Genomic DNA, 144,179 nt, shown 5'->3' with positions numbered 1-144,179 from the left:
TCAGAGCTAGAGAGAGGGGGAGAGAGAGAGAGGTTGTTCTATTGAGTAAGAAGTGTGAACAAAAGAGAGCGAGAGATAATTGTATCAGGATGGGCCCTGGAAAGTTGGGCCTTGGTAATTGTTCACCTTGCCCATTCTTTAAAATGTCTCTGGCTGTTTTGCTGATCTGACAGACTGCAGTGAGAGGAAGGTGGCCCAGCCTGAAGGAGGTGAGGCGGGAAGATTGAATGTCCCTTACTGCTGGGGATGGAATGAGAACCACAAATATCACTCAGCATTATTGAACATTATTAGAAATTCAGGTATCAACTCATTAAAGTCTTAATAATGTGTTTAGAAGTGCCATTGATATCCTGTTATCAGCTCCTTTAAAGTGGCACCTGCTTAGAAGTGACAAAACTCATTGTACATAGGCAATGTATTATATGCTCCAATGTGTTCCAAAAGCTGTGGAAGGAGCATGCTTATCTTGGTTCACTGTTGAGCTATAGGACATAAGCTGCGAGTGTAGAGGCTTTGTAAATAGCTTCAATAAGACTCTGGGGTACGTTGGCTGTCTTACTAGTAACGGTCTCCAGCAAGAGGACTCAATCAGTTGTGACTCCTGCAGACATTAGCCGTGATCGGTAAGCCAAGTTTTCTGATACCGGCAAAACTGAATCATCCTTGAGATAGAAATATTGACTACTTTTAAATTGGGTAAAAGTGGCATTTGTATAGACAGTGCTTAGAAAAATGAAAGTGAAGCACTATATGAATGCATTCGGCCAGCCTCTACAAATACACACTACAGATACACAGTATGCATATCATGTCTAGACTCAGATGCAGCGCTTCCATCACAGAAAGTTAATGCACACCACTTACATACCTACTGGAAGCACAGCCAGTGAGGCACCTCGCCCCTCTCCTCGTTTTCTTATCGCTCATTCTGCTTCTTTCACTCATGTGCACACACATAATTCTCTACTTCTTACAACACCTGTAACTCTCAATTCTGTAGTAGGGGATCTCTGTGTATAGTCATAATCTAGTGAATAGTCCCGCTCATGTGCGGGGACCCCGGAGCAATCAAAAATAATCTCTTTAGCTGTCTTTATGTGCAGTCCTGCATAGACACTTAAGAGAAAATTTAAAGACAAATAATGCAGCCTATACCTATCAGGCTACACTGTCCAGTACTTCAACTAGATATTCCACCAAAATTGAATTCAGCACAGCCTGCCAAGTTTCTCTCATAGAAAAACTTCCCCTTTTACCAAGAAAGCCTCTGGAAGATAGAGAGGAAGGGGTGGACAGACAAGCCCCATAGGCTGTCATTATGTGGCTCAAAAAGGCATACTGTGCCTTTAAGGAAACTTTCTAGAACTCTCAGTATCCCAGAATGCACAGCAGGTCCCCTCCACTTTCAGTTCTTTTTTCCGGCTCCTGCTAGCAGGACCCTGGGGCATTGAGCTCTCCCTTTTTAGGGTTTATTTCAATTTATTTGCACTTTTAAAGTGTTAGAGTGTGTTCACTCGACGTGTTTTTGAGCCTTCTTTAATTACTGGCGTTTTTCTGGTAATTCTGAGCCCTCATTTATCAACTATGCCTGCCTTATTTGATAAATGCCCTGAGTGCTCCAGGAAGAAGGCCAAGTCTGATCCACACGAGGTGTGTATCCTGTGTCTCCCTTCTACACATCTTCCTGAGGAGTGTGAGATCTGCCAGACTTTCATCTCCAGGACCCTGAAGGACAGACAGAAGATCAGGCTCCAAGGACTGGAGCAAAGAAAACAAGGTGGGTCTGGGCATGCTGGAACTGCTTTATCTGCCCGTGCTGAGGCCTCTTTGGGGCTCCCCAGTGAGAAGAAGGCCCGAAAACACCACCGGTCTCCGTCGATAGCCTTGACGTCGGCGCCGAGATGAATGACCCCGTCTCCCCAGGGCTCTGGGCCGAAGCGGCGTCAACGTTCGACGTCGAGAGGACTGACGTCGAGACCTCCGTCGAGGTCGACGTCGGGTACAGATTCATTGTCGTCGTCGAGTCATCGATGTCAAGAGAAGTCACGACGGTGCCGGCGCTCGCCGGCGAGGCGACACCGCCGTTCGCCGTCGACGTCGACTCCGCGTTCGACGTCGAATAGGAGATCGTCGAGGTCGAGAAGATCATCGATGTCGAGAGAAAGAGCGTCGACGCCACGGCAATCTTCGACGTCGAGAAGGAGAAGTACGACGTCGAGACATAGATCATCGTCGACTGCGAAGAGGCGAAAGGCGCCTAAGAGGAAGGCTTTGTCCTCCAGGAGACGTTCTGACGCCAGAAGCTCCTCCAGATCTTCGGGGGCACGGCGGCAATGTCGTTCACCGAAAGGGGCCACGGCCTCTCGGTCTCCCCAGTCGGGTCAGGCTAGGAAGAAGAGGAGAGAGAAGTCTCCGGGCTCTGTGTACTCTGTGGTATACTCGCCCCCTAAACCGAGGTCGCCTTCACCACCGCCTCCGTTGCCGCGGATTCCGACGCCACCTCTGCCGCCACCTCCTCCTCATCATCCTCCTTCTCCACCGCCTCGTGGGCTGCCACCGAATCCACCACCGCCACCTAAGGGGCGGCCGCCTGCTCCACCGAGGTCGACCTCGTTGCCACACTTTCCGACTCCGCCTGCAGGGCCTCTTCTTCCGAGGCTTCCGGTCAGGCCGCCACTACTTCCGCCGCTGAGACCTGCGGAACGACCAAGGCCAAGGAGGTCTAGATCCCGCTCCGGACAGAGAGGGAGATCCAGGAGTCGCCGTCGTTCATCTACTAGATCTAGGCGGCACCACAGGAGGTGCAGGTCTAGATCTCGTACGGATTCGTCCAGCGCCAGGGGCTACTCTCCTACCCTGTCGGAATCCCCTCGGATGAGGGTGTCACCTGTGGACGACATTGTATCCTTCCAGGATGTACTGCTGAGAGGGGCGAGCAAGCTGGGCATCACGCTTACGGTGCCCACGCCGATGACCTCAGTCATTTTTGAGACCCTTCACAAGAAGCAATTGTCTCGACCTCTGTTGCCGTTAGTCCCGGGATTGGAGGAGCCCGCCATGGAGTTGTTCCTTACTCCTGCGACTACGAAATCAGCCCCCTCCAGGTTCCAAAAGAAGTACAGGGCTCCTGACACGGACCCAGCATTTATCAGGGTGGATCCAGCACCGGATTCTGTGATAGTGACAGCGGCGCGGAAACAGCATGCGACCACCCCGTCATCTACAGTGCCTCCAGACAAGGAGAGCTGCTGGATGGATTCGGCAGGCAGGAAGATCTGCAGGACGTCTGCCACCTCCATGATGGCCGCGAGTGCTTCGGCGTTGTTGGGAAGGTACGATCGGGCTCTGTGGGAGTCCCTCCAACAGTTCGCTGACCTCCTTCCCAAGGAGAAGGAGGATTTCATGGAGATCCTGAACGAGGGGCTGCTATTCTCTAATCAACTGATCAGCGCAGCTGCGGATTCATCACTCCTGGCAGTCCACGGGTACTGCCATGGAGTCAACCAGAGACGTCATGCCTGGTTGCGGCTTACGTCCTTGAAACCTGAGGCCCAACAGAGGGTGGCCAACTTATCATTTTCGGGCGAGACCCTCTTTGGAAAGCACGCTGACGATGAAATGGCCCGGATGAAGGCAGAGGCTGAAACCCTGACGGCTGTCGGGTTGGAGAAGCCCAAGGAACAAAAGAAGACCTACCGCCCGTTCCAGACACGGTACGGGGCGCAGGGCAGGGGGCGCGGTCAGCAAACTGGACAGCAACAACAACAGCAGTTCCAGAGGAGGCCCTTCCAGAAACGTCAGAAGGGCCGGGTTGGACAGCAATCTGCCACCGCGACCAAAGGCCCGACCGGGTCTAGGCCCTGAGCTGTCACTTCCCCGTCCTCCGTTACCCACTCCGGTGGGGGGAAGTGTCCAATACTACCTGGCAGAGTGGAGAAAAATTACTCTGGACAAGTGGGTGCTTTATATTGTTTGCAATGGATACAGTCTTCGGTTCATCAGCCTGCCTCCAGCAATTTCACCGGTTTGCTCGCGGTTTCAGCTGCGCGAGCTCCAGGCGGAGGCCAATACCCTGTTAAGAAAAAGGGCGATAGAAGACGTCCCTCTGTCTCAAAGGGGAAGAGGTCTTTACTCACGGTTCTTTCTGGTACGCAAGAAAGACAAGAACGAGTTCAGGACCATTCTGGATTTGCGGCAAGCAAACAAATTGATTCGCAGGGAAAAGGTTTGCATGCTGTCTTTGCACCAGATTTACCCTCAACTGCAAAAGGGAGACTGGCTGTGCGCGATAGACCTACAGGATGCATACTTCCATGTGCCCATTGCACAGAAACACCGTAAGTTCCTGCGATTCCAAGTCAGTGCCAATCATTATCAATACACAGTACTACCGTTCGGGTTGAAGTCTGCGCCCAGGACCTTTTCAAAATGCATGGCAGTGGTAGCGGCACACCTGAGAAAGAACAAGGTGTTTTTCTACCCGTACCTGGACGATTGGTTGATCAAGGCATCCACCTTCGTGGAAGCTCAATCGCACTTCCAGAAGACGTCCGTTCTTTTGAACAAACTGGGGTTGCACATCACCATGTCCAAGTCTGTCCCGACGCCGGTCCAGTGCCTCCAGTACTTGGGAGCCTCCATCAATACGCTGTCAGCAAGCGTGTCTCCTTTGGAGGAGAGACGTTTATCACTCCTTTGGAAGGCTCAGGCTCTTATGACTGTTCTATCTACAACAGTGAGGACGGTGTCTTCTCTACCGGGGTCGATGGCCTCCTGTATCTTCCTCACGCCACATGCACGGCTGCACATGAGACCGCTGCAGGAGTGTCTGGAGGATCAGTGGGACCAGAGGCGAGGGAACTGGGACGACAAGATATGACTGTCTCTGCATGCTCTACAGTCTCTGAAATGGTGGTGTTCAGCGGAGAACCTCCTCAAAGGGGTTCCCTTCCACAAGGACATTCCCACTCAGACCATCGTGACGGATGCTTCTCTCCACGGCTGGGGAGTGCATTCCAGAGAGTTATAGATACAAGGAACGTGGTCCTCGACGGAGTCCACGTATCATATCAATTTCCTGGAACTCAGAGCGGTTCACTTGGCACTGAAGGCTTTTCATTCGTCCTTTCAGACCAACTCTCTGCTTGTACAGACGGACAGTACGACCACAATGTATTACCTCAACAAGCAGGGGAGTTCGAGATCGCGCACCCTGTCGCAGGAGGCGCAGGCGATCTGGCACTGGCTGCTGGCTAGAGGACTGACGATAACAGCTACCCATCTGCCAGGTGTGCATGAATGGGTCATAAACGACGAGGTACTCAGAGACGTCTTCGCCAGGTGGGGAACTCCAGACGTGGATCTGTTCGCCACCGCCGAAAACAGCAAATGCCGAGACTTCGCGTCCAGGCATTACCAGCAGGGGACGCTGGGGAATGTGCTATGGATCAACTGGTCGAACAGCTTTCTGTACGCTTTTCCACCCATTCCCCTGATTCCGGCGGTGCTCATCAAACTGTCCCAGTCTCCAGGGCGTGGATGATCCTAATTGCCCCGGAATGGCCCAGACAGTGGTGGTTCACGGACCTGCTTCACCGGTCTCTCCTGCCTCACATACGGCTGCCGTGCCGGCCGGACCTTCTCACGAAGTTCGGGGGACAGATGGTACACCCCAACCTCTCGTCTTTGAGTTTGGCGGCATGGCTCCTGAGACAGTGCATTATGGCCATTTGAATCTCCCTGCGGATTGTATGGACATACTGAAGGAGGCTAAGAGACCTTCCACTAGGACTTCTTATGCTTACAAGTGGAAGAGATTCTGCATCTGGTGCAAGTCCGAGAACTATGATCCGACGACATGTAAGGAAGATGTCATCCTTCCATACCTTTTGCATTTGGCACAGTCTGGCCTTAACTTCCATTCCATTAAGGTCCATCCAGCTGCGCTGACTGCCTACAGGAAATGCCCTTCACAGACTTCCTTTTTCCAAATCCCTGTGATAAAGGATTTTTTGGAAGGCTTGAAGAAAGTGTTTCCTCCTGTTCGTCTTCCTTCGCCTTCATGGGAATTGAATGTGGTGCTGTCCAGATTGATGAAGGAACCTTTTGAACCTATTCATAAGGCTTCGCTACAGCACCTGTCCTGGAAGGCGGTGTTCCTCGTGGCCATTACATCAGCCCGCAGGGTGAGTGAGATTCAGGCGTTGTGTTGCCAAGAACCTTATACTGTATTTCATGTTAACCAGACTATAACGTTACCTACATTTTTTCAGAATCCTTCCACTCCAGCGGAAAGATCTCTTCATTCCCTGGATGTAAGAAGGGTGTTGAAATGTTATCTGGATAAAACCAAGGATATTCGTAGGTCAGACCAATTCTTTATCAACTATGTGTCAGTCAGGACTGGTCTTGCTACTTCTAAACAGTCCATCTCGAGGTGGATTGTGTCCTGTATACAATTATGTTATCAAAAGGCTAATAAGATCTTAGGGGGTAAGCCTAAGGCTCATTCCACCAGGGGCAAAGCGGCCACGACAGCTTTGCTCCGTAATGTTCCCATGGAAGAGATCTGCAGGGCTGCCACTTGGAAGTCGGTCCATACCTTTGCTAAGCATTACTGTCTGGACTCTGATGCCAAGGCAGATGCTCAGGTTGGGCAGGCTTCGCTGCGAAATCTGTTCGCACAGTAGTGGGGTTGTATTTCTTCTTCTCCACTGCCGCTTTGGTGTTGGGGATGGGCTTGCCATTCTATTCACTAGATTATGACTATACACAGAGATCCCCTACTACAGAAGGAGTAGTTTCTTACCTGTAACTCCAGTTCTGTAGTAGGGGTATCTCTGTTATAGTCGTAAGCGCCGGCCCTCCTCCCCGGTGGGGAAAGATGTTCATGTACTGAATGCTACAGGTCTAGATTTATACGCCTCCAAAAATAACTGAAAGTGGAGGGGACCTGCTGTGCATTCTGGAAAACTGAGAGTTCTAGAAAGTTTCCTTAAAGGCACAGTATCCCTTTTTGAGCCACATAATGGCAGCCTATGGAGCTTGTCTGTCCAAACTGCAATCAACTTTGTGTCAAACCTATAGTACGAATAAAAACAAAATAAGCATTTGTGTCACTACATGGACATTAATCAGCTTTTTAGGTATACAACAATTTTAAACCAACAAGATCAATACTATTCCTTTAAAAATACGATCTCATTTCATTTAATCCAAATTGCTTCAACCTATACCTCTTGGTTTATAAGTGCGTCAACCATCCACGCAGAATAAATCAATTATAAGACCCGATTACACCAAGATAAGCACACACTCATTACGAACCACACTGATTGTGATTTTTATTTAATAAGAGGAGAAAAAAGTAAATGTCCTGAAGAAGGTGGTCCTATTGCGAAGGTGCCACCAAAACGTGTCGACGCCCACAATAGAAGTTATGCTAAATTTGGCAAGAGTCAGGATCAAGCCACAGACAGGGAACTTAGGGGCATATTATCAAGGGGGTTTACCTCCGCTTTTTTGGCTTTAAAAGCCAAGAAAGCGGAGATAAAATTATCTCCCTATTACCTAGTTGTCGCTAACACCAGTTAGCGACAGCTAGTAGGAGATAGCGACCATCTTGGGCCCCGCTTTGCATGTCAGTGAAATTTATCACTAATGACATGCAAAGTGGGCGTGCCAAGATGTTAGCGACTGGAAACAGTCGCTAACATTGCTATCTCCTATTACCAACTTTTGGAGATATTCGCGCTAAGCGCGAATGTCTCCAAAAGCTAACACCTGCCCCTGAGCAGTTCTTAGCCATGTTATCCAATGGTAGGTGGATAACATGGCTAAGAGCATTAGCTCGGTAATGCATGAATATCGCGGACTTTTCAGCGATATTCATGCATTTCGGCCGATTTTCATCGCTTAGGAGATAAACCTTGATAATAGCAAGGTTCCTAAGCGATAAAAATCGCCGCAGCTTGGCGATAAAAATGTTGCCGCTAAGCCAACATAGCGATAATTATCGCTAGTTGTTGGTAATATGCCCCTTAGATCCATGCTCTATGCTGTCTCTGAGTATAGCCCAATTAACATGCAAAAGACATAGTGTATTGTCTCTGTATATTCTCCTTTTTAGTTGTACTTTTAGATTATTGGGTTTTTAATATATAGGAATTTCTGTGTTTTCTGAATCTTTTGTGTCATATGAATCTGTACAGAAAATCTTTTTTCATTGAATAAAATATATTAATAATTTGACTAAATAAGCTGTCGACTTATAAGTGCCTTAATCATTGATCAATGTAATATGTGTGGAATATAAGTTTGATTGGAGGGTGACTTCTTGGATTCAGATCCCATCCAAAGGGAACATTTCTTTCAACTTGTTAGTTACTGGGTGCTCTATCCCTTTGGACTAAAGAGCCACCTCTCCCTGATTTCAAGATCTCAAGAGGCTCCAGACATTCCACACAACACCGAGTGTTATGTGAGGGGGACTTCCTTCTCCTCCCTCCGCCTCCATGTGACGCCCATCAACCACTCAGGCTCACACCATGCACCAAATAAAAATAAATACAAAAATTGTCTTTCCTCATTCTTGTCAGCCCCGGGAAGGAGCTGCAACGATACATGACTGAAATAACATTTCAGTCTACCCACCTGGTTTTGCCATAGGGAGCCAGACACTTTCTTGAACTTCACCTTGTGAAGACTTAAGACATTTTTCAAATAAATACTTATACTGTGTCAAAATGACTGGAATAATGAATGTGGTGGCAATGCCCAGCAGTTACCTAGATGTCCCTGGACCACCTGCGAAAAATTGGACACAGTGGGTAAAATGTTTTGAGAAACATTTGGAGGCAATTGATGGAACTGAATACAATCCTACTAGAAAGCAAGCAATGATTTACAATTGTTTGGGGGTGGAATTGAAAAGGCGGAAGGGGATGAAGAATGGGATGTGTTTAAGGTAGCCAAATTGAGAATGAAATACTATTTTGATACCACTAGTAGTGTGATAATGGAGAGATACAACTTTTACTACAGGTACCAAGCACTAGGTTTGGCTACAACATGTGCATTCAAAGATGCAGATGAGATGATACAGGATCAGGTGGTGATGCGTACCACGTTCGTGAAGGAGCAAGAGAAGTTATTATGCCACAAGAATCCAAACCTCGAAAAAGTGGTTTCTACCATCAAAAGCATGGAAAGATCAGCCAAAGGTGTTAAATTGCTGCGCAAACCAAACAATCAACAAGTGAGTGTTAAGCTTGTGCGGAAGGAGGAGGAGTCCGCGTCCAGCAGACCACGCAAGAATTTCACACAATCTAAAAGGCCCAGTACTTATGTTGAAAAGCCAAATTATTAGGGTTGTGGATCCAAGGCGCATGTGGCAACTAGTAAAGAGTGCCATGCATGGGGAAGGATCTGTCAAGGATGCAGAAAAATGGGACTTATCCTTAAGGTTTGCAGAACTTAGCATTCAAGGAAGATTTACATGGTAAATGAGTCAAAGTTTGAAGTAGACTCAGATGAAAGTGAACTACTAGAGAACTTGGTGCTGCTGGTCGCCTTTATCAATGGTGAGGATGCACAAAACCAACCCAGGTGTGATGTTGGTGTGAATGGTGAAGACGTCGAGATGTTGGTGGATACTGGGTCAAGAATTGCAATTCTGTCTAAGGACACTTACCGCGGTCTCAAGTGCAAGACACCTCTGGGATCCAGCAGAATTGTTCCAGGTGCATATGGCGGGTACAAGATAAAATTGGAAGGGGTCTTCAAGGCGGATTTGTCGTTTAAGGGAAATAACACCTCCACAAGGTTCTTTGTAGTGGATTACAATGTGAACATTCTGGGTTGGCTGGAACAACAAAAACTTAAGATGATGATTAACCCTTGTCAACCACCGTATATATTCAGCATTCAAGAGGATGGCTTGGAGACCATTCTAAAGGAATTTGGGGGGGTGTTCAATGAGCGATTGGGATGCCTTAAGAACTTTGAACATCAGATTATCCTGAAGAGTAAAGCATACCCAGTGAATCGGAAGGTCAGAAATATACCCTTATCTGCCAGCGCTGAAGTTTAGACAATCCTGGGGAATTGCTGCAAGGATGGTATTATTGAGCCAATCAATGAATCTGAGTGGTTTTCATCCATGGTTATCGCAGGGAAAAGGAACGGAAAGATCTGTTTGTGCATTGACCTTCGCGATAGGTAGCTGATTGCCAACCCCTGCCTTTTAGGTCAAGCGAAGTTATTCACACACTAGACTTCAGCACCGCCTTCCATCAAATACAGTCCCAAGATGAATTCGCGTCTGGTGGCTGAGCCGGATCTGGTAGCTCAGTGGACTATTGCATCCACTGCAGGGGCCTGTGTTGGACCTCATGGTCACAGGTTCAAATCCCGGCGGGTCCTCTCAGCCTTTCATCCATTTGAGGTAAAATGAGTACGATTGAGTTGGGTAACAGCATACATCTGTTATTTCAGCGCCAAGATGCCCCGTTGCTGGGGTGAACGTGCGCTTTACAAATACACATAATATTTTAAAGTACAAGGGAAACCCAAAGGAGCAATAGGTGAGGGACCTTGGCTGCATATATTGTTTCAAGGAACAGTGGTCCCTAACAAGTGAATAATGATTTTGAATAAATATAGATTCGAAATCAAAGTCTATATAAACTGTCCAGCCGGACAGGGTTTAATAACACAATTATTGAATTTGTAAGTCAATTAAATACAATATCAAAAGTGGGACACAGCCTGTGCCCTACTACTGTATTACAGACAATTGTGACACGTATAGACATGAATGAGGCAAGAACAGGCAGTCCGCTTGTATTCCAACTCTTTGCAGACAAATATTTGCACAAAATACACTGTTGTGATTTAACTAGTAATCAAATCAAATCATCCAGTGTGAGGTGTCGACGGCGTTTCGATCCCCATAGGGTATAGCGGGATCATCATCAGGACATTCAAATTACATGCCTATTTATACTTAAAACCATAATCAAGCCCAAACATTAAAGTGAGACATATATACAATAATTTACACAAAATAGGAACGATCAACATGGGAGAAAAGCGGGGAGGGTGGGAGGAAAAATTAAAAGGATTAAGTAAACGGTCATAAATTAGGCAAGATAACATCACGGTTATGTCTGCTGAGTACATCCCATTTAGAAAGTACGAGTTCCCATTCACGAAGTACATGCAATTTGGTACAGCCGGGTCCCATTCACGAAGTACATGCAAGGTGGTACAGCCGGGTCTACCTATATTGGGCAGGTGAGCAATATACTGCAATATACTGCAACTACTTGAGATCTGTCTCACCAAGAATTTTTTTCTGTTTAATGACCAGTATTACGGCCAGGTGAGGGGGACCTCTATGGGAGCTATTTTCGCCCCTAACCTGGCCATTCTTTATATGGACCACCTCGAGTGCCACCGCATCCTGTCCTCTATGAATCCCTTCAACAGTGGCATCGCCCTGTGGAAGCGATATATAGACGACATCTTTCTTATCTGGCGTGACTCCCATGATCTCCTTTTACAATTTCAACATTGGTTGAACAATAACTGCAATGGTCTTCAGTTCACCCTATCCACCAATCAACAGCAAATCCCCTTCCTTGACCTAAACATCTTCAATGACGACGGTAAAGTGGTCACCAGCCTCTACCGCAAACCAACTGAGCGTAACACCCTGCTCAGCTACCAAAGCCACCACCCGCGGGCTTTAAGGGACTCCCTGCCCTATTCACAATTTCTACGCATCAGAAGAAATTGTTTTCACAAAAAAGACTATTTTAGGGAAGCCGAGACCTTGAGTAACAAACTGCTTGTCCGAGGGTACCCTAGGAAACTTATCCGCAGATCGATGAAACGTGCTTGGTATTGCCCCAGAGAGACCCTACTAGAACCGAAGGAGAAAAAACCACAGAACCGACTAGTTTGTGTCACTACTTTCACACCGGTGTCAAATGCTATCAAAAAAAGCATCATAAATCACTGGCCAACACTTAATGTGGGTCCTTTGAACCTTGAACGCCCACTTTTTGCTTTAAAAAAATCCAAAAATATAAAAGAACATTTAGTCAGAGCTGCCTTTCCTTCAGAGAACAAAAAGGGTACAATTGACGAAGTGTGGGGGTTCCCTAGGCTCACTGGGCATGTAAAATGTGGGTCTTGCATTGTGTGTGATTGTACGATTGAGGGAAAGGACTTCACTTTTGGCTCGATTACTTTCCAAAGGCAACATTTCACCAACTGTAATAGTGCCAATATAATTTATGCAATCTTCTGTCCTTGCGAATTGATTTATATAGGACAGACTACTCAAAAGGCACGCCTGCGGATTGGTCAACATAAAAGCAGAATTCGGTGCAAGACACCCAATGCACCTCTAGTGGAACATTTTGTGGAGAAGGATCATAGTGAAAAGGACCTGAAATGGACAATCATTGACGTAGTAAAAAGCCCACCAAGAGGAGGAGATCTGAATGTACTTCTGAACAAGGAGGAGTTAAAATGGATACTTCGGACCAAAAGTATCCACTCTGGCCTTAATCGCCTGGAGGACTGGACTTCTTTACTATAATTCCTGACTTTGATCTAACTCCTCTGATCGTAATATGTACAATAGTTCCCTGTCCTGGCACCTTGAACTTAGTGCTGTGTTAATGTACCTGAGTCATAATGCAGCTACCTGTATAGTTGTAATACATGCATGGTTCAGTATCTGGGCACTTATAATCCATTTCTTGTTGCACTTTAATGCATGTCTTAAGATGGCCGCCGTGGTTTCCAACTTAATGCTCCCATTAGAACCTTATGCCACACGTGACGCTGATCACATGATCACTCGGTGTCCTATTGAAGACTCTACTGAGCCTTCCATTTCACACGAGCATCGACTCTGGCACTCGGAACCCCATTGTGGATCTCCACCGGCGATATCCTTCGGTAAGCACAGCCCCTCACGTCGTCCCTTGCAAACTAGTCGTGTACTCCTTGGCCTGCTCCTTACCGACCCACATTATGATTTTTCTCCCGTAGGGACCAATCGTTCCCCGCCCCCAGCAGACTTGTATTTGCGGTAAGCATTTGCAATTGCTCCCGTACCTTCTTACTAATGTATGAACATTCCTTATGCTATAAATTTCGTTACAGGTTCTGCTCACACTAAATCCAAACGGTATCTAGGCTCCCTCTGATACCATTACGGTAAGCCGAGCTCCCGCCCTTTTACTACACGTCCCGGTTACCATCACTTCGGGAGGACCCTTCTCTCACTTTAAACGCACGGGTCTCTCCTTATCGTCACAGATTGTGCCCCAAGCCGCGTCACAATCATCCGGTTAATCTTATGAACTGCTGGATGCTTGCCCGCTCCACATAGTTAGACCTTGTTTTTATTTCCGCAGGTTGTGTTACACGCCGCGCCACTCTTGTTCATCCGGTAGAATTCACTACAACCTTCACTATTACTTTCCGTATTAGTTCCGCATTAGTGAATGCTCACCTGCCCAATATAGGTAGACCCGGCTGTACCACCTTGCATGTACTTCGTGAATGGGACCCGGCTGTACCAAATTGCATGTACTTCGTGAATGGGAACTCGTACTTTCTAAATGGGATGTACTCAGCAGACATAACCGTGTATGTTCTCTTGCCTAATTTATGACCGTTTACTTAATCCTTTTAATTTTTCCTCCCACCCTCCCCGCTTTTCTCCCATGTTGATCGTTCCTATTGTGTGTAAATTATTGTATATATGTCTCACTTTAATGTTTGGGCTTGATTATGGTTTTAAGTATAAAAAGGCATGTAATTTGAATGTCCTGATGATGATCCCTCTATACCCTATGGGGATCGAAACGCCGTCGACACCTCACACTGGATGATTTGATTTGATTACTAGTTAAATCACAACAGTGTATTTTGTGCAAATATTTGTCTGCAAAGAGTTGGAATACAAGCAGACTGCCTGTTCTTGCCTCATTCATGTCTATACGTGTTACAATTGTCTGTAATACAGTAGTAGGGCACAGGCTGTGTCCCACTTTTGATATTGTATTTAATTGACTTACAAATTCAATAATTGTGTTATTAAACCCTGTCCCGCTGGACAGTTTATATAGACTTTGATTTCGAATCTATATTTATTCAAAATCAATATTCACTTGTTAGGGACTACTGTTCCTTGAAACAATTACAAATACACATGTTATGTTATGCTATGTTATCACAGAAATACACAGCGTTCATCACACCGGAAGGAGCGTATCAATTCTGCAGGTTACCCTTCGGGTTGTGTTCCGCGTCAGCTGTATTTCAACGCACAATGAACCAGTTGTTCAATGGCATGGAAGGAGTCAGATCATTCCAGGACAATGTTCGTATTTACAGCAAGACAGAAGAGGAACACCTGATCATCCTGAGGAAAGTTCTTCAGAGGATTCAGGACAGTGGTCTTACATTGCAAAAAGACAAGTGCAAATTCCTAAAAGGAACTGTTGAGCACTTGGGAAATCTCATCGATGGAAATGGTGTATGACCCAAACCATCCTTGATTTCTGCAATTTCCTGTTCACCTAATCCAAAAAATAAGGAAGAACTTGCATGTTTCTTGGGTATGTGTGAATTCCATTCCAAATTCATACAACATTATGCAGCCAAGGTTGAACCGCTGTGGAAAAAGATGAAGAAGGATGCGGAATTTATTTGGGATGAAGAATGTGAAAAAAGCATGAAGACCATTAAGAAGGAACTTGAGCAAGCACCGTCTCTCCAGTAATTCGAAGAGAAGTTGCAAAGCACTGTAACAACAGACACCAGCCATATCGAGTTGGGGGCTGTGCTCAGCAAAATGACTGAGGATTGGGAGAAAATCATCGCATTCGCATCCAGGAAGTTAAGGGGCCCAGATACAAAGTACTCAGTAATTGAACGTGAATTGTTGGCTTGTGTTTGGGCTGTCACAAAGTTTAAAAGTTTCCTGTGGGGCAAGGAATTCACCATCTGTACTGACCACAAACTGTTGGTCAGTATACTTGAGGGTAAGGGTTCCAGCCAGCCTTCGCCAAGAATTGCGAAGTTGGCATGCAAATTGCAGCGGTATCAAGTTAGGATGTAATACATTCCAGGCCAAGTGAATGTATCGGCAGATTATTTGTCACGTGCCCCATGTGAGGATGATTCTGAATGCGAAATGGATGAAGAAGATGTTATATTATTATTATTATTATTATTATTATTAAATGAAACTTGTAAAGCGCGCTGACACCATGGGTTTCCTGGCGCTGTAGAGCAGAGGTGAGACACAGACTGGGGGGTTAGCAAGGTGGGGGAAAAAGGAAGGTTTTGAGCTGCTTCCTGAAATGGAGGAGGGAGCTGCTTGATTTGATGATCAGGGGAAGGGAATTCCAAAACTTCGGGGCCAGAAGGGCAAACCTTCGCCCACCGAATTTAATAGTTCTGGTTTTGGGTACGACAAGCGAATGAAGATAGGCAAAGCGTAAGTTGCGATTTGGACGGTAGAGATTAATGAGTGAGGTCAGGAAGGCGGGGCTGGGGCAATGGAGAGCCTTGAACGTGAGGCAGCCCAGGTTGAAGGCCACTCTCTGCTCTATAGGCAGCCAGTGCAGTTTGTACAGCAGGGGTTTGGCAGATTGCCATTTGGGAGATTTGAAAATGAGGCGAGCTGCCTGGTTCTGGACTACCTGAAGGCGGTGGAGAAGTGATTTAGGAAGTCCGTGATAGAGAGAGTTGGAAAAGTCCAAGCGAGAGAGCACAAGAGAAATGATTACTTGGATCAGAGCAGTTGGGGGAAGTAGGTGGCTGACTTTCCGAATCTTCCGGAGTTGGAAGGAGCAGGATGATATTACAGAGCTGACTTGGGATCAAAGGGAAAGTTCGGCGTCGATGGTCACGCCGAGGCTCTTTACAGAATTCGCGGGGGTCGGTGGAAGGCCCAGTTCAGTGGGCCAGAACTGGGTTCCCCAAAAAGAGGGGCTAGAACCCGAGAGAAGGAGCTCGGTTTTCCCAGGGTTCAATTTCAGCTGATTAGAGTTCATCAGTCCTGGATATGGAGCATAGGCGAGTGAAAATTTTCTACCACGTTCGGGGAGTTGAGTGGAAAGATGATCTGCAGATCATCAGCATAGTTATAGACTGTGATGTCCCAGTTACGGAGTGAGTGAAGCAGGGGGCGGAGGTAAAGGTTGAACAGTAGAGGTGACAGGGAGGAGCCCTGGGGGACTCCACATGTCGTGGGGGTTTTGGGTGCTGTATAAGGGCCCAGCCGGACAGCTTGAGTTCTGCCAGACAAGAAAGACTGAATCCAGCTGAGGGCGGAGCCCTGGATACCAGCCTGTTCGACACGGTGAAGTAAGATGTTGTGGTCCACCGTTTCGAACGCGGCTGATAAATCCAGGAGTACGAGGGCCTGAGGGGTCCCCGAGTCGGCGTTCCTCCTCAACGTGTCAAGAACAGCTAGGATGACAGCCTCGGTGGAGAAGGAAGGCCTAAAGCCAGCCTGATTGGGCTCCAGGTAACATGAAGTCTCGATAAAGTTGGAGAGGCATCGAGTGGCATGTGCTTCGAGTAATTTGGAGAGGTAGGGCAGAAGCGATATAGGGCGGTAGTTGGACAGTTTGGCTGGGTCCGCGCCAGGTTTCTTCAATAGCGGGACTAAGATGGCCTGTTTAAAAGAGCTGGGGACGGTGCCTGAGTTGAGCGAGCCGTTCAGAAGGGGTAAGATGCATTCGGGTAGAGAGTGACAAACGCTCCGTAGAACCGGGGGAGGGCAGCCATCATTCGGGGAGCCCGATTTTATCCGGGACGCGAGCTGTGCCAAGGAGGCAGGGTTGAGGGAGGGGAAATCGGTGAAGATGGATGAGTTATTGAGGGGGGTATCGGGGTGGTGGTCTGAGGGGAGGTGGGGATCGAGGCTTTGATTTTATTAATTTTTTCAATGAAGAAAAGGTTGAGAGCATCACAGGTTTCTTGGGTGGGAGTTTGACCTGGAAGAGTTCTGTCATCGGAGGTAAGTTCGTTCATAATTTTAAAAACTTCTTTAGATTTGTTGTCCGAAAATGAGATTCGGTTAGAGAAGTGGGCTGATTTAGCTGAGGCGATTGCGATTTTGTAGTCTCTGCGGGCTGAGATGTATTGCAATCTATCTGATTCAGAGTAGTTGCGTCTCCATGTCCTTTCCAGCTGGCGTACCTTTAGTTTAAATTTTTTGAGGTCGTCCGTAAACCATCTGTGGGAGTTGTGGTGTCTGGTCGGGGGGAATTTGATTAAGGGGGCAAATTGGTCACTGGCTGACTTCAGCCAGGTGTCTATGTCACTTTCAAGCTTGTCAATGTTGGTGCACAGATTGAGGGCAGGCCGTGAGTCGGAAAGAGTCGTAAGAAATCCTTGGGAGTCATAAGAACTCCATTTGCGAGAAAAGCCGCCAGCCATCAATAGGGCGGAAATTCTGCCACTGATCGTAAGGGTAGTGTCAATTAAATTATACTTGTTGCATGCTTATTTGAAGGTCATGAATCCAATGGTACAATTACTAAATCTGAATGGTTAGAAGCTATAAAAGATGACACAGTGTTGGAAGGAATTAAAAAAAATATGTGACCAAAGGTTGGCCATGTGAAAGGGCACTTGATGAAGCACTCAGACCCTATTGGAAAATTAAGGATGATAATGGTGTTGTCGAAGATGCCTTTTTTCAGGGTGGAACTTTAATAGCACCAATGTCCATGAGAAGCAGGTTGGTGGCTTTAGCCCACGAAGGGCATGTAGGAACGACAGGCACCTAACAGAGGTTGAGGGAAAGGTACTGGTGGCCCTCCATGGATCTTGACGTTGATGTGTTTGTTACTCACTGCTCAGTTTGCAATGAAGCTGACAAAACTTTGACGACACACCATTGCCCCATGACCTCCGTTGAACTACCAGAAGTCCATGGATGAAAGTTGGCATCAACTTCATAGGTCCCATGAATGCTTTGAGTCTAGAATTAAGCTAGGCCATAGTGTTGATTGATTATTTCAACAAGTGGGTGGAAGTCAAATTTGTGTCTCAACCCACTACATGTGACGTAATTGCCTTCTTAAAGGAGTTGTTTTGCAGGGAAGGTTTTCCCCATCAGCTTGTCTCCGACAAAGGAGTGCAGTTTGTGTCCTCTGAGCTAGTCACATTCTTTAAAAAAAATGGTATAGAGCATGTGAAATCCTCTTTATATTACCCACAAGGCAATAGCCAAGTGGAACGGGCCAATCGCCTGATTAAAGAAACCATCCAAATGGCCTTGAAGTCACATATTCCTGTTGAGGCAGCACTCCGCACTAGGTTGTGGTCGTACCGTACCACCCCCCACAGAACCACTAGTGGAACCCCATTTAAACTCATCAGGGGTAGGACAGCGATCACACATTTGTAACCACATTGGTCATTGGCTTGGAAAAAATGGGAAAATGAGAACCACAAAGAGAGTGAGAGCAAGATGAGAAGTCTGGTGGATGAGCACCAGAAGCGCATGCGCACAAATTACGACACTAGGAATGCTGTACAAAGGATGTCTGTGAAGGAGGCTGATGTGGTTTGAGTGAAGTATCCCAGGAAGGGTGCCAACATGAGCAAGTACAGTGAACCTAGGCGTGTGGTCAGAACAAAGGGTACTGCCCTTCTCCTTGACAATGGTCAATGGTGGAATGGTTCGAAAGTTGCCAGAAGCAGGATCTCTGAGCCTGTGAGCAGGTTTAGTGGATTGCAGAACGATGGTGTAGTGGCCTCTGCTGAGTCACGCATGGGTGGAGCATGTGGGAATAACACAAATCCTGTGTCTATTGATGATATTCCCAGAGTATCTCTTCCAGGTGTGGCTACTGGTCCTGTTGATACCATTCGGAATAGAAGAACAATTGTCCCGCCCATAAGATTTAAGGATTATGCAATGTAATAGCTTATCTTAGGGAAAGCAAACATTTTTTTCCTTTGCTTATTTGAAAACTATGTGTTCTATAGTTGTTTTTAAAAAACGGGAGAAGATGTAAAATCACCTCTCATCCTGTCTTGTCCCTTCCCCGTTCCCGTCCTACCAGCTGTGTCTGTGTGCGTGACTCCCGGCGCGCGTTTAGAGTGTTTAGATTGTGCTAGTGGAAGCCGTTACTCTAACAGCATTCCATGTCATGCCATCAATAAAACTGGTTGCTTCCTTCACCTCCGCCTGACGCCTCGTCATTACACTTGGCATGAGGAAGAGGCAAGAGTGTGTCTGCCTCCTCTGTGGGCTTTCAGAGAGGGTGTTTTGGCCCTACAAAGTCAGTGGCTATGCCGTACAACAAAGTTCACCCTGAAACCACAAAAAATTAGCCCACTGCTGGACAACAGGCACTGGCCCACTGCCTGAATGCCTGGCTTACCAATCCCACACTGCCTGCACCCTCATAGAGTGCCAACGACTCTAGACCCTGCAGAATGGTGTGCATGAGGGCCTTGCGGACTTTTCAGGAGCAGAATAAATCCTAAAAACCAAAGCTGTTTTACCTGTGTTAAATGTTGTGAGAACGCTAGGGACATAAGAATGACTTCTTACCTGCATATCCCTAGCTTCATTGCAGATACCAATAACATGTAAATATGTGTTTTTTTGTAAATTTCTCATTTATACCTGCATGTTTCCATAAGACCTTTAAACATTTAAGCACAGGTGACTTCAGTGGTTCACCTTGACAAGGATTGTGATTATTATATGAAGTGGGTTCTCACCTACTTCAGCTAATAATACAATTACTTACAATAGGCTGCTACATAATAAGTGAACTACAACACAAACATGTTTATCCTCCTTATCTTCCAACCAGAAGCCTTAGGTTTTCCAAAATATAGGTCTTGGTTACTCAGCTGGCTAGATATAAGAGTTTTGTTGGTCCTACTCTTCTTATCCTCGGATCATCATGGTTGAACTCTACCACTACATCTAAGACTTAAGGGCAACATTGTGAAGTTCAGAAAATTCTTATGGAGTCATCTATTCTCCTTGGTACTTTTTTCATCCAATCCTTTTTAAAGTCAATCCTCCACACTTGATACTTTGCAGTCTGGCTGGTCAGAAGCTTAAAGATATCATGTTTTTTCAGAGCTGACTTTCCGGACTCTTTGTGCTTAAGGCTTTATTTTCTTTTGGGCTGTAAATAGTGGTGGTCATGCCAGTGCACCTTATCATTAGTGAAGAAACTATCTAGTGTTCTGTAGCTCCTTTTATAACTATCCACATTTCTTTCTATGTACCCATAACCAGTGAACTCTGATGCAAATGGCGGATGGTCTGTAGCAATTTACAACCTTCCGAATAAATAAATAAAAAAATAAATAAATATGAACTGGAGCTTCTTTTAAGCTTATCGAACACCTTTTGGACCTGAACTGCACCTCGTGTTGCAGTTGATGCTTCCAGAACATGAAGATCAGTGCTAACCATTTGCTTCTGGCCAGGAAAATCCCTGAAACCCCTTTCTGAAACTTCACGGGTCTGCTGTGCTGCTCATTCTGCTGCCTTTACTGCATGGATGCCCCCAGCCAGCTCAAAGTGTCAAATTAATGACACCTCAGAGGAGCAGGTCTTCCCACAAAAACTACTGGTACAAATTCTAGATTTGGGAAGTAGTGACTGTGACTGATAGTGGAAGGAATCATCTTTTGTAATTTTTGTTTTTTCATTTACCCTGCTGTTGTTATGATGGGGCCTGCTTTAATTAGCTTGAAATTTAACAGGGATCAAGAGAATGGCATAAAATCTAAGTCAAGCTTTTTGTGTCTTTGGGCTTTTAACATTTCTGTGGGTAAGATTGGGATCTGACCCCCTTGTCATGGATATTGGTGTCACCGGGCTGTGGACCCCTCAGTAGGATCATCAAGGTCCTTCAGGGATAAAAAATATCCTCATTTTAGGTGAATAAAATGACCAGCACTTCACAAAGGCCTACCCCCACGGACCCAGTAAATGCACTTACAAAACAGACACTGTGGGCCCGATTCACAGAACTAACTTAAGACAAAATCCTAAACTTACTACCATTTACGTATTCACAGAAGGCACTTACTCATTTTGGCATTCACAGAAGACACTTACTCATTTCAGTATTCACAGAAGTTAGGACTCCTAACTTTAGGACTCCTAAATGCATTCTGTGAATACCGTAAGTCTTAAAATTAGGATTTTTCTCAATTTAATAGTAGTAAAGTTAGGACTCCTAACTTTAGGACTCCTAAATGCCTTCTGTGAATACCGAAAGTCTTAAAATTAGGATTATTCTCAATTTAGTAGTAGTAAAGTTAGGACTCCTAACTTTAGGACTCCTAAATGCCTTCTGTGAATACCGAAAGTCTTAAAATTAGGATTTTTCTCAATTTAGTAGTATAAAAGTTAGGACTCCTAACTTTAGGACTCCTAAATGCCTTCTGTGAATACCGAAAGTCTTAAAATTAGGATTTTTCTCAGTTTAGTAGTAGTAAAGATAGGACTCCTAACTTTAGGACTCCTAAATGCCTTCTGTGAATACCGAAATTTCTAAAATTAGGATTTTTCTCAACTTTACTACTACTAAATTGAGAAAGATCCTAATTTTAAGACTTTCGGTATTCACAGAAGGTATTTAGGAGTCCTAAAGTTAGGAGTCCTAACTTTACTACTACTAAACTGAGAAAAATCCTAACTTTAAGACTTTCGGTATTCACAGAGGGCATTTAGGAGTCCTAAAGTTAGGAGTCCTAACTTTACTACTACTAAACTGAGAAAAATCCTAACTTTAAGACTTTCGGTATTCACAGAAGGCATTTAGGAGTCCTAAAGTTAGGACTCCTAACTTCTGTGAATACCGAAATGAGTAAGTGTCTTCTGTGAATACCAAAATGAGTAAGTGTCTTCTGTGAATACCAAAATGGTAGTAAGTTTAGGATTTTGTCTTAAGTTAGTTCTGTGAATCGGGCCCTGTGTCCTTACTATGCAGGTTACAGAAGACACTGGGGGCCTGATTACGAGTCTGGCGGTACGTGGACCACCAGACTCACGGGGGTTTGGCAATGGCGGTCTTCCAACTGCCCTATTACAACTAGGGCAGTCGGACCACCATTGCAGAACCCTGGTGGCGGTGTGGTGGTCTTGAGGCCAAAATATGCTTGGCACGACTGCTGAGGTCCCGCCAAGCATATTATGAGATTCCTCTCCACCACTCCACCTCTCCACCACGGTTTTCATGGCGGTTCCTCCTCCATGAAAACCGTGGCAGAGAGGAAACAAAGAAGGCCCTACAGGGCCCCTGTTGCCTCTTGGCCAACGGGTACATGCATGGAGGCACATGTTCTGCTCCCCTATGTGCATGTACCCCAGTCCTTGCACGGCATGGACTGTACCAGTCCATGCTGTGTGAACACTGCCTTTGATGTTCCCATTTTGGTGCCCTTATTCATAGGCACCGCCATGGGAACGCCAAAGAACCAACGGCCCGTGACTGAAAAAGTCATAATCTGGGAGGCTGTGCGCAAACAGGTTTGTAGTGAGGTGGCGAGGCGGTCCCGCTCCAGCACCAACAAACTTGCATTCAGCCCTATGTATCTATAGCCATTTATTTCACTATGTGTTAACTGTCTTAGGTGTTTGCAAACAGTTGTAAATGGAATATATTAGGCAGAATAGCTTTGGCGGAATGAGTGCAATCATACATTTTGTATATGCTGTTTATGCTTATTTAATGAACACTATAATTTTCTACCTGTAAATATTTGAGAATTGGTCAAATCAAGTGTAATGTGGCTTGTTGCAGCAAAGACATTAGCCAAGTCAATTTCGACAGACAGGCATACCAGCCGTTTTGATATATATGTAATATATAATTTTATTTTTTTTACCCAAAAATACTAAACTTATTGCCATGAATCCAAATAGAGGAGTTAGGCATGTCCAAGCACTAGCTGCATGACATGTTTAGTGTAAATCTGTAATTAATGATATATTTGTGAAACTTTAGGAGAATGTATTTTACATATCTACTAATGTTATATGCCTAAAACAAGTTTTTGATATTTTGATTCAAAATATTTTTACATGCTAGTACTGTCAATGTAGTAATACATCATACTGATATTATTTGTAACTACACCAAATAATTTCAAAAAAGCATCAGAATTATACTGGAATCATGACATCTTTATATTTCCTATCAATGTATGCTTAATAATTATATACATTTTACGTTAAATTAGCTTTATTTAATATGGACCTGACTGAAATTGTGAAGTCCCTTGATTTGGTGAATCTACTGCTTGTGAGAGAATTCCTCGATATAACAAATACTGTGAAACTTGTTTTCTTTCCTGAGTTCTTATGTACTGTACAAGACACTTTGGTAAATATTCTTGTTACTGTCTAAACAGCTGCATGGGAAACTGGCCTCTTGAACTTGCTCATGTGCTTTTGCTAAAGAAGCATTGTTTCAAGGTTTCACTGATTGAACACGTAATTGAACCACATATTTCTCTACATTTTGTGTCTTCTTTATGTCTCCTGACATTCATACTATATGAATTGATCATTAAACTTAGTAGTCTGACCAGATGAGGAGACTCTTGGTGGTGTCACCCCCGAAACTTTAAGAATATAAAATTGCCTGATTGAAATGCTTTGGTGTGCTGGCTGGTGATAGATGGGTTGCTGATTGTCCATTACAGGGATTTACGGAACTTCCTTTGCATCCTTGACTTGCCTGACGCAGACTCACCTGGCTTCCCTTTCAAACTGAGGCATATGCCATATGCGCAAAGTGGTCTCTTCCTTTCTGGGTGCAAGCTTGAACTGGCATATTTCATGTCCCTTCCTGAACTCTTGAGCTTTGGTATATCAACTAAGCATTTACCTGAATTCCCTTATGAATAATCATGGGCAAGGAACTCTGCTCCTCTAGCGAAGATTGAGGAGATTTGGTAACTACGCATTTCATTGAAAAGACGGAATTCCTGCAATAATTCTGATTCAGCTACTGAATCCACAACCCTTTTATAAAATAACTTTACCGTTACATGCTAAAAAAGCATATAACCTATTCACAAAACTGAACCTTGAAAATATAAGGCAATGAGAGAGGTGATGATTTTGGGGTCACCCCTAACTAGTGGGAGGGCAGGCAGATGCCTTGAACACAAAGAGCATATCATGCTGAACAATTCGGTGGTGGTCCACTCCTCCTAGGACCACTCCAATGTAAGTTATGGGCAAAAATACAATACCAACCAAAGGCCCAGCAAAGCATTATGGGGCGAGGTTCTATAGTTTAGTGAATATTATAGTATTAGCTCTCAGCTTAGCCCCAGGGCATGCCCCTTGAAGAATGTTTTGATATTGGATACTATAATATTCACGGCACTGTAGAATATCATCCCATAATGCTTTGCAGGGCCTTTGGGTGGGATTGTATTTTTGCCCATCACTGTGCTTGGAGTGGTCCTAGGAGTATGGGACCCTCACTGAATCATTTCAGCATGATGTGATCTTTGTGTTCAAGGCATCTGCTTGGTTCTCTCCCTAGGTTAGTGAGGACACCAAAATCATCACCTCTCTCACTGCTTGCTATTTTTTCATTTTCACTTTTGTGATATGACAGTATGTATTTTAGCATGTAAAGATATATTTATTTATTGTTTATCTAAAGGCACTGTTTGATATATTTTCATTTTCGTCAGATGACTGTATATTTTAGCATGTAAAGATAGTTATTGGTTGGTTTACTAAAAGTATGTGAGCTTTCTGTTTTATTGTTACGCGCACACGGAGTTAATGTACAACCTTTGGAACAAGCTACTGCACCCACAATCCTTTGATAAAACAACTTTACCTTTACATGTTAAAAAGCTTTTAACAAATTCCCAAATGTGAGCTTTGAAAAATATCAGGCAATGAGAGAGGTGATGATTTTGGGGTCCCCCTAACCTAGGGTGAAGACCAAGCAGGTGCCTTGAACACAAAGAGCACATGACCACCCCAAGCAAAGTTATGGGCAAAAATACAATGCCAACCAAAGGCCCAGCAAAGCATTATGGGGCGAGATTCTCGAGTTCAGTGAATATTATAGTATTAGCTCTCAGCTGAGCCTGGAGAGCCTGCCCCTTGAGGAATGTTTTGATACTGGATACTATAATATTCACTGCACTCTAGAATATCGTCCAATAATGCTTTGCAGGGTCTTTGTTTGGGGTTGTATTTTTGCCCATAACTGTGCTTGGGGTGGTCCTAGGAGGATGGGACCACCGCCAATCGTTCAGCACGATGTGCTCTTTGTGTTCAATGGACTTCATGTGCGAACATTACCATATGAACGCATCCCTATTTTCGGGCACTCTCTTTGGGTTCGTCAGAACAGACAGACTCCTCTTTGTGTTGTCATTAGTTTCTTGATATTTTTTTAATGTTAGTTTCAATCTTGACTTTACATATCCAAATCGAATTATCACATCACATTCAATTGTATGAGTCAACCGCTCCGATGCATTTTGGGCAGGAGTGCCCTTTTTCAAGGAGCTCTGAAATGAATAAACATAAACACAAATTCGCAAACATAGCCCATCTTGATAAATTACAAATGAACAACAGTATAAACGTTATGCTCTTCAAGTCATCACAACATGCATGACCCGGTGTGTGAAACCTTTTAAAGAAACCCAGTTTGTGGTAAAGGTGTTTTAGTGAATGGAAAACCCGTAATTGCAAAAGGAGTAAAAAGAGTAAAAAAACGGGTGAAAAAATGCTTACGTGTCCGGTCCGGACATTAGTTGAATTCAATCTAGGGGCAAAGACGTACACATCGTTAGATCCCTCAGTGCACCGGGCTAAGAAAGCTCAGTGCTGGGGACACAGCGAGATGACTCTCGACTTACTTGAATTTATCTGACCAATACTGATTCCATGGAACCGGTTGTTCAGCGACTCGCGTTGCTCGGTCGGTGACAGGCTTTGGACGCCGTGTAAACAATATGGGGGGAAACGGAATTGACGCGATCGTCACAAAAATGAACGACGGACTCATAGGGTGTGATGGAGTGCTATGTCGGCCATGTTGGGTGTAACTTAATATTAAAACATTGTGAAGAGCATACTTCATTGTTTTCAAAAACAAAAAACACAAACTAGTGGTACAATAGGTTCATAGTGTCAAAGAAGCCACGAATTTTAGTCATAAGAAACAACTTAGTTCAATACGGTCATTAAGACCAAATGGTTTCTGTGACTGCATGCGATAGATCCATGCCGTTTCACGCTGTAGGAGGGTTCTGTTATTGTCCCTGCCCTCCTTCTATTCAATAATTTCCAGGATCATGAATTTGAGTTGCGCCACATTATGTTTCAGTTCTGCGAAATGTGTCGCTATACTGGATTTCACGTTTTTAGTCCGTATGTTTGATTTATGTTCATCAAGACGAACTTTCATTTTCCTTTCTGTCTTTCCAATATAGATCTTCCCGCAAGGACATTTTAGAAGGTAGATCAAATTGCTGGAATCACAGGTAGCGTTGACGTTCACTCTGATATTGTTGCCCTTCATTGGATGACTTATTACATTGCCTTTGATTATGTTATTGCAACTGTTGCAATTCAGGCAAGCTTGTATGCCTTTGTATGTAATTTGTTGTGTTGGCTCCTTAGATAAAATTTCTCTGAGGTTGTCTGCTCGTGTGTAGGCGAATATGGGAGGGTGTTTGAATAGATCTTTGAAATCAGGTTCTGATGACAAGATTCGCCAATGATTCAAGATTATTTTCTTATACCTTCCGCTGAGTGTTGAATACTTAAAGACTAACACCATACGTGTGTCTTCTGTTTTTTCTACTCGACTGAGTGCTTTTTCCCTTATGATGCTTGACGCTCTATTGGCTGCTTCCACAACTATGCTTTGTGGGTATCCTCTTTCCAGGAACCTTGTACTCATTTCTTCCATGCGTTTCGTGCATGTCTCTGGATTTGAGGTGATGCGCCTGACTCGTAACATCTGGCTGTAAGGCAAATGACGTTTCAAGGAGTCTTGATGAAAACTTGAGTGATGAAGGGTGTTATTGCGGTCCGTCTCTTTCCTGAATAAATTGGTCTCTAATCCTGTGTTTGTGCGTTTAATGGAAACATCCAAAAAAGTTATCATGTCTTCACTGAATTGCCATGTAAGTTGTATTCTGTTGTCTTTTTTGTTTAGTTCATTTAGAGCCACAAATAGGCTTTCTTTCGTGTCCTTCCAGATAAAAAATAAGTCATCGATGTATCTCACATACATCCTTAGGTTGTTCATCCAGTTGGGATCACCATAAATGTTTGCGGACTCAAATTCTGCCCATGTACATATTTGCATACGTCGGTGCGGCGCAGTTGCCCATGGACATGCCGGACAGTTGTTGATACCATTGGTTGTCATGCACAAAGTAACTATGATATAATGTAAATATCATCAATTCCATGAGGAATACTTGCATTGGTTCAGAAATATCGATGTTTAAAATTGCCTTCTCAATGGCATCAATACCTCCACCATGTGGGATTGATGTATATAAACTCTTGACATCAGCGGTGCATAGAATTAAACTTTCATCTTCTTTGACAGTCACATCTGATAGTTTTATCAAAAATTCCGTGGTGTCTTTAACATAGCTCTTGAGGTTCTTAACAAGTGGTTGAAGATATCGGTCCAAACATTTTCCCACTGGCTCATGGAGAGAGCCCCTGGTTGAAACTATTGGTCGAAATGGGGGGTCCATTAGGTTCTTATGGATCTTGGGTAACATTGTTATTGTTGGGCTTTTGGGATATTCCACTATTAGGTATTTCCTCGTTCAGTCATCAATTGTCTCCCGTTCAAAGGCTTTTGAAATAATGTCCATTAAAACAGTTTTGTATTCATTTGTGGGGTTTATTTCACGTACCTTGTAGGTGTTTGGATCTGAAATGTGTTCCATTATTTTCATTTGGTACATACTGGTGTTGACAATCACCAGTGCACCACCTTTGTCCGCTTTAATGCATTTTATTTCTTGGTTAGCTGCTATTTTCTTCAAGGTGTCCTTATCCTTTTGAGTGATGTTATTAAATTTCTTTTTCCGATAATTGATTTTATCAAGATCTTGTTTGACTAAACTCTCAAAGGTATCAATGCTTTTGTGGCTGCTTGGTGGCATGTAAGAACTGAAAGGGCGAAGCCCACGTAGTAGATCCGTTTTTTTCTCCGTTGCAGGTGGAAGTACATTTTCAAAAAAATTTCGTAGCCGAAGTTTTCGTGTGAGTTTGAATGTGCTAGTTTCTAATTCCAAAAGGTTTGTTGAGGTTGTTGGAATAAAAGACGTGCCTTTTTGTAGAAGTTTAATTTCATGTGGGGATAACCGTGTATCCGATATGTTTAAAACTAATGATTCCCTTTCTTTTTGTTGTCCTTCTTCGTGCTTCTCGTCGATGGAGCTTCTTTTCCCTTTTCCTTTTCCCCTCCTGGGTCTTCTGTTGTGCTTGGGCCTTCCTCTAAAAAAGGCTCCGATGTAGATGGACTATCTTCAATTGGTGGATTGAATCTTTCTTTATTTCTGTCGTTTCCCCTTGTGTTCAGGTCAAACGTGGTTTTTCTTGGTGGGCGGTTGGAAGACTCACTGCCTGAAGAGGAGGTGTCAGTCTGTTGGCTATATGGTTAATGCGACGACGTTGGGCGTAGACTTCCGCCCAAGTATAACCCTCATCAAGCTTATAATCAAGCGTATCGTGCTTGAACTTTCGTATTTTTCTCTCGTTAACTTCTTTAGTATGCCTATCCAATTGAGTATTGGTATCTTCTAGAATTTTCTTTAATTCCTCAGGAGTGATGAATTCTTTTAGTTCTTTCTCTATGTCATCAATTTCCTTAGTTAGATCGTTTAAAATATTTGATAATTCCTCCACTATCAGCAAGATTAGGTCAAGGCTACATTTGTTTAGGATTGCGTTCCACTTATCTTGAAATTCTTTTGACTTTTTGCATAGGGAGGGTTTGAGTGCAATCCTGAGTCCACGTGGTATGCGCATTGCTTTATGATATTTTATTACGGTGTTAGCGTGAAGTTTCTGGTATAAAATAACTTTACCTTTACATGCTAAAAAAGCATATAACCTATTCACAAAACTGAACCTTGAAAATATAAGGCAATGAGAGAGGTGATGATTTTGGGGTCACCCCTAACTAGTGGGAGCGCAGGCAGATGCCTTGAACACAAAGAGCATATCATGCTGAACAATTCGGTGGTGGTCCACTCCTCCTAGGACCACTCCAATGTAAGTTATGGGCAAAAATACAATACCAACCAAAGGCCCAGCAAAGCATTATTGGGCGAGGTTCTATAGTTTAGTGAATATTATAGTATTAGCTCTCAGCTTAGCCCCAGGGCATGCCCCTTGAAGAATGTTTTGATATTGGATACTATAATATTCACGGCACTGTAGAATATCGTCCCATAATGCTTTGCAGGGCCTTTGAGTGGGATTGTATTTTTGCCCATCACTGTGCTTGGAGTGGTCCTAGGAGTATGGGACCCTCACTGAATCATTTCAGCATGATGTGATCTTTGTGTTCAAGGCATCTGCTTGGTTCTCTCCCTGGGTTAGTGAGGACACCAAAATCATCACCTCTCTCACTGCTTGCTATTTTTTCATTTTCACTTTTGTGATATGACAATATGTATTTTAGCATGTAAAGATATATTTATTTATTGTTTATCTAAAGGCACTGTTTGATATATTTTCATTTTCGTCAGATGACTATATTTTAGCATGTAAAGATAGTTATTGGTTGGTTTACTAAAAGTATGTGAGCTTTCTGTTTTATTGTTACGCGCACACGGAGTTAATGTACAACCTTTGGAACAAGCTACTGCACCCACAATCCTTTGATAAAACAACTTTACCTTTACATGTTAAAAAGCTTTTAACAAATTCCCAAATGTGAGCTTTGAAAAATATCAGGCAATGAGAGAGGTGATGATTTTGGGGTCCCCCTAACCTAGGGTGAAGACCAAGCAGGTGCCTTGAACACAAAGAGCACAGGACCACCCCAAGCAAAGTTATGGGCAAAAATACAATGCCAACCAAAGGCCCAGCAAAGCATTATGGGGCGAGATTCTCGAGTTCAGTGAATATTATAGTATTAGCTCTCAGCTGAGCCTGGAGAGCCTGCCCCTTGAGGAATGTTTTGATACTGGATACTATAATATTCACTGCACTCTAGAATATCGTCCAATAATGCTTTGCAGGGTCTTTGTTTGGGGTTGTATTTTTGCCCATAACTGTGCTTGGGGTGGTCCTAGGAGGATGGGACCACCGCCAATCGTTCAGCACGATGTGCTCTTTGTGTTCAATGGACTTCATGTGCGAACATTACCATATGAACGCATCCCTATTTTCGGGCACTCTCTTTGGGTTCGTCAGAACAGACAGACTCCTCTTTGTGTTGTCATTAGTTTCTTGATATTTTTTTAATGTTAGTTTCAATCTTGACTTTACATATCCAAATCGAATTATCACATCACATTCAATTGTATGAGTCAACCGCTCCGATGCATTTTGGGCAGGAGTGCCCTTTTTCAAGGAGCTCTGAAATGAATAAACATAAACACAAATTCGCAAACATAGCCCATCTTGATAAATTACAAATGAACAACAGTATAAACGTTATGCTCTTCAAGTCATCACGACATGCATGACCCGGTGTGTGAAACCTTTTAAAGAAACCCAGTTTGTGGTAAAGGTGTTTTAGTGAACGGAAAACCCGTAATTGCAAAAGGAGTAAAAAGAGTAAAAAAACGGGTGAAAAAATGCTTACGTGTCCGGTCCGGACATTAGTTGAATTCAATCTAGGGGCAAAGACGTACACATCGTTAGATCCCTCAGTGCACCGGGCTAAGAAAGCTCAGTGCTGGGGACACAGCGAGATGACTCTCGACTTACTTGAATTTATCTGACCAATACTGATTCCATGGAACCGGTTGTTCAGCGACTCGCGTTGCTCGGTCGGTGACAGGCTTTGGACGCCGTGTAAACAATGTGGGGGGAAACGGAAGTGACGCGATCGTCACAAAAATGAACGACGGACTCATAGGGTGTGATGGAGTGCTATGTCGGCCATGTTGGGTGTAACTTGATATTAAAACATTGTGAAGAGCATACTTCATTGTTTTCAAAAACAAAAAACACAAACTAGCGGTACAATAGGTTCATAGTGTCAAATAATGCCCCTTGAAGAATGTTTTGATATTGGATACTATAATATTCACGGCACCGTAGAATATCGTCCCATAATGCTTTGCAGGGCCTTTGGGTGGGATTGTATTTTTGCCCATCACTGTGCTTGGAGTGGTCCCAGGAGTATGGGACCCTCACTGAATCATTTCAGCATGATGTGATCGTTGTGTTCAAGGCATCTGCTTGGTTCTCTCCCTAGGTTAGTAAGGACACCAAAATCATCACCTCTTTCACTGCTTGCTGAATTTTCATTTTCACTTTTGCGAGATGACTACATGCGTTTTTGCATGTAATGATAGAGTTACTTGTTGCATTATCAAGGGTATGTGAGGTTTTGTTTTATTAATTGGGGTGAGATGGAATGGATTTGCGGAGCGGTGTTCACAGAGTTTTTTATCAATTCTGCAGAATTCCACGTGGTGGTACTACGCCCACCCTTACTTTTGAACTGGTGTAATTTATTGATGCATTTATTTTCTAAACTATATTAAATATTTCTATATCATCTCAGCTATCATGATTATTTCTATTCATATCAATGTGCATTCTTAATCCTGGTTTATCAATGATCATATTACAGAGATCACTGAGCATCAAATACTAATGTTATTATTCCGTATTGCTTTAACTGAGCTTTTAGTGTGTATGATTTTGGCTTGCGTTTCTTCAGAGATCTCAGCTTGCCGTGGTAATTCTTTACCTTTCTAGCATTGTACTGAGAGTAAGTTAAATGAGCTTAATTTCTAGTTTGTAGTTCAGTTATCCGATTCCTGGTCCTCATTGGATGACTGCTGGATCCCTTATCTCCAACCCCTCTGGGCACAAAACAAGGTCCATCGGAGGACCAAGCGAGTGGTATAATAATTTGACAACAGGAAAACCATAGTTGTTACGTTGGCCCAGTAAATGCTACAACAAAGAATAATCAACTGAGATAATAAATATAATAATAAATCCAGTAGATGTGGTTTGTTAGTAAACCTACCTGGTAATTGATGGTTATGTTTATGTGGGTGCTTTTATAGGGTTATATGAATGCGTGGATGTGAGTGATTGTAGATGGATGGCCATGAAAGAAGCCCTATCAGAGGTGGAGAATACCGTCCTACCACTGACATGACTGACCATCCATCAATCGCCCCATCTATTAATTTATCCATGCACTCACCCATTCATCCATCCTTAAACTCAACTGTCCATGGATTCACTCATCTATTCACCCATCCATGCACTCACCTATTTAAATATGAATTATTTTATCCATTCCTCCATCCATGTACAAAATTACTAATCCATCATCAATCTATGCACTCATCCAACCATTCAGCTATGGTTTAACTCATTTTCCTAATCATTAACTCTGCAAACTGAATACCCACATGCACAAAATACTACGGGCCAGATTTACTCACAAGCCATGCAATGCAGCAAGACAACTTGCTGCGCTGCGTTGTATCACAAGGAGAGGGCAAGAATGAACCATATCTACTAAGATATGGCGCATTCCTATCCCCTCCCTGCACTGGCACACCGAATGCAGCCTAGTGGCAATGCAGGCATTCTTGCGTCATGGTGCAAGGGTGCCTGTGTTACAGCCAGGAGTGCTTTAGTGCATCAAGGATAGTTAAAGTTTCAGGTGCACTCATGTTTTTTTCACATTGTAATACCTTCCTTTTCACTATTAACCAATGGTGCGACACCTCTACGTATGCAGTCAGCATCCGTCAATCATAATCAGTAATAATATATCAAGCACTTCCACCTAAATGCAGTGTGCACAATACCTAATCAATCATATGAATCACAATGTTATCATCATTCTACTTTTCATAATTATATTAATCTCTGTTTTTGATTAAGATATCTAATGGCGTTCTAGATGAATCATGTGGCATATTCTCAAGAACGTGTGATAACCATCGCAAAAGAAACTTAACGCGGTACAATTAGGCCGTGTTAACCAAGCATTCTCAACACGGCGGTACCATGCGATAGTCTCCAGATAACGCATCAACTGACCGCGTTAAAATCAACGCCATTCCGCAAAAATGCGAACAGCAAATGCAAAAAAAAACTGTGATGAGGCCAATCGCGATACTAAAATCAGCGAAAACCAGCTACAGGACTGCAACTCACACGCATTATGAGGGAAAAATCACCATAAAGGTAGAAAAAAACTGACAAACAAATGCCAACCAACAGCGAAGCACAATGGCTTTTGCCGGAGCAAGTACAGAGGAGAACCAGAACCCCACAAGCCCTCTGGAGGACCTGCCTGGGACTCTGGGTCAGGGAAGGCCAAGGAAAAGAGTAGGAAGAAGTGATTCAGTCAGCAGGAAAACAGGATCCTGATAACGGAGGTGGCCGAACACCATCAACAACTGTTCTTCACCTCCACTGTGTCATTGGCAACAAAAATGAATTATGGCAATCCATCGTGGATAAGGTGAATGCAGTGGGAGTGCTGAAGAGGACAATGGAAGAGGTCAAGAGGCGCTGGAATGTCGTCAAGCGCAAAACCAAGCTGAAACTCGCCAACAACCGGAAGGCAGCAATGCAGACTGGAGGTGGGAGTCCTGCGCCACAGGAGGAGCTAGATGGCATGAAGGAAATGGTGTTCACAGTCATCAGTGGGGAGACGGTGACTGCAGTCGGGGGACAGGACACTGCTCAATCTGACCGTACACAACAGCAACAGGGTGAGTAATAACCAGGACTGGGGGGACAGGGGGAGATGGCCACAATTGCACACATGCACAATTGAGCTGAGCACATCTGCGACAAACCATGACCCAAACCCCAACTCCCACCAAGAGAACAATGTACCCAAGTATGCAACATCTCAGCACTGTACAAGCACAGAAGGCAAAGGCACATCGCTAAAAAGGGATAAGGGGCAGCAAAATAGAGCAGCAGGGGCCACCCCCCAAAATTCAGCACACACACATAACATGCAGCGCACAGCAACACTGACAACAATGTGGCACAAACCTCAACATGTCCACAACAGAACACAAGACACAACTGGTGCCGACTGGGTGTAGACACTGGCCAATGACAAGCGGCATTGCAGTGAAATGTGAGATGACAATGTACAAGTACAAACACACACACATCTGTTGTCAAAATGTTTACTGTCCCCCATCAAATAGGCAGCTCCTCCCACACAGCCACAATGTACACAGTCATGCAGTCTGTATGTAAACATGTACAATGCGACAACACACATGTGAACACATTGTTAAACTGCATCTCCCCTTCACATTGCAGAGGGACAATCAATACTTCCTGCAGAGCAACCCTCCCTTCTCTGATGATGAAAAGGACCACCACAGCTTCGACTCCAAAGCCCTCCAAGAGTTCATTGACAGCTTCCGCAGCCCACCTCCAGGAGCAGAGCGGTACAAAAGGGGTGGTGATGGACGGAGTATCTGAACCAATCAAACACTCATACCCAGTCAACAGATCTGGGTTTAATCCATCACCGTTCTTTAGCTCACTCTGCCACCCCAGTTCAGACATGGCCATATGCAAATCAGTCTGACCCTGTGCCTCATGGGAACAGTCCAGCCCGAACTGCCGAGCTATGTCTTCCCTGGACCGGAATCAAGCTTCCCAGGACCGGTTTCTGGCATTACAGCCGTCTTCAGCCGGGCTTGCTTAAATCCAGTGGCAAAGTGAGCAAGGGACTCACGTCTGAGCATACCCTGCCAACTTATGGCGAACAAAGCGGTACAAAAGGGGGTGGTGATGGACGGAGTATCTGAACCAATCAAACACTCACACCCAGTCAACAGATCTGGGTTTAATCCATCACCGTTCTTTAGCCCACTCTGCCACTCCAGTTCAGACATGGCCATATGCAAATCAGTCTGACCCTGTGCCTCATGGGAACAGTCCAGCATGAACTGCCAAGCCATGTCTTTCCTGGACCGGATTCAAGCTTCCTAGGACCGGTTTCTGGCATTACAGCCGTCTTCAGCCAGGCTTGCTTGAATCCAGTGGCAAAGTGAGCAAGGGACTCACGTCTGAGCATACCCTGCCAACTTATGGCGAATAAAGCGGTCCAGGAGCAGGGCAGTCCAGCTGCAATGAGGAGACCCCACCCCCTGCACAGACCACACAGCAGGCAGAACCCACCACCATGGCTGCCTACCAGGACCCCCACGAAGAACACATGGCCTTCCAATGCCGTGTGCTGGGATGCCAGGAGCAGCTGGCTGAATAGGTGCGGGTGGGGTTCGACCGCATGGCAGACAAACTAGATGCCATACGTGGGTGTCTAAGTCTCATCAAGGACCACTCACAGTCCTTAACGGACACCCACAGTCTGCTCCATGCTCTCCAACAAACCATGGCTGACATCGCCAGAGTCCTGACTCAGACACAAGAATGACTGACTAGTCAGAGTCGCTCCAGGAAGCTTGCCCGGGAGTTGGGAAACATGCAGAGGCTCATGTAGACCATGGGGCGGGCCAATGCGGAAAGAGCAGCTGCCACGGCGGCACACCAGCGAGTGGTAGCTGGGTTCCTCAATGACCTCAAAACCAGCCTCATAGCATTGCTGCCACAAGGCCTGGCGCTGATACATGCTGCTGCTATCACTACATCCACATATCTGCCCCTGAAGTGTCAGTGTCACACAGTGCAGAAGACATTCCACCTCCGGCCCCTGAGGTGTCACTACCACACAGTGCTGGAGAAAGGCCAGCCCCACCCACACGTAAGGCACATGGAACAGCAGAGGACGAAGATGTGGATGAAAGCACCATCATGGTAACAAGGGCGCAGTAGTATTCATCTCACCAATCTGGCCGGCTTCAGCTTGGTTCTGCTCTCTGCATCATCACCTTCCACTGTCCCCCGATACACTCTGCGACACTCACCTTGGACCTCGCAATGGACTGCCATATTCTGTTTGATCGCCAATGACATAGCAAACAGACTGCGGACTGAACTCTTCCTCTTCCTTTGGACATGTCATTCCCTGAAGGACTCTGGCTGGCCCTCCACGGGCCAACATTGTGAAGTGGGGTTTGCATGGCCCTGTACTGCTCTAGATGCAACACTCCACTGAATGTGCATTAAACATTCCGAATCACACAGATGTGTCTTGTCTTTCATGTGTGGTAGTATTGATGAATTTAGGGTCAGTGAATTCCTCCTATGTCCTCGTGGCTCATGCAGTTGGACTTGGGTCACAGGGTGACACATTGCTGAATGTTGTCCGGGTGGCGCCGACGCAACAACAGTGACTCACTCATTTGTTACTTCCTTGTCCAGCCCCATACGGAACTATGCCCAAAGCCCCGGGGTCAATGTTCAAATCCTTATGCTAGAATGGCATATGCCAGGTTAGCCCACTACACCTACGCTCCAGGGGGGGACTACGATGTTACATGTGCCAGGACTTTCCTGCAGTGATCTGCTCCTCACAGTTCTAGTTGTCAGCATGCCACGGCCACTCCCTCCCTTCCAGCACAAGCGTCACAGCACATGTGACCCTGCCAATAAAAAGGGCTGGGCGCACGTGCTCGACGCCATTTCCAACTTTTCTTGGGGTGTATCCGTGTGGTGTGCATGTAGGCATGTGGGCCCAGGGACCTGCAACATCACATTCCGCAGGCCCGGTGGTGACATGATGGCGTCCGCAAACACAATACCCAATCATAGAGGGTCCATGACTAGCAGGTCACAGACTTTGTGGCACCAGATACACCGGCACAGTCACACCGCCAGGGGACGGTGAATTTTGGTGCACTCAGGTAGGGGCACCTTAAGTGCTGAGCTGGTGTGCAGCCTGCGATGATGCCCCGTCCCGGCGGTCTGGAGGGCTCAGGTTTTGTATACCCTGCTGGACCGCAGTGTAGGCCTGAGCCAGCGGGCATCGTGGGCCTACCGTAATGTGGCGTTGCCTCCTGGAACATAGAGTTAGTGGCACCTATAAGGCTGAACTGCTGTGCAGCCAGCGATGATGCCTGGTGCACTGTTATGTCCTCTGCTATGGCGAAATTAAGACCCACCACCAATTGTGAGACCTGGTGGCCTGCTGAGCGGGGCTGCATGATATGGAGGGTGCCATGTCCGTGGGCCCCGGGCTTGTTGCTTGCAGCGGCACGTGGTGGGCCCTCTTTTCTACACACCAGTGGCGGAAGGTGAGCAGTGATGCCTGGGTGCGCAGGGGGGGGCATGGACCGCTGGGCGGCGGGAGGGGCTGGGGTGCAGCTGCCTGGGTGCGCAGGGGCGGGCATACACCACTGAGAGGCACTGGGGTGCAGCTGCCTGGGTGTGCAGGGGCGGACAGGCGATGATGTCGTGGGCAATTGTATGTACTTTGCCATTCATTTTTCTGGACTCTGTTTCAGATGATGGGTCTGTCTCAGATGTGGGACCTGGTGAACTGCACTACATACTGGCACGTGGTTGGAGACACACCGGTGGTAGCAGGTGAGCAGTGTGGCCTGGGTGTGCAGTGTCCGTACACTCTCTCCTAGTCCCTATCTCTCTCCCCCACTCTGTCTGTCCATCTCTCTCTCCCCCCTCTCTGTCTGTTTACCTCTCTCTCCCCCTCTCAGTCCATCTATCTCTCTCTCCCCCTCTCTTTCATTCCATCTCTCTCTCCCCTCTCTGTCCGTCTATCTCTATCTCCCCCTCTCTGTCCGTCTATCTCCCTCTTCCCCTCTCTGTCCGTCTATCTCTCTCTCCCTCTCTTTCTCTCTCTCTCCCTCTCTGTCTCTCTCTCTCCTTCACTCTCTCTCTGTCCCTTGATGTGTGCAGCACACACCTTCTCAGCATGATTTTTGTCTTGCAGGCTGTGACCTATGGATTGTCCCGAGGGGTATTCTCGTACCCCCCAGTGTCGAGCTATATTTGTTATGGCTAATACAAGGCAGAGACTACAAAGCAAGAGCTGAACCCGCCATAGGTCGATATCAGTGGGGATACCCAATATGATGAACTTAGGCTCCACGGTGATCTGTACAGAGAATACTCCACTAAGTTCCCCAGTAATTGCAGCCCCATAGTTCTGTATCCGGAGGCAGCTCCAGAGTGTATAAAAAAGGAGCTTTCCTCTCCCTGGCATCACAAGTCATGTGGGGTCTGCGCCCTACCCATTGTGTGCAACCGACTTCTAACATAGTACACTCTGTGCGATATTTTAAATTGCATTAGACGTAGCCGTGATTTGATTGCTACTTCCCTCAGGTGCATTAGGGCCATTTTCCAATCTATGTCCTCCATTTACCCAACTCCTCCACCATTTTCCCTCACAGCTTAGGTAGGGTATTAGGTATATTATTAGTAAGGCTATGTATGTGAAGGAAATCATCCCTCAACCCAATTCTTCTTGTAAAGGGGCCTATTCCGGGGAGTACCTCTGCCTTGCACGCATGCATGAGTTGAGCATATTTTAAGAATGGATTTACATTCATTCAGAACAGTTTTTGGAGCGAGGAAAATGGCATGATATCACCATCTTCAATCAGGCCCCAGGCCTGAAATCACTTCAGGTTTCTTATCTCGGAAAAACAATTCCCCTCCCATAAGGCTGTTTCCCCCATAGGTTTACCAGGCCATCCTATGGTTGTCATAGTCATGTCCCAGGCTGCTACTGAGACCCGAGTGGCAGGCAGGAAACTCTGAGTCCCCTTACCTCTGTACAAAAAATGTAAACAGGACCTCCTACCCCATTGCGCACACTCAGGCCTGAAAGTTGGATGGTCCAGGGGAGCAAATAACCTATCATTTACATTTACATTTATAAGATGGGGGCCCAGTACTAGGCACGGATATCTGACAATGCCAAACCACCATCATATTGATGTCGTTTTAGAGTCTTAAGGGCAATTCTGGGATGTTTGCTATCACATAGCAGGGCCCGCATGTCCCCTTCAATTGCCCTAAAGGTTTCGGGGGGGATCCAGTAGTATGTATGTTGAAATGCGTATAGCCGTATGGGTAAGGAAATAAGTTTGAACATTAATGCCCTCCCCATCAGCATAAGCGGTAGTCCCTGCCATGTGGCCAAGTCTTCTCGACAGGTTTACAGCACCCTCCCAAGATTGCTCTCACAACAAATGGTTAAGGAAATAAGTTTGAACATTAATGCCCTCCCCATCAGCGTAAGCAGTAGTCCATGCCATGTTGCCATGTCTTCTCGACAGGTTTACAGCGCCCTCCGAGATTGCTTTCATAACAAACTTCCTTCTCCAGTTTCATATATATACCTAAGTGTTTGATTCCATGGGCAGTGTGCATCAGATGACGCAGCAGTGAAGGTACATTTATCCCAATTTGCGGAAGAGAAAGCACTGATTTGCTCCAGTTAATGCTGAAACCTGAGTGTCTTTCATAAACCTCAAATAGTTGAAAGGTCGAGGGAAGGGATAGGGACAGTTCAGGAAGGTAGAGAAGGATATCATCCACAAAATCTTCTCTTCCCCCACTTCCTTGCCTGCAATTTGGAAGCCATGAATCTTGGGATGGTCACAGACCTCACAGGCTAGGGATTATATGATGAGGTCAAATAGTAGAGGGGACAGAGGGCAACCCTGTCTCATGACTCTACCTATGGAGAACTCTCTCAACAATACCCCATTCACTCGTAAAGAGGCAGTAGGGGCCTGGTATAATAATTTAACCCATTTCCTATAGCAGGGACCGAACCCGAACTCGACTAGTGTATGTTGAAGAAAGGGCCAGTGCACTGCATGACAGGCCTTTTCTGCGTCAAGTGCTAGAGGTGTGGGTCTGTTCGGTCTTTAATTTTGTGCAGCCAATTATGCTGTCAACATAGATTGTGTCTTGTTGTTCTACTAGGCATAAAGCCCAACTGGTCCCTATGGATTTGAGATGTGATGACTTTTGGGAATCAAGTGGCTAGTATAGTGCCCAACATTTTAACCTCCTTCTTGAGTTACAAGAGTGGGAGATATTAGGCACAACACTCGATTGACTTGCATTCTTTATGAATAACTACTATGGCCTCCCTTTGAAGGTCGCTGGGTAGAGAGCCCTGTCTATCAGTTCATGTTCAAGAGATAAGGTCCCACTATGTACCGCTTGTACCGCTTATAAAATTCTGCGGGAATCCCTTCTGGCCTGGGGTCTTTTTAGAGTTCAGTTTCGCTATTGCGGCTTGAACTTCTGCCAGCGTGATTTCAACCTCGAGCGCCATTTGGGCATCTGAATCTAGCAGAGGGGTGTTCACCAACTCCAGGTAGTGTTCAATTTGGGGTAATGTTCGCAATTGCCTGGCCCTATTGAATTCCGCATAATAGCGTGCAAAGGCTCCAACTATTGCTTTGTCTGTGTCTGCGTTATAGCTCTCTGGTTCAACTAAACTGTTCACCCATCTAGCCTCCTCCTCCCTCTTCTCAAGCCATGCCAGGAGCTTTCCGGCCTTATCACCGGTGTCGTATAGTTGGTGTATCATGGCCAGCATTTGAGTTTTGGCACCTTCTTGTGCCAAAGATTGATATTCATCTTTTAGGAGGGCTCATTTCCCTCCTAAGGGTTCGGTTCCAGACCCAGGATTTCCTCAATCTCTAGCAGTTGACCCCAAGTTTGTCCAGTGTTCCAAACTCCTTCCTCCTCTTTCGGGCTATCAGGCCCTGGGCACTTACCCGAAGGACCGTTTTATAGGCCTCCCAGAGCACTACCGTAGACAACAATGAGTCTGCATTTTCTTTGAAGTAGAGCTCGGAGTCCACCCTCAGTTCCACCACCACATCCTGGTCCTGCAGATCCCAAGCATTAAGTTTCCAACTTTTCTCCCCACCACAACACCTACCCACCTTCACCAGCAGGGAGAGGGATCTGAGAGGCCATAGGCCAAGTAGCCTGCTTACAATGTGGTGCACACTTCTCCAGCCGGGTCGAAAACATAGTCTAGTAGTGAGACCACCCTATGAGCCCATGAGAATTAGGAGTATTTATTTTCAATCGAGGGGGCATGCCTCCAGAAATGTGAGACCCAAGCCAGCCGCAACTCTTGCGAGTGTGGTGGGATGTGTGGCCGAGTCAGTGAATCCCATCCTGTTGTGTTCCATCACCATGATATCATTAAAACCTCCTACCATGATGTGGAGTCAAGAGTCTGCTTCCAGGATTATGCCAGCTAGTTTCTCCATGATGTGGGCCTGTAACCTAGGGGTGCATATAAACCAATCAGCATAACATCCATTTGTCCCCAGTACCCTTTCACTCCCACATACCTCCCAAAGGGATCTGTCCATCTCTTAGTTATTCGGAAAGGTGGATCCCTCCAGATCAAAATAGCCACTCTCCTGGAGCCTGACGTGTACCGTGCATGTGCCACTGTGGTGTAGGCTCCTCACCCCAAGAATATGCACTGTGTGCCCTTAAGATATGTCTCCTGTAAAAGCACCACTTCCGGCTGCAGTTGTCTAATATATTCGTTCACCAGTCCTCTCTTGACCTTATCACCAAAGCTCTTCACATTCCAGGACAAGATCGACAGGGTCTTATCTGCTAATATTGGAGTACTCATTCTGGGTCCAGAACTAGATGCCAGACACGCACAAGAAGTGATGAGTGTCTAAATATAAATATCAACTGTTAAGTAATGTGGTGCATGTTGTCACAATAGTGTCAGGGCATCGGCCCACCTGACCATGACTGTTCTCCCAGGTGCTTCGACTCACTGAGTCATCCATAATGGGGCGCAGAGAATCATACTCCTAGTACCGAGAATGAACCATCAGTCCCACGATTATGGTGCCCCCTCCAGCCTGGATGCTGTGGCATCTATGGGGGGAACCTCAGTTTTGTGTTCTAGATGTGTGATGGCTACTGCCAGCAGGTGGGGGGTTTCCAGGCTGATTCCTGATTGTCATCCGTCTTGCCATGTGTGGATCCTCCCTCCAGAGCCGCAGTCTTACTCCTCTTGGTGGTGACCTCCCTGTCTCTCTCGGAGTCTGAGGAGACCTCTGATTACCATTCACTGCCTTTATCTTGCCATGGTGTACCTGTACCCCGCCTCTGTGAATGGCGACCACTCCTCCTTCACCAGTCCCCAGGTTGAGCCCTCCCGAACCCTCCGGGACACCTGCCAGGCTCTTTACCTGCACAAGACTTCGCATTCTGGGTTGCTCCTCCACACATTCCCAGGTGTCCTTGGGAGTCTGGAAAAAAAGCGATTTCCCCTGGAATAAGACCTCCAGTTTAGCGGGGAGTAGCAGCATGTATTGCAAGTGGAGGCTCTGCATTTTGGCCTTAACAGAGTCCAATGTGCACCACACGGCTGGACCTTATTGAAGTAGTCAGGTAAAACCCTTATTTTAGAGTTTTCACCCATCTTACATACTTCAGAACGGATCATGTCCTGGTGCTGGAAATTCAGGAATCTGGCTATCACTGGTCTTGGGGGGGGGGTCCGAAGAGTTGGCTTCCCCCCAGTGCTCGATGCACCCGTTCAGTGATGAAGCAGGAAGAGAACTTGTCCTGAGGCAGGAGACTTTGTAGCCACCCATTTAGGAGCTGCACTACATTGGGGTTCTGAACCCCTTCAGGAAATCCAACAAATCTAAGGTTGTTTCAGCGGGCGCATTTTTCAGTGTCTTCCATTCTCCACCCACTTAATGGTAGTCGGAGCTTCTGCAATGTCTTTACGGAGAGCCTGAACTGTGTCTTCAAGCTCAGAGATCCTAGCCTCTGCCGAGGTAATCCTTCATGCCACATTGCAGAGATCTTGCCACAAGAGGGAGGCCTCCAAGCGCACCTCTTGTACTCTTCCCTCCAGAGCCTCATGGGAAGACTGGATAGTCACTAGGAGAGCTGCACTGTCAGGCATTGTACGGGGGCATCCATCTGGGGAGGCTTTACCAACTTAGTATAATGGTACATAATGGCTCTTTATCATGGGCCATTTTACTGACCCCGGAGCAATGCTTCACATGTCCCGAGGGTAATTAGCCCACTCGCTGCAGGGGCGATGGACCAAGACAGGTCTCACAGGGGCAAGGGTGACACCCTGCACGTTTCTGGTATTTGACTGGATAAAGGCAGAGGAGAGACCACTTACTTGCTTGTGGGGTCCCCAGGTCTCTGCGGCCTATACTGTGGGAGTCTGTCTGAGAAGTTCATGAAGATTTGCAATGAGGAGAGACAGGTGGGGGGGGAGAACCCCAGGCACGCTTCCAATGGCCCCCGCGAGGCAGATGAACAATGGCCAGCCCGGTAACCAGTGGAGGATGCATCTCAGATGGAGAGTGGGTAGGCGCTCCCTCGGTTCCCCTGTCTGCTGTACCCCATCAATGGAGGCAATTTATTCCCTCTTTGTTCGTAGGAGACCGGACCCTGCCATTGGCACACTGGTAAAATTGAGGCAGTCCTTATGACCCTGCAGCCGCACTATACCAACACTTGGCTTCTCAAATTCTTGTACAACTGCAGTCCGAGCTTGTAAGGAGGCTCAGGCCTCCGGCGCAGCTTCACCAGCAAAGCTACGCTGTCAGTGGGCTACTGAGATTCGGATTGGACCCATTGGCTAGTTTGTACCCAGGTCTACCAGGTGGCAGGCTCAGGTGAGGCATGGAGAGAGGGAGAGGAGGAAGGCCAGTAAAAACACATCCCTCCCAGTCACGTTCAGCTCAGAACCTCATCAGCGGGGTGGTGCTACAAGCCCGCAGCTTCGGCTCAGTGATACTCACGCTCTCCTTGTGGTCAGGGGGAGGAGGAAGGGTGCCAATGCAATGGGGCTGTGCCAGTCCCAGCTGTATCCTCTGCTCCCTGAGGGAATGCCATTGTCCCAGCAATGAGATCAGGCCTGTAGGAGACTCCCCTCAAACAACCCAGGAGCAGGACATCTCATCTGGCACTCTATTGCCGGTGATTCTGGGCTTGCAGTCCCCACAGTTTTTCACTGGGGCCAGCAGCCCACAAATGCAGGTCCTTTAGCCTGCTCTGCTGATGTGGTTCGGCCGGTACCTTCTGGATCTCGGAGGGGACCCTGACAACAAGACAGACTGCCATCCCAAGGCTTCTGTGCCAGGGAGTTCCCAACCAGACCACAGACCAATTCAGTCTTCAATCTAGGACCACCACTCCACTGTACAGCTTTCCCCACTCCTAGGTGACCAAGGGGGTCTCTTTCCAAAGTGGCACTCATAGGTCTGCTAGGATTTCTAAAGATAATGTATGGGTGCAACACAGAGTGCACTTAAAGCTTGTCGGTCTCTGCTGTCATCCTGACCACGCCCCTATAAAGGAAATATTTAATTTAAAGGAAAAGTAATGCAGGATTTCATTCATCCTTCCATTGGTAGGGGACCTCTGATAGCCTTTTCTAAGAAGAAGGTATTTATAATGTACTCTTACACACACTTACATCTCCTTACCCTTTCACATCTCATTACCACTCACACTCTGTCTGATTTAGGAGACTATTAATGGATTAAAAAAGTAAGAGTGCTATGTACAATTGTTGTAACATCCAAATTCCTGGACACAGTTTGGGATCATTCACCTACTTCCTATTGGACATTATGACACTGAAAGGGTGGTCAACCCTATAACCGTATAAACAGCAACTATGCTGTCAAACCTTTAGCATTCTTAATTAGCACTGATTCCACTTCTCTTAGTAATTTGTAGAGTCAACAATTCAAAGACATGAGCCAAGTATTGTTTCTCATTGGAGCTTGTATTCTCAGTCAGGAAATACAGCCAGTCAGGAAAAAACAGCCAACACGTGTTTCGTCACACCAGTGACTTTTTCAAGGCTAAAATCTGATGTGTCAAAGGGTTTTACCCATTCCGTGCCTGTGGATAAACATATTAGTGCATATTGGCCAAGACTCCTATGAGCCAGCCATTCCAGCAATCATTGAGAGAATTAAACTCAGTCAAAAGTTCAAATATGATTAATATTTCCATATTCCCTACAGAGCATACAATAATTGTATCAGATCTAAATCATGTTTTTAAACAATGTACACACAACTGGGTGAAACAAAAGGAAGAAGAAACAATATTTCAGTGACATACAAAACAATAAAACTCAAACAAAATAATCTTAGACCAGTATTTCATGCTGCTACCTAATATTACAAAGTTTCATTGTGTTGACCCTTTCATTATGAAATAAAAATTACTCCCCTATAAGCCGGGTCTAGGGGCTTAATGGACTTATTCCTCCACTGTAGGGGGCTGTGTTTCACTTTATGGTCAATGGTTAAAATCCCAGCAGGTCCACTCAGCCTTTCATTCTCCTGAGGTAGATAAAATGAGTTCCATTGAGTTGGGAAACAATAAACATTTGTTATTCAACGCCAATATACCCTTCTCGTGAACTGTGCTTTACAAATACACATGTTATGTAATTATCCTTTCTTTTTTTGTCCATTTTAGTTGTGGCTGTGCAGACGTTTGTTAGTATTTATGTTTGCACTGATAAGAGCTGTTTCCCTTTCAGTGGATTTTTATCAGTTATTACAGTGTTAAAACTGAAACAGGATAGGCTAATTATACAACACCACCACAGTGATGGAGCGTCCATTCAAAAGGATTCACAAATGAAGCATGGAGCTACTGGCCACAACTTGCATGCACAGCATTGAGGCTACCCATTATATAATTGTGGCCCATTTTTGACACCATGAACCTTACTGGCTTCAATCTGACATTCTTCAGTACAGTAGTGGGGAACATTCCTTTTGTAAGGTTTTGTGAGAAAGACTTCCTGGTATTTGAGTGATATATGGTAATGCAGAATCTACCCATCTGTGACAGTAGTAGGTGTGAATACTGCTTAACAACAATAAGCAACTGCTCGGGGGCCAAATATATATTTTTAAGAAAATGAAAATCTACCATTTCAGGACGGAAATGCAGTATTAATGAATGGGGATTTGAGCTCCTTTATCCATAACGCAACTGTGTTTCATGATGAAATACCTGTATTTTAGAAACTGACATAAATAATAAATGATTCAATAACCAAATTAAAGCTGACAATTGAGGGGTTATTCATGAACAGTTTAGGAGGATTATTGCTGATGTTGTCTGCTTGGTGCAAGAAGGCACTTACTATGCCTGTTTCATGACTTGTGTTTATGAATTTCATCATCTATTTTTAAACATTCTTTAATATCAGTACTGTTGTCAGTAGCCTGAGTGTGTAAGAATGGTGTAACATTTACGTGTTCCGATACTGCAAGCTGCATGACCCTTTAGGATTTGTCTAGCAATTTCGGTACTTGGGATGTGATTCTGAGATATGTATCACATTCAGTGTTTCTACCCTTGCAATTCCAAGGGCATTCTCAGTCATAAGGAATGACTCAGCCTCTTGAAAGGGACAGGACTTAAAACTAAGGGCCATATCTATCAAATAGTAACGCAGCACAGCAAGTCACCTTGCTGTGCTGCGTTAAAGGGAAAGGGCTGGAATGTGCTGTATTTATCAGAATACAGCATATTCCTGCCTTTCCCCTGTGCTAGTGGAAAGCAACAGGAGCTTAAACCCATAAACCACTTTGAGATCTGGGGACATATGTGAAAATTAGCAACAACGTCTCAACTGGTATTATTGAATGAAAAGGCAATTCTATATGTATGTACAAAGCATTACACGAAGGAAGAAGGGAGACTCAGGTTATTTGGTTTTGGAAGTGCTTCAACTACACCGCACATGCTCGTGGCAGCCCGGGACAGATGCCTGGACTTCCCTTGGACTTTGGACATTGACTTCCATCCCCCTCATGTTTCCAGCATTGGCTGGCACCAGGGCCGGACTGGCTACCGGACAGTTGTGTGCGCTGCCGAGCTGGGGGCTAATTTCTCTGTGGTGTGGGCTTATTTCATTGATGGGGACCTGCGTGCGCTTTGAAATAAAAAAAGCACCCATTCATCTTTGGATGATAGTGTGCAGAGGCAGATGGTGGTAAGAAAGAAACGACAGAATACTAGGAAAATGCAAAGCAGGGGCAGCACCAGGCATATTGAGAGGCCTAGTAAACTGGTTTGGGACCATTCAGCTACCTCGAAAACGTATCAAGATGAAGGAGAGAGCAGGCCTAGATATAATGGCCCTTCAGGCCCTTCAGGCTCACAATCTCAAGGACAGGGCCCCACAATGGAGATGCTGTATGCTACTCTTAGGCAAATGCAGGGAGAAGTGAGAGATAAAGCTAAGAGAGCGCGACGTGCAAGTAAAAAAATTGAGGGGTCTCTGAGCAAAGTGAACAAGATGTATGCTGAGATGGCTGGCCGAATGACAGAAGTAGAGGAAAGAACAGGTCAACTGGAGGATGAAGTATCTCAGTGGAAGGAGTTCAAGACGGCGCAGGAAAAATTCAATGAGGACCTACAATGGAAGGCAGAGGATGCAGAAAACAGGCAGAGGAGGAATAATATAAGGCTGCTTGGAATTCCGGAGGGGGCTGAGGAACAGAATCCTAGGGTTTTTGTGGTTACTTTACTAAGAGAATCATTTCCGGAGATCACCACCTGGAATTGGGACGTTGAGGTACAACGGGCCCACAGATTCCCTTTGACAATTAAGAAGTCATATGGTGCACAGAATGAAAGACCAAGAGCTATACTTATATACATTGGTAACTTCCTGGCCAGACAGGAGATCATGGACAGTGCTAGGCCACAAGATCGTCGGACTCTCAAAGGAAATTCTTTCTTTGCCCGACCGGATTTTTGTCACGCCACGGTGGAGGGGAGGTGGAGGTTACGGCAAATGATAGACCCATTTCAAAAAGCTGGATGTGAAGCCTACCTCCTATTCCCTGCAAGGCTGAAAGTAATACTAGAGGGGCGGACAAATATGTTCTTTTCGTAAATTAAAGCGCAGAGCTTTTTGACTGAACTAAGAGAAAATAGAAGGAAATAGACAATACAAACAAAAGATATATGAAATTAACTGATATTGTCTGAATAAGGACGAGCCAGAAGAGGTCTTAATGAGATGAAGGATTATAGCACTATGTATAGGCATAGTAGGATTTGATTTGGTGGGGCGCACTTATGAATAAGGAGGGGTTTTTTCCTTTTTTTTTTTGTATCTGCATCTAATGTGGGAGAATACATGTAGGGAGGGGGGGGGTACAGCAGCACTCAAGGGGGTTGGGAACCAGTCATACGTAGGTCAGGATTGATCTAGTTGCCTGTGGTCGGGGGGTGGGGGGGGACAGGGGAGGGGGGGTGCACCATAGGGGGGGAGACAGGGGGGACTGTATAGGTTGGGAGAAGGGAAGGAAAACAAGATTACAGTACACAGGGGAAAGAAAAGAAATTAACAAAAATGAGGAGAGGCAACAAAAGCACGAATTGAGTAGATATAAGAGCATAAGGGCTGGGCTAAATGATCAGAAAATAAGTATACTAGAAGAGTTAAAAAACTTTTTTTCTCAATGAGTACAAATATTAAAATCGTGACTATGAATGTATGTGGGCTGAACGATAGAATAAAAAGGCAGCGGGTAGGTTTATTATTGAAAAACACCGGGCGGATTTTTTTTGTTTACAAGAAACACACGTGGAAGGGAATAGATCTTTTTTGTTGGAACAGATGGGTTTTAGGGTGTTAGCCAACTCTAAACAGGGGGCAAGAATTAGAGGGGTTGCTATATTGACAAAACATTTAAATATAAGAACAAGGAAGAAATTTGAGGATCAGTGGGGGAGATGTGCCTTGATTGAGTGTTTCATAGGGGAGGTATGGGTCACTATAGGTTCTATATATGGGTCAACAGAGGATGATCCAGAGGTGTTTGATTTCTTAGATATTGAATTATCAGCATGGGCGCCAAATGCTATCTTGGCAGGAGATTTTAACATTGATGGGGCCAGGGGATTGGGGTTAGACTCTAAGGGACAATACTACGGGAGGAAAAAGAGGGTTTGTAGGGCAATACAGAGTCTAGTCAGGAACAATGCATTGCTGGATGTGTGGGGGGCCCAGAAGCCTTTAGACCCGGGCTATAGATTCTTTTCGGCTCCACATCGGAAATGCGTTAGACTAGATTACTTTTTTGTTTCAAGGGCACTAGGAACAGCTTCGGCGATAGACAGGATGCAACGGTTATTGTCAGACCATAATCCCCTAAAGCTAACAATAGAAGGGATTGGGTTCAAGAGGGTGATAGGATCTTGGACATTTGAAAGGGGATTGCTGAAGGATGATGAGTATATTACACGCATGCATTTATGGATCAAGGAGTTCTGGGAGATCAATAGGGGGAGCACCACCATTGGGAATGACTGGGACACATTTAAGGCGGGGGTAAGAGGTGAGACACTCAGCTATTCTATCGCTAAACAAAGGAAGGAGAAAACAGAGAGCGAACGGTTAAATAATGCTTTGAGATTAGCTGAGGCGAGATTGGAGCAGGCCATAGTAGATCAGCACGAGTATAACGAGCGTGTATTGGAATTAACGATAGCAAGAGCAGAGGCTTTAGAAGGGGTGGCAATTAAAGCTGCCAGGATATAAGACACACAGAGAGAAAGTTGCTATGAATTTAGTGAAAAGATAGGACGTACTTTAGCAGCACGTACAAGACAAAGGATAGCCAAGGGTGAGATAAAGGAAATAAAAGATAATGCGGGGCGGCTGGTCACGGATGAGAGGGGGATAACAGAGGTATTTAGGGAGTATTATAGTAAACTATACAAAGAAGAGCAAATACGAGATAAGAGGGAGATTGCGGATTATTTACAAAATATTCCGGGTAAAGTACTGAATAGCGAGGATAGAGATTTTCTGGATGCCGATTTGAGGGATGAGGAGATTAATGAGGCCATACTGGGTTTACCAAAGGGGAAAGCAGCTGGCTCAGATTTGATACCAGGAGAGTTTTATAGGGTATTCCTGCCCTCCATATTTAAGGATCTAGCAAGAACATTCAGGGGGGTGCAGCAAGGGCAGGCGATTCCGGCAAGCTGGGCTGGGGCGGATATTGTAATCATACTTAAAAAAGGGAAGGACGCAACAGAACCAGGGTCGTACCGCCCCATAACACTAATTAACGCAGATACCAAAATATTTTCGAAAATACAGGCAACCAGATCCGCTAAAATAATAACTCAATTGGTTAGCTCTAATCAACATGGCTTTATACCACAAAGGGGCACTACATTACATGTTAGGAAAATGATAACACTTTTTGATGCTCAGGAAGTAGAGGGGAACCCTATGGCAGCCATGTTATTGGATGCAGAAAAGGCCTTTGACAGGGTGGCCTGGGAGTATCTGTGGGCAGTTTTAAGAAGGGGGGGAATAGGGGAAGTATTCGTAAGAGCTATACAATCACTCTATACAAATCCCACTGCTTGTGTTAGGGTAAACTCAGGCCGCACTAGACCTCTGGCTATCACTAGGGGAACGCGGCAAGGATGCCCTTGCTCACCCCTCTTGTTTGCTATGTACATTGACCCCTTGATACGAAGATTTGAGCAGAATGTACAAATTACTCCACTAACTACCAGGATGGGAGATATTAAAGTCCTAGCATATGCAGATGATATTGCGGTCATCACACCTAGCCCAATAGATGCAATAAGAGAAATAGAACAGGAGGCAGATCGGTTTGGTCGAATAGCAGGGTATGCTCTAAATAAAAGTAAGTCACAAATTATAAAGAACACTTACACAATATGTACAGATGCACGGGTAGTTGTTGAGGGGGTGTACTTGGGTATTAAGATCACGGCAGAACTAGGAAAATTGGTAGAAATTAATATTGAGCCTATTATTACGAAAGCAAAAAAGGACTTGGATAGGGTAAATAATTTACATATGTCCATATTAGGCAGAGTAAACTACATAAAAATGAATCTGCTGCCGAAATTTTTGTATTTATTTAGAACTATTCCGCTGTTTTTTAGTATGATTTGGTTTAATAAGGTGGAGAACATGGTAAATCGATTTGTGTGGTCCCAGGGGAAGACAAGAAGAGCCCTGAAATATATGTCATTGCCACGGGACAGGGGGGGATGGGCATTACCAGATCTTAAAATGTACTATTGGGCGGCAGCATTGCAACAAATGACTGGTTTGTTGGGAGGAGCTGAGAGGGAAACTGAATATCCTACAGGGTCGTCAGAGGTGTACGGGATAATCCTTGGTGACGAGACAAATAATGCCCTCCTTAGATATTCGGAGCCAAGTTATTTCAAGCGAACCAGGTTTAAGACATTAGAAGCGGCGGACAAAATATGGAAATCGTTTAAGAAAAGTTTTGGCTTAGGAAGGTTTCATGCATAAACTAGAATAATAGAGGATCCTACGCTGCCACCTGAAATATTCGCCGACACTATATTTAGGGAATGGGCTCGTTCAGGAATTAAAAATATGGGGGACTTAATTGGGGAATCAGGGATACGGCAATTCACAGAAATCCAGCAGGAATTTGGGGTCAGCAGTAGGAGTTTTTTTAAATATCTGCAAATAAGAAGCTTCCTAGGTAATAAACGGGGGGGACCGATGGGCTTTAAAGGAAATTCGATTCTGCAGATGATTGAGTGGGCAGAATCTTGTACAATTAAAAGATTATATGCAGAACTTATAGAGCATCGAGGGGATGACCTGGAGAGATACGAGACTAAATGGAGGGAAGCCCTAGGAGTATCAGAGGGAGTATTCTTAAAGTCACTAAAGTTAGGAAGAGAAACTCTTTGCTCAGCGGCGTTGCAGGCACAACACTATAAGACGATATACAAATTGTATTATACCCCAGCCAGAATCGCCCAGTGGGGAGGTACACAGGGGATTAGATGCCCAAGGTGCGACAGCACGGAGGCAGATATACTGCACATGTTTGCGGGGTGTCCAAACCTCTCTCCACTGTTAGAAAGTATTGAATCATTCTTTGATAAATCATTGGCATATAAATTGAAGCTGACACCAGAAGTAATACTATTAGGAGTAGAAGGGAGCAATTTGCAATATCTAAATGGGGGCTTTATATTCGTGGCTATGGCTGTTTTACGCCTATGTATAGCAACTGCATGGAAAGATAAGACACCACCCCCGTTCCAGCACTGGCTGGCTAGGTTATTGTGCATCCACAACCTAGAGAAAGCTATTTACGCCAGAAGGGGGAAAAAGGGTAGAGTACTCGGTTTACAGTTGTGGAAGCCTATCGCAGAGTGCAAAAGTAGGATGGCAAATGTCTAGGGGGGTGAATAGCTAGAGGGGTCAATTTGTACTCATGATTGTACTCATGTTTCCTGTTTTTGCCTTTTCGGTGTTTTTTTTTTCTGTCTTCCTGTTTTTGACGATTTCTGTTCTCGTTTCTTGTTGCCCTTTAGTTTCTTGATTATAGTGCCTTCAAGCTCCTTTCTTTATTGATTTGTGTCTTACTGGTTCTATTACACTGAATTTCTTCTCATGTTGTTTTTTTTTTTAATTTAAATTTTTTTTTTCCCCTAAATATGTTTTCCTATAAGATGTATAAGTATACCTATCGTTAAAGGATATTGTCTGGTGCGGGGGGGGGGGAAATGTGCTGTAAAAATTGTCAATAAAAATAATAATAATAAAAAAAAAATGAAATAAAAAAAGCAAAACGAATTTAGTTTTGCACACAGGTCCCCATCAACAAAATCATCCCCCTGCTCGGCAGCACACACAACTGCCCAGTAGCCAATCCGGCCCTGCCTGGCACCACACGTGCCACTGATCATCACCTACACCTCGGCTGACTGCACTTCACGCAGCCCTTCCTTTCCTGGCAGCCCACAATCCTTCTGGGTTGCCATGCGGCCCTGGACTCTGACTTGCCATCGCTGACCCACTCCGACCCACAGTTAGCACCTGTTAATCTGCAACCCGCTCCTGATGATGATCCTGACTCGATAGGATCAAACGCCATCGACCAATTTTCAGCGCAACTCACGGCGCATTTGTCTCTATGGTTCACCAAAAGATTTTTAATAATACCATTCAAACACCTCAAAACTTTTAAAGCTGAACCATGACATTGTATATATTCTTCTTCACATTTGTCACTCTGTGTTTTTTGCTGTTCTTCACCTACGTGTCACTTGCGCGGTCACTTTTTATGTCACAAGCACAATGTGCACCTATTGCTTTTGGGTTGCCTTCGCAATTTATTCCCACAGTGCTAATATAACTGTGTTGTATAAATTGCTATAACCAAATATATGATGCCATGAGCACTTTCAAAACCAATGCAGCGATTTGCACTGAATTGCATTAGTTCAGATTTATGAAGCCACTCAGAGCCATGCGTGGTGGCCTTGTGTGGCTTGATAAATTGCATTGCGTCATGCATGCACCCCGTTGCGTGGTGCAAGTGCAATGCAACTACTTGATAAATAAGGCCCTAAGTGAACAAAGATGTTCTGTATATTTTGATAAATGGTAGGCCTTGCAAAATCAAATGTTGCTTACCTGCCTCCAGTACATACAGCTCTCTCTGCAACTGATAGTGACATTTTGTTGAAAAATCCACTATTTTACCCCTGTCATATCAATGATTTCTTGGGCCTAATAAACCCCAATTAACTCCTATGGCTTACCTGGCACACCACAAAATTATTAGAAAATCTCACTGCTACTCTTTTTGGTCCTTTGTTTTGGGATGTATTTAACCATTTGGGTTGTAGAACTTCTCATTTGCCTTTTTTTTTCTTTATTGGCAGCCCCGCAATTGACCCGAAGCCCCCTTTTCCCCCAGGCCTTTCCTATAGAAATCAGACTTGCATAGCCATATTTGATGCACATATTTAAACCAAATCGTTGTAAAAGTTCACCTGCTGCCACTGCTGGGTAATGATTTTTAGCAGCCAAGTTAGCACAATAAATTATGCATAGAAGCACTTGCAGACCGATAGAAACTTGATGTATTCAAATTACAGTGCTTGTAGCTATACTTTGCATGCTTCAGACCTCTTGCTAAACTTACCACCAATGGGAAGTCTTGTGAAAATGGCAGGGCACGGTGTAGTACACCAAGAAAATGAAAAAGTTAACATCTGACGAATTCCTAATCAGAATTCTTTGTGAACATTCTGCTACTGACTGCTGTTATTGTTAGCTTTCGAAAGAGGTATGTTTAAGTCATTTGTTTTATATATCACCGAAGGTGTTTGGAAATCGAAGAAACAGATGATCATACATATGCAATGAAAGTATGCTCAAACTATTTTAGAAACTGTGATTTCTTGAAATATAATTAGGTGTGCAATTATTCAACATGAATATCTAATTTATTGATTTGGAATACTTTATTGTAAAAGCATCCCTTTTGTAAAGATAGCAATATCAAGCCTTTTCTGTCCGCGGTTGTCCTTTATACTTGTGTCTGTCATGTATCTTCTTGCACACGTATGTCAGTGATAGGTGACATGATGAAGCATGTAGGCTACTCATTGATAGTGATAGTGTACATTGCATGTCAATTCAAATGACATTTATGAGGTAGTGTTGTGAAACCCCACTCAGCAGTATGTTGAGTGTTGTAAATTTTCCCTTTTTGCAGGGTCACCAGATATTTTTTGCCTTTTTATTTCACCCTGTTTTGGTTGCCTGTAGAACTCTGGGCACTTTCTCTCTGCAACCCAGTGGGAAAGTGTTTGTGCTCTCCTTATTAAACATGTCAACATTGATATGCACCTAATTGCCACATTTAATTCACTTGAACGTCCCTAGTATATGAGACTATCTGTACCCAGGGCCTGCACATTAAATGCTACCAGTGGGTTGCAGCACGTATTGTGCCACAGTAGCACTGTAAAAGATGTCTCAAGCCCTGTGACAGTAGCCTGGCTGTACAGTTTTAAACTGCCATTTTGATCTGGCTAAATAAATCTTTTACCAGGCTTAAACCTTCCCTTTTAATACTTATAAATCACCCCTAATGTAGGCCTTAAAAGCCTATAGGACAGGTGTAGTAAAGAAGTCCACACAGGTTGTAGTAAAAACTGCAGCCTTTAATCCAGCTTCCCAAGTCCAGTACAAAAGGGGCCTCAGAGTAACTGACTTGTAGAACTAGAGTCCTCCGGTGACCTCACAAGATTCTCAGGCTAACCTTCTAATGCATACATCACCACACATCTCTTTTTTAAAGGAGTTCAAATAATACAGGAATGTGGAAATAACTAACTATAAATAACAGTAACACTACCCATTAGCAATAAATAACAGTAACAATACCCCTATAACCCCTCCAAACAAATAAGAAGAATAGAAAGAGTAAAACATAGAATAAAGAAAGAGGAAAAGAAAAAGAAAAAAACAACAACTAGTGAGTAACATAATCATTTAATTTCTTTGGCACAATTTTTTCTCGAATACGTTTTCTTACAACTACAACAGTTTTGCAAAAATTCACATTTCTCTTCAAATTCTGTGTAAAATCATTGAGTGAAGTCAAAGCTACACGAGAAATGTTCCACCAGTTTCCATCAGAAAGTTTCACAGCATTTTTCCTCAACTCACACACTTGAACGGGATCTTTAAATTTGGATAATCCTTTACCAACTAGAACAGGATTCTTGATATGCACCCAGTCTCCTACTTTTAATCTGCACTCTTTGTTTGGACTAGAGCTCATTTTGTTCACCCTTTTTAAGTTAGCGAACCTGGAATTATTCTCAGCCGATTTCCACCACTCTATAATGTCCCCTTGCTTAGGAACCAATTGGGTGACCCAGTACGGACACAATTCTGTAGCTGCTTCCCTTCCTCTCATCAATTCAAAAGGAGACTTACCTGGAACTGAGTGGCCATTTGTGGCCACCAAAATCTTTCTCTTACCTTTCTTTTGGTAAACGTGGAACATAGATGACCACAGTGTGCTAATTCTATTATGCGCTGACGAAAACACAAGGGTGTAACAAGTTTGTCACCACGCACTAAAGTGTTATTTTTGATAGACAATTCATCTGAAATTTTCCAAAACATTTGTAGATCATAAGACAATTGTTTTTCTTTGGGCCAGCCTGCCTTCACTAATGCAAAAAACCTGACTTAAAATGGGACCTTTTTCAGTTGCACTAATTCAGCCCTAATTGGTATCACAAACACTGAAATCACCTACATAGGCAATAAAATATTCTTCAATTTCAGATTCCCATTTCAAATTTTCAGTGGGAAGTCTGGACATGCAGTCAGCTCGGTAATTCTACCTACCTCATAAGACAATTGTTTTTCTTTGGGCCAGCCTGCCTTCACTAATGCAAAAAACCTGACTTAAAATGGGACCTTTTTCAGTTGCACTAATCCAGCCCTAATTGGTATCACAAACACTGAAATCACCTACATAGGCAATAAAATATTCTTCAATTTCAGATTCCCATTTCAAATTTTCAGTGGGAAGTCTGGACATGCAGTCAGCTCGGGAATTCTACCTACCTGGTATGTACTCAATTGTAAATGTGTATTCCAGTAGTTTTGCAGCTAATCTGGAAATTCTAGCTGTGGTGCATTACATTGTTTTTCCAGAAAGAATATTCACTAGGGTACAATGATCAGTTTTTAGTACAAAAGGTGTACCCCATAAATTTGCTTTGAATTTTTCAACACTCCATTCACATGCCAAAAGTTCTTTTTTAATCACAGAATGTTCATGTTCTGAAGGTCTTAGAGTTCTGGAGGCAAATCCTCCAGTAAAATCATGGCCTTTTTCATATTGAGAAAGAACTGCACCAAAGCCATATTCAAATGCGTCAACTGTCCCCATAGTGGTTCTGCCCTCAACAAATCGTTGCAAGGCAGGAACGTTTACAATCTCATTCTTGATGATTGTAAAAGTACGTTCACAAGTGTCAGACCAAATAAAATCCATTTTTGTAAAACAAAGCGCTCTTAAACATTCAGTCAAGTTAGCGAAGTTCTTTAAAAATGTAGCATAACATTTGCATAAACTGAGAAATTAGATCTATTGTTCTTTGTTTTTCAGGGGAGGTGCGTCTACTATGTATTTCCACAAGACCTGGTTATGGTTTCACACCTTGATCAGAAAAGACATGACTCGATTTCTCTGGTATTGAAGATGCATTTATCATTCTGTAACGTCACCCCTCTGGATTCAATAACATTAAGAACAGTAGATAGTACTGTGTCATGCTCCGATTCAGTTTTTGTAAGTACTAAAATGTCATCTTGGAAAACAGCCACTTGTAAGAAATGTTGAAACATTGTTGACATTAGTCTTTGAAAGACAGCTGCTGCAGAGGCAATACCAAATGGCATCCTGCAGAATTGAAAGGTACCTTCTGAAGTTACAAAGGCTTTCAAGTGACTGGCGTTTTCATCCAAGACAACCTGATGATACGCAGATCTAAGATCTAATTTGGTAAACCAACTAGAATGACCAGTTTTTGTGATCAAATCTTCTATTCTGGGTAAAGGAAAATTATCCACCCAGATAGCATCATTGACACTTCTTAAGTCCACACACATTCTCAGTTCACCTGACTTCTTCTTTGCTAAAACGATGGGTGATAACCATAAAGTGCCTTCTACTTCTTCAATGACCCCTTGGTCACATAAATTCTTCAACATGTCTGATAATTCCTTTCTAACACTCAGGGGAATATTGCGTAGTTTTTGTTTAACGGGTGGTACATCCTGCTTAACTTTTATGGGGTAAACAAAGTCAGTTATCTTCCCTAGTTTCTCTTGAAAAAGTTGTTTAAACTTGTTTTCCAAATTGTTTTCCAAGTTAGTGGTACACTTGATATTACATTTTTTAATGGAAACTGGAAAATGGGAACCAGCTCTAATTGTTAAATTGAATTGTGTTTGATGAATTAAACCTAAGACATTTATGCCTTTGCACACTACATATACTTTACCTTTGATAACAGAATGTGATAGTTTGATAGTGGTCCAAAATTAGCTGACTAAATCTACATTGCTCCCTTCAAATGCCACAGTCATGACATCAGGAGGCAACAGTGGTTGCTTGCTCCAAAATTGTGTAAACTTGTTGTGATCAATAATGGTGATGCAAGCTCCTGTGCCTACTAAAAGTTTGATGGATATTTCATCAATACACGCTTCAATTTTAGGATCAACTATTACAGAAACATTGTCCTGATGCTCACATCTCAGCCCTAGCAATAATTATTTTTCCTCTTCAAATTTGTTATTGTTACAAATGTCAAAATTGTTACTGACTACACAACGAACAGAACTAGTATTCCCTCCCATGCAGGCTTTTGAGAAATGACCCATTTTGCTACATTTGTTGCACTGTTTTCCATGCGCTGGACAAAACTTAAAATGGTTAGGTAATCCTAATCTAAAAGAACTAATTTGCTTGTTTGAAAAACATGGTAATTGGGTCTAAGAACATTTTTTCCTCTCTTAATTTCTGTGGCAGGAATAGGTTTATTAACAACCGCACCTGAAATACATGTTTTGTTAAGAGAATCTTCCAGAAATTTGACATCCTCACAAGAACCCTCAATACTTTTAGCTATATCAACAGCTTTATCCAAGGAAGGATTTTTACAAGTCAGAAGTCTTTCTTGTCTTTTTTGGGGGAATTACATCTTACCACCAATTAATCCCTAATCAATTGTGAAGTAAAATATTCAAACTCACAAGTTGAAGCAAGAACTTTCAATGTAGTGACATAAATATCAATACTTTCTGAGGGTTTTTGTACTCGAGAGAAAAACTTAAACCTATGAACAACAAGGTTTTTTGGTTTTAGAAAAGTACTTCTCCAATTGTGCAACGGCAGTATCAAATTCATCAATTTCTGTTTCATCTGATCCTTCGTATTCTGGTAAATGATCAAAAATGTTCTGGCCTTTAACACCTAGATGATAATACATTAGACCTTTTTTCTATCCGGTTAAAATTTTGCAGCATCTATCGCTACCAGATAAGCTTTAAAAGATCGAATCCAAAGTTTCCATTCCAAAGGTGGTTCCCCATGTTCTTGTAAGAAGGGTGCAGGCGGAAATATACTTTGCATGATGGTGAAGGAGAAAGAGGGAAAAAAACAGAGCGTGCAAGTCGCTGAGAAATACTCTTGTACTCAGTATTGGAGTTGTGTGCACATTACAGAGATGTATGGAAAAGTGCAGATAAAATGTGTGCACATCCTAGCAGTAGATCACGTTAAATCACATTAAATTTACACAACTGTGTAAATCGCTGCGGTGTAAGCTTGACCAAAACGAGAAATTGCTTTTCAAGATTAGTTTGCACGTCACAGAATTGTAGCCGTGCAATGTTGAAAAGGACCACTGGGGACAATGTGAGGAAATACACACTTTCATCACTATGATCCTAGCACTCTATGATCTTCCAGGAAGAAGCTGTAAGGAAGAAAGAGAAAGCAGCTCAGAAGCAGAGTAGGCAGCTCAGATACGGAGTCTCAACAGCTCGGACACAGAGTCTCAATAAGTAAGAAATGACAAGGTTAGAAAATAACAGTCTCACCTTGAATGTTCACTTACGAGTGAACCAGCATTTGAAGGCTTGTTCAGGGTTACTCTCTGGCCCCTGCTTAAAGTCGATGCCTGGGTTCCAGATCATCAACAATTGTGTAGTAAATAAGTCCACACAGGTTGTAGTGAAAACTGCAGCCTTTAATACATCTTCACACATCCAGTACAAAAGGGACTGACTCGTAGAACTCGAGTCCTCCAGTGACCTCACAAGATTCTCAGGCTAACCTTCTAATGCTTACATCACCACAACAGGTTGTGTGGTATTTAAAAAGTAGGACATTTATATTTAGGGCCTGATTTCGATGTCAGGCGGAATTCCTTCCGCCCAACACCGACTCGATCCAGGGACCGACCAACACCCGGTCGGTGGTATCGACCATCTCATTAGGATACGATGGAACACTGTTCGGTCTCATTCCTATATTTCACTATGGGAGCATGCATTACAGTCATAAACTGCCCATAATGCCTTGTCCTATAGTGAAATGGGAGGTGTGATTCATCCCTGCAACCCGTGGTAGGTACCTCAAGGTGCCTACCACAACTGGAGGCCGTGCACCAAAGGAGGCCCTGCTGGGGGCCCCCAACACACTTTCTGACATGGCTTCCACGTTGGATAGAAAGGCATGGAAACCATGTCGGAAAGCGTGCATTGTAATCTCGAGGGAGGAAAGGCCTGCCCTTGTGATGACTAGCCGGCTTCCGACTGGTGGATGGGCTCTCCGAGCCCATCGGAAGTCAGCCGAATGACTGGCCAGTTTCCTTTCTGACAACTTCCTTATTTATGAGTCAGTCAGAAAAGAAACCGAGCGGTCCACCATGATGCAGCCCTGTGCCTTTACTGGCCGCATCGTAATCGCCCCCTTAATGTTTTGCATGCTCAGGCAGTGAAAAACCTTCAAAGTTGTTTTTCACTTTGGCAAGTCTGGTTTCCCCATAGGTTAACACCGTTTTTTACTTTTACATTTAATACATGATACCTTTAGCTTGGGAATAGCTAGAAAAATAGTTAAATGACTTATTTCAATAGTAATTTAATCTACAACTTAATAGTCTTGTCTGAGTTAGAAATACTTTTTGGGAAATCACACTGTTAGGAAGTTGTCACTTTCCTACCTAAAACCAAAAGGCTTGCTTGTCAGTGTCCTTCTGCACTGACCCCTCATGGATATCCTGGGGTGAACTGTGTATTGCTCCCACACAGTGGACACAGGGCTCTGGGTGTGCTGGGAGAGACTCCTCCCTTTACAGGAGGATATAGGGGTTGTGCCCAACCCCTTACTGAGTTTCACATGGTGCCTACCTTGTCACCAGCAGATGAGGCTCACATATAAACCTGCAACTCTTTTTCCTCTCTAGTTAATCTGTCTCCAAACCCAGGAGAGGGGAAGAACTGCCTAGTACTGGTTTAAGGGTTGGACATGGCTTGTCTTCTTCCTACAAGCTGGCAGTGGGCATAAAAGTGGACTCAAGAGATCCCCCCTCAGAACATTGAAGAATTAGAAGGACTGCTGTGCTGTCTGGGACACCTGAAGGAAGACTGTGTCTACCTAATTTGAACTTAAGACCCCCGAATTGACTCCAATGGTCAGTTGGCTGACCATCCATTGGAGCTAAAAGGGATACTACAAGCACTTCTCTCCCTGCAACAGCCCCACTGACCAGTTCTAACTCAACGTGCCCTGGACCCTGCTGCTGGCCTCTGCTGGAGTGAGTCTTACTTCCTAAGTGGTGCCCCACAGGTCCTGTACCCTTGGCTGGTGTTTGAGTATACTCATTCTGTTTGCAAACTGCGAGAATTGGGCCCTTGAAACATTTTGCCAACATTCGTCCTGGAGAGCGAACAGAGACCGGGGTGCAGTTGAAGCCACAGCTTCAACTTGATGCTTTGGCCCGCTGAAGGAGATCTGACTTTCAGAAAAGTTTCTAAATCCAATCATAGATGGATTTACCACCACTGATACTGTGCAGCATCCGATCAACATCAAGGCTTTTGTGTGCAAAGACTTCAAATTTCATTCACTTGGCTCTTTCCCGTCTTTGTCGATGACTGCATCAGGACCCTACTCTTCACCACCCACCATCTTTAAGCCCCACTTCTGATCCAGATTCTAGCTTGTCCCAAAGATGACTCCTCAAGAACCATTTTTCCTCCGTAAAAGTTTCTAAATCAGAAGGTAAACTTTCCACCAGGATGCACTTGATCCCTGTATCAGACTTTTGGTGTCTTCTTATTTATTTCATCAGTCTCTATTTTTCTCAACTGGTTTTGGATTTTTCTTATGTTGTGTTTTCCCTTCACTACTGTTTGAATACTGCATACAAACTCTACACTTTGCCTCTAAGTTAAGTCTGATTACTTTGTGCCAAGCTACCAGAGGGTTAAGGACAGGATTACTTAGAGACTTGAGAGGTTCACCCTGATAAGGATTGTGATTATTGTTTAATATGGGTTCTTACATTGAGTCATAAGCAATAGCTAGCAGGCTAAAAATGTAGTGCTTCATTTGAGTCAGGTTTGCAAACCAATAAATAGCATTAATTTCAGAGTTCAGGCTGTAATCAAGCTGTCTCTTGCACTCTTGCATCATAGAGTCTGGTTGAGGCTCCTGAAAAAGTTAAGGGCTGCTTGGTAAATCTGGAGTAACGCAAGGTAGTGCAAGTCACTGATGTGTGTTAATCTGCCCCGTGAAGGTGTTCCAAGGGTGTAATGTGGGTGTTCTCGTCCATCCACACATGCATTTCCAGATTTACCAACTCTGGTAAACCTGCAAAACCCTATCTACCAAATGTAAGAAATGGAGTTGTTGGTTGACTGGGGTGTAGGACTCTGGTCAGGCAGCAACCACAATCCTTGTCAGGGTGAAGCACAAGCCAACCCTAAATTGACCTCAACCCTCTGGTAGCTTGGCACAGAGGATTCAGACATTGTGTAAAGTATTTGTGCAAACAGTAATAACGTGAAATAACCACACAAACAGGATACCACACCAAGTTTTAAATAGAGTTTTTAACAAATAAAACAAAACCAAAACAACAAAAATCCATACAACCACAGTAGTGTAATTGGGCCCTATGTGTTGTTGATTGTTTTAGTGTCTTTAGCCTAATGCGTTTATTTTGATTTCTCCATGGTGGTTTGGGAATTTTAGTGTATTTTTCTACTTTACAATTGAATGCCCCACGCAGTGCCATTACACAAATTTCCTACTGCTTCTCCTATTGCTATGTAGGGTAGAGCAGCAGTGTGCGCGTGGGTGATGGTGATGTAAGTACAATAATGCTCATTATGCCAGCAGGTGAAATTGCAGCTAAATTACTTTCTACACAGACCAACACAAATATCACCCTGTAATTGCAACTGATGGCACTAAATTATCAGCAACAGCTGCCTCCTAACCATCTGCCACCTGATCTCTGACCACAGCTCCAAAGTACCTCTGACTGTGCCGAAAAAAAGACCTTCTGCCATATGTGTACGGTAATTATTTGGAGCCAGTGTTTGCCAGTGGGCACCAATGGCACATCTTTTAAGGATTTGGGGCTCTTTTTGTTTGTCCTGCATCAGCAGTCCCAATTACAAATAAATACAAACATCTTGGAAAATGGTTTGGTTATTTCACTGACTGTATTGAACAGCATCCATGTTGTTGTTGACATTTCATTTGTTTATTTAAAGTGTTTATTAAGCACACACTTACCAAATATGTCCTGGTGCTGATAGAAGACCTAGCAATGAAAGTAATTCTGATCAATTACTGATGGAATATCCAAGTTTTTAGCAGGTGATTAAGTTAGTTTGGTTTCTCAAGTGCTACAAAAACAAATTCCCCTTAGTGGCCAATATCTGCCCCTTGTGAGTTTTCTTGAATCTAGGACCTTGTAAGAGGCATACAGAGATGAGTGCATCGTTCTAGACGGAGTATACAAAGGAATAAGATGTCAAATAAAAACTCAACCAAGGTCATGCAAAGCCTTAAAACAAATGCCTAGGGTCTAAAACAGAATGCGTTTCTCAATGGAAAGCACATGACGTTAATGAAGATGACTGAAAACGTGGACCTGGCATGGAATAGTAAGTAATAAGCATGCTGCACAATTCTGTCTCAATTGGAGATGGGAATTTGATATGGTGGTAGCCTCAAATAATAATACTATTGTTTAAATACACATATAATATGTCAAAAATATTGACTCACACTTTATTGACTACGTTATTATTGCCTAAATAATTAAAGAATCATTAATAAAAAGATAAAAATATTTTTTCCACATAAAAAATACTCCCCCAAAAACTTGTTATACACTTATTTAAATTAAATCCACAAAATACTTACCATTCATCCAAAATAAATTATATCTCTAAAATATATACAATAACCCCCCAAAATGTTGACTAACTACAAACATTGACACACCTACCTATATATATATATATATATACTGGGCTGAATTTGTTTTGAAGTCATCATCAATGGCGTGATTGAGCGATGTGGCACAAGCCCACTAGGGCGATACTTTACCAAGGATTACACATGTTGAGTGTTTTGTGTGCATAAACACCAAACTAGCAATTATTTTTGGGGCGCCAATAGCCCGAGCAGGATGGCACTGTGAAATTTCACATGACTGCAGCAAAAACTTTTTTGAACACTTAACATGCCTTGATTTTATTTGTTTGCCTTGCAAATACGATGGCCATTGGAAATATGACTTCCATCAATTGTTTTCCATCTCTAAATAATATCATGATATTAATGTTTACATGATTGGTTTATTTAAACATTATTAAGGGACACTGTACTAACTGAATGTTTTCTTTGTGTCTATGGATCACGTGGTAAAAATCAAATCAGAGCATGTAACTTTAAAAAGAATGATGGTACTGGTAAGCTCCACCCGTGAGCAAGAGATCGGCTGATCTCAAAACGCGTTGGGTGTTTTTTCTTGCCGATTAAAAGCTGAAAGCACCGTTCATTGTATTGGGGCTCCGACTCTGTTTTTTTCCATCAAAGAAGGATTGTAAACCAGGAGTGTGTGTATATTGAGGGGTTGGCGAACCCCGTCGGGAGCCCACCGTCTTAAGAGGCAGAAGCACGCCACCTCAGCGTGTGTTTATATATATATATAACAATGTTCCTGTTTCACCAATCCGTGGTGAATAGAAGATCAGGTAAGGACCTCTTTACGTGATTTTTCCGTAATCAAAACAGATGAAAAGAAGCAGCAACGATATTATCCAGTGAAGTATAAATATTTATTCCACAAGGATGAAATAAACAGACATAGTGTTGTCCATGACGCGTTTCACTCCTAAAAGGAGCTTGTTCACATAACGCACCCCGTAGTTTAACCACATTTTATAATCAGTGCACAGGTGATTTGATTCAAACACAGGAAAGTGCAGTAGTGAAAATAAAGAAAAGACTATAATAGGCGCCATATTGCAAGTACAACTATAAAAAATGCCTTATAAATCTTATCACTTTTATGGAAATCTCAAATTATTGTGAAATGGTTTGCTCAATTCATAGAAAATTAGTAACTATGTACATAATTCATCCCAAACAATGCATGAAATATGTAAAAGATAAAAAATAACCGACAAGTGTAATTTATCCTGGTACATTTTAAACAATATGCATTGATTAATGATTTAAATTCACAACTCTTGTAAGTGACAAGAGATGGAAATCTGGAAATAATCGACAAGTGTCTTAGTCGAAAGTACATTATAGTAACATACAAAAAGATGAGCAAAAAAACCAATAGACGTTTCAGATCATATCCATATTAAGAAAGTCCATCATCAATAATTCATTTTATGGAACAACATTTTAGATGTAATCCAAAGGGAATTTTTTTCTTTTCGCATTCGACAAGTTTAGTTGGCAGTAGAAAATCATGTTGCAAAATATGGCCTAAAATATAAACAAAAAATACATTTATGAAAAAGGACATGACTAGAGCGTGCTAAATCATTGAATAAACAGTGTATAAAAAGTATTAATAGAAAGCTACAGCAGAGAGACCTAAAGAACAAAAACCAAAATGTAGCCAATTTTTTAAAATTTAACTCTAGATTACAGTGTATAATCAGAACATTGCAAAATTGAGATGCAGATCAATACGTTAGAGAGCAGTTAAAAAATAAACCCAAGGTATCTCATAAGACACCAAAACTAAAATGAGGTGCTGCATAGACATAATCTTTTACACATACAGTTAGGATGCCCATATTTTACATTTTTGACTAAATTACAGAAAGACATGTAAATCTTCTGTAAGATTAAGACCATTGGGAGCTCTAGTATCGAGTAAGAGAATAAGATGTGCTTCCTTTTGTCTCAATAAACGTTCACGATTGCCACCCCGGCCGGGGACTGGTACAGAACATAAGACAGTATACTCTAGGTCTTTCAACTGATTGTTATGAACAGCTTTAAAATGTCTAGCGACAGGATAATCACTATTACTGTTCACAATTGCGCGTATATGCTGTAATATGCACTGATGCACAGGGAGTTTTGTGCTCCCAATATATTCCAAATTGCAGGTACATCTTAATTTGTAGACTGCAAAGTCTGACCTGCAAGTCAGATGTTCTTTTATAGGAATTTTTGTGTCGCTGAAAGCCGATGTATAGTATGTTGAATTGAGGGCAAAGGTACATGCGCGACACGAAGTGCATTTAAAAAAAACAGTTTTAAAAAACCATGGTTTTTTTGGTAGAACTTCCGGCATTGGTCTGTCTAGGGCATCACGCATTGAAGGTGCTCGTCTAAATGTGATTGATGGCAATGTGGGTAAAATTGGATTCAGAATATTATCCGTAAGGACAAATGGCCATTCGGAACAGATAATGCAGCGAATAGCTCTTTCTTGTGAACTAAAGGTGGTAATTAGTCTGATCGAGCATTCCATTTGAAGATCTGAAGCAAGTTTAGGTTCCAATAGTATATTACGATCTAGGGATTTTGCTTTAACAAGAGAATTGAATTGAATTGAATTGAAAATAAACTTATAAACGCGCAACTTTGCCCGAAGGCATCAAGGCGCCTACAAAGAAAATCAGAAAAAAAAGAAATAAAAGGCTGAAACCCAAAGCTAAGGATATGCTCTGCCAAAGAGCCAAGTTTTTAGAGCCTTTCTGAAAGAAGGCATTGAAGGTAGGATCCTGATCTCCAGGGGAACTATATTCCACCATCTTGGAGCAAGATTTGAGAAAGCTCTGCCTCCCCATTTAGCTCTGCGCACCCGAGGTACAGTAAGGAGCAATTTCGACGAGGAGCGAAGGTTCCTCTCAGGAGAGTACAAGGAGAGGAGATTTTTTATACCTCCAGTCTCCTTCTTGTTTAAGGCACCATACGCCAGGCACAACACTTTGAATGAGATCCTGGCATCAATGGGGAGCCAGTGCAGAGATTTCCTGGCAGCGGTCGCAGACGACCTTTTCGGAAGATCAAGGACAAACTTCGCCGCAGCATTTTGCACTGATTGAAGACCTCACAACAGACCTTTATTAGCCCCTGCATATAAAGCATTGCAATAGTCGAGCCTAGATGTTATCAAAGCTACGACCGTCTGTTTTCGAGCTTGCACAGATAGATAGTATTTGATTTTGCGCAAGATTGCAATGATGCCCCAGCAGGTAGAGATGGTCCGCCTTACTTGAAGAGCCATGTTAAGGGAGGGATCGATCATGACCCCCAGATTTCGTGCTGCCCGCGTTGGAGCCGGACAGGTCCCCAGAGATTCAGGCCACCATTCCGCCGACCAGATGTCTTCCTTCTCGCCGAATACGAGGATCTCTGTCTTTTCGCCATTTAGCCGCAGTGAATTGTTAATCATCCAGAGGGCGACTGCCTCCATACAGAGTCTAAACTTGGAGGCAGAGGAGCTGACAGACTTGGCGAGAGACATTAAGATCTGCGTATCATCGGCGTAAGACACTACCTCCATCCCAAAAGATCTAATGAGCCTGGCCAGGGGGGTCACATAGATATTAAACAGGGTCGGACTTAACGCCGACCCCTGTGGGACCCCCCAATTCAGTGGCAGGGATGGAGATAGGAACTCTCCCAGCTTTACTCTCTGTTCCCTCCGGTCCAGGAAAGAGGACAACAAGCTTAACGCCTGCCCCTCCACCCCTATCTCCCTCAGACGAGATGTTAGAACGAGGGGAGACAGGGTGTCAAATGCAGCTGTGAGATCCAGAAGGATCAGCAACGTACTTCCGCCCCTATCGACCGTGGTGCGGATGTTATCAAGCACCACGGTAAGGGCGGATTCCGTGCTATGACCCCTCCGGAAGCCATGCTGCGAGTGATCCAAAAGACCGGCGGAATCCAGAAAGGAAGAAAGGTGCTGGTGTAGATGGATTTCCAGCATCTTGGCTGGGGCTGGGAGCAGCGAAATGGGGCGGACATTTTTCAGCACTTCTGGGTCCAGTGACGGCTTCTTCAAGAGCGGCTTCACAACCGCTTTCTTCCATTGGGAAGGGAAAATACCCTCGCTTAAAGCCTTATTCATTATTTGAAGTAGCGGGGGCAGGAGGGTCTCCTTGCATTGTTTAAGGATGTGAAGAGGACAGGGATCCAGGGGTGAACCAGATTTGGTCTTAATCATAAGGACTTCTAGTTCCTGTAAGGTAAGTGGAGGAAAACTAGACAGCGAGATCGAACTTGCGTGTCCGACTGGTTCAGTACAAAGGGAGATCTGAGGTGCGAGAGGGGCAGGTGGAGATACAGAGATCCTTTGGAGCTCAAGAGTCGCAACAATATCGTCAATTTTATCTTGAAATAATTCAGCTATGTTATCACAGAGCTGCTGTGAATTAATAACAGGATCAGGGGTCTTCAGAGTGATTAAAGAGTCAACGATGTTGAAAAGCTCTTTCGGTGAAGTGAGAGCCCCAGTGAGATTTGAAAAATATTCTTGTTTAATTCTAATAAGCTCCATCCTGTATTCCCTCAGAAGATTTTTATGAGATTCCCTATCCTGCATGCTTCCACTAGATCTCCAACACCGTTCCCGCCTTCTACAGGCTTGTCTTAGTAGCCTTAGGGATTCAACATACCAGGGGGCCGAAGCCTGCTCTAATGTTTTTTTGGTGTACCCCCTTCTGAGAAACCTTTCTACAGAGGAGTCTAAACATACATTAGCTGCTATTGTATCACTACAGATACGCCGAATTCGAATGAATTCACCGTAAGGGATGCTGTTAATAGTTTGAGTCGGATGCGCACTGTGGGCATGCAATATGGAGTTTCCTGCGGTGGCTTTGCAGAAAAGTTTGGTTTTCAATTCAGCATTCTCCACATACATTTGAACATCCAAAAACTCTGCTACATCCTTATTGATAGATGCCGTGAATTTTAGATTTAACTCATTGTTGTTAATTTCATTAACAAAAGACATAGCCTCTGTCACAGTTCCATTCCAAAAAATACACACATCATCGATGTAGCGCCAGTAGTGGGAAATGTATGGCAACCATTTGGCGCGTGTGATCCTGAGGACGCGGTCCTCCCACCAGCCAACATGTAAACATGAATAACTGGGGGAGAAGCACGAACCCATTGCCACACCACGCAATTGTTGGTAGATGTTACCTTGGAATTTGAAATAATTTGAGGTTAGACAAATCCGTATAATTTCCAGCAGCATTGTATTGTGTCCTCGAAACATAATGTCCCGTTTATTTAAGTAGTACTCTGAAGCATGCAAACCCTGAGAATGGTTGATCGAGGTATACAATGACTCAATGTCCATTACCAGAAATATATAGTCAGAATGCCAACATACATTTGTCACCTTCTTGAGAAAGTCTGTGGTGTCTTTGAGATACGAGGGTAAAGAAATCATAAAGGGTTGTAGGAAAAAATCAACATATTTAGAAATCTTTTCATTGATACTACCAATCGCTGAGATGATCGGACGCCCAGGTACTGGGGATACCAACTTATGAATTTTGGGAAGGAAATACAAGAATGGATTAATTGGATTTTCAACATTGAGAAAATTGAACTCATTCTTAGAGAGTAGACCTGACTTATACCAATTTGATAGTCTCTTCCAGGTGGCCACTTCAGTATTTATCATAACATGCTGACTAGATATATATATATTACCTACTGGGGATCGCCAGTAGGTAGTTATAGTTAGGACCTAGTTTCCATAGGAAATCCGCAACATTCTACTGGGAAAAACGTTGGCGCCGGTTGATGAATCATCGCAAATTTCTCAAAGAAGATGGCCCGCTCTGCTCCGCTCCTTCCCTGAAAGTTTTGGAGGAATTTGTCAAGTGGGGGCTGAGAAAAAAGGGGGGTCCCAAAACGTGTTTTCCCCATGTTATTTTCCATAGGACGATTAGACACGGCTACAGCCGGAACTGCTGAACGGAATTACAAGAAGTTTGGCAAAATGGTAGAGTCTGATTCGCAGATCACAATTTTGCTTAAATGGTGTAAATCCCACCAGTAGTTCTTGAGAAAATCAAAAGAAAAAAAAAGTATATATATAGAAGCGTGCACCGTGCGCGCACCCGCGTATCGGATGTGCGCAAGCGGAATTCTGATTAGCTGTTAGACGTTTGTCAACATTCCAATCCGTGGAAACCAGGAAGTGTTGGCCGCCATTTTGTCACTCCGAGGCAGAAGAGAGACAAAAACAAAAGTGGAGAACGTGTAAAGGGGCAGAGTAGAGACTCCCTGACCCCTTAGGCCTTCTCAGGGGGTCCCTGAAGGACCCCGAAGGGCAAAAAAAAAAATAAAAAAAAAATTGCGAGGTGCGCGCACGGTGCACGCACCTCTGAGGCACAAGAGAGTAAAAAACAAAAGTGGAGAACGTGAAAAGGGGGCAGGGTAGAGACTCCCTGACCCCCTAGGCCTTCTCAGGGGGTCCTTTAAGGACCCTGAAGGGCAAAAAAATTTTTTCAAAAAAATCACGAGGTGCGCGCACAGTGCACGCACCCCAGAGGCAGAAGAGAGTGAAAAACAAAAGTGGAGAACGTGAAAAGGGGGCAGGGTACAGACTCCCTGACCCCCTAGGCCTTCTCAGGGGTCCCTGAAGGACCCCGAAGGACAACAAAAACATTTTGTTTTATTTTTTAAATCGCGAGGTGCGCGCACGCAGCCCCGAGGCAGAAGAGAGTGAAAAACAAAAGTGGAGAACGTGAAAAGGGGGCAGGGTAGAGACTCCCTGACCCCCTAGGCTTTCTCAGGGGGTAAGTGAAGGACCCAAAAGAGCAAAAAAATACATAAAAAAATAAAATCATGAGGTGCGCGCCGGTGCACGCATCCCCGAGGCAGAAGAGAGTCACAAATAAAAGTGGAGAACGTGAAAAGGGGGCAGGGTACAGACTCCCTGACCCCCTGGGCCTTCTCAGGGGGTCCCAGAAGGACCCTGAAGGGCAAAAAAAACATTTTTTTAAACCGCGAGGTGCCCGCACCCCTAAGGCAGAAGAGAGTGAAAAACAAAAGTGAAGAACTTGAAAAGGGGGCAGGGTAGAGACTCCCTGACCAGCTAGGCTTTCTCAGGGGGTCCCTGAAGGACGTCGAATGGCCCAAAAAAAATATATTTTTTAAATCGCTATGTGCGCGCACAATGCACGCACCCGTACGCACACGGTGCGCATACGTCGGCAAAAAAAATAAAAAAAAAATACAGTAAAATAACAAGTTTGAGTGTTTAGACTTTGGTTGGCTCTAAAAAGAGCTATTGTGTTCATTGAGTGTTTTTTGTACCTACAAGTAAGTGCCGATGCAGAGTCAAGTTGTTGTGGTATATAGAACCCATACCATAGTCTCTGAGGAAAGCAGAAACAGACTTATTCAAATGTTTCCTTGCTTTCTCAATCTGTGGACAATATTGGTTGGACCAGTTCAATTTTTGCCTTTGGCATATATTAGAATATACAAAGGCAGTTTATGGAAAAAAGTGACATGAATTGCCCAAATGTGTCCTTTAAAAGCATTTCCAGACCTACCCCAGTCAAAGTGCCGAGGTCATTGCCACCACAGTGCACAATTATGAGGTCAGGGTGTGGGAGATGCAAAAAGAATTTTACCAATGGCATCAATCGGTGACATCTCAATCCTCTCTGGCCAATCCACATAATATCCACATTTGGTAAATCAAGGTTGAGAAAGCATCTATTTGCTGCATACCTTTCACTCCCGAAAATATAGCTGTGTCCTACAATCCACACTCTAAGCATCTTGAAGGGAGATCTGGTTGTACTCAGATGGGCTCTGGAAATGAAATGGCAGTTTGAAAAGAAGGAGTTTAGGAAAAAATGTGGATGAGATTCAGTGCACTTGAAAAAAAAGAAATGATTGCTGGTTTCTGAAAATTCAACATTGAAAACTAGGGTGCATGCTACTGTTTTTTAAAAGGAGAAATGCTAATGGTTGAGAAAAAGTCATTGAAAGGAACATTGCACAGGATAAGCTGGTGTATTGAGAAGTCAAACACCCATGCTGGTTTGGTTTGCAGATGAACTTTTCACCTGTGTGTTCAGTTAGGTGTTCTATGGAGTGTTACCATGGTAACAGGCAGAGAGAGCAGTGGGGGAAGGTTGAATATTTTGTGAAATTGAAAGTGTTGCAATGTAGAACCAATTAAAATGTTAGTTTGGTTTTGAATTTGTGTGGGAAGAAATTTCATTGGTTATCTACATGAATATGTGTGGAAAATGGGAGGGAAGCAATGCCATTCTATGGTTCCAGTGACTGGTGCACAATTCAGAGATTCTGCTTAAGAAACTCTGGTGTGTGATTGACACTTTTCTAAATCTACAAAAGGATTATTAAAGGTGAATTGTTAATTTGTAAAGGGATCTATGTTGTGCACTTTAAGTTAATAAGAAAACTGTGTTCTAATATAGAAGCAGGAGTTTATTTGTATAGAGTCTGATTCGGAATTTGTCTGCTTTGGGAAAAACATTGTGATAGGAGCATTTGGTATGTAACCACTTGGATGCTAAGGGCTTTTCCATCCTTCTCATGTAATTTCCATTGAAATGAATGGCAACTCCATGACGAGCTGAGCTCGTCATGAGCGTCGAAGGGGTTAATGTGTTTGAGGAGATATTCTTTTGCAGTGCAGTGCTGTTGTTAAAAATATAGAGTGTGTACATGAAGTGGTCTAACCACTTAAACACTTGTATATCAGGGTTAGAATTCTCAGATAGTCTCCTTGCAGTCTAGTAAACATTCTGGGTGTGCTGCACAAATGCCATAGAAAATCTTTCAGTAGCATGTGGCAGAATAATTTGCTTAGTTGATGTGTTTAAAAATCTGGGAATACATGTACTCATGAAGTCAGGCTTTAGGACTTGTAGTGCTAGAAAGTCCTATGCAGCATGTGTGTCAGGCCTCTTAATTCCCAAATAGTCTCCATGCTGTGTAATAAAGATCCTGGGTGTGCTGTAGAAATGCCATAGCAGCTCTCCCTGTAGCATGTAGTAATCATTTCAGTGAATCTTCATTTCTACATTCTCAGTTCCACCTTGACCCCCTACACTGCCTGAACACCACTGCACTGTCCTAAACCCTGAAACACCATCCCTAGCAAAACCTGCTAAACTCTATCAACACTACTGCACTGCTCTAAACCCTTAAACAGCACTCCCAGCAAGACCCTCTTTCACTGTAGTAATCATTTTACTGAATTGCAAGGGATACTGTCATTTGCCTAAGATCACAGTGTGAGTCAGTATTCATTTCAGAAAATTGTGGCGGAATAATTTGCTTAGTTGATGTGTTTAAAATATGGGAATACATGTACTCATGAAGTGAGTCAGGCTTTAGGACATGTAGTGCTAGAAAGTCCTATGCAGCATGTGTGTCAGGCTTCTTAATTCCCATATAGTCTCCATGCTGTGTAATAAAGATCCTGGGTGTGTTGTAGAAATGCCATAGCAACTCTCTCTCTGTAGCATGTAGTAATAATTTCAGTGAATTTTCATTTCTACATTCTCAGTCCCACCTTGACCCTCTACACTGCCTGAACACCACTGCACTGTCCTAAACCCTGAAACACCATCCCTAGCAAAACATGCTAACTCTTTCAACACTACTGCACTGCTCTAACCCCTGACACAGAACTCCCAGCAAGACCCTCTTTCACTGTAGTACTCCTTTTACTGAATTGCAAGGGATAATGTCATGTGTCTAAGATCACAGTGTAAGTCGATGTGGCAGAATAATTTGCTTAGTTGATGTGTTTAAAAATATGGGAATACATGTATTCATGAAGTGAGTCAGGCTTTAGGACATGTAGTGCTAGAAAGTCCTATGCAGTATGTGTGTCAGGCCTCTTAACTCCATGCAGTGTAATAAAGATCGTGGGTGTGCTGTAGAAATACCATTGCAACTCTCTCAGTAGCATGTAGTAATCATTTCAGTGAATTGCAAGGGATATTTTGATTTGTCTAAAATCAGAATGTGAGAGTGTGTTTTTGGGAATATTATGACAGAATCACTTGCTTGGTGCATGTGTTTGCAGACATGGGAATACATGTACTCATGGAGTGAGTTAGACTTTAGGACATGCAGTGCTTTATTCTCCTAGCCCTTGCATGATACCATACACTGCCTGAACACCACTGCACTGCCCTAACCCTGAAACACCATCCCGAGCAAAACCTGCTACACTCTTTCAACACTACTGCACTGCTGTAAACCTGAAACACCATGCTCAGCGAATGCCGCTATAATAACATATAGTGCTTCTAATTGCTATGTAGTATGCTAGTAGTGGTCTATAATTGTAAAAAAAAAAATTAACATGTTTTTTTTTCTTCACAACAGATTTTAATTATCTACAGAAAGGAAAAACAGCATGCCTTCAAAGAGTGAGAAAAGAAAAAGATATAAACAGGCTTACTTTTCCAAGAAAAAACAAGTACAAGATGTATCTGAACAGCAATGTGTGGAAAAAAAGAAGAAAGCTCCTGGTAAGACAACAAGGGATTTTATAAGGAAAATAACACAAACTAAAAAAAGTGTGGAGAATCAGGAAAACAAAGAAATTATCTGTAACTACAAAGAAAAAACAGATATTGTGTATAGTAATAGACGAAAAAATCAGTTTGTTGAAATTCGCAAGCGAATGTTTTATAACAGAGTTGTTTTAAATTTATTAAAAAATATAAACAATTGTAAAAGAAAAACAGCTTTTTATAACAAAAAGAAACATATTGAAACAATTGTTGAGAATACTTTGAATTAAAAAAAAAGTTGTTCATTTTAGTAATCAATAGGATTTGAACACTAGGGAAAAGACTAATTAATAGAATAATTTTTGTAATGTTTTTTCTTACGAATGGAAACATAGTTCAAGTTGTGAGCCGTTTTTTAATGAAGAGAGTTACCTTCAGAGTGATGATTTGTTGCATGCAGTTGACACCAGTGGTCGAGCTTATGAGGTTAAGAATGGTTGTCCGATTGAAAAAGAGAAAATTGTCCCTAGAAATGCAGAAGAGGTGTTAGCTGATGAAGTTTTGGGGAGATGTCCTAAGGCTCTAGTGTACACTTGAAATTGTAGTAGTATTTGTAGTGTACGACAGGATTCAATTGATTTTTTTCGCAATTTTTTACGTAAGTGTAGTAAGATAAGTGTTAAACAAAAGATTAAGATGTTGCAAGAATTAGACCCTTGCACAGTGAAAGAAAAAATGGGTTTCAAGGTCATTCTCTGGCTTGTCTTTCAAAAAAAGTATGTCAGAGTGTTTTTCACCATTTCAGGATGTTAGCAGTGCATCATACTCAAGTGAGGAAATTAGTGAGAAGGTTGTATTATGCAAAAAGTCGAGCACTTAAGCTAAAACAGTTAAACAGAGCTCTTTTGCATGGATCTGTATTAGATGTATTCAACATTTGTGAAGAAATTGAGGATAGTTACTTTGGTCCTGAAGAAGACAGTGCAGAAACAGATACATTAATAGAAGAAAATGTGGAAGAAAATGTACAGAATTTTAGTACAGAAAATTTTGAGCAAGAAATTACAAGGTTTAAGGTCATTTCGGGTGAACGGCCAAACTTTTCTTGTATTTGTTGTAGATGAATTCATTATAAAAATCAGACCAGGTTAGTTGATCTATATTTAAAAAGGGAAAAGGAGAATAATAATGAGTGGAAGGAATTTGCAACTTATTTGTTGGTAGAGAATTGTTTTGATTTGGGTTCTGATCAACGTATTTGTAAATATTTTTATAACAAATTAAATGAAAACAAAATGCCTGCTAGAGCTGTACATAATAATCTTGAGTTGGTAAATATTCCTTCTGAACTGATGGGTTTAAATACTTATGAGTCTATTCTTATTCAATGTGTGCATCCATTTCAGGCTATTGTTCGTATGGAGCCTAAGACAGGGAAATTGCCTCCTTCAGATTTACAGAGAGGATTAAAGGGAAGAGTTGTATATTTGTCTCTAGATTTAAAGAAAAATATTGAAACAATTGGTGTAGAAAATGTGGAAGAGGAACCTCTAGTTATTCTTGTTAATGGCGTTCCTACGAAGAGTAAGAAAATCTGGCAAGAATTAGTGGATGTTAGGATAGTGAAAAAGGCAACGTTGTATTTGGTAAACAATAATCTATACTATAAAAATTTATATGTAGGAGAAGAGGAAACAACTGTAGAAGAGGACAGTGATTTGTCAACTGCACAAATTGAAAAAGTGGATGTATCCAGAACTGAAGAAATTTATGAACATTATAGTGTGCATCCACTTCACTCTAAAGAAGTAATGGGGAATATTATTGAGTTATTACAAATGAAAGAAGCGAAAGGAAGTCCCATTAGTGTATGGGAAGAAAGCTTGGAAGCTCGTTGTTTCCTTCAGTTATTTCCAACAGGCAAAGGTGGACGATATGATGAACAACCTGTGCAGATTCCTGCATCTGAATACCGGACATAAAGATTATATCTAAAGATCCAAGGTTTCGCCAATGTATTCCATATTTCTTTCATCTTCTGTTTGAGAGTGACTTGTCTGGACTTTCTTATGCAGTGAACCATATACTAAAAAGTGGAGTACATCTGCAAAATGTTTCGGCAAAGGACTTTATGGATAAAGTCCAACAGAAAGATACTGTTTTGGAATCACAGCTAATTAATCTCATGGCATATCAGCGTGGTACTAATGAGTATTGGTACCGTCGTCATGGGGAATTGAAATGTATGCTAAGAAACTTAGGAACTCCTACATGGTTCCTTACTCTAAGCTGTGCAGAGTATGCTTGGGAAGATTTACTTCAATTTCTTCGAGAGGCAAATGCAAACATAGAAAATATAGAATAAAAGACACCTGGAGAACTGTGCTCTTTGTATCCAGGTAATGTATGCAGGTATTTCAATCATAGATTTGAAGCTATGATGTCTTTTATCACAAACAAAAAAATCCTCCTCTTGGAGAGGTTCTGGATTTCTTTTGGAGAAAGGAGTATCAAGCAAGAGATGCTCCTCACATATGCTATGGATCAAAGATGCCCCCAAATTTGGAACAGATTCAGATGACACAGTGATGAGTTTTATTGAACATTATTCTACGTGTGCTGTACCAAAAAGTACAGAACAAAAGAATTTAAGTCATCAAGACTTACGGTTTCAAACCCATCGTTGTGGAAAATACTGTCGTCGAAAGTACAAATCTAAGGATAAGTTTTGCACAAAATGTCGTTTTGGATTTCCACGTCCAGTAATATCAAAAGGAAGAGTGAACAATTTTATGTCATCTTTGCGACATACTATCACAAGAAAATCACCGAAAAATACCTAAAACTTAAGAAGAAATGAAGACTCAAAATACATAAATGACTATAACCCAGTCATTTTGTCCATGTGGAATGCTAACATGGATATTCAATATGTTGCAGACAACTCCATTGCTGTGGCTCGATATGTAATGTTTTACATTACTAAATCTGAAAAGACGGAACTAAAGGAAATGTGGGAAGAAATTGCTTGTGAAAAGAACCCAAGAAAGAAATTGTACAGCTATAGTTTGAAGATGTTGTCTCATCAAGAAATCGGAGCATATGAATGTTCAGATCGCTTATCATCTGCAAGTCTATACTCCAAATCTAGAACAATCATTTGGGTGAGTTTAAGTCTTGCAAGAACACGAAACCGAGTTTTGAAATCTGTAGAAGAAATTGAGTATTTAGCAGAGAGAGAACCAGACAATACAGATATTTTGAAGACAAATATGTTGGATACATACTATCCAAATAGAAGTAATCATCTTGAGAACGTTTGTCTCTATGAAGTACTGCAAAGCTATACTTTTAAGAGGAATATTACAGAAGATATCAATAAAGGAGTATATGCTGTGATTGGATCTGAAGGATGTTTAGTGAAACAAAGAAAAGGATATTTGATTAATCACCGAAAACTGAGTTGTGAAATTCCTGACAAATAGGAATTTTACTATTTAGCTCTTTTGCAACTCTTTAAGCCATGGCGAACAGAACTGGAACTACTTGGAGATTTTGACAGTTATGAAGATTTATTCAATGCAACTAAAAATACTATAGAATGTCCTGTTTTTACTAATTATCTGAAAATGTTGAACAACGAAATACTGCAAGAAGCTACAATTGCAGTACAGATTGCTAGAGACAGTTCTCAAGACAGTCAAAGTTCTGCTTCGTTGAGTCAGGATCCACTAGGAGAACCAATTATTCAAAATGAAGCAGCAACTGCCATGGATGAGGTGGAAACAGCAATGCAACAAACTCAAGAGGATGTAATAAACTTAGGAGAATTGGAAAAACGACTAAATGTTGAGCAAAAACAAATATATGATCAAGTAACAGAACAGATTGAGCATGGTTTATATCATGAGAAAAAAGAGTGCTCATGTACGTCATTTAAACCTGTCCAACTGTACGTGAGTGGAGAAGCAGGAACTGGGGAAAAAAATTCTAATTAAAGGAATTGCAACTTATCTACAGAAAAGAACAGAGTCGTCACTCTCTTGTGTTGTTACTGCTCCGACTGGGTTGGCAGCACATAACATTAAAGGGATTACTTTACATCGTTTATTGATGCTGCCAGTAGAGCATGACAATAAATTAGAATACAACAAGCTATCTGGAGAAGCTTGTGAAGTTTCTAGAGTCTTGAAAAAAATGAAACTTCTCATTATTGATAAGGTAAGCATGGTGTCAAATTTAATGCTTGCCTTTGTGCATTTAAGAATGCAACAAATCCTTAAAACAGAGTATGATGTGTTATTTGAAGGCAAACATGTCATAGTTTTTGGAGATCTACTACAACTAACTCCTGTGAAAGGACAACCAGTATTTAAAACAGTTACACATGAAGACACCAGAAAGTGCCTGGGAAGCATTGGAAATTTTAATATTTGGTCATATTTCAAATATTCAGAACTCATTACAAATATGCGACAGGAAAAGGACGCTGATTATAAAAGTATTCTTGAAGATATAAGAATTGGAAAAGTGAGTGAACATGGCAAAGAAGCTTTACAGGCATGATTACTTACAAATTTGTTTCCAAACGAAAATATTCTTCCAGAGAATATATATAGAAAAATTTCAGAAAAGAAATCAGTGATATGCTTGATGCCAACTCTGCAAGAATGTTCAATATTCAATGAAAAAATGTTAAAGTTAGAAAATCAAGAAATTATAAAACTGGAAGCTATTAATAGAATAGAGCATGAAGAAGCTACTATTATTTTGTCAGAAAAGTTGAAGTCAAAATTGGATTCTTTAGAGAAATATATAATATCTAAAACTGCTGGTTTAGAAAAGAATCTATATGCATGTATAAATTGTCGGATAATTTTACGATGTAATAATCATGTGGAAAGAGGTTTAGTAAATGGAGCAATGGGTAATGTTGTTGATTTTGTGAATTACCCAAATAGAGATGACATTGAGTTTTTGAAAATCAAATTTGATGAAATTGAATAAGTACAACAATTGAGTCGTTGTTCAGCTCGATTTTTGCTTGTAAAAGATTTATATGTCCGCCAAAAACAGTTTCCTGTTTGTTTGGCATATGCGGTGACTATTCATAAATCTCAAGGTTTAAGTGTAGATAGTGCTTTGGTGAATATTGGAAGTACTGTGTTTAAAGAGGGTATGGCACATGTTGCTTTATCTCGAGTCAGAACTTTATCTGGATTATACTTGATTCATTTTGATGAGACAAAGATTAGTGCAGATGTAAATTGTGTAAAAGAGTATAATAGGTTAAGTAGAGAACATGCTCCCAATTTAGGTCAATATCCAGTATTTGAAAAGCGTGTGGTAAGTCGAAAAAGAAGATATGAGAACCGAGTCCATTTCGGTTGTAAGAACACTAGGTAAGAATTTTGTAAATCAGAAGGCAAACGTTGTTTGAAAGTCAATTGAGTATCATTACTGTGATTCCATCCTTTATGACATTTTAAATAAGCTGTATAATGTCCTGATGTTGTTGAAGGACAATCATGGTAAATAATTGCTGCAGTTATAAAGGTTCTTCCTGAAATTGATAATTGAGAAGCCACAACATTTTTAATTAATGTTGTCAATTTAGTTCCATCAGGTCTACATCGTTGGAACATTAAAATGACATACTGTCCATATCTTTGTATACATAATGTTGATAGCATTGCAGATTTACATTGAGTACAGACCATGCTTTGATTTGCTTGTCTAACTAGATTATTAAATGACACTGATTTGCAGTCTGGTAAAGTCAAATATATAAATCTTTCAGTGTCTATTGTAGTACTACTTGAAAAGGAGCAATTGTCGCAGTCATGCTGTCATTTATAAGAAAGGCCAAAAAGATTTTCTACATCTACACCTTCATCTTGTAAAACAACAAGCATATACATTAGAAATTCCTGACAATCCTGAAAAATTGTTTTTGACCAGAACATATGTCTAAAACATTTTGAATTTCAGAAACACTTAGTATTTTTGTTCTATCACTGCTACATTTGTCAAACACAGAATTTAATAAACAACAAAATGTTTGATCACGATTTTCAGCAATCTGTTCTTGTACAGTTTGGAGAAAAAAACAACGTTAACCACTACATTAGCATAGCATTTGACACCAGAACTGTTTTCAAACTGAAATCCAACAACATCTTTACCTGAATCCTTTTCCTTTCTGCTTACAATTACTGGTTCATCTACTTTTTTTCTTTTTGCTACAACTTCACTACAATTTTTCTCATTTCTTCTTTTTCGGCCTACCACACGCTTTTCAAATAGCGGATATTGAGGTAAATTTGGAGCATACTCTCTTCTTAACCTAATATATTCTTTTACACAATTTAGATCTGCATTTATCTTTGTCTCATCAAAATCAATCAAGTACAATCCAGATAAAGTTCTGAATCGAGATAAAGCAACATATGCCATACCCTCCTTGAACACAGAACTTCCAATATTCACCAAAGCAGTATCCACATTTAAACCTTGAGATTTATGAATAGTCACTGCATATGCCAAAGAAACAGGAAACTGTTTTCGGCGAACATATAAATCTTTCACAAGCAAAAATCGTGCAGAACAACGACTGATTTGTTGTACTTCTTCAATACCATCAAATTTAATATTTATGAATTCAAGTCCATCTCTATTTTGGTAATTCACAAAATCACAAACATGACCCATTGCTCCATTTACTAAACCTCTTTCCACATGTAAATTACGTTGTAAAATTATACGACAATTTAAAGATGCATTCAGAGTCTTTTCCAAACCAGCAGTTTTAGATATTGTCTTCTCTAAAGTATCCAATTTTGATTTCAACTTTTCAGACAAAACAATAGTTGCTCCTTCATGTTCTATTTTATCAATAGCTTCCAGTTTCACAATCTCTTGATTTTCCAACTTTAACATTTTGTTGTTGAAGATTGAACATTCTTTTAGAGTTGGCATCAAGCATGTAAGAGATTTGTTTTCAAGAATTTTCATAAAAATATTCTCTGGGAGAATGTTTTCTTTTGGAAACAAATTTGAAATTAATCGTCCATGTAAAGCTTCTTTGCCATGCTCAGTTCGTTTTCCAATTCTAACATCTTGTAGAATATTTTTATAATCTTCATCCTTTGCCTGTCGCATATTTTGAAGCAGTTCTGCATATTTGAAATGTAACCATATGTTAACATTTCCAATGCTTCCTAGGCACTTCCTGGTATCTTCATGTGTAAGCATTTTAAACACTGGCTGTCCTTTCACTGCAGTTAGTTGCAGTAGATCTCCAAAAACGATGATGTGTTTGCCTCCAAATTTGATATTTGATATTTATGGGTATTTGTAGAGCGCAGACATTCGCTCCGGAAGGAGCATCTTGTAGCTGAGTTAGCATGCAGCGAGTACGGGAGAGATGGTACATGGTGGGGAAGCTAAAACTAGATAGCTGCCAATACAGAGGTGTCTGATTGTTGGTAGATCCATGTCTTTAGGAGTTTTCTAAAGGTGCTCTCTTTGTCAGTTAATCTAAGATTGACAGGAAGATTGTTCCATGCCCTAGCTGCCAGGACGGTAAAGGTTTTCCCACCCCTGGTTTTATACTTAAATCTTGGGATGGTAACAAGATTTGTACCGGAGGATCTCAGACAACGCGAGGGGTTGTAATGTATGAAGCGCTTTGCGAAGTAATGGGGCCCTGAATTTGTCATTGTTTTAAAAACAGTAAGGAGAAGTTTAAAAAGAATCCTTTTGTGTAATGGTTGCCAATGGAGAGTGTTCAGCGCCGTTGAGGCTGATGACCTTCTGGGAAGTCCTAGCACCAATCTAGCAGCTGCATGTTGTATGCTTTGCAGCTTTTTGAGGGTGGACTTTTTCACTCCCGCCATTAAACCATTACAGTAATCAAGTCGGGAGAGTATTAAAGCTACTGTGACTGATTTTCGGGCCGCAAATAACACATCATACTCTGTTTTAAGGATTTCTTGCATTCTTAAATGCACAAAAGCAAGCATTACATTTGATACCATGCTTACTTCATCAATGATAAGAAGTTTCATTTTCTTTAGGACTCTTGAAACTTCCCAACAAGCTTCTCTGGCTAGCTTGTGGTATTGTAATTTATTATCATGCTCTACTGGCAGCATGATAATCCCTTTAATGTTGTGTGCTGCCAACCCAGTTGGAGCGGTAACAACACAAGACAGCGATGACTCCTTTCTTTTCTGCACATATGTTGCAATTGTTTTAATCAGAAAACTTTTTCCAGTTCCTGCTTCTCCACTCACGTACAGTCGAACAGGTATAAATGATGTACATGAGCACTCTTTTTTTCATGAGATAAACCATGCTCAATGTGTTCTGTGACTTTGTCATATATTTGCCTCTGCTCAACGTTTAGTTCTTTTTCCAAATCTTCTAAGTTAATTACATCCTCCTGAACTAGTTCCATGGCTCTTTCCACTTCATCCATGGCAGTGGCAGCTTCATTTTGTATAATTGGTCCTCCTAGTGCATCCTGACTCAATGAAGCAGAACTCTGACTGTCTTGAGAACTGTCTCTAGCAATCTCTGCTGCAATTGTAGCTTCTTGCTGTATTTCCTCATTCAACATTTGCAGATAGTTTGAAAAAACAGGACATTCTATGGTATCCTTGGTTGCATTGAACGAATCTTCATAAGTAAGAAAATCTCCAAGTAGTTCCTCTTCTCTACGCTAAGGCTTAAAGAGTTGCAAAAGACCGAAGTAATAAAATTCCCTTTTGTCTGGAGATTCACAACTCAATTTTCAATGATTAATCAAATTGCCTTTTCTTTGTTTCACTAGACAGCCTTCACATCCAATTACAGCATATACACCTTTATTGATTTCTTCTGTAAAGTTCCTCTTAAAAGTATAGGTTTGCAGAACTTCATAGAGACAAACGTTCTCAAGATGACTACTTCTATTTGGATAGTATGTATCCAACATGTTTGTCTTCAAAATATCTGTACTGTCTGGTTCTTTCTCTGCCAAATACTCAATTTCTTGTACAGATTTCAAAACTCGGTTTTGTGTTGCAGCACAACCTAGACTCACCCAAATGATCGTTCTAGATTTGGCATATAGACTTGCTGATGATAACCGATCAGAACATTCGTATGCTCCAATTTCTCGATGCGACAACATCTTCAGACTGTAACTGTATAATTTCATGTGAAATTTCCACCCACATTTCCTTCAGTTCCGTCTTTTTGGATTTTGTGATGTATGACGTCACATATCGAGCCACAGCAATAGAGTTATCAGCAACATATTGAATATCCATGTTAGCATTCCACATGGACAAAATGACTGGGTTGTAGTCATTTATGTATTTGGACTCCTCATTTCTTCTTAGGTTGTATGTATTTTTGGGTGATTTTCTTGTCACAGTATGTCGTAGAGAAGACATAAAATTATTCACTCTTCCTTTCGATGTTACTGGACGTGGAAATGCAAAACGACATTTCGTGTAGAACTTGTCCTTGGATTTGTATTTTCGACGACAGTATTTCCCACAACGATGGGTTTGAAAGCGTAAAACTGATGTCTTAAATTGTTTTCTTCTGTACTTTTCGGAACAGCACATGTAGAATACTGCTCAATGAAACTCATCACTTTCTCATCTGAATCTGTTCCAAATTTTGGTGCATCTTTAATCCATAGCAGCATATGTATGTGAGGAGCACCTCTTGCTTGATACTCGTTTCTCCAAAAGAAATCCAATACCTCTCCAAGCGGAGGATTTTTTTTGTTTGTAATAAAAGACATCATAGCTTCAAACCTATGATTAAAATACCTGCATACATTAACTGGATCCAAAGAGCACAGTTCTCCAGGTGTCTTGTATTCAATATTTTCAATGTTTTTATTTGCCTTTCGTAGAAATTCAAGTAAGTGCTCCCAAGCATACTCAGCACAGCTAAGAGTGAAGAACCATGTAGGAGTTCCTAAGTTTATTAGCATACATTTCAATTCCCCATGATGACGGTACCAATACTCGTTAGTATCAAGCTGACATGCCATGAGATTAATTAGCTGAGATTCCAAAACACTGTCTTGCAGTTTCACTTTATCCATAAAGTCCCTTGCGAAACATTTTGTAGATGTACTCCACTTTTCAGTATATGGTTTACTGCATAAGAAAGTCCAGACAAGTCACTCTCAAACAGTAGATGGAACAAATATGGAATGCATTGACCAAACCTTGGATCTTCTGCATATAATCTTGAAGTCCGGTATTCAGATGCAGGAATTTGAACAGGTCGGTCGTCATATCGTCCACCTTCACCTGTTGGGAATAACTGTGGAAAATAACGAACTTCCAAACTTTCTTCCCATACACTAATGGGACTTCCTTTGGCTTCTTTCATTTGAAACAAGTCAATAGCAATCCCCATTACTTCTTTGGAATGCAATGGATGAACACTATAATGTTCATAATTTTCTTCACTTCTAGAGACATCAACTTTTTCAATTTGCCCAGCTGAGAAATCAGTGTCGTCTTCTACAGTTGTTTCCTCTTCTTCCACATACACATTTTTATAGTACTGATTATTTTTTACCAAATACAACGTTGCCTTCTTGACTTTCCTAACATCCACTAATTCTTGCCAGATTTTCTTACTCTTTGTCGGAACACCATTAACTAGAATAACCAGAGGTTCCTCTTCTACTTTTTCGACACCAATTGTATCAATATTTTTCTTAAAATCTAGAGGCAAATAAACAACTCTTCCCTTTAATCCTCTCTGTAAATCTGAAGGAGGCAATTTTCCTGTGTTAGGTTCCATGCGAACAATAGCCTGAAAAGGATGCACACATTGAATCAGAATAGACTCATACGTATTTAAATCCATCAATTCAGAAGGAATAACTACCAACTCCAGATTATTATGAACAGCTCAAGGAGGCATTCTGTTTTCATTTAATTTATTATAACAATATTTACAAATACGTTGATCAGAACCCAAATCAAAACAATTTTCTACCAACAAATAAGTTGCAAAATCCTTCCACTCATTATTATTTATCTTTTCGCTTTTTACATATAAATCAACTAATCTAGTTTGATGCTTATAATGAGTTCATCGACAACACACACAAGTAAAATTAGGCCTTTCACTTGAATTGACCTTAAACTTTGCAGTTTCATGTTCAAATTTTTCTGTACTTGAAATCTCTACATTCTCTTCTACATTACCTTCTATTACTGTATCAATTTCTGCACTGTCCTCTTTTTCACCAAAGTAACAAAACTCAATTTCTTCACAAATGTTTTTCACATCTAATTCAGTTCCATGCAAAAGAGCACAGTTTAACTGTTTTAGTTTAAGTGCTGGACTTTTTGCAACCTTCTCACTAATTTCCTCACTTTATTATGATGCACTGCTAACATCCGAAAATGGTGAAAAACACTTTGACATACTTTTCTTGAAAGACAAGCCAGTGAATGCCCTTGCAAACCTGTTTTTTCTCTACTCTACAAGGATCTAACTCTTGTAAAACTTTAATTTTTTGTTTTACACATTTCTTAGTATATGTCCCTAAGAAACTGTGAAACAAATCAATTGAATCCTGTCGCACACTACAAATACTAATACAATTCCAATTATACACTGGATCCTTAGGACATCTAACTAAAACTTCATCAGCTAACACCTCTTCTGTATTCCTAGGCACAATCTTTTCTTTTTCAACCGGACAACCGTCCTTCACCTCATATGCTCGACCACTGGTGTCAACTGCATGCACCAAATCATTATCCTGAAAGTAAATTTCCTCATTAAATAATGGCTCACAACTTGAACTATGCTTCCATTCTCCAGAAAAAACATCACAAAAATGTGTCCGATTAATTACTCTCCTCCACTTACATTTTGATTTGAAGACATTGATTACTTTATCTAGTGTACGAATTCTATTCATTACTAAACTAAACAATTTATTTTTCACTTTAAATGCTTCATCCACAATCTTAACTATGTTTTTTTCTTGTAAAAAGCTGTCTTTTTTGATACCTCTTTAAATGTTTTAATAAATTGAATATAATTCTGTTATAAAACATTCGTCTACGAATTTCAATAAATTGATTTCTTTTTCTATTGCTATATAGAACATCATCTCCTTGTAAAGATCTAATATTTTTGGAGGGACACACTTTCTTCTTTGTAATTAAAGGTGTCTTACTTTTCTTTGAAGTCACATGTTTTATTTTTTGACATTTCAATAGGTTCCTGAGAACATTTTTAGTTTGCTTACCAGGAGCATTACTTTTTTTCACTGAAGATTTTGTTTTGGATGAAACTTGTATTTTTCTTTCCTTAGACCTTAAATCCTTTTTATATTGCTTTTCACGTCTTTGTTTAGAAGGCATATTGTTTTTCCTTTGTATAGATGATTATAATCTGTGGTAAAGAAAAAACAACATATTATAGACCACTACAAACATATTACATAGCAATTACAATAAGTAAACTATATAAACACTAGTTTACAACATACGGCTGATTTACATTACATGTGCTATGCTTTGTGTCAAAAACGATTTACTATGAAAAATGTTTTCTGGTAAAATGTCTGGCTTTAAAATATTTGTCAAAGATCATGTGCCTAAGATCACACTGTGAGTGAAGCTTGATTCATCCATCAGTGTGATCTTAGGCAGAGACACACATACTGTTTGCAGAGACAGACATAGTAGATTATATGTAACATTCTGATCATGTGCCTAAGATCACACTGTGAGTGAAGCTTGATTCACCCATCAGTGTGATCTTAGGCAGAGACACACATACTGTTTGCAGAGACAGACATGGTAGATTATATGTAACATTCTGTTCATGTGCCTAAGATCACACTGTGAGTGAAGCTTGATTCACCCATCAGGGTGATCTTAGGCAGAGACACACATACTGTTTGCAGAGACAGACATGGTAGATTATATGTACCATTCTGATCATATGCCTAAGATCACACTGTGAGTGAAGCGTAATTCATCCATCAGTGTGATCTTAGGCAGAGACACACATACTGTTTGCAGAGACAGACATGGTAGATTATATGTAACATTCTGATTGTGTGCCTAAGATCACACTGTGAGTGAAGCTTGATTCACCCATCAGTGTGATCTTAGGCAGAGACACACATACTGTTTGCAGAGACAGACATGGTAGATTATATGTAAGATTCTGATCATGTGCCTAAGATCACACTGTGAGTGAAGCTTGATTCACCCATCAGTGTGATCTTAGGCAGAGACACACATACTGTTTGCAGAGACAGACATGGTAGATTATATGTAACATTCTGATCATGTGCCTAAGATAACACTGTGAGTGAAGCTTGATTCACCCATCAGTGTGATCTTAGGAAGAGACACACATACTCTTTGCAGAGACAGACATGGTAGATTATATGTAACATTCTGATCATGTTCCTAAGATCACACTGTGAGTGAAGCTTGATTCACCCATCAGTGTGATCTTAGGCAGAGACACACATACTGTTTGCAGAGACAGACATTGTAGATTATATGTAACATTCTGATCATGTGCCTAAGATCACACTGTGAGTGAAGCTTGATTCACCCATCAGTGTGATCTTAGGCAGAGACACACATACTGTTTGCAGAGACAGACATGGTAGATTATATGTAACATTCTGATCATGTGCCTAAGATCACACTGTGAGTGAAGCTTGATTCACCCATCAGTGTGATCTTAGGCAGAGGCACACATACTGTTTGCAGAGACAGACATTGTAGATTATATGTAACATTCTGATCATGTGCCTAAGATCAAACTGTGAGTGAAGCTTGATTCACCCATCAGTGTGATCTTAGGCAGAGACACACATACTGTTTGCAGAGACAGACATGGTAGATTATATGTAACATTCTGATCATGTACCTAAGATCACACTGTGAGTGACGCTTGATTCACCCATCAGTGTGATCTTAGGCAGAGACACACATACTGTTTGCAGAGACAGACATGGTAGAGTATATGTAACATTCTGATCATGTGCCTAAGATCACACTGTGAGTGAAGCTTGATTCACCCATCAGTGTGATCTTAGGCAGAGACACACATACTGTTTGCAGAGACAGACATGGTAGATTATATGTAACATTCTGATCATGTGCCTAAGATCACACTGTGAGTGAAGATTGATTCACCCATCAGTGTGATCTTAGGCAGAGACACGCATACTGTTTGCAGAGACAGACATGGTAGATTATATGTAACATTCTGATCATGTGCCTAAGATCACACTGTGAGTGAAGCTTGATGAACCCATCAGTGTGATCTTAGGCATAGACACACATACTGTTTGCAGAGACAGACATGGTAGATTATATGTAACATTCTGATCATGTGCCTAAGATCACACTGTGAGTGAAGCTTGATTCACCCATCAGGGTGATCTTAGGCAGAGACACACATACTGTTTGCAGAGACAGACATGGTAGATTATATGTACCATTCTGATCATATGCCTAAGATCACACTGTGAGTGAAGCGTAATTCATCCATCAGTGTGATCTTAGGCAGAGACACACATACTGTTTGCAGAGACAGACATGGTAGATTATATGTAACATTCTGATCGTGTGCCTAAGATCACACTGTGAGTGAAGCTTGATTCACCCATCAGTGTGATCCTCGGCAGAGACACACATACTGTTTGCAGAGACAGACATGGTAGATTATATGTAAGATTCTGATCATGTGCCTAAGATCACACTGTGAGTGAAGCTTGATTCACCCATCAGTCTGATCTTAGACAGAGACACACATACTGTTTGCAGAGACAGACATGGTAGATTATATGTAACATTCTGATCATGTGCCTAAAATCACACTGTGAGTGAAGCTTGATTCACCAATCAGTATGATTTTAGGCATAGACACACATACTGTTTGCAGAGACAGACATGGTAGATTATATGTAACATTCTGATCATGTGCCTAAGATCACACTGTGAGTGAAGTTTCATCCACCCATCAGTGTGATCTTAGGCAGAGACACACAAACTGTTTGCACAGACAGACATGGTATATTATATGTAACATTCAGATCATGTGCCTAAGATTACACTGTGAGTGAAGCTTGATTCACCCATCAGTGTGATCTTAGGCACATGACCAGGATGTTACATGTAATCTACCATGTCTTTAAAAAACATGTACTTCCATATTTTTAAAGACATCAACTAAGCATACCTTTTTACCAGAAAACATTTTCTATAGTAAATTGTTTTTCACACAAAGCACCGCCCTTTTTAATAACCACTACAAAGCAAAGCAGAAACCTAACTCATTTCCAAAATACATTTCCAATATGCACCACACAATTTTTAAACACCATTACAAAAAAACATAACGCACAATGCAAGAATAATTAAGCACAATATGCTTCTTAATCTTCCCTATACTGCATACAGCAGTGTATCTTCATTAAATGAATCATATATCAGATAACACACAGGCACAGAGTAAAGTGAGACACAAGCAAAGAATACTCTTTAAGCTAATTGAGGCAAACTGTTACAAGGCACAGGTGACATTATTGAAAAATGTGAAAATGTTTTCTCTTATTTCAAACAGAAAGTCAGTGTGATGCTTCACCAAAATGTAAAAAGCAGACTTTTTTCCAGAAAATATTTTCCATACTTAATCATTTTTGACACAAAGCACAGCTCTTTTAAATGACCACTACAGAAACAAAGCAGAAACCTAAATCATTTTCAAAATACATTTCCAATATGCACCATTCTATTTTTAAACATTACAAAAAAACATGACACAAAATGCAAGAATAAAGAAGCACAATATGCTTCTTAATCTTCCCCATAGTGCATACAGCACTCTATCTTTTTTAAAAGAATCATTACTCACCTTTAAAAATGCTTTGAAAGATGTAGAACAGTGTCAGTCACACACAACAGATTTTCTTAAGCAAAATCTCTGAATAATGCTTCTTTCACTGGAGCCTCAGAATAATGGCACATATTCTTTCTCATTTCAGACCCATATTCTTGTACATAACCAATCAAAATTCTTCCCGCACAAATTCAAAACCAAACTGCACATTTTAATTGGTTGTACATTTGAACATTTTGAACGTCACATAACATTCACCCATCCCCCGAGTGCTCATTCCCCTGCTACCATGGTAACTCCCTCCTAACCCAGCACACAGTTCAGAAGTTCATCATACTATGTTGCAAAATAATACAGCAAGGGTGTTTGACCTCTCAATGTACTAGCTAATCAAGTGCAATGTTTCTTTAAATGACTTTTTCAGAGCCTGACGCCGCCGTGAGCGAAACGGCTCCAGGCGAACTCACCTTTTTGTCTACCGCCAAGCGCTAGCGGACTACCGCTCCCAGCCGCCCTGGAGAGGGCGTGACACTTCTCCCCGAGCCCGGAGGCGCCATAAGAGCACCGAGCGCCGAGCGCTCCTGGGGGGGCATTTGCAGAGCCTGACGCCGCCGTGAGGGAAACGGCTCCAGGCGAACTCACCTTTTTGTCCACCGCCAAGCGCTAGCGGACTACCGCTCCCAGCAGCCCCGGAGAGGGCGTGACACTTCTCCCCGCGCCCGGAGGCGCCATAAGAGCACCGAGAGCCTCCCGCCCCGCAGGACGCGCGCGGGCGGCGCCGGGCTAAGCCCGGGCAAAGGGCGGGCCCTCTGTGGCCCTCAGAGGCCTGAGGAGACTGGACTGGGCCAGAGACCCTGGTCTTTCCAAACAGACATTACATTATTATTTCATCAAGTGAGACTTTATGTTCTTATGTTAATATTTGTGCATAAGTTGCATTATTATCTAAATAGGTATTGTACCGACTATTTTACAGGATGTCTAAATCTAAAATTGATAAACCAGCTAATGGCCACAGCACCATAGAAAATTATATGGTAAAAAAAGTTAGCCAGATTAATAGTGAACGTCGGGCTTCTCTAGGGAAGGGAAGCCCAACCCTGGTTCTGGCTGAGCCGACTCTGTTAATGGTGGACGCTGAGGGGGAGACAAGTATCAATGGTATATTTAGAGAAGATCTGATCACACCGATTGTGGTGAGGGCTGAGGTCCACCTAGATCATCATGACACATCAAGTGAGGAATGGGAGGTTGTTCCACTTGCCTCAAGGCCGGTGCGTATCTGTGGAAAAGCGCAGACAAAAAAAGGGGGGAAACAGAATAAAAAAAGATCCGATGCAGAACCCCCAACTAGTAATGCCTCATTGATCAACCCCTTTGTATTTACTGGAAATAAGGAAGGCAGTCCGAACTTAAATATTGAACAATTTGCCGCACTTATAAAAAATCTAGAGGCTAAATTAGAGGCTAAGCTAGAGGTGGCGATCAGACCACTAACCACTAAGATAGACATCCTGACCACGGAGGTGGCTAGGCTTGGTGGCCTGGTATCTTCTTACCAGGGTGCAGTCATTGATACAAGGGTTAATCCTGGGGAAGGAAGGCAGGTAGTGATGGAGCCTGATAAAACACAGCTGAATACCGGTAATACTGCAGTAGTACCTATCTCTGCGAGTAGGGCATCAATATCAGTAATTACACCAACCACCCCAGCAATAGCTGTCCCGCAGACGCAGCCTAACCCAGTCCCAAGGCATGGAGTAGATACTAGGCCCCATAGGAGTAACCGCTATCTGAATTTACCACCTGACTGTGCACCAATTGTGGTGGTCCTGACTAATGTCCCACCGTGCGGTACCCACCCTGCCTCACCCTATGGCGAATCGCACGCCTCACTAAAAAATAAATCAGTGTCATGGCTTAACAAAAACTGTGGCTTCCCAATTGCGTATCTGGACCAGATAATGGCAGTAAGGAGGGTGAACTGGGTGGGTCCTTCGAAGAAAATAGGAAGTGGAGACTGCATTGTCGTGAATTTTAAACATCCCCAACATGTGGCCACTGTTCTCTTAAGAGCATCTTCTTTGATATATAATGAGAGCAGTATATGTGTGCGCCCGTTGGGGTACTTCTATGCACTTCTATGCACATCTCTGCAATAACTCCCCACAACAAAGGCTAACTAGATCTGTGGTAGAAACTCAGATCCCGGTTATGGAAACCCGCTTCTTATATAATACTGTTAACCCGAGCGGACCTGGAAATGTTCTCAATACACAGAATAAGAATAAAACTAATTTCCTGGGTCATCCTCAGCACGGGTTTAATGTTAATACACAGAATAGGTATGAGCTTTTATCTGGACTGGATATGTGTGATTGACATGAGGCGCCTGTGAGTCAGGGCATCATAATCCCAGACAAACAAGTACACATTATGAACTCACAGGACAAAATTTGTGGTAGTAACATTGTCTCGTGGAACATTGCGGACTGGCTGAAAAAATGGCAGACACAAACTGGGTCAATTACATTAAGCAATTCAAGGTTATTTGCCTACAAGAGACATGGCTGGTTGAGTGCGATTTGTTTTTAGAAGGGTACAAGGCCTTTTACGTACCAGCTACACCATCAATTAGAGGCAGACCAAAGGGAGGCCTGGTGATTTTTGTTTCTATTCTTGTCACATTTAAAATTCGCAGAATTGATGCACACCATTCTGGTATGATGGGCTTAGCTCTTATCGGAGAAAATTGTCGTGTCGGTTTGGTGAATTTTTATAATGCTACTAATGCTATTCCAGCATCTAATCTTATATCTGTTTTGTATGCTTTTATTACTTCCTCTATGAAGGATTTATGTCATAACCTTATGATCATGGGTGACCTTAATGTGCACCCGTGTGGAGACCCACTGAAGAAATGCCTAGCAGAATTACGTGTGAGCGCATGGATGGTTTACATCTGGAACATACACTAGATGGGGAACTTTGTAATGCTTTATTGGACAATTTGGACCTCTCACTGGCCATGACACTTAGGGATCCTTTAAAATGTTTTGAAACTCCCACTTTTAAGGGGCATGGGAGGGGCACCTTCATTGATCATATGTTATTATCACTGACAATGCTGCCTTTTTTGGATTCGTTTGATATTGTCCAAAGCGAATTCAGTGACTATAATCCTTTAACTATTCATCTGAAGGGACCCTAGACTAGCAAGGAAAAACAGATATGTAGTTCAGGGAGTTTGGGTACAACAGATGGGAGGCGGCGACTCAAATGGCCAGATCTACTGTATAAAAATATTGTAGACACATGTACTGAGGATATTGTGAACTGCACTCTGGAGGGGGCAGAGCCACGGCGGGTACTTACTGCCTATCAAAATCTGTCGGAGAAGGTGTCAGATCTGATGTCGGTTCCAGTAAAGAGGAGTATGGAGAAATGTGGGCCAAGGTGGTTTACCATGATTGTTCCAAAGCTGCCCGTAACCTTAGATTAGCCCTGGCAGCTACCCCGAGAGTCCAGGAGAATGTCAAATTGCGCCGCAAAGAATATAAGTTTGTTCCCAAATCCCATAAGGAGTTTTTAAGAGAAGAGGCATGGAGCGAGATACTTCACCCCTCCACCTTAAAATGTAGCTCCAGATTCTTGGCAATAGTTAAAAAAACATTCCTGGTTGAAGAGCCGGGTGATGGTCTGGATTGCTGCATAACCAAGGAGGAGTGGGAATTGCACTTTAAACAATTGTATTTTTCAGTGGCCCCTGTAAACATTGAGTTACTCCCTGGCGTTAGGGAAGGCACTATTAGGTTTGATAGCAGTGAGGTCATGGAGGCCATAGAAGGACTTACTGCTAGAAAAGCCCCAGGTCCTGATGGGATCCCTCCAGACTTGTATAAGTCTGACCCGAGTTTCTGGGTGCCCATCCTGGCTGCAGTTTTTAATGCAGCTGCTAAAGTGGGCTGTCCCATGTCCTGGGGACTTTCAACGATTGTCCCCGTGTTTAAAAAAGGAGACAAGGGCCCATTGTTATCGGACAATTTCATTATTTGACTCTATGGTTAAAATTATGGGAAGAATCCTGCTGCAGAGAATAACATGCTAGGCGACCGAGAATAACATCATGTTGATCTCCCAGTATGGTTTCTGCGGCGGGCGCTCCACCATAACCCAGTGCCTTAACCTTTTTCTTGTACTGAGCAAATACACTGTTGTGCAGAAGGGAACAGTCCACCTCGCCTTCATGGACTTGTCATCAGCCTTCGACTGTATTAACAGGGGGAGGCTGTGGCAGTCAATGAGGGAGAAAGGTGTGGACACAGGGATAGTCGATTTTTTGGTGGATCTGCACAGTAATACCAGTGCTAACGTCAGGTATTCTGCAAACGGGGATACCACTGGCAACTTTAACATTAAGAAGGGAGTGCGTCAGGGTTGCATTCTTGCTCCATTCCTTTTTAATCTTTACATTAATGAGCTAGATGCTGTTTTACAGAAGGTGCAGGCAGACTGTCCTAGAGTTGGCAGGCGGGGCATTCCAGTTCTTTTATACGCAGATGATGCGGTTTTAATCTCTAGAACGGAGAAAGGACTCCAGGCACTTTTAAATGCTTTTAATATTTTTATGACTGATAGAAATTTACTGGTCAACAATTCTAAATCATACATTATGCATGTTGGCCGCCAACCGAAAAAGAATTTTGTTTTTAAATTAGATGATGTTTCTATCCCCGTCACGCAAACATTCTCATATCTTGGTGTCTTATTTGACACCAAGCTTAGCTGGGGCCCTCATCTGGCTAAAAAAAAAGGGTAACTGACGAGGGTTAATGCCTCTATTTTCAACTTTGCAACGAAATTGGGGAAGAAGCCAATTAACGCAATGACTAAACTCTATAATGCTAAATCGGTTGCAACAGCTGCATATGGCAGCGAACTATGGGGCTATGTAACTGGAGAACAGTTACAGGTTGCTGAAAACAACTTCCTAAAACGTCTTCTCTGCGTCCCCGCCAGTACACCTAATTTGGTGGTACACGAAGAATTGGGGACACAGTATCTATGTGATATCTTTGCTCTAAGGCCTCTGACTTGCTGGGTAAAACTGTGGATAAACCAAGATATACCTCTTATCCATTTGATTGTAAGAGACCTTGTGTCTCAGGATAACTCAATGTGCATCCCCTGGTTAAAATACTTGAAAACTGGCTTTTCCAGGTTGGGTCGCTTGAACTTGTTTGAAAATCCAAGCGAGATTGTAAAGGGGGATGTAGTTGCAATCAAACATGCATTTAATAAGGATAGGTTGGCCCAAAGAGAAAGTGAGGAGCTCATGAAACCAAGTATTAGGAAATATGTTATGCTAAAAACCTGTGACAGTATGGAGCCATATTTAATGGGTACTTTTACTTCTCATGAAAAAATGTTGTTGTCAAGGTTTAGATTTAATATTTTCCATCATCTTTTAATTAGACCAAAGTCAGATATTTTTAACAAGGCTGCAGCACCCTGTGGCTGCGACGGGAAGTCTCCACAGGATATGCTGCATTTTATGTTTTTATGTAGGTTTAATGAATACCCCCGCAGACGTTATCTTGTTGCCCTCCTAAGAAAACTTAATTTTAATCAAATTAGACCAGCATTTATATATTTACAGCTTTTGTACAGTCACAGTGTTCTCCAGGTAATAGAATTTTTAAAACTAACTGTTAAAATGAGAAACTGCTTGGACAATTGATACTGTATTTTCCAATGGCCGTCCAGCCTACCCATTGAAAGATAGTTTCTGCGGTATAGTAGCCGGCACTATTTGCACTTTACTATCTACCAGGTTTATTTATCTGGCATTTGGACACGTGTAATATGTTTTTTTTTTAATGTGACTATGAATTATTGTAATATTATGAGTAATGTTTTTAATTGTATTGTATATATGTGTACTTTTATGGTGTGAAATATAACCGAAATAAAGTCTCTATTGAATTGAATTGACTTTTTCCCCAACCATTGAAATGACTTCTTTAAAAAAAAAAGCATGCACCCTAATTTTCAGTGGAGATTTTTAAGAAAGCACCAATCATTTCTGGTTTTTCAAGTGTACTGAATCTGAACCACTTTTTATCATAATTAAACTGCCATTTCATTTCCACAACTCATCTGAATACAAGCACATCTACCTTCAAGATGCCAAAAGTCTGGTTTGTGGGTCATAGCTATGTCTTCTGGAGTGAAAAATTTGGAAGCAACAGAGGTATTTACAACCTTGATTTACCAAATGTGGACATTGTGTGGATTGGACAGAGAGGATTAAGAAGTCACCAATTGATACCATTGATAAAATCCTTTATGCATCTTCCAGACCCTGACCTTATAATTGTGCACTGTGGTGGAAATGACCTAGGCACTTTGACTGGGGTAGGTCTGGAAATGCTTTTAAAGGACATCTTGAGGCAATTGATGTCACTTTTTCCAAAAACTGCCTTGGTATTTTCTAATATATGCCAAAGGCAAAAATGGAACGGGTCCAACCAATTTTGTCCACAGATTGAGAAAGCAAGGAAACATGTAAGTAAATCTGTTTCTGCTTTCCTCAGAGACTATGGTATGGGTTCCATGTACCACAACAACTTGCATTACAACATGCAAGGCATCTATAGGAGAGATGGTGTACACTTTACAGATGAGGGCAATAGAGTCTTCCTCTTGAATTTGAGACTCTGCATTGGTACCTACTTGTAGGTACAAAAAACACCCACATAACACAACAGCTCTTTTCAGAGCTACCCTACCTCTAAGCACTCTAAATTATTTTTTTACTCTATTTTCTTGCACTGTTTTTCCCCGTGGTGAGCTCAGGGTGCGCGTACCGGACAGCGCACCTGGGAACGCACCCAGTGCTTACCCCGCGAAAATTACAAACAAAAAAGAGTTTTTTTACCCTTCCGAGTCCTTCTAGGCCCCCCTCAAAAAAACTAGGGGGTCAGGGGGTATCTACCCTGCCCCCTTTTAATCATTTCCCCCTTTGTTTAACCTTTTGTGTCTCGATTCTACCGAGACACAAGTTGGCGGACTCTCTGGACTGTTTAGAATGTTGACAGACATCCAAGAGCCAATCAGCTTTTCGCTCGCGCACTCCCGTAGCGCGCCGGGTGCGCTCCCCGGTACGCGTACCGGTGAGCGCTTGGAGCGCGCCTATAGATATATGTGTTTTTGAAGTTAATTTTAAAAAAAAGCACTGGAGCAATTTTCACCAAATATAGCAAAGGCACATCTGCGTACCAGTCCCTGCAATTTTGCAAAGTTTTGCGTAATTCCGTTCAGCGGTTCGGGCTGTAGACGTGTCAGAACGCCCTATGGAAATTAACATGGGTAAAACACATTTTGGGACCCCCCATGTTTCTCAGCCCCCACTGCACAAATCCCCCCGAAACTTTCAGGGAAGGAGCGGAGCGGAGCTGGCCCAAAGTTTGGAAAATTACACGCAAATTCCTCAACCGGCGCCAGAGTTATTCCCAATAGAATGATGCGGATTTCCTATGGTAGCTAGGTCCTAACTATAACTACCTACTGGCGACCACCAGTAGGTAATATCTATCTATATATATATCTATATATATATATATATATATATAGATATATATATATCGATCTATCTATCTATCTATCTATCTATCTATCTATCTATCTATCTATCTATCTATATATATATATATATATATGTAATATATATATATAGGTTTTATATATATATATATATATATAACATCCACGATTTGTCTCCAAAATGATGAGGCCACCACACAGCGTGTAAAATCCATTTAATGCCAAGAATTGCCTCATCTAAAACGCAACACACAAGTATGGCCAAACACGTTTTGGGCGTAAGACGCCCTTGTTCACTGGCATCAGAGACCCCAAGGAATGAGCAGACCACCTGAGCACAATAAATGTCCCGCCCAAGTGGGTGTGTGCCGCATGGAATTCTGGTTCTTGTAGTCCGTTCAAAAATAACACCCCAGTGGGCTCCAAGGGATCTCAAATTCTAAAGTCTTATCCTAGTGGGTATGCGTTGCATCGAGGAATAGGATAGTATCACCCTCCTTAGCACGGACACGCTGTTCCGGAAGTGGTTCTGCATACACTGCACTCCGGACCCGCTCGTTCTGCAGTGGGGCCCCATCCCGGCAGAGCCAGCCGTTAATACAACATCCTCGATTTGTCTCCAAAATGATGAGGCCACCACACAGCGTATTTATATTACCTACTGGCGGTCACCAGTAGGTAGGTATAGTTAGGACCTAGTTTCCATAGGAAATCCGCAACATCCAATTTGGAATCACTTTGGCGCTGGTTGACGAATCTTCGCGAAATTCTCAAAGAAGATGGGGCGCTCCGCTCCGCTCCTTCCTTGAAAGTTTTGGGGTGATTCGTGAAGCGGGGGCCAAGAAAAAGGGGGGGTCCCAAAATGTGTTTTTCCCTTGCAATTTTCCATAGACCTTCAGACACGGCTACAGCCCGAACTGCTGAACGGAATTACACCAAATTTGGCAAAAAGGTAGAGTTTGGTTCTCAGATCACGCTTTTTGTTAAATGGTGTAAATCCGTTCAGTAGTTCCTGAGAAAACTAAAAGTAAAATCATAGAAATATCTATAGACGAAGCACAGTATGCGTACAGTACGCTTACCCTCCCGAGCACGAGCTTTATGCTAATTGGCTGTCAACACTCCAAACCAGGAAGTGTTTGCAGCCATCTTGTGCCTCGGTAGAACCGAGGCACAAGAAAACAGAAAAAGAAACGTGAAAAACACGAAAAGGGGGCAGGGTAGAGACACCCTGACCCCATAGGCCTGGTTAGGGGGTACCACAAGGACCCCCAAGGCCCCCCAAAATTGTAATTTTTTTTAAAATGCGAGATCTGCCGATACAAAAAAAACCCGAAGTGCGGCTCCCGCGCTTTTAGGTGAAATTAGCCCCCGGTAGCTTTATGCAGATAAAGTGTGGGGTGGACCGCCACCCCGGGGCTTGATTATATAATGATGGGGGCCTACTCTTAATATGAAGTAGGCAGGGGGCTCATGGCCCCCCCGCAGCCCCGTGGACCGCCACCCCCCAGGGCTTCTTTTTAAAATAATAAAAAAAAACCTGTGTGGGGGCTCAAGCCCCCCCTACATGCCCTGAGGACTGCCACCTCCACGGGGCTCTAATATTTAAAATAGGGGGGTCTGTGACAAACCCCTCAGCTCCGGGGACCACCACGCCCCGGGGGCTTTTAACTGTTGGGAGGGGGGCCGCGCGCCCCCCTCCTGGAGCCTTGTGGTGGCCCTGGGGACTGCCACCCCCCAAGGCCGGCTCCTGCAGTGTCCCGGGGTGCCTACCCCCGGGACACGGCTGTTTGCTATGGTAGGGCAGGAGCCGCGCGGCTCCCGCCCTGCCATAGCAAACTGCTTTGGTTTTTGAAAGAGAGAGCAGGAAACCTGCTCTCTCTTTCAAAAAGCAAAGCGGACTGCTTTTCTGCATGGGGAGCAGCATGTTAGCTGCCCCCCATGCAGAAAAGCAATGCCGGCTCCCGCAGGATGCGGGGACCCGGCAGGTACCCTGGGGGACTTGGGGACCCCGGGGCCAGAAGGGGCCGGGATGGGGGCCACGCGGCCCACCTCCCCAAATAATAAACGTTTAGCCCCCCTCCTTAAAATGTTATAAAAAAATTGCCCATGCCCCGGGGCATGGGGTCCCCGGGGCCTGGATTAGCCACGGGAGGGGGGCCACGTGGCCCCCTTCCTGTTAAAAAAATAAATAAATAATTATTTGGGGTCAGGCCCTGGGGGGTGCCCAGGGCCCAAAAAAAGCCCCCCTTCTTAAAAACCAAAAGAAAACCCCAACAATGGGATCGGGGAGGAGGCCATAAAGAGAGGTATAAAAAGGGGCATGGCCTCATTACACCTCTCTGCAAAGCAGCCACCTGGCGCATACTGGAGGTTCCTGGTGGGCTAGTTGGCTCCCAGGGACCCCCAGTATTCAAGGGGATTCAGTCCCCCCTCTAGAAACACGCCAGGGGGCTGCATTGCCGAGAGGTGTAATGAGGCCATGCCCCTTTTTACACCTCTCCACAAGGCAGCCCCCTGGCACATACTGGAGGTTCCTGGTGGGCTAGTTGGCTCCCAGGGACCCCCAGTATTCATTTGAGATGTCATCAGTGATGTCATGACTGACCATGTCATGAGTGACGTAATATGTGATGTCATCAGCAGTGCATTGGGGGCGCGTGAGTTATAGTTAGCTGAACTAACTATAACGGGGGAATTTCAATGGTTTTGTATGAGTGAAATGTCCAGCTAACTATGACATGTGTGAAACCTATGGTTTTTTCAGTGAACTTCAAAGGTGTTGTAAATGATAATTTTAAAATGTACTAATTATTATATTTCTTTCTTTTTATAGAAATTTCCTACATTTTTATTATAAATACTTATATTTATTTTATTTTTAAAGTTACATTTCATATTTGTTATGTAAAATAATAACAAAAGTAAATTCAAAAAGAGTTCACTGCTAGTGAAAATGCCTGGGTGAATTTGTAAGTGTTTGTTAGGGGCAGATATACAACACCCTTGTGCCTCTCTTACACCGCCGTTGCATCACTTTTCTGATAAAGCGGTGGTGCAAAAGATGCGCCATGGTATGTGGTATTTTGAATGTGACGTATCTGGGAGGTGCGTCACATTGTAAATCCCTGTACCAGAAGGAGACATTCCTACATGGGGGGCGTTCTGGCGCAGGAACACCTCCTAAAAGTGGCTGACTAAAATCTACAAGATTTCACTTTGTCACTTTTGGGCTCCTGCTGTGTCAAAACCCTGCACTACCTTGAAGCAGGTGTAAGGATTGACACAGCAGTCTGAGCATAGGGCCCCCAGAGCATTACTGCAGATGCGTTGCACTTGCAACATAACTCAAATAATTCACCACCTTTACAGCACAGATACATCACATATATGTGCCATTTTTGTCCCATGGTACACCGCGTTGTAAATACAGCACATCCATGGTGGTGGTGTCACGGAGCACAATAACTGACATATTCCTGGGGATATGCCAGTTATTGTATATGTGCCCATTAGTGTTTTAATGTAGTGAATGGATTACTACATACCGATGAATGAGTCACTACAAAACTAAAACAACAGTGACAGAGTGTTTGATGGAAGTGTAAGGATACAAACTGGTAAATTGAACGTATAAAAGACAAATTTGCAAGTACATAGAAGACTGCATACATAGTCTATAAGGGTTTGAAGCAGTCTATGCCCTAAGGCCTATTTTAATGCATGAGTACTTAGGTAGTGAGTGGATGATTACAGTTCTGCAAGGAAAGAGCCTGATTGAATTTATAACAGCCTCAGTTTTACCACAGTATACAGATAAACACATACTGCTGAATGGCTCACTACAATATTGAAACAGTAGTGTGAGAATGTTTGCTGGAAGTGTAAGGATACACATTGAGGAATTGAGCGTAGAAAACATAAGTTTGCTGGTGCATAGAACAGTGCATGTCTATAGGGGTTTGAAACACTCTATGAACTAAGGCTTGTTTTAATCCATGAGTATCTAGATAGTGCCTGGATCATTACAGTTCTGCAAAGAAAGTTCCTCACTAAATTTATTACAGCTTCAGTTTTACCACGGTACAATGGAAAAGAACATACTGCTGACTGGCTCACTACAATACTAAAACAGCAGTGTCAGAGTGTTTGGAGGAAGTCTAAGGATACAGACTGGGGAATTGAAGGCATAAAACACAAGTTTGCAGGTGCATACAAGACTGCATGTATACTCCATACGGATTTTAAGCAATCCATACCCTCAGACCCACTTTGCATATTTTAAATCAATACAAACATTTAAAGAATATATAACTGAATCTATAAGGGCTTCACTTTTAGTACAATAAATACATCAGTAGATAGTGTTCAAACCTTTATTATTTAAAAAAAATAAATGTATTCTTGTAACATCTCATAATTTAACACACCTTCCAATACAAGTTCATCAGATATGTCATTCAGATCAATTCCCTCGTTAGCAGTTTCTGAATTAATTTGTTCTAAAATTTCAACGTCATTTAATACTTCCAGAAAATCTCTATCAAAGCTTTCGTCTTCGAAATCACACCTCATGCAGCACTAATTTCCCCTTCTTCACTCTCATTGCCTGAGACAGATACGATTAGTTCTTCAATTATACTCAAGGTAATATCCAAAATCTCCTCACTATGAGGCTGGTCTCTTTCCATAATGTTTCCTTTATGTTCTTGCTCCTTGTATAAAAATATAAACAGTTAATGTTATCACTTTTCGTAATATATAATACAAAACTACAGTTTTCACCTATTTTTGGCCTACAAAAAATACTATATAAATACTATTATCTAATAACATTCCATTAGTAGAGTTTTAGTCCTTTGCAAAGTTATATAAATATAATTACTTATAAAAATATCCTGTTCTTAGCTTTTCTTAAATTTTGAAACCAGTCACTCCTTATGACTATATGAAAAGACTCAGGCTATTATAGTAAAATACACTACTAAAAAATGCAGAATATGTCTATTCACCTTACCCATTCCAAAACAGTAAGGGGCTCATTAGGATGGCGGATGGACTTGCGTCCGTCCGCCACCCTAGAGGAGGAGGGACCGTCCGCAGGGGCCGCGGCGGTCCCTCCAGTGCAATTAGGATGTGACCGCCAGGGTGGCGGTCACATCCTCTATCTTTAACATTGCGGCGGGTGCAGCTTCAAGCTGCACCCGCCGCAATGTTAAAAATGCATGCACCACATTTGCGTGCACAAAGCGGCAGGCACCGCACGGTGCCTGCTGCTTTGTTCACGCATATGCAGGGGGGTACCATAGGTACCCCCCATGTGCACCCCCTACCCCCCCTTCACCCAGGGGGCCCGCAACGGGCCCCCGAAGTGAAGGTCCGTATGCTTTTCCACGGCGGAAAAGCCGCCGCGGAAAAGCATACATTTTACACCATCCTAATATGGCTGGCGGTGTCTGATAGACACCGCCAGCCATGTTAGAGCTTTTCCGCCGCGGTTGTAAGCCAACCGCGGCGTAAAAGCGGCGGACTGAAACCAGGACCCACCAGCCATCCTAATTTGGCGGTGGGTCTTTGGTGGGTCCGCAGAGGATTTTCCGCATCCGCCGGGCCGGCGGTGGCTTCCGCCGGCCCGGAGGATGCGGAAAATCCTCCATCCTAATGAGCCCCTAAATGTGTTTTAGTAAAATGCAAAAGATACTATTCATTGTCCAGAATAACACTGTTTCTATGTGTATATTTAGGCATCATTATAACACTACTTTTTGAATACCTCATGTGTTTACTCTATCTCTATTCCTCATCTATAACTTAGTCTAACCCTACTAATTACCTACCCCTTCGACTTTCGAACTAGCCTCTCCTCTGTTATTTACCTGCAACCTTGTAGCTTGCGGTTCTTTATTTTTCTCACTGCTTATAACCTATAATTACGTAACACTCATTAACCTAGGCCTCTCAGTTTATTGTCTAATTTTTATATTATTATTTGCCTTGTGTTCTTCTACTAACCTTTCTTTATGCAGTTGCTTGTTATCTATTCTGTCAATCCTTGAATATCTTGTGTTTTTCACTAATGTTCCTTCTTAATTCAACAGTGTTTCTGGTATTCCTTACTCAATGTGTTCTTTTCCCTTAAGACCTTGCTTATCACAAATGTTATAGTTTCTTGTTTTAAGTTAGAGAAAATGCATTGAGTAAATATATTCAATATTCTCTATAATGTCAGGTAAGTTTAGTCACTCAGTAACTTGTCATATGATTATTTTCCAAGAATATACCTTTGTCAACTTGAGAACAGGAACAAGCTAAGTTAGCACACCACCTAATGTAAGAGTATTGTAGACTCTAGGTAATTCTAGATCCTTCCTTAGAATCGATCAATTTCAACAGATATTATGTAACTATTTCGCAATAAGATATACACAATGTCCAATTCATAAGCCGTAACAACGGATTCAGAAATCCAAAACAAGTAGTATTCTTTAAATTCTTCATTAAAAATCCATATGTAGATTAGACTTCTCAGCTCACACTGCCGACACGTGTTTCGACGCTTTGCGAGACTTTTTCAAGGCAGATATCATAAGCACGTATAGTGGTGATCTCTAGTAGGCCAACCCCTCCAAGTTTCCCTGTATCCAAAAGTTGAGCCCCTCAAAGATTAATGGTGATAATTTGATAAACACCCAGCAGTCCTCTCATATAGAACAAACTAAATGAGGAGTTTTCCAAACGGGTATGCCACTTCTAAATATTTTCAATAGTGAGATGTCAAATATTGATGTGGTTGAATAATCCTGGCCTACTAATTCAGCATCGAATATCACAACGTAATTCCAAAATTATTATTATTTTTTTTCTCGCGAAGTAAAGTTCAACAATATAATGTCACGGCTTAGCACGGCATCATATCAATAATGGGATGCCCTTCGTGTAATATAGTATGGCTGTGTTAAACAACACATTGTAGCCAGTGAGCACCCCCTTGTATATTGATCCCAAAAGAACCTGATAAGTCTCGAATATGACACGTAAGTGTCAACCACCAAACACCAACAAGAGCCGTCTAGCCTTTGTCAACTATAAGGTATCACTTAGGTTTCTTGTATGGTTTCTTGTTCTCTCTGCTCTTCAGGTGCTGAACACAACTGACTCTGTCTGCCCTGAAGGAGCCGTGACGGGAAAATCAACCGCTGTGCAATGTGCAGGCTTCTTCCAACTCGGAAGCTGCATTCTAGTTGCGGGCACGATAACTAAGGTAAGTTTAACCGGGAACCTTCGTTAACTCTCTCACAAATATTTGTGCATTCTCTTCAGGAATATCTATGAAGCAATTGAAAACGGGTCTGAACGCAGGAACTTCTTAGGTGAAGTGCGCACTCGTTAGGGAGCGCGCGCCTCACCAAGGATTCCCCACAGATGTGTGGTAAATGACTAGAGCAGCACCGTGTCTTTCCTCGAGGCGGCAATCTTAGAATTCCTCTGTTACACTAAAGCACTCCAAGTATGTTTCCTTGCAGATTCTTCATCTCTCCTGCAGCAGCTAGGGTTTAGATAAGTCATTATCGTATCCACTGATTGATGAGGGGTTCTTACAGGTACACTCAGTATATCATTTTTTTAAATATCTTTAAAAGATACAAACCATCTTTACACACTTACCTTCTCCGTCCATGTTTTGTTACTTCAGCTCGGTTGAAGCACATTCCATCGACCATTTTTAACAGTAAATTGTACTTACCTTAAGCTTTTTAAATAATAAAAAATTATATATTACAAAATTACCATCTGTGGAAGACACAAAAAAATACAGTTACAATATATCTTTTATAACACAAAATAATTTGTAAACTATTACATTTGGCTTTTTTGCTGTTCTCAGAATATATTAAATTTCACTAGAAACAGTGAGTTCAATAGTACTCATCACATACCAGCGGGTAAAAGAAAGACAATCAATAAGATTATCTTAAAAAACCCATTCAACATTCTCATTAACAATCTAAAAATTAGAAATAAAACATATCTTAAATGTTTTTTTCTAAGAGCAATTTCTTACGTAAATATGACACATCTCAAGCAATCATAACATAACAAAACATTATGATTAATTTTCACACACAAATACCAAGTCCTTTATGGTTTCATTTACTTTTCCACACGGCCAAATAGTATGCGTCAAATTCTTAGTTTGGTAATTGTTCAATAGTAATCCTGAGCATCTGCCTCCCAGCCTTCTGATCCAAAACCACCGACACCATTTGCTCCGTCTCCCAGTGCTCATCCCTCAGCCCTACGCTGTTCAACATCTACATGGCCACCCTCACACAAGTAGCCCACCATCACAACCTCAACATCATCTCCTACATCGACGACACTGAGCTCATCCTCTTCCTCACCAAGAATCCACATACCACCAAAAGCAACCTCCACGACACAATGAAGGACATCACCAACTACATAAAGAGCAGCTCTCTAAACATGAAGTCACATAAAATGAAAGTACTCAGCCTCAGACCCACCCCCTCAGTCTCGGACGACTCCTGCTAGCTCACTACATTGTGGACAGTACCAACACCTACCAACCATCTCCACAACCTAAGATTCATCCTAAACTCCTCCCTCTCCATGTGTAAGCAAGTCTACACGTCTCCTCGTACTGCCATAACACCCTCCACATGCTCCGCAACATTTACAAGTGGATCCTTACCAAAAGAAGAAGTACAGTGACACAGTCCCTCATCAGCAGCAGACTACACTGTGGCAAAACACTCTACACATGAATTCCAGCCAAACACCTACAACTACAACAAATCCAAAAGACCACCACCTGACTGATTATGTTCCCTGCTGCAGCCACATCACTCGCCACCTAACACACCTACACTGCCTCAATATCAACAAGAGGATCACCTTCAACGTCCTCACCCTCACTTACAAAATACACTACAACACCAGACTAATGTACCTTAACAGCAGTAATCCTAAAAGGCCAAATTCTGAACTGAAAAGTATGGCTTTAAAAATATTAGGTACGAATTTGGTAACTCTTTAGGCAAACGTTGCTTAAAAACTAATTGACTATCATTACAATGTATCCAACCTTTCAGACATTTTAAATAAACAGTGTAATGTCCAGATGTTGTAGAAGGTCCATCATGAAAAATAAATGCAACAGCTACAAATGTTCTTTCTGATATTGAAACTTGACCAGCTACAACATTTTTAATTAAAGTTTCCAATTTTCTTCCATCAGCTCTACAACGTTGCAGCATTAAAATTACATACTGTCCATATCTTTGTATAAACAATGTTGATGACATTTCTGATTTACATTGACTACACTCCATGTTTTGACTTGCTCCTCTAATTAGATTGTTAAAAGGCACTGATTCACAGTCAGGTAAAGTCAAATATATGAATCTTTCAGTGTCTATGTTAGTACTACCTGTAAACAAACAATTTTGACAGTCATGTTGCCTTTTATAAGAAAGGCCAAAAAGGTTTTCAATATCTATACCTTCATCTTCCAGTACACCAAGCATAAACATTAAAAATTCCTGACAATCTTGCTGAATATTCTGCGTAAATTGACTAGAACCAGAAAATATGTCCAAAACATTTTGAATACCAGAAACACTTTGTATTTTACTTTTATCACTACTACATTTCTCATAAACAGAATACAGCAATTAACAGAATCTTTCGTCCCGATTTTCAACAATTTGCTGTTGCAAACTTTCAAGAACAAAAACAACATTAACAACTACATTATCATAGCAGTTGACACCACAACTATTTTCAAACCGATGACCAACATTCTCTTCAACACTGCCCTTTTTCTTTTTGCTTGCAGGGGCAACTTCATCTTGTTTTTTTTCTTTCTCTACAATTTCACTACAGATATTCTCAAATCTTCTTTTTCTACCTACCACACGCTTTTCAAATACTAGATATTGACCTAAATTGGGTGCAGATTCTCTTCTTAACCTATTATTCTCTTTCACACAATTTGCATCGGCACTAACCTTTGTCTCATCAAAATCAATCAAGTATAATCCAGATAAAGTTCTGACTCGAGACAAAGCAACATATGCCATACCCTCTTTAAACACGGTAATTCCAATATTCACTAAAGCACTATCTACACTTAATCCTTGAGATTTATGAATGGTCACCGCATATGCCAAACAAACAGGAAACAGTTTTCTGCGTACATACAAATCTTTCACAAGCAAAAACCGAGATGAACAACTACAAAATTGTTGTACTTCAGCAATTTCATAAAATTTGATTTTCAAAAGTTCAATCCCATCTCTATTTACATAATTAACAAAATCAACAATTTTACCCATTGCTCCATTTACTAAACCTTTTTCCACATTCAAATTACGTCATAAAATTAACCTACAGTTAACACATGCATACAAATTCTTTTCTAAACCAGCAGTTTTACTTATCGATTTCTCTAAAGAATCCAATTTCCTCTTCAACTTTTCAGTCACAGTAATAGTGATTCCTCATTGTTCTATTTTATCAATAGCTTCTAATTTTATAATTTCTTCATTTTCTAACTTTAACATTTCTTCATTGAATATAGAACATTCACGAACTGTTGGCATTAAGCAGATTACAGATTTGTTTTCTGCAATTCTCATATATATTTTCTCTGGGACAATATTTTCATTTGGAAACAAATTAGAAAGTAATCGTCTCGGTAAAGCTTGTTTGCCATGTTCAATCATTTTTCCAATTCTGATATCTTGAAGAATAGTTCCATAATCAGCATCATTTGCCTGTCGCATATTTGTAATAAGTTCCTTATACTCAAACTATGACCAAATGTTTATATTTCCAATGCTCCCCAAAGACTTTCTGGTATTTTCATGCCACAGTGTTTTAAACACTGGCTGTCCTTTTACAGGAGTAAGTTGTAGAAGATCTTCAAATATTATGACATGTTTTCCTCCAAATAATACGTCATACTCTGTTTTAAGAATTTGCTGCATTCTTAAATGCACAAAAGCAAGCATTAAGTTTGATACCATGCTTATCTCATCAATAATGAGAAGTTTCATTTTCCTCAAGACTCTTGAAACTTCACAAGAAGCTTCTCCAGATAGCTTGTGGTATTCTAATGTATTTTCATGCTCTAGTGGTAGCATTAATAAACGATGTAAAGTAATTCTTTTAATATTGTGGGCTGCTAATCCAGTTGGAGCAGTGACAACACAAGATAAATGCGACTCAGTTGTTTTCTGTAGAAACGTTGTAATTACTTTAATTAAAAAACTTTTGCCTGTTCCAGCTTGTCCACTCACGTACATTCGGATAGGTTCAAATGATGAGCAAGAGCACTCTTTCTTCTCATGAAGTAATCCATGGTCAATCTGTTCTCTCACTTGCTCATATATTTCTTTCTGCTTAAGATTTAGTTGTTCTTCCAAGTTTCTTAAGTTTGTTACATCTTCTTGACCTTGATAGATTGCTGTTTCCACCTCTTCCATAGCAGATGTTGCTTCATTTAGAACAATTGCTTCTCCTAGTGGGTCCTGACTCAACGGAGCAGACGTTTGACTGTCTTGAGAACTGTCTCTAACAATCTCAGCTGCAATTCTCCCTTCTTGCTCAATTTGGTCATTCAACATTTTCACATAATTAGCAAAAACAGGACATTCTATAGTATCTTTAGTTGCATTGAAGGAATCTTCATAGCTCTCGAAATCTCCAAGTAATTCCAATTCTGAACACCATGGCTTGAAAAGTTGCAACAGAGCTAAATAGTAAAATTCCCTTTTGTCAGGTGTTTCGCAACTCAGTTTACAGTGATTAATCAAATGTATTTTCTTTGTTTCAACAGACAACCTTCAGAACCAATAACGGCATATATACAATTATTAATGTTTTCAGTAATATTCCGTTTAAAAATATAGTTTTGCAGCACTTCATAGAGACAGATGTTCTCAAGATGATGACTTCTATTTGGATAATATGTATCCAACATATTTGTTTTCACAATATCTGTACTTTCTGGCTCTTTTTCAGCTAAATATTCAATTTCTTGTACAGATTTAAGAACTCGGTTTCGTGTTGCAGCAAGACCTAGACTCACCCAAATGATTCTTCTAGATTTGGAATATAGACTTGCAGATGATAACCGATCCGAGCATTCATACGCTCCAATTTCTCAATGAGCTAACATCTTCAAACTGTAAGTATATAACTTCTTACTTAGACTCTTCTCATGGGAAATCTCTTCACACATTTCCTTCAATTCCGTCTTTTCTGATTTTGTTATGTAGGATGTTACATATCGAACAACAGCAATGGAATTGTCCGCAACATATTGAATATCCATATTAGCATTCCACATGGGCAAAATGACTGGGTTATAGTCATTTATATATTTTGACTCTTCATTTCTTCTTAAGTTGTAGGTATTTTTTGGAGACTTTCTTGTGATAGTATGTCGCAAAGATGACATAAAACTGTTCACTCTTCTTTTTGATATTACAGGTCGTGAAAATGCAAAACAGCATTTGGTGTAGAATTTGTCCTTAGATTTGTACTTTCGACGACAGTATTTCCCACAACAATGGATTTGGAATCGTAAGACTTGTTGTCTTAAGTCCTTATCTTGTGTACTTTTGGGTATATCACATGTAGCATATTCTTCAATAAAAGAAAAGACAGTATCATCTGAGTCTGTTCAGAATTTGGGAGCATCTTTGATCCATATTAGCATGTGTATGTGAGGAGCACCTCTTGCTTGATACTCCTTTCTCCAAAAGAAGTCCAGAACCTCTCCAAGAGAAGGATTTTTGTATTGGTGATAAAATACATCATAGCTTCAAATCTATGATTGAAATACCTGCATACATTAACTGGATCTAAAGAGCACAATTCTCCAGGAGTCTTGTATTCAGTATTTAGTATATTTGGATTTGCCTCTCGAAGAAATTGAAGTAAATCATCCCAAGCATATTCAGTACAGCTTAGAGTAAGGAACCATGTAGGAGTTCCTAAGCATACATTTCAGTTCTCCATGACGACGGTACCAGTACACATTACTACCACGCTGACAGGCATGAGATTATTTAGCTGAGATTCCAAAACATTATCTTTCTGCAGTACTTTATCCATAAATTCCTTTGCTGAAACATTTTGCAGATGTACACCTGTTTTCAATATATGGTTTACTGCATAAGAAAGTCCAGACAAATCACTCTCAAACAAAAGATGAAACAAATACGGAATACATTGTCGAAATCTTGGATCGTCTGCATATAATCTTGATGTCCGGTATTCAGATGCAGGAATCTGCACAGGTCGGTCATCAGGTTGGGAAACAATTAAGGGAAACAACGAGCTTCCAAGATTTTTTTCCCATACACTAATGGGACTTCCTTTTGCTTCTTTCATTTGGAATAACTCCATAGTATTCCCCATCACTTCTTTAGAATGCAGTGGATGAACACTGTAATGTTCGTAGATTTCTTCAGTTCTGGACATATCCACTTTTTCAATTTGTCCAGATGGCACATCACTATCTTCTTCTACAATTATTTCTTCTTCTCTCACATTCACATTTCTGTAATATTGATTATTTTTTACCAGCTACAACATTGCCTTTTTCACTTTCCTAACATCCACTAATTCTTGGCAGATTTTCTTACTCTTAGTAGGAACGCCATTAACAAGAATACCTAAAGGTTCATCCTCTACATTTTCTACACCAATTGTTTCAATATTTTTCTTTAAATCTAGAGGAAAATATACAACTCTTCCCTTTAATCCTCTCTGTAAATCAGAAGGAGGCAATTTTCCTGTCTTAGGCTGCGTACGAACAATAGCCTGAAATGGATGCACACATTAAATAAGAATAGACTCATAGGTATTTAAATCCATCAGTTCAGAAGGAATATTTACCAACTCAAGATTATTATGCACAGCTCTAGCAGGCATTTTGTTCTCGTCTAATTTGTTATAACAATATTTACAAATATGCTGATGAGAACCCAAATTAAAACAATTCTTCCACTCATTATTATTTTCCGTTTTACTTTCTAAATACAGATCAACAGTCCTGGTCTGATTTTTATAATGAGTTCGTCAACAACACACACAACAATAATTTGGCCTTTCACCTGAAATCATCTTAAACTTTGTAATTTCTTGCTCAAACTTTTCTGTACTACAATGTTGTACATTCTCTGCTACATTTCCTTCAATTAATATCTCAATTTCTGCACTGTCTTCCTCAGGACCAAAATAACTAACCTCAATTTCATCACAAACGTTCTTTACACTTGATACAGATCCATGCAAAAGAGCACTGTTCAACTTTTTTAACATTAGAGCTGGACTTTTTGCAAAATACAATCTTCTGACTAATTTCCTCATTTCAGAATGACGTACTGCTACCATCCTGAAATGGTGAAAAACACTTCGACATACTTTTTTTAGAAAGACAAGCCAGAGAACGACCTTGCAAACCAGTTTTCCTCTCTCACTCTGCAATGGTCTAGTCCTTGCAACAGCTTAATCTTTTGTTTAACACTTTTCTTAGTATAGTTACGTAAGAAATTGCATAAAAAATCAACAGATTCTTGCCGTACTCTGCAAATACTACTACAATTCCAAGTGCACACTGGAGCTTTAGGATGTCTCCCTAAAACGTCATCAGTTAACACCTCTTCTGCATTTCTAGGAACAATTTTCTCTTTCTCAATAGGACAACCATGTCTAACCTCATAAGCTCGACCACTAGTGTCAACTGCATGCAACAAATCATTACTCTGAAAATAACTTTGTTCATTAAAAAAGGCTCAGAACTTGAACTATGTTTCCATTCACCCAAAAAACTCACAAAAATTACTTCTGTTAATTACTCTTCTCCAATTACTTTTGACCTTAGTTAAATGGATTGGCTTATCTAGTGATCGAATTCTATTGATTACTAAAATAAACAATTTTGTTTTCAATTCCAAAGCTTTCTCAACTACATTTTCAATACCTTTCTTCTTCTTATAAAATGCTGGGTTTTTTACATCCCTTATTTTCTTTAATTAAATTTGAAACAACTCTGTTATAAAACCTTTTTTCCCTAATTTCGATAAATTGATTTTTCCTCCTTTTACTATACACTATTTTTTCTGCAGTTGACTTTCCATGATTGTTCACTTTGTTCTTCTTTTTCTTTTTTGTTGCAGACACACTAATACCATTTTTCCCTTTGTCCACACTACTCTTAGGGGCGATTATGATCGCGTTTTTCCCGCATCCTCGGGGCCGGCGGACGCCACTGCCGGCCCGGAGGATGCGGGAAAACCGCTGCGGAGCCTCGAAAGACCCACCGCCACATTAGGAATGCGGGTGGGTTTTTGCATTCCATCCGCAGCTTTTCCGCCACGGTCGCCTTCCGACCGCGGCGGAAAAGCTGTAACATGGCTGATAGACACCGCCAGCCACATTAGGATGGTGTAAAAAAGGTGCTTTTCCACGGCAGCTTTTCCGCCGTGGAAAAGCATACGGACTTTCACTTCGGGGGCCCGTTGCGGCCCCCCTGGGTGAAGGGGGGTGCACATGGGGGGTACCTATGGTGCGCCCCTGCATTTACAGGCAGAAAGCGGCAGGTACCGCGCGGTGCCTGCCGCTTTGTGCATGTAAATGAAATGCATGCGTTTTTAACATTGTGGCGGGTGCAGCTTGAAGCCGCACCCGCTGCAATGTTAAAAATAGAGGAGGTGACCGCCAGGGTGGCGGTCACATCCTAATTGCACAGGAGGGAACACCGCAGCACATGCGGACGTTCCCTCAAACTCTGGCCTCTTAGTCTTTAATATTTTCCTCAAAAAAGTGTTCCTTCTCTTACCAGCACTTTTTTTTCTTTTTTCTTAATACATGGTTCTTCATGAAAATCTTGTGGATGACTTCTCTTCAAATAAACACCGTTCTTTCGTTGTTTCCTTCTCTGACTTTTGGTAGGCATGATACCGTTTTTTCAGTATTTATAGACAGAATCTATTAAAACTATATATATATAACATTACAAAAATACTATATGAAATATTCTATAATATTACTTATCACAACAGAGGCAGCAGTATGACGAGAAACGTGAGACTATGAAAATAAAAGTACTTACAACAAGAGAGGAAGAAGTATGAAACAAAGGAAAATATAACCAAAAAGGGGAGTATAAACAGACACTGTAATATAACGGGATGAAGGAAGTATGAATAAACTGGAAAGTATCCATAGGTAAGGGAGAGTATGAAGAGAAAGATGGAAATATGAGGAGAGAAGAAAGAGTATAAGAAGAAAAAAAGAGAGTAAGAGGACAGAGGGGGCACTATAAGAAGACAGAGAAAGACTAAAGAAAAAAGAAGGAATATGTGAAAAGACACGCAACTATAACAACAAAAAAGGAATACTAGCAAAGGACAGTGTCTATAAGGACAGAGAGAAAAGTACCAGAAGACAGCACAAAGAATGTGGGGAAAAGTGGAGCATAAGGAAAAAAGGGGTGTACAAGAATAGAAGATACAGATTGAGGAGAAAAGAAGGAGTATGAACAGATGGAGGATTATAAACAGTGAAAAATGTATGACGAAACAGGTAGAAGTATGACAAGAGAAACAAATATAGAGAGAGAGATCACTATGAGAAGACGGAGAATATGAGGAAACTGCTGCAGAGTGTATGCAGGGAGTCAAAGAGGAATAAGAGAAGAGAGTAAACAATATGAACAGATTTAAGAAGTATAAACAGAGAGGACAGAAAATGAAAGGAGAAAAGAAATATGAAGAAAAAGAGGAAAATATGAACACAGACAGAAGGAGTATAGGACAAAAGGAAATATAAGAAAAACTCAGTAGTATGAGGAGACATGGAGAAGTAAGAGAACAGAGAGGAGAATATTAAAACAGGGGGAGTATAAGAACAGGGGGAACATGAAGAGAGAAATATGACAATAAGAAAAGACGGCAATATTAGTAGAGAGTGCAAAGTATAAGAAAAGAGATGAGAAATGTGACTACAGAGAGAAGAGTATTAGAACAAAAAGAAAAGTATGAGAAAACAATAGGGAGTACCTGCCAAGAACAGCGAGACTAAGAAGAAACAGAGAATATAAGAACAGAAGAGTATATATGAAGAAAGAGGAAAGAATGTAAAAAGACACAGAGACAAAAATGTGGAGGAAAGACAATTATAAAGGAAGACTGACTGGAGAGAGGGAGTACTATGAGAACACAGTAAGAACTAAACAACAGTGGTGAATATAAAGACAAGAGAGAATATAAAGAGTAGGAAAAATATGCAAAAAGAAGAGCAAGTATGAAAAAAAAGTATAAAAAGAGAGCAGAGTATAGGAAAAAGAAGATATTATAATCAGAGAGGAAGGAGTAAGACGATACAGGAGGGAGTATGACAACAGAGTGTAGAATATATGCAAAAAGGTGCGAATATAATTCCTTAATGTACACACATACACAGTGTGATATTACCCCAATAAATTATAAGATCATGCATTTTACCAAAACACATTTACTACTGTAAAATGTTTAAAAAGGAGCAAATATAGGGGAATATTATCAAAGACCGGTGTTAAAATTATCGCCGTTTTAATATCGGACGGAAACTGCCGATACAACGGACGATAATGGGCTTGATAATCCGTCCTTGTTAATTCCCATAGAAACCCATTTTCAGGCGTTATCATGGGCTTCTATAGGAAATAACAAACGCGTATTATCAAGCCCATTATCGCCGCTTTAGCGGCAATTTCCTGCCGATAAAAACGGTGATAATGTATCGCCCTTCCTTATAATATGCCCCATAATTCCTTAAAGTACACAGACGCACAATGTGATATTAAGCAATAAAACATAACAGCATGCATTATAGCAAAACACATTTACTACTATAAAACGTTTAACAAGGTACGAATATAGGGGCATATTATCAAGACAGGCGATTAAATTATTGCCGCTTAATCAGCAGAAACCTGCCGATAAAGGAGTGATAATTGGCTTGATAATATGCTGTATGCAATTCCAATCGAAGCCCATGTTAGATGTCCCTCACATCTAACCTAGGCTTCGATTGGAATTGCATACAGCATATTATCAAGCCCATTATCGCTGCTTTATCTGCAGTTTTCTGCTGATTAACCGGCAATAATTTTATCGCCTGTCTTGATAATATGCCCCATAATTCCTTAATGTACAAACATGCACCCATACATTCCCATACAATTTATCAACTCACCGTTCAAATTGATTTGTAGATTAAGAAGAATGCCACTCACACAGTAGATATTCTTATACAGAATCTCTCTAGTTCGGTGCTTGCACCAGAACCACGAAATGGAACATTTTCCCTCTCATTTTACACATACATACATATAAATAACTAATTCAAATCCTTCACACATTATTTCAAAACGAAACCCACATGTCCATTGCTTTAACATTTCAAACCTTTCCAACTGACAAAACTTTCCACTCTACCCCCAACAGATCATGCAAAAGTCAACTGTCAACAGAGGTCAAAAGTTCAGCACTGTATATAACACTACTCCTAAACAATTTTAGACTATCTATAATAACTTACTGATAAGTACCAATAAAAAGAAAATGTCTCATTACAAAGAACCAACATATAAACACATAAACTTGATACATATCTGTAAAATATATATTTTTTATTCATTTTTTCTTGCTTACGCTTATGAAACGACTTTCAGAATTCGCACAGTACGCGTACACTAAATATACCGTAAAAAAAAAATAGCATCTATCACTAATTTTTTCAATCCCCGGGGACCCCATCCCCTGGGGCTCAAATATAACGTTCACCACCGTGGGGAAAGCCCCAAAACCCCGATGGTCCCAGCCGGCTCCCTGCGTCCTTCGGGAGCCGGCATTGCTTTTTGTCAGAGAGACCAGCTTACATGGTGTTCTCTCAGACGAAAAGCAATCTGCTTTCCTACTTGAAAGAGAACTCTCGCCCTACCATAGGAAACAGCAGTGTCCCAGGGATAGACACCCCGTAACACTACAGGAGCCGCCCTGGAAAGTGGTGGTTCCCAGAGCCATCAAAGGCTCAACAAAGGCCATCAAACAATTTGACCTTCGGATCATTTTAAACCCTCCTAAGCAGTCCTAGGGGGACAGGAAGTCCAATAGTAAATAGCAAACTTTTCCTGTCAATCTACACACTCAATCTACACACATATACAAATAAATACAAAATCACATTTATTCCCACATTACAACAAAACGAAACACACTTTTTTTTGCTTGAACTTTTGCACCCTTTCCAACTGACAAAACTTTAACCCTTCCCCCATTCCACAATCTACCAGTTACCATAGAAACACTTCAGGGAACACCGAACTGAGCACACAGGTGAAAAGTTCATCATACATTGATGCAAATTAAAACAGCAAGTGTGCTTGACTTGAGAATATACCACCTTATCTTATGTAACATTCTTTTCTATCAGTTTTTCTTAACCAATAAAAATCAGTCTTTTAAAACCCAGCAACATTCATCCTAGCTTAGTGTAGAATGTTCTTGCACAACTAATCATTCCTTTTCTTTTTTCAAAACTGCATGTTTCATTTACAGAGACCTTCAGAGTGCATCCAGACCTCTCTTCAAGATGCTTACAGTGTGGATTGTGGGACACAGCTATATTTTCTGGAGTCAAAGGTACGCAGAACGGAAAGGAACTCACAAAGACCTACTTTTACCAAATGTAGACTTTAAATGCATTGGACAGAGAGGATTAACGTGGCACCAATTGATACCATTGGTGAAATCCTTTTTGCATCTCCAACATCCTGACCTCATAATTGTGCACTGTGGTGGCAATGACCTAGGTACTTTGACAGGAGTAGGTCTGGAATGCTTATGAAGGACACCTTTGCACAATTGATGACATTGTTCCCCAAAACTGCCTTTCTATATTCTAATATATACCAAAGGCAGAAATGGAATCGGTCCAACCACTATTGTCCACAGATTGAAAAAGTGAGGAAACATGTGAATAAATCTGTTTCTGCCTTTCTCCGAGACTATAGAATGGGGTCCATCTACCACAGCCATCTTCGTTTCAATATGCATGACATCTATAGGAGAGACGGTGTACATTTTACAGATGAGGGAAACAGAGTCTTCCTCTTGAACTTTAGACTCTGCATTGGTACTTACTTCTAGGTACTAAAATCTACCAAAAAACACAAGGGCTCTTTTTAGAGCCATCCAACATCTAAACACATACACTTCATAAATATCTTAAAATATTCTTCTTTTTCTTCCTTCAGTATGCTTACTGGACGACTTCCAATCTTCGCACCGTACGTCGTCCATACGTGCTTGGTACGCGTACGATAAATCTAACATAAAAAAATGCGCCTTTATCACTAATTTTTCATAATCCCCGAAGAACCCCATCCCCCGGGGCTCAAATGTAACGTTGCGTACAGTGGGAAGAGCCCCAAGGCCTCCACGGTCTCACCCGGCTCCCCACTTCCTGCGGGAGCCGGCAATGCTTTTCGTCACAAACAGCAGCTTACATGCTTACATTCTACTTTCAAAGATGATTTCAACAGTTATACATTTTATAAAATAGTATAGTACTGCACGCTAAAGGAGAAAAGTCAGCACAATTATAATAGAATAGAAAATAGAAAAAAAAATACTTCTACACTCAACAAACTCGTAAGCACACTTCACAGTTTAATTTAAAAGCACCCTACCACAACTAGTTTTTGAAACGCATTATACAATAAAATGCGTCACAAAATAGGCTACATACATAGTGACTGTATCGTAACGTCACATAGAAAAAAGAAAGCAACTCTTACGCTACCAGGAAAACACAACAACAGTACAAGGGCCAAATTTCCATTGTAGTGATTTCTTAGTTGCAGGTCTAGTTGTCAGATCGACACACACACTCCCTCATTGCTGCTATACACCCACACCAAACCCATTCAGCGCATCCGTCACTACATTCGTGACACTATGTAAAAAAAGACGGAGCGCACGTGCTGTACGCCATTTTAGAGTTGTTCCCAAACCACCAAACAAGGGGCCCACTACCACATGTGTGGCCACTTTGGTCACTGAGTTTGTGGTGCCCGAAGCACTGAGCGGGTGAAGAACCTACGATGATGATGATTGGAGCACGAGTATGTCGTTAGCCATACAGCTATCAACACTCGGCACCATATATGAGACTTCTTTGTTGGAGATCAGGACTACATCATGAATACGGTGTCTTTTCCACAAAAAGGTGAGCAGTGAGGCATGAGTATGCATCAGAAGGAGTCAAAGGGTTGTAGTTGACAACATACAAGAATGCGACTTAGTATTTTAGACTCCTACATAATCTAATAATTTACATTTTTAAATTTTTTTTTCCCAATAGCAATAACGTTTATCTAATCACTGAAATGTCCGGAATATATTCACAATACAAACAGTTCGTAGAAATTTGACAATCAACGTGTCTATAAAAGCGCAATATAATCTAACTCCAAATTAATATTGTAACAATTCCCAATCGTAACATCTTTCTTTTAATATCTTTTAGATGTCCAGCTTCACGATGGATTATGTAACACGGACGACAGCAATAGCACAAGGTGAGCAAAGAAGCTTGTTTCTGAACCAACAACAATGTATCTGTCAAAGGAAAGAATCTGTAGTATGCACCAAGCACAAAAAAACATTGGGCTAACGAGGCTTCAGGTAGGATCATTTGCTTCCTGGGCCCACACACAGTTGCACCCAAGTACGTCACAGGTCTTTCAAACACATTTTGCTTGTTAATGAGACTTTGATATGCCCCCAGCTTACAGCCCCCGCAGCTCCACTCTTGCTTGAACTTAAGCCCCCACCCCAAATTTTTTCTAGCCCACACCCCCCCGATATTTTTTACTGTGGTTGCGCCTCTGGCTTCACATATCCTTTCCCTTGTCGTGTGTGTCTCTCCCACGTTTTAATGTCTTTTTTTCCCCTTTCGCTTTCTCACTCTCTCACATCATTTCTCTTTCTTTTTTTAAAGTTTTGGACTTTGCTGTCTCCACTCTGCTCCATACAAAGTTATCTAAATTAAAATGGTTAGCTATCTTGATTACAGTGAAGGCTTCTTCCACACGTAGACCACCACCTTTCAATCACTCTCTGTGACATCATTTCTCTTTCTCTTTTAAACGTATAAAAAATGCTGTATGCTTTGACGTGTAGAAGCAAAGGTGTCTTCAAGTTGTGAATTCCACTGGTCGCAGTGTTTATACAACGGTAAGCACAGAGGCCTAAATATACAATGCCTTCTTTACAATGCATTAGAAATAAGTCGGCCTATTTACAATCCCGTTCTGCCACTTTTGTGTCACTAACGCAATTGGCCCTTCCATATAGACACCACTTGAATGCGGCACTATAACGGAACTGAAATGTACTAGGCATACTGCACACGTAAAACTGTGGTGTTACCTTCATTTGTGAAAGGAGACATTCGGCACTGTGCAGCAGCTTCACTGTGTAAAATGTATAATTACCTCCAAGCAGTGAAAACAGATAGGTTACAACAGTCTGACAAAGAGATCTACAAGCTTATTACGCCACTTCTCTGTCACTTTCAACATGGGAAAAGTGACGCAAGGAGCTTGTAATTCTACGTCTGACTTTCCAAGAAAAAATCGCAACTCCAAACTCTGCGAGACAGTTTTAATGTTGTTTTCTCTGTCTTTCTCTCTCTCACTCTCTGTGTCATCATTTCTCTTTCTCTTTTAAACTTATAGAAAAGGCTGTCTGCTTTGTCATATAGAAGCAAAGCTGTCTTTAAGTTGTGAATTCCACTGGCCACAGTGTTTGCCCGCAGTGTTTATACAACGGTAAGCACAGAGGCCTAAATATACAATGCCTTCATTACAATGCATAGGAAATAAGTCGGCCTATTTACAATCCCGTTCTGCCACTTTTGTGTCACTAACGCAATAGACACTTCCATATAGACACCACTTGAACGCGGCACTATAACTGAACTGAAATGTACAAGGCACACTGCACACGTAAAACTGTAGTGTTACCTTCATTTGTGAAAGGAGACAGTCGGCTGTGTGCAGCAGCCTCACTGTGTAAAATGTATAATTACCTCAGAGCTGTGACAACAGATAGGTTACAACAGTCTGACAAACAGATCTACAAGCTTATTACGCCACTTTTCAATCACTTTTAACATGGGAAAAGGGACACAAGCAGCTTCTAAATCTAAGTCTGACTTTTCAAGAAAAAATCTCAACTCCACACTCTGCGAGACAGTTTTAATGTTGTTTTCTCCCTCTCTCTCTCCCACTCTCTGTGACATCATTTCTCTTTGTCTTTTAAACTTATAGACACTGCTGTCTCCTTTGACTTGTAGAAGAACACCTAAACTGAAGTTCTGAATTCCACTGGCCGCAGTGTTTGGCCGCAGTGTTTATACAGCGGTAAGCACAGAGGCCTAGATATACGATGCCTTCATTGCAATGCATTAGAAATAAGTCGTCATATTTACAATCCCGTTCTGCCACTTTTGTGTCACTAACGCAGTAGGCACTTCCCTTCCATATACACACCACTTGAACTCGGCACTATAACGCAACTGAAATGTACCAGGCACACTGCACACGTAAAATTGCAGTGTTACCTTGACTTGTAATGCTTCAGCTCATTTAGTCACATCTACATAATTCTAAACTCTAATTTTCTTTTTTGTTTTGCAGATTACCAATCGTACATCTTTTGGAGTCAATTTCACAATTTGTTTATAGTATTGTTTTTTAAAGTTATTTTTCTAGTTGTTTATGATATAGTTATCATTAAGTTTCGTTTACTGTTTTAATAAAACTTAATAAAAAAACTACACACTACTTTTTCTTTGTGGGGGGGTGACGACCCACAATAAAAATAATATTTATAATGTTGAAGTACTATAGTAAGATGTTCAAGACTAGGATTGAAAAGTACTGACTTATATTTTCTCTGGATACACTACAACATGGTAAAGAAATCAAACTAATACGAAACAATGTGTACCACATTTTCAAACCTCTTGCGACATTTTCCCAGGCAATGCCTACCACCCGACAAAATTAAGTGTGTGCGCCTCAATGACGCCCCTCAATAACCCCACAAACACTTCTCTATTGTATGAGAGGGGCTGCGTGGCCCTCCGCCTGGTGCCCTTGAGTCCACCACGCCCAGACCCGGTTTCTGCAGTGTCCTGAGGGGAAATAGCCATTACAACGCCTGATCATCACCACAAAGCCATTAGCACGCATTTGGCTTTACCACACATGCTTTTACAACTAGTATGGATTTACCACGCATGATAAACGCATAATCATAATAATGTCTTTGTGTGGAGGAGTGTGGCTCACTGATTAGAGCGGCAGACCCTGATGCAGAGGTCTGGCCCGAGACCAGGGTTCAATACCCGACAGCGGCAGGGTCCTGAGCCCAAAATGTCCACGGACTCGATAATTCTCGCCTCGGTGCCTATTCTAATCATGGGGTCCCACGCTGCAACTCTGGGCAATAGTTGCTTAATCTCCACTACGGCGGCCCACCCGCTGCGGGAGGCCTGGCTTTCACCCTGGGGATACCCAGTAGGGGTTATCTCACAGGGAAAAAAGCAAGGACGGGTTCCCAAGGCAAGCGCCTTGATGCCTTCGGGTGATACGTGCGCTATATAAGTCGCAATACATTTACATACATTTACATTTGTGTTGACGAACACGCATTGTAATGGCTGTGCCTTACCTCCTTCAAATTAGTTTCTAGGCATACGTGTGACCAAGTCTGATAAGATCAGAGGCCAAGGACAAACACCGTGGTGTCTGTGGCAGGTAAAATCATAATAACAGGTATAATAAAAATAACGGAGTAAAACTACTAAAATGGCGGTGGACGGAGTATGTAATCAAAGTTTGGCGCCTCGACACTACATTTCAAATAAATATAAATTCAATATATTTATTAATATATTACAAAAGTATAGCAGCGGATGACACACACGACCTGTGAAAAGAAAGCGGCAAATTTAAAACCTGAAATGAGGAGAGGTTTGCTTGGCGAACTTGAAGAAAAAGAAAAAAAACATGCGCTTGGAAACAAGGCTGCGCATGCGTAGAGAGTACGTCCTTCAAATTAGTTTCTAGGTATACGTGTAACCAAGTCTGATAAGATCGGAGGCCAAGGACAAACATCGTGGTGTCTATGGCAGCAAATCTCATAGATCACAGAGAAAATATGCGGAGGGTAAAACGAAACAGGTATAATAAAAATAACGGAGGAAAACTACTAAAATGGCGCTGGACGGAGTATGTAATCAACGTTTGGCGCCTCGACACTACATTTCAAACAAATATAGATACAATATGTTTATTATTATATTACAAAAGTATAGCAGCGGATGACACACATGGCCCTGGACAAGAACGCAGCAAATTTAGTACCTGAAATGAGGAGAGGTTTGCGTGGCGAACTTGAAAAAAAGAAAAAAACATGGGCTTGGAAACGAGGCTGTGCATGCGTAGAGAGTACAACTGGTGCACAAAAAAAAACCTGGAAAGTTTTACATACTAAGCTCTTTTTTTGACCAGTAAAGTTAGTTCTTAAAAAACACTTTTTTTTTTACCCCAATGCCCCAACAATCGCAAACAGCTCCCCCGCGTCCTTCGTGAGCCCGCATTCCTTTATCAGAGACATCACCTTATATGCTGCTCTCTCTTTCAAAAAACAATCTGCTTTCTTGAAAGAGAGAACAGATTACCTTGCTCTCTTTTCCAAATGGGAAAGTGGTTTGCTGTGGTAAAGTGGGAGCCGCGACGGTCCCGCCCTACCATAGCAAACAGCAGTGTCCCGGAAGTACGCACCCCGAGACACTGCAAGAACCGACCCTGGGAGATGGTGGACCCAGGGCAGCCAAGGGTTCCAGGAGGAACTCCCAACATTAAAAAACCCCGGGGAGTGCAGGTACCCCGCGGTGAAAGGTCATTTTACATATTACTGCCCCAGGAAGGTGGGGTCCCCGCGACGTATACGAGGAGAGAGAGAGAGAGAGAGCTGAAAATACACTTTGCAATTTTTTTTTTAAAAAGCCTCGTCGGGGTGATGTTCCCCGAGACTGAGGAGAAGAGGATCGTAACCCCCCCCGCATACTTCAAAATACAACTACAGAGGGGTGGCGTTCCCTGGTGCTCGGGGCACCTTACAAGCCCCCCACAATGAAAAAAATTGACCCCGAAATTTGCCCCCGGAACCTAATGAATAAAACGGACTTCTATTTTTTATTTCCCTTTTCCACCGCATACATATACCATATGCCTACCCCCAATTTTTTATTTAAAAAAATAAATAAAAATTGAGCCTAACGATCCATGTACGACCCCCTGAGCAAGCCTAGAGGGTCAGGATGTTTCTACCCTGCCCCTTTCCTTATTTCTCAACTTTGTTTTACTGTTTTCTTGTGAGTCACTTCTAGCGACGAACAAGAATTCTGCCAACTTTTCCTGGTTTGGAGTGTTCACACACAGTTGACCGCCAATCAGCATGCAGCTCGTGCTTGGAATTGTACGGATTTCCGTACGCGTGCTGTAATCTGTCTCTAGATATCACTATGATTTTACTTGTAATTTTCTAAGGAACTACTGAACGGATTTACACCACTTAACAAAAAGCACAATCTGCGAACCAAACTCTACCTCTCTGCCAAATTTGGTGTAATTCCCTTCAGCCGTTCGGGCTGTAGCCCTGGCTAAAGGTCCCTATGGAAAATTGCATGGGGAAAACATGTTTAGGGACCCCCTTTTTTTCTTGGCCCCCGCTTGACGAATCACCCCCAAACTTTCAGGGAAGGAGCAGAACTAAGCAGGCCATTTTCTTGGAGAAATTCGCGAAGATTCGTCCACCGACGCTAAAGTTATTCCAAATAGAATGTTGTGGATTTCCTATCGAAAGTAGGTCCTACTGGCGACCACCAGTAGGTAATATATATATATAGCAAAACAACAGTTTACCAGATGCCACACCACACGTCCCGGGTGCACTCCAACGCAGTGGTGAATCGCGTCATATTGAAAACAATCCGCCCATTGGTGGAAAAATACGGAGGCACTCAGCAGGGAGGTATTTCTTCTTGAAGAAGGCGTTGCCGAAATGTGTCTAACAGTTTGCTTTTTGTTGTCTGTCGAATAAAAATTCCTTCATAATACCTCCCCGCCGAGTGCCTCCGTAATTTTCCATAATTGGGTGGATTTTTTTCAAGTTATATATATATATATATAGTAATAGCTAGGCCATATCACCCATAGGAAATACGCAACATTCTATTGCCAATAACTTTGGCGCCAGTGATGAATCTTCGCGAAATTTTCCAAACATTTGGCCAGCTCAGTTCCGCTCCTTCCCTGAAAGTTTGGGGGTGATTGGTAAAGCGGGGGCTGATAAAAAAGGGAGGTGCCAAAACATGTTTTCCCCATGCAATTTCCCATAGGACGGCCCGAACGGCTGAAAGGAATTACACCAAATTTAGGAGAGAGGTAGTCCTCCGTTCCGACTTGTGCCTTTTGCTTATATGGTGTCAATCTGTTGAGTAGTTCCTGAGAAAATTACGGTTAAAGTCATTTATATATCTATGGGCGCGGTGGATATGCTGATTGTGCGAGGATTGTCATCGTACCGTAAGCGCACCGTCCCGATCATGTGCTCAATGCTAATTGGCTGTCAAGCAGTTGTAAACATTCCAAACCAGGAACTGTTGGCAGCCATTTTGTGCCTCTGTGTAGAAGCGAGGCTGAGGAAGTTAGTGGAATATGTGTTCAAAATGGAGAAAGGGGGCAGGGTAGAAATAATGTTATCCTCTAGACCTGCTTATGGGGTCCCAGAAGGACCCTGAGGGCTCACCTTTTTTTTTTTAAACGGTAGGTGCGTGTAGGGTGCGTGGGGGGAAAATTATAACATTTTATGTGGGGCCCAGAGGGGCCCCCCAGCCTCGGGGATCGTCACTTCCCGGGGCTAAAAAGAAGAAAATGGTGGGGGGAGGATTCCAAGGTCCTCAAAGCCGCGGGGATCATCACCCCTTGGGGGTTTATGTATTGTGGGAGGGGGGGACTACTTGGCTCCCCTCCTGGAGCGCTGGAGGGCCCCATTACCCCCCTAGGATACCAAAAAAATCTTGGCCCAGGGACCACCACTCCCCGGGGCTTTATGTATTGTGAGAGGGCCAGCTTTTGCAGTGTCCCAGGGTGCCCATTCCGTCCTCTCATAGCAAGGAAATATGTTTTCTCTTTCAAAATCTAAATCAGATTGCTTTTTCACATAGGGAGCTGCATGTTAGTAGCTCCGGTTGTGGAAAGGTAATGCCGCCTCCCAAACGTGTAGAGGTTGTGCACCAAAGGCGCTGGAGTCATGAGTCGTGCATCCATCGCGTGCACACCAGGGGGCTGCACTGAGCGCTGCCCTGGGTGTGCGACTTTAAATTTTACCGTAAAAAAATGGCCCCTAGCAGTAATTTCTAATATCCCCGGGGACCCTATTCCCCGGGTCTTATAAAAAATGTTGGGGACCATGGGGGGTGCCACAATGTCCCCATGGTCCCGCCGGCATCCCCCGTTCCTTCGGGAACCAGCATTGCTTTTCCGCATAGGGGGATGCCTACTTGCATGTGGGAAAGCAATCTGCTTTGGATTTTGAAAGTGAGAACCGATTTTACTGCTCTTTCTTTCAAAATGCAAACTAAGGTTGCCATGGGAGGGTGGGAGCTGTGAGAGTCCAGCCCTGTCAAAGCAAAGGGGTAGGCATCCCGGGACACGGCAGGAGCCGGCCCTCAGGCGTGGTGGTCCCCAGGGCTCTCGAGGGCACCAGGCGGAGGGGCACGCAGCCTGCCTCCCACAATACACAAATTCCCAGGGGTGAGGGTGTCAATGAGGCCCACACACTTCTAATTTTGTAGGGGGGGCCTTGGACGCGAAAGTGGTGCAAGGGGGTTGTAAATCTGGTACACAGTGTTTTGTTTTACTTTGCTTTCCTTTTTGTGTTGTAGAGGATCCAGGGTTAATATAACGGTTTTTGTGCAGCCAGTAACTTTCAACCCAACCCCCAGATGGCTTTCTGCCTGTTACCATAGTGACAGTTCATCGAACACTTACGTGAGCACAGAGGTTAGAAGTTCACCACACTATGTCGCTAATGGAAAAAGTTACTGTGCTGGAGTTTTAAAACTTTTCCATAGGAACCGTTAGTCGTAGACTCTGGTAAAGATCTGGTAAAGAGTTAGCCTCAGAATTATAATTCAAATTATAAATATCTTTTCTATTGGGGACTGCTGCCCCCCCCAAAAAAGACGTATATCCTTTTTTTAATTAACTTTTATTAAAACAACAATAAATAACTGGAAACGTAACTTAAAGATAGCAATACAATAAATAACTAGAAACATAACTTTAACAAAACAATATAATAAACAACATGTGATATGGACTCCAATAGAAGTACGGTAGGTAATCTGCAAAACAAAAATGAAAATAAGCGTTCAAAATTAGATCGATGTGACTAATTTGAGGTCAAACATTACAAGTTAAGGTAATACTTGGCAATCATTTTTTAATTTGCACGTCTGCAGTGTGCCTGATACATTCCACCTCTCTTATAGGCTTGCGTTCAAGAGGTGTCTGTACGGAAGTGCCTATGACGTCAGATTTACAGTATGGACCAACAGGTCTTTAAAATGATTCAGAGATGAAACAGAATTAGGTGAGAGATGAAGTCATTAAGCAGGACAATATTCTTTAGGGCTTATTTACAAGCCTCTTGCACCACTTTGGTATTACTTTTCCCATGTTAAAAGTGACGCAAAAGTGACGCAGAGGGGTTGTAAATAAGGTCTTTTATTTCTAATGCATTTATTTGAAGGCATTGTATATCTAGGCCTCTCTGCTTACCTTGTGTAACGCTGTGACCAACAGAGTTCACAACTTGAACTCAGCTTTGGTTGTACATGGTAGAGTGGACAGCAGCGTCCATATCTTTAAAAAAGAAAGAGAAACAATGTGAGAGAGAGTGAGAAAGAGAGAAAAAACGATATTAAAACGTGGGAGAGAGAAAGTTATAGATGGAGCCGTTAATAGTGGAGAAAATACTTGTAGCTCACCTTTTGCCTCCATTGTGTGTCCAAACAGGTGCTGGTTTATAGTGTACCCTCCAGTTTAGTGATCTGAAAGATAGTATATAGAGTTAGTAATAACATAGTACATACAAATGCACACATATATTTTTGGTTTATTTTTTTGTACACTCAGGATACTATATTACAACAAGTTCCACTGTAAGGAGGTGTCTGTGCAGTGTGTTTTTCCAAAGTACTGTATCCCATGCATTCCCACTGCATAGCGGTGAGTTCTCAATATTTGGTATCTACACTGTTGCACCCCATTGACTTGCAGAGTACGGAGGTGAGTGTTTTTCGTGGGAAGTCAGAGGCAGATTTAGAAGCTCCTTGCGCCACTTTTCCCATGTTAAAAGTGACACAAACGTGGCGCAAGTGCTCGTACATCTGCCCTTCACACTGTTGTAACTTATCTATTCTCACTGTCCGGAGGTAATTGTACATTCCTACGCAGTGAAGCTGCTGCACACTACCCACTTTCTCCTTTTACTGATGACTTGTTGTTGTTTCGGAAACAAGTGTTTTTGCTCACCTTGTTCCATTGGCCTGATTCAAAGAGGGAGCACTACGTGTCGAAGCAGCTTTCTCAGAAGTTGTTACGATGGCCACGTATCATTGCAGAATCCTCGTACGTTGAGTTTTAGAGGTGTTCGGGGGGACGCCAATTTGTGAAACACAACCTGTAATATAAAAAGGAAGTTAACATTGCGTGTAATTATTTTATCAAAGGAGAGAGGAAGTGAGAGAGTGACTGCAAAGAATATTCGCAGCTCACCTTTCTGTCACCGGTGTGTTTTTCACCACGCACGGGACATATGCACCCTGAAGCTGAACACATAAAAGATAGTAAAAGAAAGATGTTATGATTGGTAATTGTTACTATCTTAATGTGGAGTTGAATAACATCGGCCTTTCACACATGTTCCTCATCACATTTAAAAGAAATATTTGTATAGTTTATATTCCGGACGTTTGACCGATTATAAAAACGTTCCTGCTATTGGAAAAAAAATATATACATGTAATTTGATACTGTATATAGGACTGCGTTCGTCTAAATCGCTGCGTCGCTTTTTTGTATCCAGTCTGCTGCACCCCATCGACTCCCTCTGATGCGCACCCAGGCCTCACTGCTCACCTTTTCGTGTACAGGACACCTTCTACATCATGTGGTCCTGATCTGCCACTAAGAAGTCTCACATATGGTGCCGTCCTTGATATCGGTATGGCTAACGACATACTCGTGCTTCCATCATCATCATCGCAGGTTCTCCACCCGCTCAGTCCTTCCGATACCACTAACTCAGTGACCAAAGAGGCCACGCACTTAGTGGTGGGTCCACTGTTTGGTGGTTTGGGCCTACATGAGGCGCCCGAACCACCAGGACGGGTCATCACAGTGCTTGCAATGGGAGCAACTCTAGAATGGCGTAGAGCACGTGCGCCCCGTCTTTTTTCTTGGTAGGGTCACGTGTGTAGTGATGCATGTGCTGAATAGGTGTGGTGTGGGTGTATATCAGCCATGAGGGAGTGTGTGTGTGCCATTTTGACAACTAGACCTGGAACTACGAAATCACTACAATGGAAATCTGGGTAATGTTGCGTTTTTGTTTGTTCCTGGTAGCGTAAGTGGAATATGCTGGCCTGACGTATGCCCGACCTGCGTGAGGCTCTGAACCATGATTCCGGAGCTATGGGTGTGGTCCCGTGGTGAGCTATATGAAAAATCATGTGATTCGGGTGTCCGTTTTGTAGTGCTGACGTCACCCGGGTCTTAAACGCAAATGTGTCATTATATCTGTAAAGTTTCACACCTTGGCCGACATGGAAGGTACGGGGTATCACTGACTCTATATTCGTTCATAGTTGCACACATAAACGATGGTGTACCTGACGTATTTCTGCGATTATGAATGTTTATTGTACATTCAGTGGAGTGTTGTAGCTGTAGTAATACAGGGTGGTGAAAGGGTTAAGTTGCAGTTTTTGGCACATGAAGGGCAGCTAATATATATACATATGTGGTCATTCAGGTAGAGTGAAGAACTTGATGCTGGAAATCAGGGTTCGAGTCTCGGAGTTGCGTCCACATCCGGTTATTGAAGAGAAATGACGTAATCTACGCGTGCCTGAAAATGTACTGTAAATACGATGCTTATGTAAATTGCTGATATACTTTTGGGTTGATTTCGCGCTATATAAATATGCTTTAAAAAAAAAGGAGGAATAGCCCACACTGACTGTCACAGGTAAGATGGTTGCATGTGCTAGTACAATATAATGTGGTAGGACCCTGGGGCAGCATTTTAGAAACATAATAAATACACAGACACAGAGAGACAGTTGAAGTGGGTAAGGGCACGTGTGCTCAACTCCATTTTATTACGTTGTTGTTGGTAATAAGTAGAATAGCAATCATATTTTACACAGGTATTTAATCATAAACGGTTTATGACTTTGGTTGTATTAATTTAGGAGCATTGTATGTGAAATAATACACAGCACATTCTATCGTAAAGGATTAATGAGTTGTGGTGCACTGAGGTCGGGGCGGTTTGTGTGCAGCCTGCGATGATGTGTGGTCCAGGCAGACCGCACTGGTAAAAATGTGTTTTGACTATTGAATTTTACCTTAACAAGGGCACGTGGCGAATATTTACGGTTTACTGAGTTAGTGGTACGTCTGGCGTTTATCGTGTGCTCATCCTTTGATGATGCGTGGTCTGAGCAGGCTGTAGAGAAATGATTCATTGTTGTATACTGGACTATATGAACTTTGAGGGGTACAAAAATAGTAGCATCGATGGTTATCAATTGCTCTGCAAACTAGGTCTACTGATTGCTCCTCATAACAAATTAAACAATTGCACTTCACTCTGTGCATTCTAACTTTCTGAAATTGTGGACGTATGTCTGTTGGCGATGTTGAAGGTGATACCCCAGAGGTACCTGGTATTGCCGGTGGTGGAGGTACATTTTGGTGCAATTTTCTACATTCTTTGTTATCATAGTTCACAGAATACAACGATTATAGGTGGTTGTGCATACTAGCAGTGCAACAGCACTATTTCTTTCTCTGCTTTAAATAAATCGAGGCTGAATTTAATGTTGTCTATAGTGTAGATGAAAAGGTAAATTCAAGTTGTGAACCCTACTGTGCACAGTGTACATGGAAGCTAGTAGTCAGTATAGTTATAGAACAATGCTTTTTTTCACTTTTTTAAAACAAAATCTGAATACATACAGTATAATTGCCTCTGCATTATATAAATCATGGTTGAATTTCCTACTGTCTGTAGTGTATATGCAAAGGTGAATTCAAGTTGTAAACCCTGATGTCCCCAGTGTACATCTTAGGGTGGAGTGCATCATCTGCAATTATGGAAATAGTGGAAAATAGAATGTGTATGCAGCATGCATTTTATTATTGAACTACATTTATAAGTGATATAAAATAAGTTTTTCTAGGAAGCATAATAAAAGGATATTGTGTAGGGTTTATTAGGTGTTATACTTACTTTGGTTTACACTGAGTTAGTGATATGTAAAACAAGAAGATTCTGTGGAGCCTGCGATGATGCGTGGTCCAAGCAGGCTGTATTGATAGTAATGTTTTTTGTGTTTTGAATGGTGCCTTAGTAAGGCCACGTGATAATATTTTTTTGTGCATTGAGTTACTAGTATCTTTGGTGCTTGACGTGTACATATTCTGTGATGATGCGTGGTCTGGGGGGGAAAGTAATTGAAGTAATGTGTTTTGTCGATTGGATTATGCACGAATTCCACTTAAAAGTGACAGTATGCCTCATTGCTGACATATATTATATTGTTTGTAGTGCTTATGCGCCACTGGTATGAAGCTGTAAACTTACATAAATACATAAATCAATGATATCTTGAATGCTGTCAGTAATGTAGATGGAAAGCTGAATTCAAGTTGTGAACCCTGCTGGCGCAGAGTACATTTATGGCAGTAGTCCACAGAAATATCGACAAATGCTTTCTTGTCACATACGTTAACAAAATCTGACGACACAGTAGAATTGTCTCTGCCTTAAATAAATCGAGAATGAATTCAATGTTGTCTGTAGTGCTTAACGGCTTCTGGTATCAAGTTGTGAATCCTGCTGTCCGCAGTGCACATTTGAAGGCAGTACTTAGTACATACATTGAGGAATGTTTTTTGTAGTATTCATTAACAAAATTGTCTCTGCCTTACATAAATCAGGGATATTTTGATTGCTGTCCATAGTGTAGATGGAAAGCTGAATTCAAGTTGTGAACCCTGTTGTACGCAGTGTAGATTTAGGCAGTAGTTGACACAAAGATCGATGAATTCTATTTTGTCACAGTTAATAGAATCTGAGGACACAGTACAATTGTCTCTGACTTAAATAAAACAAGGCTGGATTAAATGCTGTCCGTAGTGTAGATGGAAAGATGAATTCAAGTTGTGAACCCTGTTGTACGCAGTGTAGATTGAAGGCAGTAGTCGACGTAAAGATTGATGAATTTATTTTGTCACAGTGAACAGAATCTGAGGACATAGTACAATTGTCTCTGCCTTAAATAAAACAAGGCTGGAGTCAATGCTGTCTGTAGTGTTGATGCAAAGCTGAATTCAAGTTGTGAACCCTGCTATCTGCAGTCTTGATTGAAGACTGTAGTGAGCACAGTTATAGATGAATGCTTTTTGTCATATTCTTTTACAAAATCGGAAGACATAGAATCCATTTGTCTCTACCTTAAATAAAGCAAGGCTGGCTTCAACGCTGTCTGTAGTACAGTTGCAAATCTGAATTCAAGTTGTGAACCCTGCTGTCCACAATGGAGATCGAAGGCAGAAGTCGATACAGATATAAGTCTGAAGTGCTGTGGCACTGAGTTTGCAATCGGCCTGTATCGATGAAGCACGCTGTCATGGCGGCAGCCACATTGTAGGTTGCGGACCTTCGCTGTGGCAGGGTCTCTTCTCTTTGCAGAAGTGAACCACGCCCAAGGCGTAGCTTAATTATTTATAGTCTTACGTTGACGTTGTGTACGTTGGAGTAGCCCACTCCGGTTCTGTTTCAAAGGGGGAGGGTTGAACACAGCTACATGAGTGAAATATTCCTTGCCAGTGCTATGCTACAAGAAACTTAGAATACAGTTAAAACACCTACATACACTAGTGAACACTATGCGTTGGGCTACCCCTGTAATTAGCAAGATCTCCTCTGTAAGCCACTAGTATATAAAAGGGCAGGGGGATTAAAACTACCTCTTAAAACATGCCACGGGGTGCCTTGCACACTGGTGAAGGGAGGGGGGGCCTGAGGTGACATGTGTGCAAACATAGCCTGTGGTACAGTTTAAGTTTAGGAATTAAGTCCCCTTGAATCCTGAGTCTCCCTGGGGTCCAACTAGCCCACTAGGTACCTCCAGTAAGCGCCGCAGAGCTGTGTTGTACAGAGGTGTAAAAAGGGACACAGCCTGGACCACCTCTCTACAACTCAGCGCAGTAACAGTTACTGGAAGCACCTGGTGGGCTAGTTGGCCCCCAGGGTCCCTGAGAGTTGAAAGGGAATTGTTTCCCCAACTTAAAACACACCACAGGGCGTGTTTGCACACTTCACCTCAGGCCCCGTCCCCTCCCTTCCCCACTGTGTAAATGTGCCCTGTGGTAGTTTTAAGTTGGGAAATTAAGTCCCCTTGAATCCTGAGGGTCCCTAGGGTCACACTAGCCCACTATGTTCCTCCAGTAAGCGCCACAGAGCTGCGTTGCAGAGAGGTGTAAAAAGGGGCGTGGCCTCTGAACACCTGTCTGCAACGCAGCTCCCTGGCGCATACTGGAGATACTTGTTGGGCTACTTGGCCCTCAGTATTGAAAGAGAATTAATTCCCCAACTTATAACTCACCACGGGCGCTTTTGCATAATGCTGAAGGAAGGGGGCGGCGCCTGAGATGACATGTCTGCAAACACACCCTGTGGCATGTTTTAAGTTGGTAAAACAACCAAGTAAATTCAATAAACATAGACTAAATAGTTCTATGTTAATGTCCAGCCGGACAGTTTTATTCTATTGGATGAAAATTCATATCAAAATTTTAAAAAAATATAAGCGGGACACCAGCCGGTGCCCGACTCAACACACTCCACCAAGGGGGGGGGGAACATACAACATAAATTTTGTAGGCAAAACAAAAGGCAGTCTGATTAGCATAAATTATATACAGACCATTCATAAAATACACATATGCACACAAAAATATCAATAGAATAGTGACATTTGCGTATATTGTCGACGACGTTTCGAACTTCAAATAATTAAGAGTTCATCTTCAGGACTATTGATCCTTTGCCTATTCTCAATGGCTAACATAAATACGCATGCCAATGGTACAGTTGTAAATTTGCACAAAATTAGACATACAATTACACATAAAAAAGAAGAAAATAGAACAAGATGTTAGAAAATGGCATGTAAGTTACTCACAGCATTGATTACATTAATGCAAAGCACCTTAATAAAAGCAGCTTTTCATTGACTATATTGCAGGAGACTAATAGCACCAACCCATGCAACCCATGTGACATGGTTCACAACCTGGTCGCAAAAATTAGCAAGAATCTGAGCACTTTGAAACGACCTCATTGTCTAATAAGAGACTATCAACTAAGAGTCACCATGAAAACCCGTGTTTAAGGTGAAACAACAACCCTTATAAAGTGACTAGACCACATGCAAGGGAACTAGGGTCTTATTACGCTCTAACAGTATCTGGTATTCACGCACTGGATTTGTAATAATTATGGGCTGGCACTTACCAAGCCCGTCAAGCTGATAGAAAACCCATGAATAGTTTAGGGTAACTTGGATTATCGAATTTCGTGTTGCCTGTTGAAAAATATAAGCGGCAACAACACCTGAAAGCGTAGACAGAGGGAAGGTGTGTAAGCATATAAGCACGTAGTAGCCAATAGTTCACAGTCTTATAGTTGCAATCTCTTCACCTTACCGATTAGCACGGTCCTCGATAGAAGTCCGTTAAAATTAGAACATAATCCTAAGGAGGCAACGAATGATAAACATAAATATCCACGGCCATGCAGCGTGAGTCAGCAACTTGTTAAGACGCTGCCCATATTGTGCTTACCGGTAGCGATGCAGGAAACGTCCACAATTGGGATTCGGTTTCCAGAAGGGGTCGTTGCCCTGGAATCAAGGGAATTACACATGAATACACCAATTGTGATGTAATCTAGATTGGCGAGCCGGCCGGCAAGGCAAACTAAAACTCACCCGGGCTTCAAAAGTAGCGGGTCCTCGATGGGGATCAGTTCTGCATACAACTGAAAACGCGCTGGGAAATGAAAGGCCGCGCATGCTCATTTAATTTTAGGAACGGGCAAGCGGTATGTCGGAAGAATTTGTGGCGGCCATTTTGGAATGGTTTACTACGCTTAGATTGTTAATGAATCTTAGTGAACTACTAAGCATAATTTGTGTTAGTAAGATCAATTATTTATATAAACCAGTTAGTCACCCGGTAATTTCTATATTGTGTGTAATTATGAAGCAGACTGGTTTCAAAGTGCAACAAGCTAAAACAAGGTGCATAAATTATAAGTGCAATGTACTCCTTATACTACAGAGGAACTTGTCTGACGTATGCAGAAAGACATTTCTACCATTACCCAACATACATACAATCAAGGAGGCAAGAGGCGATCTTGCTCTCAATTCTCAATTAATGGAACAGAAATTCAGTAGGCCAATGTTCATAACAGATCATACTGAAAAGGACTTCATAGCAATGAGGTCCTCCAGCTTATTTAGTCCTTCATGTAGACTTCGTGTTTTTTTTTCAAAATCCAATGTAGCTCCTTCTTATTCAAGAGTTGTTGAAGATTAGCACCTCGGGGGGGCACTTTGACCAAGGAAATCACAGTCCACTCGAAATCAAGTTCTGTATGGCCGATGTCCACAAAGTGATCGACCAAGGGAGCCTTCGGGGTCTTGCATCGAATGCGGCTCCTGTGCTGACACATCCTTAGTTTGACTTTTTGCGTAGTTTGGCCAACGTAAATTTTAGAGCAAGTACAAATGATAGCATAAATTACATTATTACTGTTACAATTCGTCAATTGCTTCCGAACAAGTCTCACATCCTTGAAAGAAAAATCTTTTCCTTCTATTGTACTGTCGCACATTGTGCAATTACCACATTTGACATGACCTGTAATACGCGGTAATGACCATACCTCCTCCAAGGTCTCACATTGTTCCGGACAGGGGAGAGCTGCCCGGACAAGATGATCCTTGATATTTTTGGATTTTCTAAACGCAAACAGGGGTCTATCAATCTGTAGGGTTCCTGCATTCAGAACGGGCCAATGGCGTTTTATACTCTTAGTAATGGAGTTGGAGACCGGGGAAAATGTAGTTACACAAACCAGCCGTTCTTCCTTTTTCTTTGGTTTTGGCTCAAGTAATGTATCCCTTGGACAATACCAGGCTCTCTTAATAGATCTACGGACAAGCCTACGTGGATACCCTCGATTGATTAGCTTAGCACTAAGTATCTCACACTCTTTGAAAAAATCTTCTTTCAGAAAACAATTTTGACGCAGTCTTAAGAATTGTGAAAAGGGCAAAGAGTCCCTAAGTGCTCGCGGGTGGTGACTTCGATAAGTTAAAAGAGTGTTACGTTCAGTCGGTTTTCTATAAAGACTGGTTATCAAAGCACCATCTCGTACCTGGACATTAAGATCAAGAAATGGAATGGAGACATGACTGGTAGTGGAGGTATAAGTCAAGCCACTACAGTTACTATTTAGCCAATGGATGAATTGTGGAATCAACTCATCACAATCAGTCCACACCATAAAAATATCATCTATATACCGCTTCCACAGTGCAATAGCACTGTGGAAGGGATTAGATGAAACAAGGATACGGCCACACTCCAGATGATCCATATATAAGATGGCTAAATTGGGGGCAAAAATTGCCCCCATAGATGTACCCTTGATTTGGCCAAAATAATCTCCATCAAAAAGAAAAATAATTTTTGTTAAGCAAATTTCCAAAAGCTGCAAAATAAACAAAGTTGGCACTTGACGTGGACGAGGTCTTTTATCCAACACATCCTGTATGACCAGTAGGGATTCATTTTGGGGTATATTGGTGTATAGTGACTCCACATCCAGGGTGCAAAGCGCGCAAAGCGCACTGGATGTGGAGTCAAAAGGATAGCCCTCTATGGTGTTTATCATATCCATACTATCACGTATATAGCATTGGGTTGATGGTACAAATTCTTTGATAAAATGATTGATAAAGAAGCCCAACGGCTCTAGAATAGAGCCGCACCCAGAGACCATTGGTCTTCCGGGAGGGGATTCAATGCTCTTATGAATCTTCGGGAGTGTGTAAATCACCGGTATCCTAGATGTTGTGGCGTTCAGAAAAGAATGTTCTTTCTTGCTAAGGAACCCGCTCTCAAGTCCTACATTGGTGACCTCTCCAATAAGTTTTTGTATCTCTTTGGTTGGGTTTCTTGGAAGCTTCACATAATGTTCCCGGTTGCTCAATTGACGATGGATTTCTGATTTGTAGGATTCTATATCCTGTAAGACAATCCCGCCGCCTTTGTCGGCGGGTTTTATGATCAGATTGGTATTTGATTTAAGAGTGGATAGCGCCTTTTTCTCTTCCAAGGAGATGTTAAACGGGACGAACTACCGCTGTTTGCCCAAAATGTTGACATCATTCAGGACCAACTTTTCAAATGTACGTAGCTCAGCCGGGACCATAGTCCCAGAAGGTGAGAAAGTTGAAGGAGGCCTAAATGGAGTACCACTTATTTTAATTGGTTGAGGGTTTAGTTGAAAAAAGGCCTGTAGCCTTAATTTCCGAAAAAACTTTAGAAGTTCAGTTTGAATCTCTAAAAAATTTGGCCGAATGGTAGGGACAAATGATAACTCTTTACTAAGCAGTGAAAGTTCACTACTTGTAAGTTGATGACATGTTAGGTTGAAAATAGGCAAGGTATTTTGTATATCCATCGCAGTAGAGGGGCTAACAATGTTACAACACTCAAGTGGTTCAAGGGCTACCATTGATAATGCTGGCGTCGGGTATTCCGTTCCCCCGGTGGATTTGGCCATCGCTGTGATTGTTTTGCTTTCCCTCTTTTCGGAGGTTCCGCTTGGCCTCTCCCTAAAAAAGGATTTCTATTAGAAGGGCCAGGAGTACTCCCAGAATCAGAGTTCTCAGAAGATTCAGCAGATGATTCGGAGAAGCCAACCAATGTTTGTCTCTTATTGAATCTTCCTCACGGTCTCTGATTATGATTTTGTGGGCCACTGTAGCCTTTTTGAGTGTAGAATTCTTTATTCAAGTAGGGATATGCTCTCTCTTGTGTAAAGTTCTTTATGTCTTTCCTTACTTTAATCGATTTTTTATTAAATTCTATCCTATGGAAATCTGCAATCGTCTTTTCAACCTCCTCCAATAGTTTAGTGCACTCAGATACAGTACTTTTATCACTGATTTGTTTCTTAATATCGTCTATTTCTGCTTCAAGCTTTTTTAGTTCTTCAACAGCTATGTCTATCCCTAAAGCCATCCAATGGCGGGAGCACGTGGTACTTATATAACTGAAGCCCGTGATGTACTTAGGGTTATCATAACCCTAAGTACATCACGGGCTTCAGTTAACTAAAAAGCTTGAAGCAGAAATAGACGATATTAAGAAACAAATCAGTGATAAAAGTACTGTATCTGAGTGCACTAAACTATTGGAGGAGGTTGAAAAGACGATTGCAGATTTCCATAGGATAGAATTTAATAAAAAATCGATTAAAGTAAGGAAAGACATAAAGAACTTTACACAAGAGAGAGCATATCCCTACTTGAATAAAGAATTCTACACTCAAAAAGGCTACAGTGGCCCACAAAATCATAATCAGAGACCGTGGGGAAGATTCAATAAGAGACAAACATTGGTTGGCTTCTCCGAATCATCTGCTGAATCTTATGAGAACTCTGATTCTGGGAGTACTCCTGGCCCTTCTAATAGAAATCCTTTTTTAGGGAGAGGCCAAGCGGAACCTCCGAAAAGAGGGAAAGCAAAACAATCACAGCGATGGCCAAATCCACCGGGGGAACGGAATACCCGACGCCAGCATTATCAATGGTAGCCCTTGAACCACTTGAGTGTTGTAACATTGTTAGCCCCTCTACTGCAATGGATATACAAAATACCTTGCCTATTTTCAACCTAACATGTCATCAACTTACAAGTAGTGAATTTCACTGCTTAGTAAAGGGTTATCATTTGTCCCTACCATTCGGCCAAATTTTTTAGAGATTCAAACTGAACTTCTAAAGTTTTTTCGGAAATTAAGGCTACAGGCCTTTTTTCAACTTAACCCTCAACCAATTAAAATAAGTGGTACTCCATTTAGGCCTCCTTCAACTTTCTCACCTTCTGGGACTATGGTCCCGGCTGAGCTACGTACATTTGAAAAGTTGGTCCTGAATGATGTCAACATTTTGGGCAAACAGCAGTCGTTCGTCCCGTTTAACATCTCCTTGGAAGAGAAAAAGGCGCTATACACTCTTAAATCAAATACCAATCTGATCATAAAACCCGCCGACAAAGGCGGCGGGATTGTCCTACAGGATATAGAATCCTACAAATCAGAAATCCATCGTCAATTGAGCAACCGGGAACATTATGTGAAGCTTCCAAGAAACCCAACCAAAGAGATACAAAAACTTATTGGAGAGGTCACCAATGTAGGACTTGAAAGCGGGTTCCTTAGCAAGAAAGAACATTCTTTTCTGAACGCCACAACATCTAGGATACCGGTGATTTACACACTCCCGAAGATTCATAAGAGCATTGAATCCCCTCCCGGGAGACCAATAGTCTCTGGGTGCGGCTCTATTCTAGAGCCGTTGGGCCTCTTTATCAATCATTTTATCAAAGAATTTGTACCATCAACCCAATGCTATATACGTGATAGAATGGATATGATAAACACCATAGAGGGCTATCCTTTTGACTCCACATCCAGTGCGCTTTGCACCCTGGATGTGGAGTCACTATACACCAATATACCCCAAAATGAATCCCTACTGGTCATACAGGATGTGTTGGATAAAAGACCTCGTCCACATCAAGTGCCAACTTTGTTTATTTTGCAGCTTTTGGACATTTGCTTAACAAATTTTTTTTTTCTTTTTGATGGAGATTATTTTGGCCAAATCAAGGGTACATCTATGGGGGCAATTTTTGCCCCCAATTTAGCCATCTTATATATGGATCATCTGGAGTGTGGCCGTATCCTTGTTTCATCTAATCCCTTCCACAGTGCTATTGCACTGTGGAAGCGGTATATAGATGATATTTTTATGGTGTGGACTGATTGTGATGAGTTGATTCCACAATTCATCCATTGGCTAAATAGTAACTGTAGTGGCTTGACTTATACCTCCACTACCAGTCATGTCTCCATTCCATTTCTTGATCTTAATGTCCAGGTACGAGATGGTGCTTTGATAACCAGTCTTTATAGAAAACCGACTGAACGTAACACTCTTTTAACTTATCGAAGTCACCACCCGCGAGCACTTAGGGACTCTTTGCCCTTTTCACAATTCTTAAGACTGCGTCGAAATTGTTTTCTGAAAGAAGATTTTTTCAAAGAGTGTGAGATACTTAGTGCTAAGCTAATCAATCGAGGGTATCCACGTAGGCTTGTCCGTAGATCTATTAAGAGAGCCTGGTATTGTCCAAGGGATACATTACTTGAGCCAAAACCAAAGAAAAAGGAAGAACGGCTGGTTTGTGTAACTACATTTTCCCCGGTCTCCAACTCCATTACTAAGAGTATAAAACGCCATTGGCCCGTTCTGAATGCAGGAACCCTACAGATTGATAGACCCCTGTTTGCGTTTAGAAAATCCAAAAATATCAAGGATCATCTTGTCCGGGCAGCTCTCCCCTGTCCGGAACAATGTGAGACCTTGGAGGAGGTATGGTCATTACCGCGTATTACAGGTCATGTCAAATGTGGTAATTGCACAATGTGCGACAGTACAATAGAAGGAAAAGATTTTTCTTTCAAGGATGTGAGACATGTTCGGAAGCAATTGACGAATTGTAACAGTAATAATGTAATTTATGCTATCATTTGTACTTGCTCTAAAATTTACGTTGGTCAAACTACGCAAAAAGTCAAACTAAGGATGTGTCAGCACAGGAGCCGCATTCGATGCAAGACCCCGAATGCTCCCTTGGTCGATCACTTTGTGGACATGGGCCATACAGAACTTGATTTCGAGTGGACTGTGATTTCCTTGGTCAAAGTGCCCCCCCGAGGTGCTAATCTTCAACAACTCTTGAATAAGGAGGAGCTACATTGGATTTTGAAAACACGAAGTCTACATGAAGGACTAAATAAGCTGGAGGACTGGACCTCATTGCTATGAAGTCCTTTTCAGTATGATCTGTTATGAACATTGGCCTACTGAATTTCTGTTCCATTAATTGAGAATTGAGAGCAAGATCGCCTCTTGCCTCCTTGATTGTATGTATGTTGGGTAATGGTAGAAATGTCTTTCTGCATACGTCAGACAAGTTCCTCTGTAGTATAAGGAGTACATTGCACTTATAATTTATGCACCTTGTTTTAGCTTGTTGCACTTTGAAACCAGTCTGCTTCATAATTACACACACTATAGAAATTACCGGGTGACTAACTGGTTTATATAAATAATTGACCTTACTAACACAAATTATGCTTAGTAGTTCACTAAGATTCATTAACAATCTAAGCGTAGTAAACCATTCCAAAATGGCCGCCACTAATTCTTCCGACATACCGCTTGCCCGTTCCTAACATTAAATGAGCATGCGCGGCCTTTCATTTCCCAGCGCGTTTTCAGTTGTATGCAGAACTGATCTCCATCGAGGACCCGCTACTTTTGAAGCCCGGGTGAGTTTTAGTTTGCCTTGCCGGCCGGCTCGCCAATCTAGATTACATCACAATTGGTGTATTCATGTGTAATTCCCTTGATTCCAGGGCAACGACCCCTTCTGGAAACCGAATCCCAATTGTGGACGTTTCCTGCATCGCTACCGGTAAGCACAATATGGGCAGCGTCTTAACAAGTTGCTGACTCACGCTGCATGGCCGTGGATATTTATGTTTATCATTCGTTGCCTCCTTAGGATTATGTTCTAATTTTAACGGACTTCTATCGAGGACCGTGCTAATCGGTAAGGTGAAGAGATTGCAACTATAAGACTGTGAACTATTGGCTACTACGTGCTTATATGCTTACACACCTTCCCTCTGTCTACGCTTTCAGGTGTTGTTGCCGCTTATATTTTTTAACAGGCAACACGAAATTCGATAATCCAAGTTACCCTAAACTATTCGTGGGTTTTCTATCAGCTTGACGGGCTTGGTAAGTGCCAGCCCATAATTATTACAAATCCAGTGCGTGAATACCAGATACTGTTAGAGCGTAATAAGACCCTAGTTCCCTTGCATGTGGTCTAGTCACTTTATAAGGGTTGTTGTTTCACCCTAAACACGGGTTTTCATGGTGACTCTTAGTTGATAGTCTCTTATTAGACAATGAGGTCGTTTCAAAGTGCTCAGATTCTTGCTAATTTTTGCGACCAGGTTGTGAACCATGTCACATGGGTTGCATGGGTTGGTGCTATTAGTCTCCTGCAATATAGTCAATGAAAAGCTGCTTTTATTAAGGTGTTTTGCATTAATGTAATCAATGCTGTGAGTAACTTACATGCCATTTTCTAACATCTTGTTCTATTTTCTTCTTTTTTATGTGTAATTGTATGTCTAATTTTGTGCAAATTTACAACTGTACCATTGGCATGCGTATTTATGTTAGCCATTGAGAATAGGCAAAGGATCAATAGTCCTGAAGATGAACTCTTAATTATTTGAAGTTCGAAACGTCGTCGACAATATACGCACATGTCACTATTCTATTGATATTCTTGTGTGCATATGTGTATTTTATGAATGGTCTGTATATAATTTATGCTAATCAGACTGCCTTTTGTTTTGCCTACAACATTTATGTTGTATGTTTTCGCCCCCCTTGGTGGAGTGTGTTGAGTCGGGCACCGGCTGGTGTCCCGCTTATATTTTTTTAAAATTTTGATACGAATTTTCATCCAATAGAATAAAACTGTCCGGCTGGACATTAACATAGAACTATTTAGTCTATGTTTATTGAATTTACTTGGTTGTTTTAGGGACCATTTCTCTGTAAAAAAAAGTACTACCCATAGGTCCCTAACGATTGCACCTTGGGTTCCCTTGTTTTGCAAAATATGTTTTAAGTTGGGGCATTATTTATACTTCAATCCTGAGGGTCCCTTGCGGCCAACTAGTCCACCAGGTACCTCCAGTATGTGCCAGATTGCTGCGTTGCAGAGAGGTGTTCTGAGGCCACGCCCCTTTTTACAACACTGCAATGCAGCTTCATGGCGCTTACTGGAGGTACCTGGTGGACTAGTTGGCCCCCAGGGACCCTCAGGATTGAAGCGGAATTAATTGACCAACTTAAAACACGCCACAGGGCGTGTTTGCACACATGTCACCTCAAGCCCCGCCCCCTCCCTTCACCACTGTGCAAACGCCCCCCGTGGTGCGTTTTAAGTTGGGGGATTAACTCCCCTTGAGTCCTGAGGGTCCCTGGGGTGCCACCAGATACCTCCATTAA

Source organism: Lissotriton helveticus, chromosome 8 (genome assembly GCF_964261635.1).
Source record: "Lissotriton helveticus chromosome 8, aLisHel1.1, whole genome shotgun sequence".
In the NCBI taxonomy this organism is placed as follows: domain Eukaryota; kingdom Metazoa; phylum Chordata; class Amphibia; order Caudata; family Salamandridae; genus Lissotriton; species Lissotriton helveticus.
This window is presented reverse-complemented; position numbering follows the sequence as displayed.